This window comes from Balaenoptera ricei, chromosome 19, assembly GCF_028023285.1.
Source record: "Balaenoptera ricei isolate mBalRic1 chromosome 19, mBalRic1.hap2, whole genome shotgun sequence".
In the NCBI taxonomy this organism is placed as follows: Eukaryota; Metazoa; Chordata; class Mammalia; order Artiodactyla; family Balaenopteridae; genus Balaenoptera; species Balaenoptera ricei.
Window position 1 is genome coordinate 31,951,916 of NC_082657.1, and position 144,179 is coordinate 32,096,094.

General features: G+C 40.3%; 2 protein-coding genes across 5 annotated transcripts; one reads left to right on the forward strand and one right to left on the reverse strand.

The window, feature by feature from the left end:
- Window positions 1-506: 506 nt before the first annotated feature.
- TOX3 (TOX high mobility group box family member 3) lies at window positions 507-109,340 on the reverse strand. Of its 4 annotated transcripts, none has more exons than XM_059905002.1 (8): window positions 109,035-109,340; window positions 34,543-34,608; window positions 30,213-30,464; window positions 13,704-13,973; window positions 9,386-9,613; window positions 7,663-7,743; window positions 2,960-3,673; window positions 507-2,685 (listed from the first exon to the last, which is right to left on the reverse strand). In XM_059905002.1, exons 1-8 carry the CDS (start codon window positions 109,119-109,121, stop codon window positions 2,632-2,634), a joined length of 1,752 nt encoding a protein of 583 aa, XP_059760985.1. In that variant the 5' UTR covers window positions 109,122-109,340; the 3' UTR covers window positions 507-2,631. The 4 variants fall into 4 exon arrangements, with proteins under 4 accessions (XP_059760985.1, XP_059760984.1, XP_059760987.1 ...); XM_059905001.1 differs by having other exon boundaries at window positions 30,213-30,467; XM_059905004.1 differs by having other exon boundaries at window positions 507-3,673; window positions 109,035-109,339.
- LOC132352950 (basic proline-rich protein-like) lies at window positions 109,120-112,355 on the forward strand. The gene is made up of 3 exons (XM_059903753.1): window positions 109,120-109,192; window positions 109,662-110,256; window positions 111,461-112,355. Exons 1-3 carry the CDS (start codon window positions 109,120-109,122, stop codon window positions 111,633-111,635), a joined length of 843 nt encoding a protein of 280 aa, XP_059759736.1. The 3' UTR covers window positions 111,636-112,355.
- Window positions 112,356-144,179: the final 31,824 nt, after the last annotated feature.

Genomic DNA, 144,179 nt, shown 5'->3' on the forward strand with positions numbered 1-144,179 from the left:
ATTTCTGACCTGTAAAAGTACACCACGTACTTACTTATGTCTCAGAAATAGGAACCAATCCTGTGTACAAAGTGAAATACAAGTTGACTCATAATGTGCTTTATCGGATCCTGAGAATAATATGGTAACAAGGTTGGGGAATTCTTTTCATGATTCAAGCTTTTTGACATTTTCAAGACATAGTTTTGCCTGGTGATTAATTCTTTAAACTGTAGTAATTAAGCTACTTTTTTTTCTTGAAATTGACCATCAATGGCTTAGCAGTGTTTAATCAGATGTGATAAAACCCAAGATTTATAAAAATCATTTAATAGATGATACAACACCTGCTTCTAACTGCAAACAGTTGAAAACAGACTTCATTTGCAATTCAGTCTTATCACTAGTGACATTTTTTTTCCGAGCAATACTTCATGGGTTTTCAAAATGACAATTACAGAACTAATACACAATTACTGTCACATGTAGTTTAGCAATTAATTTTGAAGACATTTGTCTAAAGGTTTCACAACAGAATATAAAATGGTTCTTATTGTTATGTAATGTTAGTTTCAATTCACAGAAAATCTTTTACCATCAGCTCTGCTTCTGATGGGTTTGATGCAAGCAGCTCATTTCTTTGTGGAATACAATTGCTCCCTTGTAGATGCGATTAGGCATCATTCTTAGACTGTTTGAACACTGGTACCTGTCAACTAATACATCTTATGAAAAGCTTCAATTTAGACATAAATTTTCCTACAGCCAGAAATCTATAAATTTATAATTAGAATCTCTTGCTGTTCAATATTTGTACATAATGCAGGGGACGAGAAGATTATGAAATATTGAAAGCTGAATTCATTATTCATAGCCCACAACATACAGTAAATATTCTTTGAAATACAACAACAACTTTGAGGAATCCATATTCCATTATTTTTTGAATGTCTTGCACACAGTAGCCATGGATACCACTACTCACACCCTCATTTTTTTCCAGATTAGGATTCTGGTCAGGGTTGACACTTGCTGTTTTTAATTTTCATTTTATCATAAGCAGTTGAAGACTGTTGCCAGTGGTAATTTGCAATTTTTATCAAGACCTCTTCATTATAGCTTCTGACAGGACAGATGCTGTAATTAATCATGCAGGACAACTGGGGATAGTGGTCACACTGTTCTCAAAGAGGAGTCACTACAGAGCAGGAAAAGGGGGGAAGAAATGGGCACCGAAATAATTATTTTGGCTTAAGAATTAGCATTCACCATCTATTTTAACAGCAATAAAAACAGTGCCAGCTAGTCCGAGCCCCAAATAGAAGACAAGTGCTTTTTCCTCTATACTTACCTTGCCCTTGCATCTTAACAAAATGATAATCATAAAAAATTTCTAATGGTTCTATTTCTTTTCCTTTTTTTTTTCTTTTTTGGCCGCACTGCTCAGCTTGCGGGATCTTAGTTCCCCGACCAGGGATCGAACCTGCGCCCTCGGCAGTGAAAGCAAGGAGTCCTAACCACTGGGCCGCCAGGGAATTCCACTAATGGTTCTATTTCTAATGGTTTATTTGTTTTTTTACAGGCTCTGGTTAGGGGCCATGCAATCCACATTCTTGGCTATGAATCTCTTATTTCCAGTTGAAAATAGAAGAAGATGCTTGGGCTCAAACACAGGTTGGTATTGGGACCTATTTCCCCCATCTTCTACATACTCAAGGAACCAAAAGTGAAATTTGACATATTTTATTTTGAAAAGTGAACAGTAGTTGCCTGGTTGTTGCATCAAAATACAGTCTGCAGTTTTTACTGAAATGTGTTTATTCTATAGCAAGATAAAAGCATTTTTGTTTTAGTTAAGCAAAATACAAACAACTTAACTGCTGCTATCATAACTCATAAAAAAGTATAAAACAGCATAAAAACACAATAAGCAACGTAGCAATGAATGGTTTATGTCACCAGTGTTTACGTTAAAGCCTCGTTTATGAAAACTTTACAACACATGATATGAAAACTTACAACTTTGAAAGAAAATATTTACATTGATTATTCAGATGCGGTGCGCCTTTTAAATATTCTACCGGTATTACATCATAATAAAAACTCTTGCTCTTTTTTTTTTTTAAATCTTAACTTTTGTAATAACTGTCTCCATTTAAGTGCATTTCCCTTTTAAAAATACAGTGTTTTTCATTTTCGAAACTTGTCACTCAAAACACAGAATATAATATTCACATTCTTTTCTTCTAATTGGAATGAGTATAATGGGCTAACAGTGGTCATAGATATTGTTACAACATATACTGTGGCTTGATTTGGAGAAGTCATGGGTAAAAAGTGAAAAGGAGTCAATAATTGAAACTAATCACTTGCATTTTTTTTTTTTTTTCTGGAGAGATTTAAGGAAAAAAATAAGAGCTTTGGCAAAAGTCTGTGATTTACATTATTTTTTTCATGACAAAAAAATGCCATCAACGATTGACGTCATACAAATGTTTGTATGAAACTGGATTTTCGTATTTCAGGTAGTTACGACTGTGCTTTTTATTTTTAGGGCTTCGGAAGTTCCAATCGCCTTGAAGTGTGGTTTCTTCACTTCGGGAGAAATAAGGCCATTTGCTATGACTCAGAGAGGCCAGTTTATTGTAATCATCAGTATGTCCCAGGATTCATTAAACGGTTTGATTCACATATTGTAGGTAGAGCCTGAATAAATAAAAAAAGGCATCACATAAAAGAGCACAGCTTTTCTTGTTTAAAAACAAAGTGGTTTAGAGTCAGCTAGAAGATGATTTTCAGCTACACTGTAGTTCTTATTGCCTATCTAATAGACACTTGAGAGGACCGCGTGATCTTTTACACATTTCTGCATAACCAACACCGACTCACGAGTTGCAGCCACACATGGTTTACTCTCGGACGCCACTCTCCTCCAGATGCGCAAATCCGCCTGCCACGTGCGTCTTCAGAAAATACTGACCTGCGATAATACTTGAGTCTGTGTCTGAGACTGTATCTGTGACTGGTGCTGCTGAGAGGCTGGCTGGGGGCTCCCGATGGTGGGGATGGGGGATGTAATCTGGGAGGTGACAGGGGAGTGCTGCCGAGGAGAAGGCTGGGATTGATGCTGCATGTGCTGCAGCTGCTGCAGCTGGAGATGCTGCTGCAGCTGCTGCTGCAGCTGCTGTTGGTTGATTTGCTGCTGGAGGTGCTGCTGCTGCTGCAGGTGCTGCTGCATGTGGTGCTGAAAATGCTGCTGCTGCATCTGCTGCTGGATCTGCTGATGCATCTGGTGCTGCTGGAGCTGCTGCTGCTGCATCTGTTGCATCTGTTGTTGTTGTTGCTGCTGCTGCTGCTGCAGCTGCATCTGATGCTGCTGGGTCTGCACTGAAGGGCTCACTTGGGTGGAGGACGCCGAGCCCACCATGGAGCTGATCAGCGGAGCCCCAATGTTCGATGGCATGTTGGCTGCGATGGTGACCGAAGTGACGATCTGGTTCATGGGGAGTCTCATGGTTAAGGGTTTGGGAGCGATTGACCTAGGGAGCGATTGTTGGAGAGTCTGAGGGGAGGCCGACACTGTTCCGTGCTGAGACAGCGGAGGGTTGAGAAGGAGGGAGGAGGTCAAATTGGTGGACGCCAGGGTCTGCTGAACAGAACGAATGGTCTGGGCTTCTGCTGATTCGGCAGCAGCCTGCATTTTGGGGGAGAAGGTTGGGGGTATTTTTAGTATTGTAAATTGATGAAAAAAATGGCCACCATTATTCATGCTTCCCTGAACCCAAGCACTTTGTCATGTGGCTTTATAGCTCCTTCCAGAGGTGGAGTGGAACTCCCCACCCTTTGAATCTGGGCTGGCCTGGCACCTTTGCTCTGGTCAACAGAATGTGATGGAAGTGAGGCTTCAAAGTCTGTCTGTCTGTGTCTCTCAGAACCTACCACCTCGTGATGACAGCCATGTGGCCCAGTTACCCGTTCAAGAGCCAGCTCACTGCCAGCCAACTGCCACGTAGGTGTATGAGTCCAGCACCAACCCCCTGATGCTGACTGCACACAGACGAGCAGGACTAGCTGATCCTGCCGAGTCTTGGCCTAGATTTAAAGACCCAGCTAGTTAACTGGCACTTTCTGGGATAAATGCTTATCTTTTTAAGTCATTGGGCTGGGGGCTGGTTGTTACACAGCACTATTGTAGTAAAAGATGACTGATACATATATTTAAGAGTAACAATTCTTTAGCATTTAAGTCTGAACTAATGTCACCACCAAGAACCATTTTGAAAGACAACAGAGTATAGACTGCCTGAGTTCAAATCTAGCTCAACTACTCAACAACTCTGTGGCTTGGGGCAAGTTAATTCACTCATCTGTTCCTCAGTTTCCTCATATATAAAATAGCGTTATATGGTATTCACCTTGTATAGAGGTTGTGAGAATTAAACCAACTCATATTTATTAAGCATTTAGAACAGTGCCTGGCCTACAGAAAGCACTTCGTAAATGTTAGCTATTTTCATTAATTAACAATTACTACTACCAGAAAACAACTGTTACCAGAAAACTTCAAAGCCCTGTATATAATAATCAAAGCCATGATTATTTATAACAGTGCTCACTTGAGTATAAGAAAAACATAACTGAATTCTTTAGAGACACTAAATTGAAGTACTTTACAACTTTAGAAATATTTTTAGTTTACCAAATATTTTCAAAGATTTCCAAAATTCATCAAAGGAGTCATACACAAAGGGAGAAAGTTCAGCACTCATGTGACTGCATAACCTGTTATAAGATAAACAAATGACCTGGGGCTCAACATGGAGAGAAACTGCCTAATATATTTTGTACTAAAAACACATAATTACCTCCACAAAAATAAATTATTTTAAATGCAACTGGGATTAGGAATAATTCCTCTTAAAGACTATTTTTTCCCTCTTATTCTTCATAAAATTTGGGGTTTTTGTAGGGGGGTGTGTACGGGGGAGACCTTGGCGGCATCAAGTTGCCATCCACTCTCTTTAATGATTCTGAATGTTTATTTCTAGATCTTTACTACTCACATTTATAAAATCTACTATTAGAAGAAACCTGAGGAGTGACTTTACATGGAGAATCACTCAAGGTAGGAAAAGCCATGGCCGATGGCTTCTGTTTGAACACCTGATCAGTGTAAAGCTCCGTCCATCGGTGGACAGTTCTCTGGTTTTGTACAAAAGCTCAGGGGGCGCTGCATGTTACTGGAGGGTCGTGTTCTGAAGCCTTTGGGTAAGAAGAAACCTGCAAATACTCATAATTATCTTTTAAGAAAACCATTAAATCACCCACAAAGTAGAATACACACAGTCTTCTACATATAAACATGAGCATTATTTTTATATACTCTAATATTTAAAAATTGCCAAGCCAGTCTTAAGGAAGAAACCACAAGGAAAGTCTATATTTAAACACCTAGGCAATCACACCATTATGCCTATGAGATGCTCCCCTAGTGGAGAATGGAAAAGGGTGGATGGCTGTGAAGAGCTCCTGCTCACCTGCCGGGTCTACTCCCTCACGGTTGAATATTAAGCTTCTATTAATTTTGTTGGTTGTTGTGAAGATTAAAAGTGATAGTAGAGTCACATCTTAAGGGAAAGTCCCGGGCTCTGATTGTAGAGACTTAAGTTAAATGCACATGTGGTGTTTATTATTTCTAATGTTGAGGCTGAAATCTCGCTCCCTTGTAACCTCACTCCTTGGATGAGTTCTTCCATCCAGGGCACAGACATCAAGTTTAGGCTTCCCTTCCATGATGGATCTCATATTTGAGGACCAAAATCATATGCCTCCAAATCTTTGCTTCCATGATTCTTTCAATTATTTAAGTATTATTGGATTTTCGGTCCTTACCATCGTGGAGGCAACCTGCTGGAGGGCCTTCAGTTGGTCAACCATTGGGAACCAATTCTTTAGATGTGATCTAATCAGCAAGCTGTACAGTCAGATGCTGCTTCCTGTGAGATCCCATATTAGCAACTATTTCACACTTTGGGTTCAGGTTGAAATTATTCTAAATTTATACCTCAAGGACTATTTTAGTTGCCTGTCGTGCCTCTGGCTATAAATTTAGGGTGCTCTCAACTGCACTTACCTAATGAAAAAAACAAAACAAAAACAGCCCCCCCCCAAACAATTTGGATTTATTCTTTTTAAATTCCATCCTATTGAATAGCTTTTTAGAATTAGTGGAATCAATCAATCCATTTGGAAACATTTCCGAATTGGATTTTAGTATCCAATGTAAAACGTTTAAGTTATCCCTTCTAAGTCAGTCACAGACCTGATCAGCCCAATCATGGATGCTATTTCCAGAATGCCTTTTGAGTTACTGGCTCTTGGCTTAAATCCATGTATGATCAATTATTCATGCTCTAATGCACAAAGATCACCTATACCTGCTTCTAGGTAAATGAATGAATAAACGATCCACGTAAGAAATACATGCACATTGTTACTCTATTCATGTCACTCCGTCTAATTAGCCATCAAGTACACCTCAGTTCTTAACATCTGTGGCCCACACATTCTACCAATGTGCAAATCTGCATCCAGAATAGGTTTTCTACCAATGTGCAAATCCCCATCCAGAATAGGTATATCTCTCAATGTGCACCTTCCAGAGTCTCAGAAAAAGCTTTTGCTATGGACCTGATGAATGTTTTCTCTTTCTAATGAAGTGGGAAGGGTCCTAAGAGCTATACCTACGAGGTATAGGAGTACCTCTCTTGATCTGGTTCTGAGCAGCTGCCGACGGTAGATCGGTAGATCTTACAATTCCGGTGAAGACGAGAAAAGAGGGCTAAACCCTTTCTAAATGGCTCTGCCGGCAGCACTGACCATGCCCTGAGGCCCTATGTTGTACTCTGAGGCAACAACAATGACAAGGAAATGGGATCTCGGCTTGCCAGGGGAAATACATCACGAGCAAAAACATTAGTTCACATTATCCACCCCAAAGCCTCTCTAAATTCTAGGAAGGCTAAGGACAAAGTTAATTAAATGTTAAAAATATAAGGTAACAGCTCATGCTCCTTTTGGATCAAGGTAATAATAATCCAGAGTGACATTTGCTTTGGACTACTGTTGCATTTTATAATACATCAGGGCCCATTGTATACTCTGTGTATAATACATGCATACATGTCTTTTTAAAAGTACTTGGAACATAATTTTATTTTAAATAATCGTGAGGCTTATTTATTTATATGATGTGGAAGAGTTTGGTCAAAAACGCAACATTCTCTATTATATTATATCCTCTATCATGCAACCATTGGAGAATTTATGACCTGATGTCCAAAAATGCCTGACAAAAATACTTCTCAGTTTAAATAGAGGACATTAACACAGATCTCAGTCCCCGACGGGAAGAAAGGGGCTGTTTGAAATCTGTCTAAATAGCTTCAACATACATATATAGAGATCAGTGACTCTTGCAAACAATTTGGATTCATCAGCTTGAATGAACACTTATTTTCCATGCCATCCTTGGGGTGATCTCTAATGGGAACAAATAAGTTTATGAGTTGTTCGAGATGCTTTTTTTTTTTTTAATCAACTCGAAGAGGAGTTGCATTTATGATTTCAATGCTCCAGGGCTCCTAACTCTCTCAGACACTGGCCGCCCCTGTCCGGGTTTACCTTAGAAACGAGGCTGGCCCTATATGCAGCCAGGGCTTTCAGGTATTCTTTTTTGGCGGCTTCCGTTTTCCTTTTATAGACCTATTAAAAGACCACAATTAGCACCACCTTTAGCACACACATTCTCAGCCATAAAATAACTGCTGGGCAAATTACGTCGCAACAGAACTCACATAAAAAGTTGGTCTCCCTGGCTTTGATTTTTAAATGTAGAAACATACACACAGATATTAAAACAAAATGAAACCCTGCCACCCTCCCCGGGGCCCAACTCTGACGTTTACTATGGCAAACAGGAAAAGATTTCAGGTTGCAGCATGGAATTCATGAGAGTAACAGCTAAGGGCCTCCTGTTCGGGCAGTAAATAAGGTAACAAGGATGAAATTTGTGGCAAATGGTTTAAATTATAGAAAGTTAACGAGCTTCTCCATCCATGTCTTCTTTCCCTCACACCCATCTCTAAGCTGAAACAAACCAGAGGATGAAAAACCAACAATAATAGGGAAAGTGTGTGAAGACAGAAGAGAAAAGATGGAGGCCTTTCAACCTGGGTTTTCTTTTGGAGAAAAAAAAAGAAAAATCAGAGATAGTGAAAGATGAAAGATTTCCATTAGTGAGACCAGTGAGTTCCATAAATATATTCCAGTATATTAAACCTCATTTGGGCTTCCTTTTCTTAAACCGTGGTGTCTGATGGCTGGCTGTTATACCAAAGTGCAACTATCTTTTTCTCCAGAATTTAAAAGTTAGATGCAGCAGTTTGCCAGCCCCCTTAGGATTACATTTCTAGGGTAGAAAATCAGTCTGCCGCATAGAGCATGAAGCTCAGTGCCAACAAACAGGCAGATTCTACAGTTGCACCATCCCAAGGTAACCAGTTGGTAGGAATGAGAAGGAAGAAAGAAAGGAAGAAAGAAAGAAAGAGAGAGAGAGAGAGGGAGGGAGGGAGAAAGGAAGGAAGGAAGGAAGGAAGGAAGAGAAAGAAAATCAAGGGTTTTACACTCCTTATTCCTGAAACAATTATTCTGGTTTATTACTAATAGGGGTCTATTCTTGTGAGGATATGGAAAATCAACGCCTATGAATGGTCACTGGAGCTTCATGCAAGGAGCCAGGGGAGGACTGAGCCCCAAGGAAACCATTCTTCTCTCCATTTGTGTGGAGGACTTGCATGGGGAAAGATGGGAAGCTGGACCCTAAGGAAGTGTCTCCCACCAGCATGGCTAATCTCTCAATGCCTCTCATACAGCCACGCTTTCAAATGAACTTGGAATAAAATTTCAAATGCCCGATGACAATAATGAGACACGCAGAGTCAGCTTCAAAGTTTGGAAACCCCCCAGGAGAGCACAAGAGTTCAGAAAGATGATCAAAAAAAAAGGCAAGCAGGATGGACCTAATCCCTTTGTAGTGCCTTTTTTGAACAAAGGGGGGAAAAATTCCGCATTATTTAAAATGAAAAGATTATCATCAAAAGTTTATGCTTGCAGGATACTACCTGGATCTCCTCCAACTCTCTTCTGAATGGGTTCTGAACACACACCCTTAAGGGAACTGAGAAATCCATATAACTGCAGAGTGGTTTGGGTTTATATGTTTGTGTTTTTTAATTCCATAGCTTAGAAAAGCTTTCATGAGAAGCAATCATATTAAGTGGATGTATTCACTCAGAAAAGGTGTAAAGAATAATCTTGCAATGACCATGATGGATCTTTGCCTCACCTGCTTTTGTTCTTCTCCAAGGCTGTCCCACATAGATGCTACGATTTTTGAGACCTCTCCAAAGGTTGCGTTAGGGTTTTGACCTTTAATTGCAGCCTGTGTGTCTCTGAAAAACAGGGCATATGCTGACACTGGCTTCTGTGGCTCATTGGGATCTTTCTTTTTCTTTTTCTTTGGAGTCTTGGGCTTCTTGCCAGAATCTGGAGCAGCTCTTTTCTCTCCAATGGCCTGCAAAGCAGGAAGAAAATTCACTGCCTAGAATGTACTTGCAGAGAACGCAGAAAGACTTACTCAGGTCCCCAATCGTTCTTTTAAGGTTTTGTTAAACATCATCAACAGATGAATCACCACCAAATGTGGGGGAGGGGTAAATTTGCTTAGAGTTAACTGGACAGCAGAGATTAGCATTTAGAACATTGATTAATGAGACCCAGAAGTATCTTCAATACATTCGCAACATATGCTCTAAATAGCAATTATGAATAATGAAAAACAGAACGCTCTGTACCAAGTAATGCCATATATATATGGGCTACACATGTACCCATAAACAAAATATTTTACATTTTCAAAGGTTTTAGAAGTAAACCTAAATACTATTCAGGATGTTGATCATATTCAGATATTTTATATAAGGTCCCTTAGCCATAGAGGCATACCATATGTATGATCAGTCTGAATTGATTTTTTTGAGGCTTGGTCTTTTATTTTACCAGAATATGACTTTGCTAATGGTCTCCGGAAACTCAAATGGAAATTAGTTCTAATCCCTAAGCTTGCACAATAAGGGAAAGGTCACTTTTATTTTCTAAAACAATAAAAAACTTCCTAAAGAATAGGATAACAAGAAATGTAAAAATGTCAAAACTCTAAGTAGAGCTAGAAAGGAAATTGATACTCTTCATAAAATTAAAAACCTGTAAAAGAGCAGCAACAGTAGATACTTAAAATCGCCAAGGCTAAAAAGAAGACTAATAAGACGATGTTTATTATTACATATAGTAAGTAACCCTGCCCACAAGAATTCTGGCCTAGAGACGCTCACACATATTCACAATGAACTCTGAAACTGAAACCATAGAGATGATATGGGTACAGTTCCCCAAATTTATATACCACTGAGCTCCAATACTCACCTGCTACCATCATCTAATTTCAACAATCATATAAAATACTCATCAGAGAAGCAGGGGAAATGATTTATCAACCTTGTTTTATCTCCCCCTAGATTATGATATGACTATATTGGAGATCATTTTGCAGTTAACTTCATCAAGAATGCTGAAGTGTTTGACAAAATCTGTTTTAAAAGCCAGCCTTGGGCAAGATCAACAGAGATAGATTCAAGTAGTAACAGATTGGCTTTTAATGGCCTTGAGTCTTGAATCTTAATTCAAATTTTCCAAGAGTATCATTACTTTCTGAAAGAGAGTCATTGGGAACTTAATCCAATTACTAGCATTCTTAGGGAGGAAACTGATAAGTAACTTTTCTTTGAGAGCTCTGAACCCTCAAGGTGTTAGGAAACCAAGAGCCTACTTGTTGGTGGGCCTGTTGTTTGTACTGAGTGATAACCACACCCATACTTTATACAAGTAGTTTATGCACTTCAGTAGGTGTTAAGCTAGATCTCACCTCTCCTCCAAAATGCCATCTTTCATAACTCACACGATTAATTCAATAAAATTCTGTAGACCTCATAGTCTTTTTTCTAAATCCTCAGAATAAGTGCAACTTGTTTAATCTAGTTAATGAATCTGAACTTGCAAGGGAGTCAGATGTCTTTTCAATTAGAGCTTCAACTGGAGCCAAGTTATCCTTCAATGAAAAAATATTACGTAAGCCACATGAAAAAAATATATATACACAGAGTTTTCTAACTGAGTCAAACAACTCTATTCTTTTCTTGGAAGAGAATTTGGCACTGTTTGCACCAACAATACCCTGTCCAATGGCAAGATGAAAGTTATTTCCAGTTAGAGCTTTTTCCAAATAAGAAGAGTTCTATTTCACTCTTTGTAAAACAACATTCAAGTGTTGACAACCTTTGATGTCTTTCTTGGACAACCATGACTTCCCCTAATCATCATTAGCTTTTAAGAATAAACCCAAAATGAAGAATCTCACAGTGTAAATAAAAGCTCAGAATTAATTCTCCTAAAGAAACTTCTGCATAGTTGACTCAAAGGGCTGTGAAAAAATGGAGAAATAGCTTTACCCAAAAGACATAATCAACAATAATGTTAATCTTCCTTTTTCAGCTAAGTTGCTTAAGAGATATATTGGATTCCTTGTCTTTACACAAAACCTAGACCCTGGCTTAAAATGGAACAAGCTAAGAGTCACATAAAAGGTTCTCTTTAGAGGTGACAATTTCAGATTGATACAGAGGTAAGTATTAAGATCAGTTGGAATGTGAACCAAATGAAAGGACTCCATTTGAACTGTGTAATAGCCAGTTGTAACTCAGCTGTATCTTATACACATCCCTCGAGTTTCTTTATTACTTCCCACTTCATCCCACTGAAGTCCTTGTGAGTGTGAGCAGAGACTGCTAAGTGCATTTCCCCACCTTGTGTCCAGTGGGGAGTTAACATAATGGGATAGACCAAGCCCTCTTTCTTAAAATCCCTGCAACATTTCTCCTCTTTTCAGCTAACCTCCCTCCTCTTTTCATCACCCGCAATCTTTTCCAGCTCCTCTTCTACCATTTCTATTTAAACATAAATGATGCTCAAGGTAAAAATAAATGATGCTCAATGTTCTGGTCTTGTCTTGCTCCTTATGCACGCTGAGAAATCCTGATTACTTCTATGTGCTCACATCTATGTGCAGATGGTCCCCAAATCTGTAGCTCCATCTCCAACAGACTGAGTTCTAGACTCACATGGAAGCAACTCAAATTCAACCCCCTACCATGTCAAACTCTCATCTTCCCCATGGGGAAAAAAAACAACACTCCTCTCTTCCTAGGTTGAGCCTCTCCATTTACTGATATCCCCGCTGGCTCTCAAACTAAAACCCAGTGTATCTTTTATTCCTTCAAATTCCAGGGGATCACCAAACCTTAATAGATGATTCTTTCTCTTGAATGTCTCACTAATCTGGCACCTCCTGTCCATGCCTTCCTTTGCTAAAATAAAAGCAAACACTTCATAACAAAAGGACGTTTTAATTGAGTTCCTTCTCTCTGGTCCCTCTCTTTATAACACATTCTATATACAGCCCAAGTTATCTTTCTAAAGCATAAATTTGCTTATGCCATTCCTCTATGCAAATAAATAATCAGCTCTCAACTACCAACAGGAGAAAGGCTACCACATTTCAGCCATTTCTTTCTTCAACTCATTTCTTTCTTCCCCCATGTCACACTGCTCACGATACCCATAAATGGACATGTAATTTCATTGCTCTTTCTACCAGAATGCTGGCCTCTCTCTTCTGCCTCACAAACTTTTATGTATCCTCTTAGACCTAATTCAAACATCACCTTCTCAATAAAGACTTCCTCAAATCACTCTCCTAAGCAGAATCGATGACCATCTCAGCACACCAGATACATCAATTATACCTCTAATCACATCTGGAGCTAGTTTTAAACATTGCTATTTGTTCCCAGTGGGAAGTCCCAGGGGCAATAATTCTCTTAGAAATCTTTGTATCACCAGAATGAAGTAAAACGTCAAGCACAGAGTAAGTGTACCACACATAATTAATAAATGAGGAATGAGTAATTGTGTACCTACAAGTAAGTTCAGTGAAACAGAATACTTTTCTAGGCATTCAGAAAAGTCATACCTGCAACTAAGTTTTTACTTCACCTTGTGCATATTTGAATCATGTGTCATTTCCCTGACAAAAGCAAAGATGTAAAACGACTGGAACTTACTACGTGATAAACCTCGTCAAAGGTGCAAGACTGTCCAATGGGGCAGCAGTTCAGCCAACTAACCAGATGCAACTTGCCTACCCGGACATTAACTTAGAACCAGAGCAGTTCAGAATTTCTGGAAAGTCTAGTGCAAGCCTTCCCTTTTGCTGATTTAGGAAAATTAAGCCTACAAGAGTTAAGTGACTTACTCAATGCCTTACAACTACTAGGAGAAGTCAGATCTTCCGATTTTCAGTTGAATACACTTTCCACAGAAAATAAGTAAATATAAAAGAGTGAAGAAAAAAATTAAACCACCATAAATTCAAATGCTACTCCAAATCCATGAAGCAAAAGAAGGTACTACTGTGAATGAAATTCAAACACATGCGCATGGGGTGATTCCCAATTCTCTGGTAGGTTATATACTAAAGGCAATTAACTCACTCTGTTGGATTCATCAGCATCCTCTTCGTTGATGGAGCTAGAAGGGGAGGGAGTCGCCGATTTGCTCGCTGGAGGTGAAGGAGACGTGTGGGGCACACTGGCACCTCCCAAATTCAACCCCAACTGGGCGCTGAGCTGAGACTGGTTGATGGTGGTGAGCTGGGCAGGAGGCATGATTCCAGAGCGAGCAGCATCGGTCATGTGGACGATGGACCTCATGATCAGGGAGGGATCCTGACGGTATTGTGAAACTTGTGTGTGGCTCTGATCCTAAAGGGGCAACAGCAAGGGGGGGAATTCTTAGTTTTCCCAAACATCAATGAGCTTACAGGGGTTGGGAACGAAACGGGGAAAGGGGATCAAAAGGTACCAACTGCCAGTTACAAAATATGTACATCATAAGGATGTAATACACAGCATGATGGCTGTAGGTAACGGGACCGTACTGCATATTGGAAAGTTGCTAAGAGAGTAGATCATAAAAGTCCTCTTCACAATAAAAAAAAAAACCTTTTTTGTAACTGTATGATGACAAATGTTAACTAGACTTACTGTGGTGATAATTTCGCAATATATACAAATATCTGATCATTACACTGTACACCTGAAACTAATATAATATTAGATGTCAATTATACCTCAATTAAAAAAAAACAATGAACTTATAATGTCAGCAGTTCCTTAGATAGGTTTGACTTGTAATTTTGATAGATCTGACTTATCTCAGGATAGCTATGAATTATCTAGTTATTATCTAGTTATTAATTTATTAATGAGAAGGACTCATGCCAGAAAGCTGAAAGGTCAAAAGCACAAAGCCCAAATCATCCAGCCTAGTCTATTGCACCAGAGAACTATCACTGGATGACTTAACTAAGTGATAACAAAACACTACTAGCAAAGGGAAGAGAAACAGCCGCCTCCTGCTTCGTACTGAGGAAACTGATGACAAGGAAAGGGTGGAAACAGAGGTCTAACCCTTTCAGGCTCACCAGTTGGTTTGCCATCCTTCTCCGGCACAGTTCTGGTTCTATTACCCTTTCCCCAGCTCTGCAAAAGGGGAGAATCAGTTCTCTATTTCATCCTCCCAGGCACACCTGTGCCATATAGAGAGGATGGACTAGAGAAGCACAGAGCAAGCATCTGTTTGCTTCAGGGCACCCTCTCTGTAAAACTCTCTGTGGTTAACCAGAGGGTCAGTCCAATTCTGAATTACATTGTCAAGGGCATTTGGAAGTCATTCCATGTCCTCAGGATTGGATATCACTTTTTTCATCTTAAACCTGCTTTGTTTTCTTCTGTTCAACCCATCTGATTTAATGTACTAATGAATTTTTTAAAATATGTATAAGGAGGAGGTAAAGACAATCAGAATTAGCTTCTCTGAAAGTTACTGCCGTCACTTCAAACATAGCCTTCTCTGTTTTTGGGCAGTCATATAAAAGGCTTTAGAGTTGCTTCTTCTTCTTTTAATTCCAAAGAATCAAAAAATGAAGACATGCTTTTCAAATGACTTACTTTAAGACTTGTCATTTAGAGTGAGTCTGTGATTTTCTTGAAACCAAATTCTCCTGACTCACAGTGACCCAGAATCTAATTTTATACACAAGCCTATGAATTCCTCTTTTGAATCTTTCTGATAAGGCTTATTTTGCTCTTTAAAGAAACAAATGAATTTTAACTTGGAGTGTTAGGTTTCTTAATCTTAAATATTATAATGCCACTAAATAAGAAGCCAGAGCTATCAGTAGGAAACTAGTTGAATAAATCATGATCGACCATACTACAAAGTATTATGAAGCTTTTTAAAATAATGAATTAGATTTATGTGTATTGACCTAGAGAAATGATTCTCAATTTTGGCTCTAATGACATTTTGGACCAGATAATTCTTTGCTGTGGGAGCTGTCCTTTGCATTGCAGGATGTTAACAGTAACCTTGGCCTCCACCTACTAGATGCCAGTAGCAACCTCCCTCCCCTCACCAGTCATGACAATCAAAAATGTCTCCAGACATTGCCCCCTGGAGGGCAAAACTGCTCCCAGTTCTAGAGAACCACTAATCTAGAGTGATATGCAAGATATAGCAAGTGAAAAAGCAAGTTGCAAAATAGAGTACAGCCCCTTTTTGTTTAAAAAAAAAAAGTGTATAAACAATGGTTGCATTATATTGGATTGGATTGGAGGGGTAAGGAGGGGAGCATCTTAACTTTTTCTATTTACAAAAACACAAAACAAAAGAAACAAAAACTAAAACACTCTAGTTAGGAAAAACTAAAAAGGGGGCTTCCCTGGTGGCGCAGTGGTTGAGAGTCTGCCTCCCGATGCAGGGGACACGGGTTCAAGCCCTGGTCTGGGAGGATCCCACATGCCGCGGAACAACTGGGCCCGTAAGCCACAACTACTGAGCCTGCGCGTCTGGAGCCTGTGCTCCACAACGAGAGGCCGCGATAGTGAGAGGCCCGCGCACCGCGATGAAGAGTGGCCCCCGCTCGCCGCAACTAGAGAAAGCCTGCGCACGGAAACGAAGACCCAACACAGCCAAAAATAAATAAATAAATAAATTTTTAAAAAAAACTAAAAAGAGACACAAGTAGTTAAAATAGTCTGTAGCTAATTGTTAGGGTTTAATATTAAACATACAAATTTTCCACTTCTTAATGATTTCTGAGTTACCAAATTCCTGTGGAATCCTGGAGAAATGTGTCACTCATATCAGAACAACCCCAACTGTTCTTTGTCTCACTGACAATATCCTTTTCCACTACTCCTAAAATATTACATTCTCCTGGCAGGCATCCTTCTGCAGACTGGTATGACAAAAGTGGATTTTACGCTATCAGTTTGTCCTAATTTCTTTTTATTAGCATTCTTCACACATTTAGCTATTTCTCTTCAAAAATCTGAGCTGACTGTCCACTCTTCTGCATTCTTTTAAAGTTCCACCATTTCTTGCTTACGTCACTTCCAGCCCCCCACTCCTGGGATTTAAGCTATCTTATTCTTTTCTTTTTTTTTTTTTAAACATCTTTATTGGATTATAATTGCTTTACAATGGTGTGTTAGTTTCTGCTGTATAACTAAGTGAATCAGCTATTGTATACATATATCCCCATATCCCCTCCCTCTTGCACCTCCCTCCCACCCTCCCTATCCCACCCCTCTAGGTGGTCACAAAGCACCTAGCTGATCTCCCTGTGCTATGCGGCTGCTTCCCACTAGCTATCTGTTTTACATTTGGTAGTGTATATATGTCCATGCCACTCTCTCACTTCTTCCCAGCTTACCCTTCCCCCTCCCCGTGTCCTCAAGTCCATTCTCTACGTCTGCGTCTTTACTCCTGTCCTGCCCTTAGGTTCTTCAGAACCATTTTTTTTTCCTTTTTTTAGATTCCATGTATATGTGTTAGCATATGGTATTTGTTTTTCTCTTTCTGACTTACTTCACTCTGTATGACAGACTCTAGGTCCATCCACCTCACTACAAATAACTCAATTTCGTTTCTTTTTAAGGCTGAGTAATATTCCATTGTATATATGTGCCACATCTTCTTTATCCATTCATCTGTCGATGGACACTTAGGTTGCTTCCATGTCCTGGCTATTGTAAACAGAGCTGCAATGAACATTGGGGTGCATGTGTCATTTTGAATTATGGTTTTCTCAGGGTATATGCCCAGTAGTGGGATTGCTGGGTCATATGGTAGTTCTATTTTTAGTTTTTTAAGGAACCTCCATACTGTTCTCCATAGTGGCTGTATCAATTTACATTCCCACCAACAGTACAAGAGGGTTCCCTTTTCTCCACACCCTCTCCAGCATTTATTGTTTGTAGATTTTTTTGATGATGGCCATTCTGACTGGTGTAAGGTGATACCTCACTGTAGTTTTGATTTGCATTTCTCTAATGATTAGTGATGTTGAGCATCCTTTCATGTGTTTGTTGGCAATCTGTATATCTTCTTTGGAGAAGTGTCTATTTAGGTCTTCTGCCCATTTTTGGATTGGGTTTTTGTTTTTGTTTTTATATTGAGCTGCATGAGCTTAAGCTATCTTATTCTTAATTTTAGTCTCCAAATACATCTTTCAGAAGGCTTTTTAAAAGTCCTTTCAGATTTCTTTAAATCTAAGTAGTTTAAAATATCTACAGGTCACTCTAGAGTATTTTAATTCTGACTGAATAATAATAAATTAGTTAACTGGCATGGCCATGAAATATGAGGATACGATTTACACAGTTTTCTCATTAACTGAGGAGTCACTTTGTTTTCTTTACTTCTATGCCCATGAACATCAGCACGTATAGGTACTTGACTGATGCATCCCAGACCTACAGTATTTCAGAGGAATCTCATGGTCACACAGAAGGCGAAGGAGTTAGTTTTCTTGGCTTTATCAGCTCTTCCTGAATTCCACCTGCAATTTATGCCTTTATGATGGACCTGGTTGCCTGAGAGTTCCTGTTGACAAACAGCCAAGGTTCACAAACAAGGAACATTGACTGTATGTTTACTCGGGGCCAGGATTTGTGCTAAGCTTAATATGCATTTTCCAATTCAATCCTCTAACTTTCTGAATTAGATACTATTATACCTATTCTTAGCTAAGAGTGATTCCCTAGGCTACCAAGCTGGCTGGTGACTGCTTGATGGAGAAACTATTCTCTAGGGAGCCATGGTGCCACCACAGTGGAAGCACGTACTGACGGAGAGAGAGATGAATGGGGCTCTGAGCTCTGCACTGCCACCATCCATCCCCCTTTAACAAAAGCAACTCAGTTTTCATTTGTTTTATAAATTGAGATTCCTCACAACATTTCACCAAGAAAAAATGGGTTTTCCTGAAGCGGGGACAGTGTGAAAACCACTCCTGAAGCATACTGGTGGTGGGGCTAAGGTCTTGCCAAAACTTAGAGCCATCTACATGGTCTTCAGATCCAAAAACTGCTGGCCCACCTTTTCTAATCTCCCACAGGACAATACACCAAGGACCGTTAAAATATTGTCAAGTAACCTCTGAACCACGTAATCAATGCATCAAATTGTGCTAGCATTTACCACGGTACACAGCTCTCCAATAATAACTTCCTATGTGTAAGGATTACAGTATGAGATTAATGGTGAAAGTATCTCTTTAGAGAGTCAAGTACCTTTAGGGCCACCAATTATTAACAACTTCCTTAGGGAACCTGGAGATCCTGAAAAGCTACAATCATTTTCTATTATAAAAAAAAAGGTAACCTTTAAAAGACACTTCCTTGGATCTTAGGATTTCGACCTAAAAAGAGAAAGATGTCAGCTCAGTTGAAAAGTGTTTACTGAGCACTTACTATGTGCCAGGCCACATATCTTTGAAAACTAGAAAATTACCATACGATTCTTTTAAACATGACTCTAATTTAGAAGGGACTGATGAATTTACTATAACAAAGTGTAAGCAAGAATAATTCATATATACTCCTCCAAAATAGCTCACCATTTTTCCTACTAGTACTGACATGAGAAGAAAATGTATAACCATGGATATAGCCCTAAGAAATTTAATGCGTTTTTGAGACTTCCCTGGTGGCGCAGTGGTTAAGAATCCGCCTGCCAATGCAGGGGACACGGGTTCAAGCCCTGGTCTGGGAAGATCTCACATGCTGCAAAGCAACTAAGCCCGTGCGCCACAACTACTGAGCCTGCACTCTAGAGCCCACGAGCCACAACTACTGAGCCCACGTGCCACAACTACTGAAGCCCGTGCGCCTAGAGTCCGTGCTCCACAACAGGAGAAGCCACCGCAATGAGAAGCCCATGCACCCCAAAGAAGAGTAGCCCCCGCTCGCTGCAACTAGAGAAAGCCCATGCGGCAACAAGACCCAACGCAGCCAAAAATGAATAAATTAATTTTAAAAAAAGATATTACATAGATATAGACTGTATTTCCCCACACTGTACATTAAAAAAAAAGAAATTTAATGCATTTTTGTAAATCATTACGTTTCACTTATTAAAATTAAGCCTTGAAAGATTTACCAATGATCACTGAAAGGCAAAGCAACTAGTGGGTTATAAGAGATTGCTATTAGCGCATCCAACAATAAGGACTGAATGCTGGTAGCTTCTTCAACTCCTTTCACAATTATGTTTCATATGGAGAGTTTACCTGTATCACTTCCTAAACTGTTCATCGTTTGGAAACAACTCATTCTCTCTTCTTATCTCACTCTGTCTTCTAATTGATGATATTAGATAAGAGTTTCTCAACTTCTGCAGTAATGACATTTTGGTCTGGGTAATTCTTTGTTGGGAGAATGCATCATATTCTTTGCTTACAATGCACCTTGAGCATTGTAAATGCTTAACAGCATCTCTGGTCTCTACCCACTAGGTGCCAATAGCCTCCCCTCCCCCACAGGTTGTGACAACCGTATGTCTCCAGACATTGGCAAATGTCCCCTGCTGGGCAAAATCCCCCCGCTTCCCGGTTTGAGAATGACTTTATTAGACAAATATAATGGAAATCATCTTCTTGAGGGGGAGGAGGAGGGAGTGTCCAAAGATTAGGTTCTGTCTGTGAAAACAGAACACATATGCATAAACAAGATTCAAACTGTGATACTGTGAAAAAAATAAGCTATACAAAAAAAAAAAATTATTCTGGGGAGGGTAGCTACATTTGATTAAGTCAGCAAGAAAGGCCTCTCCAAGATGACTTTTGAGCCGATATCTAAAGAATGAGGAGAAGCCAATCAGGAAATGAGGAGAAAGTATGTTCCCAGCAGAGGGAAGAGCATATGCAAAGTCTGAGGTGGGAGAGGGCTTGGCACTCTTGAGAAATGGAAAGGAGACCCGTAGAGATGGGAGCCGGGTAGGCAAGGTGAACAGCGAAATGCAATGGGATTGGAGAGATGGGAATGGGCCAGATCATGCAAGGTGGGGAAATCAGGGGATGCTTCCCTGCAGAGGTGACCCTCTGGGCTGAGGTGTAAAGGAAGAGAAGAAGCTAACTGAGCTAGAAAAGAGGGAAGAGCATCGTATGCAGAGAAGAAGAACTTGTACAAAGTCACGTGGCATAAGGAAGCACATCACGGATAAGTAAAGGAGAGGTCAGCATTACTGGCCAGGAAAAGCGAGGCTCGCTGTGAAGCTGGAGAGGCAAGTAATGGCCAAAGTAGCAGGCCTTGTAATCCATCCTAGATTTTATTCACGATGTAGAAGGATGCCACTCAAAGTTTAAAGGCTTGGTACCTATCCAGGGATATTACTCATTCCAATAAGTATTAACTGATCAGGGGACTTCCCTGGTGGTCCAGTGGTTACAACCCCGCCTTCCAGTGCAGGGGGTGGGGGTTCCATCCCTGGTCGGGGAGCTAAGATCCCAGATGCCTTGCAGCCAAAACACCAAAACATAAAACAGAAGCAATACTGTAACAAATTCAATTAAGACTTTAAAAATGGTCCACATTAAAAAAAAAAATCTTAAAAAAAATATTATCAACGGACAAAGGACTAATCTCCAAAATATATAAACAGCTCATGCAGCTCAATATTAAAAAAACAAACAACCCAATCCAAAAATGGGCAGAAGACCTAAATAGATATTTCTCCAAAGAAGACATACCGATGGCCAAGAAGCACATGAAAAGCTGCTCAACATCACTAATGACCAGAGAAATGCAAATCAAAGCTACAATGAGGTATCACCTCACACCAGTTAGAATGGGAATCATCAGAAAATCTACAAACAACAAATGCTGGAGAGGGTGTGGAGAAAAGGGAACCTATTGCACTGCTGGTGGGAATGTAAATTGATACAGCCACTATGGAGAACAGTATGGAGGTTCCTTAAAAAACTAAAAATAGAATTACCATATGATGCAGTAATCCCACTACTGGGCATATACCCAGGAAAAACCATAATTCAAAAAGACACAGGGGTTTCCCTGGTGGCGCAGTGGTTGAGAATCTGCCTGCCAATGCAGGGGACACGGGTTCGAGCCCTGGTCTGGGAAGATCCCACATGCCGCGGAGCAACTGGGCCCGTGAGCCACAACTACTGAGCCTGCGCGTCTGGAGCCTGTGCTCCGCAACAAGGGAGGCCACGATAGTGAGAGGCCCCCGCACGGCGATGAAGAGTGGCCCCCGCTTGCCACAACTGGAGAAAGCCCTCGCACAGAAATGAAGACCCAACACAGCCATAAATAAATAAATAAATAAATAAGCAAATAAAAAAAAAAAAAAAAAAAAAAAAGACACATGCACCCCAGTGTTCACTGCAGCACTATTTACAATAGCCAGGTCATGGAAGCAACCTAAATGCCCATCAACAGATGAATGGATAAAGAAGATGTGGTACATATATACAATGGAATATTACTCAGCCATAAAAAGGAACGAAATTGGGACATTTGTAGAGACGTGGATGGACCTAGAGACTGTCATACAGAGTGAAGTAAGTCAGAAAGAGAAAAACAGATATCGTATATTAACGCATATATGTGGAACCTAGAAAAATGGTACAGATGAACCGGTTTGCAGGGCAGAAATAGAGACACAGATGTAGAGAACAAATGTATGGACACCAAGGGGGCAATGCGGCGGGAGGGGTGGGGTGGTGGTGGGATGAATTGGGAGATTGGGATTGACATGTAAACACTAATATGTATAAAATAGATAACTAATGAGAACCTGTTGTATAAAAAATAAATAAAATAAAATTCAAAAAAGAAAGTATTAACTGATCATACTTCATGGGCATCCATCAATTGTGGACAACTTGGATTTAATTATAAATAGTATAAATATATAGCCTAACACCTCAACTTATGTTTTGAAGAGTACTCAAGGATTAATTTTTGCAATCAGAAAGGTCATTCAGAATGGGCAGGCCATGGACTTCTAACAGGAAGCACATTGCCTTCTATCTATAAGTACAATTCAACGAAGCCTTTGCGCAACAATGCCTTGATGGTTTGTGTATGTCTTGGTAGGGGGAGTGCTCAGCTGAGGCTTGCCTCTCTCTCTACCTGATGAAAGAGCCTCTTTGTCTTTTGTTTTTTTAAAACAGGAAACCAAGGAATGGGGGATTTGGGGTAGAGGTCCCCCGTTTTCTTAAATTGCCTGAAATCCAGTCTACAATTGAACGTTAATCATTTGAGTGAATGGTTAAATATCTGAATAATTTTATATTAAAAAGGAAACTTTACATCACTAGCATAAATTAAAAACTGGAATCACCATAATCAATGGAATGCCAGATAAATACTAAGTAAAGGAAGTATTGAATAATTCCATTACAGTCCATCTAAATATGCAGATCTGCCTAAGGTTCTGAGCCAGAGTTCTGCTTTCTCTTTTTTAAAAAGGATGAAAGAGAGATGTGAAAGACTCATTAACCCCAAACTGAAACTTCCTTCTTGACTTAAGATTGAAAGAGAACGGAAAGTTGAAAAAACATCCCTACTGTGTAAATCACTGTGTTATATTACCATGTCCATACTTCATATAAGATATGTGGGGTTTGGGGGGATGGGAATGGGTTGCTCTTATTTCTTTAGCCAAGAAAACTCTCCCTCCTCTACATATTCAAATCTTTTTCACTCCTACTTTCGGCCTGGGAGCAAGGACCTGTCCCTCCACGAAGTCCTCTCAGAGTGAATTTCCCTTTCCTTCCCATGCCTGGAATTTATCTTTGTGGTGCATACTTGGTGATACATAATCACACATCCTCCTGTTTTGCGTATTTGTTTCTTTTACAAATGTAAGATATAAGCTTTCAAATAGATTTTTAAATTTTAAGTATCACACCTTATTCTATTTTATCTATTGATATTTTTACTCAGTTCAATGATGCTTACTTCCATCTGAGGTGATTTTATCACAAAGGATTTTTAAAAATCTAACATGCAAATGTATTTAATGCACCTTCCATCGACATTTACAAGTAAATATTCTCTGTAACACTGCAACATCAGGTTTTCATAATAAAGGGTAACATCTAATTAAGAAGCAGATAACCCAAATATATTAGAAAGTGTGACTAAATACATTTTCACTATGAGCTTTTTAAATCAATATTTCTTGAGAAATAGAGTAATTAATTATCAGTAATAAAAATTGCTTTGTATTAATAAATATCAGAGAACTACAAATAGGAAATCCAGTAATTTTATGCTCAATTATTTAGTTATGTCCTATAGCGGGGTTAAAATTTTATTTCCGAATAAACAATCAATCAACATTTACGCGTAGCGAGTGCATTCCTAACCCAAACAGAAACTGAAACAAACACAGTCGTGCCAAATACACCAATGATAATTACAGACCTGCATACCCTAAACGTTATATTTATCAAAATATCTGCACCGAAATAGATACTTTTTACTTAATAACTACTCTCAGGGTTATAATCAAACATACCTACACATGAAAGTTTTGTGACAACCAGTCTTCCCCAAAGTTAATGAATAGTTTCTTAGCAAAATAAAAATTTCAAGAGTTTATCATAAAACAATGGTATTTTCTTATGTACCCTCTAACTCCTTTGTTTTACCAAGGAGTCAGCTCTGTGTTGATTTTATTCAATCCTAAATTAAAATTTTAAAGAGGAATTCCATTTTTACAGCTGTTGATACTTTTTTAAAACATTTTTTTTAAAAATTTATTTATTATTTATTTATTTATTTATTTATTTTTAAACTTAAATAGAAGGATAAATTTTTTTTTTAAATTTATTTATTTATTTATTTTTGGCTGTGTTGGGTCTTCGTTTCTGTGCGAGGGCTTTCTCTAGTTGCGGCAAGTGGGGGCCACTCTTCATCACGGTGCGCAGGCCTCTCACTATCGCGGCCTCTCTTGTTGTGGAGCACAAGCTCCAGACGCGCAGGCTCAGTTATTGTGGCTCACGGGCCTAGTTGCTCCGCGGCATGTGGGATCTTCCCAGACCAGGGCTCGAACCCGTGTGCCCTGCATTGGCAGGCAGACTCTCAACTACTGCGCCACCAGGGAAGCCCCAGCTTTTGATACTTTAAACCTCCTCCCCATCTCCATTTTTATTTAGTATTAAGGTACGCTCTTAATAACAAATAAATATTCTTTCATTATCCTTTCATTCATTCATATATTCCACAAATATAATATTTATTGGGAGCCTCGTGTATTCCAGCCCAGACACTGTTCCAGGCCTGAGGATGACAGTAGCAAACAAGACAGATGAGGGGACAGGACAGGCTGTAAACAAGCAAAGGAGACCGTTTCTAAGGGTGACAAGTGAGGCCACAGTACAGGAGTAACTCTCATCCCTCTAAAAACTGTTTGAGCCATCGAGCCAGTTTTATTTGGGAATCTGAGTGATGTAGAATGGTGTGTCTTCTGTCCCTAACCCACAGGGAAATACTGCCAATTCTATAGAAGATTGTAACTGTAGAGTATATATGTTAAAAACAAGATACAGGGAAATAAACCATAGCCTAACTTTTTAATAACACGTTTCCTTGAATGGGATAAATCAACCAAGTAATCACGTGTTGCCCTTCACAAGAGCTAATTGAGTTTTGTAGAAGTTTGGAACACGCCCTCCTTTAATACATGATCCTAAAGTTAACTCAACCTTAAAGACAATGTTCATATGTTCCGGGTCAGTAGGCATTTCCAGGCCGAGAATAAAGAATATTTCTTTTAAGTTGTGTATGGTACAAGGCTATTTGCTCTACCGAGAAAGGCAGCTCATAAAATGTCTGTGGCTTGGGTATTTTGGGCAGACGGTTGTCCAGGTGTAGCAACAGTTAATTAAAGTCGACTTTGGACAACATGCCTCTTTGAAGCAGTCATCAGACTCCGAATTTTTCTGTTACATGGAAGAGACACTGCTGACCAAGAACTCAGTTTGATAAATGATCAGTCTCTAATGATTAAGAACAATATATAGCACCTAGTAGGTGCTCAGCAAATGTCTGCTAGAGTTAATATGGTTTTAATTATATACTTTGGCCTTGGAACAGATAGGTCCCATTCCACTCAAAGTGAGTTATTTTGCTTATATAAGATGTGCCTTTTCTATTGTTAATTTACAATAAGAATACATTTCGACCATGACCTGACCAAAAATAAACATTACTGAGTTAATCGTTCAATTTGTATGAGAACTTGTTGGTCCCCCCAATGGCTAAATGGTAATCGTCCTGTGGAATTTAGCTCTGCAGCCTCTATTGACAATGGCAATGAACCTGTCCATAACAATAATAAGGGCTTGTTTTAATAGAATGTTCCATGCATTAAACACATTAATGACCCATGAAATAACTGTTTTATCTGTAACACATTAAGCTACATTGCTAAAACGATGTATTAATTGAAAAGTCTGGGATTTCTCTTAACGTAAGATTTTGGATAGTACAAAAGTGGCATGAAAGTTATTTTGTGAAAATAAAAATAATTCAGAATTAGACCCCTACTAAATGACTGTACGAAAAATCAAAACTTCTAAAATAAGCCTGGTAATTTTAGGAGTATTATTTTGATACATTCTTATTTTTCTGATCAAAAATGATGTCTGTCTGTATTATGACATAAGAGCTTGGTGAATATTTTAAAAGCTGGTACTTTTCTTCTCTGTGTGCATACCTTCTGTAGGACTTTTTTCTCTCTTATTCTCTTTCCTTAACGGGTACAGAGACTGCCATACCCAAATTCAGCTCCCTTACTTCCATCTTTGTCAATTTTCTAGTACTATGTTTGATATTATCAGAGCACCAGTAGTGTTTTCTATAAATATGCGCTATCGCAATTAAGTCCAAAGCAATATCAAACAGGAAACGTCGCTCTTCCAAACATGAAACATAATGCACGAAGAAAAAGTATGTGAATTATCAGTGTGTTTTATAAATTCTCTTTTGGGGGGCATACAAAATATCAGACTAGAGACAATTATTTTACTGTCTGTTTCTTGGATATCAAAGAGAATTTTGAAATTCATCAAAGCTAACCTTCTGTTATGTACAACAGGCTAAGCTGAAAAGAATGTTAACAAGTTCAATTTTCATTCAATCAGCACTACTGCTCTCTGAAATGTTTCATTGCAGGAAAGAAATAAAAATAATCTATATGGTAATTATGAGGATGAATCCCCCAGTAACTTTCAGCTACATGAAAGGTCAGTTCTATTCAAGATATTTTATCAGTCCCCTGCACATACTCCTGTCCTGTCATTTTAAATCTGAACAGCATTTTATTTTCCCATTTACTGCTACCTGCAGAATTAAGTACTTAAGCCAAATAAGAAAAAAAAAAAAAAAAAAAAGAAATGTTGAATGCTGGCAAAGGCTATAATAGCATAGAGATAAATCGTTCAGCTGCTCTCTCTCAAGCCTCTAGGGCTGCAGATTTTTCTTCTCCTGGTGCACTGTGGGTATTCAAAACTTGTTCAACATGATTTCATTTCATTTCAGGCACTGCCTGAGAAAACTAAATTACAGAATCAATCATACAGAAGGTCAGAGTGAGACTTCATTACAAGTATTGCATGCTTGCATGAATATCTTTCATTTATGACTGACCCAATATGTCACAATAGCTGTCTAGTAAAAATAATCCACTTTCTGAAATTGATGTACTACTGATGTCAATGCTACTCAGCAGACTGGGCAGATTACAGAGAGGTGTTAAAAAAAAAAAAAAAGAAAGAAACCCTTTGGAGCGCACGTTGTAGATTTTTAGGATTGCAATCTTTTGTAGATTAAAATAATTTCCAGATGATCATCTGAACTGACAATAATGCTTAGAGGTAAAGAATTTTTAACCAAACTATGACTGTTGATTTCAACTTGCCAGCGACATCCTGTGTGAAAATACACATATCCACAACAAGCAAATCAAGGTTGTTCTTTGAAGTCACAAATGCATTGACTTTCAATTTTTTCAACAATTCGCTTTTGAATACCAGGGCATTATTTGCATATTTTGAAATGGGAATGCTAATTATTAGACTCTTTTTAATCCCCCCCTTTTCTTTTTTGTTCCTGCTTTCTGTTTTTTAAATATAATGGCAGGAACTTAAGGAAGATAAACATGTTGTGCTGGTTGCCAACAAAAATGCAGCTAATCAGTAATGTGACAAACTGTCACTCTTTCTAAAGGAAAACCAATGAAGCTCTGAAGAAAAGCTGGTTCAATACCCCATAAACAAGCTGGCTTTTCTTCTTATATGAAAGTCTTAATTCACCATAGCAATCCTTAACAGACAGCCATATTCATTTGGATAATAAAACTTCTTACTTGCATAAGGTATGATAGCCGGTGCACACTGGGAAGCCGAGTGCATGATGTATAACGTATTATTTATTATTTTTCTGGTGACCTTCCTAAGGGAAATCTCCGAGGACTTGCTGTGGAGCATTATGATGTCGCCAGCCACCTCGGTACCCGGAGGGAAATATAGAAGAACCTTGACATAACCTATTTTTAACCATGCCTCTGGCGATTCTGAATTCAAGTTTATAGGTGAACATGTCAGGTAGTACATAGAACAAAGCCAACGACACATTGTATTCATCATAATTCTGTCCTGGTACATTTTATTTTTTCCAACATTTGTGATTTAAAATCCCATGACATTTCTTCAAGATGAAATTCTACTAGAATTTTCAACAAGATTAGTTTGTTTCCAGCCAAAATAAATATCACTCGGGTTCAGCAAAACTTCAGAAAGGCACCAATAAATGTGATGAGGTCCACGTAAATACCATGACACCAGCTTGCACTTGGCTAAAGTACTCATACTTTTAAAAATCAATGAAATAAATTCAACGGCTTGAGTGATTAGCAATACATTACACAAGAAGCATTAAAAATTGAGTCCTCTCTTCCAATGCCAGTCCGTGAAAGCATTGTTCTTTAAGTGTATGTGAATATCATAATTATTTTATGATTCCATCTTTAGTTCTTTCCAATATAGTAAATTCAATTGACCATGAAATGAAATTTCATAGTCAAAATGCCTCCTTTACACTTTTTTTATAGCAGCAATAACAGTTTTATAGCTTTAAGGCAAGGTAATTCATCAGATGTTTAATTTAAAGGCAGATTCTTATATTATTAATAAATATTTACCAATTTAATAAAGCACACATTTTAGCATGCATTATATGGTCTTTTAACTATTTCCCTAACTTAAATGAGCCTCGCTGAGCATCTATGAATAATGGTGAACCCTGGGCAAACTCTCTTGGTGACTAAACACCCTTTTTATTTTTATTATTTTCCAGGCACAACACTGCAAGGCTGATTATAGAGGAACAGAGGACAGAACCCTCCCTTCCAGTGTCAAAGGGACAAAAATGTAAGAAAGTCCACAGGAAACAATTATTTGTGATGGCGAGGAACGTTTATGAATACTTAATGACCATTTCCCGACTGTTCCCTGCATTCTTTTCTGACAAAAAAGTAAAAATAAAAACCCTGATGTTCAGCTCAAACACAAAAGATCACAGGCAAAGAAAATTATGTTGCCGCAATCCTATGTGGGAAAGTAATCTTATATTTCAGAGAGCACACTGAATCTTTGCACTGCTAATCCACTACATATTTGGCAATCATCTGTTGTTATCTGGGGAATTAACAATGAAACCAATAAACATCGCTGGCATGGTCATAATGTGCACAGAAATATGTAAACAAGCAATAGGAATTGTTTTTTGTTATACCAACACATCTGTTTCATTTTATCAGGGTTAAAAAAAAAAGCCCTATAAACTATTAATCTTGTTTTAAAATGTCTGCCTAGTACCTCACCTAGATAGACACAAATGCATTATATACTATGGTAGAAAAAAAAAAAAATCCCAGCAGAAGAGTTTAAAATACTTAAGCAGATTTACTCTGGTGATTGCTAACTATAATTGCACACTAAGAAAAACAGAACCAGAATTATTGCATTAGTAACCTTGGCTCTCTGGAGGGCCTTACTTGATGTTTACGACAATAAATACCACAATTAGGTATATTTCACACAATAACCCGCTCTATATTTTTCTCTGCTGGTTATAAGCAATTATTCTTTCTCCCTTTCTCTGTACCACAGTTTGATATTTCATCTCAGGTAGGAGCAAATCATGTATCATAAACGTGATGCTTTAATCCAACAAATGCGAAAGACCCGGGCACTTGATAAGGGCTTCCATTTCTAAAAACTCTCCTGGCCAAACTTTCAACTCAAGTACACCTCCTTGTCAAACCAAAGGCAAGGGAAGATGGGCTGCTTTCAAACCAATGAATCAGACTCCTCAGAAACTCATTTCAAACCAGAAGGATCTTGTTGGGTCCTCCTCTTTCAAGTCAACCAACCCTGCAAGCTCTTGTCCCACACCAGGGATTAATCCACTACCTGCATTTAAATGGCATTGGGAGGAACAATCCACAGGTCCACCGGTGCATAGGCACGAGCATGTTTTAGAACATGGGCTCTCAGATCTTTACCCTGAGAAGTACAAACAATAACTAAAACACTTTCAAGCAGTAAATTTGCTGCCTACCATATGCAACCCACTGCTATGAAGCACGCCATCTTGTTCCACGAGATTCCTTGAGATTGTAATGGAAGGAAGATCCAGGCTTTGAGGGGGAAACTGGGGCGTGAATTCACTTCCCTGGGAAGGCAACGGATCGCTGAGGCCTTGAAAAGGTAGAAGTACATCAGGCATGCCCAGAGCGGGGTCCGACTCTGGAGGCGGCGTGATCGGGGGTATTTCAAACTCCTCATCCCCGAGGCTTGGTGTATGGAACGTCTGCTAAAGGAAACAAAATACAGATATCTTCATATTCTCTTCCTATATCTTATTTCTCCTTGGAGGGAAAAAGAAAAATTTCGCATGAAAATACTACATAGCTAGGCCAAACATTTATTTCTCAAATGAAAATATCTTAAACACAGATTTCCATATATAAAGTTTTGCTGATCATTCTGATTAAAGATTTGAGTCTCATTATCATATGATTTTAATGGAGTATCAGTATTAACAGTTTTTTAATGCGTACTTAATTAGCAACATCTGTCTTTGTTGTTAGTTGCAGCACCAGCGACATTAGATTTGGCTATATAACAAATTGCCACTTTATTGATATGTTAGTGAAACGGCTCAAACGCTTACATTACCCACATGCTTCATCAAATGCTGACGATTTTGTGAAGCACACACACAACATTAATCCAGAAGTGAACATTACACATATTTACTTTCTGCCACAACATATAAAACAAGTGATATTGAATGTATGGTTTGCTTTTTAAATTTCCTTATTGGTATATTCTCAAGTGCAATGAATGCTTCCATGGAAATTGTTACTGTCTGTAATAAAGCATTTCATATAAGGATTATCAGAGTATATATATCTAGGGCTTTTATTTAAATTGTAAGGAGAGTTATTTTCTTTTATAGGAAGATTTCGATATGTATTTATCAGAACACTTTTCTTCCAGTCTTCAGCTTTTAAAGACCATAGAACGAGCATAGAGATATATTGATAGAAATGTTCTAATTCCATGGATGTTGCTCAACTACCTAGACAAGTGTTATTTCTCAAGACCTAAGTAAATAATGCATTGTTTTCTTCATGGCTACTTAGATTCTTAAAGATAGTGTTTTCACATAGGGCCTTGGGATGCAAATCAGGGCTGCCTTGCTGAACCCCATGAATTATCTTTCTTAAAATAGAACTTGGATTTTGTGGGGAGAAGGGTCAAGGTCTAGAATATCTTTTTGGTAGGGTGAAGGGGTTCGGGGACAGCTCAGATACTTTTTATTCCTAGCTCAGAGGGTCAACATTATAGTTCATTTATTATTAATAGTATTTTTTGAAGAATGAATTGGTGCCAGATAATTTGAATCTGTTGTAACTGGTTAAAAGAACTAATTAAGAGCTGAAAATCATCCTTCTTCAAGCTATCAATGATGATGTAACTTAAGAACCATTTGAGAGAAAATAGAAACAAATGCAAGGGGAAAAAAAAAAAAAACATTTCTTGCCTATAGAACCTGTCAACTACTATTTGTATCTCACCAGAAATAAAGAGGTCACAAGCTATGGGAGTCTATGGCAGGACAATTGAACATCTTGAGGTTCTTAGCAGATTCAATAGATGCAAAACATTAGAGCATAATAACACATTTGAAAGCTAGAATGAAATATTAGATTTTCTGACATATTTATTCTAATAATGACCCCCCAAAGGATGTCAATTTCTGACTGTGGTACCCCGAGTTCTCAAACACAAAGGGGTGAATTGGCCACAAGCGTGGTTGGCTAATGAATGTAACCCTATGGCTGCATTTGCCGTTATTTTGGCACTAATGTGGTCTAGTAACAGATGCAACTGTAATTTGTGACTCATTTGCTACCCCATTACTGCTTAATGAAATCTAACATATCACATTAACAATACGGATAAACACTCATTCTTGATATGTGGCATTTGGCTGTTTTCATTACCACTGTAATTAACACTTGAAATATTATTTCAATAAATATTTAAAGTACTTTAAAAATGGTCAGGGTAATCATGACACAGACAGAAAACATAAAGCAAATGTGTGAATTTCAAACTCAGAGCATCCTGGTCCCCGCAGTGTTATCTACAGGGCGATACCTATGGGAAGGGAATCAGTTTCAGGCACAATTTCGACTTTACAGCATCAAACCTAAAGTCTTCCTGAATTAGTCTGTACTCATTAAAATGTTAAAAAAACAAATAAATTTACTTTTAATGCAGTGATTGGGAAATTAGGCACCTACTATAACATAGTGCATTAACATTTACTTGGGCTTTATTTTTTGTTCAAGAAAAGATGTACAGTGAAATAATTATATAAGATTACTTCTTAAATTCTAACATGTCTTAAGTGAGGTAGTTAAAATTAAGGAGGTTGTCATTTTTATTTTTGTTAAGGAATAAAGAGAGATCTTACATATTATGTGTTCCTCCAGTATATTTTTTTAAAGACAAATTAATTTTGAGCTAGAATTTAATATATTACTATTTCATAACCTAATAAAATAATACCATAATATTATATTATATAACTAAGAAAATGCTAAAATCTTAAATGACTTTTAAAGAGGGGTAATCCATTAAATATAAAGCTAAACATTCCTTAGAGAAAAGAGTAATCACAACACTGGTTATCTGAGATAATAAAAATAACCAAGTATGGCAGCAACCAAAGAAAAAGACATTGACTTTTGCAACTATGCCATATGACCAATATCAGATTAATCAGTTAGAGTTTATATGATTACTTTTTACAGATATTGACTTTCCAGTGTTTACCTTGTACATGTTAAAGTAGTATGTACATGATTAAATACCATCTGTACTGAGATGTTCAAAACATTTGTTCCTTTTGATAAAAATGCAAATCTGGAGAACTGTTGTATCAACATATAACAGCCAATGTCTGACACGGTGAATTATCACAGCTGGAATTAAATTGTCTCTGAACAGCTGCTGGCAGTAGAGCTTTCATCAATGTTTGATTCAAATGTAGGGAAAAAAATCCTACAGAATGAAACATCATGTTGTCCTTACAGATGGGGTTTGTGCTCATTATCACAAACAACACAGCAGCCAGTGCCAAACAATATTCCCTTATCTAGGCGGTCTCCTTGGTTAGAGAGATGATGGTCACTGCAAAAATGATTAATCTACGGATACTCTTAGTTCTCGATTCCCCAACTTTTTCTACTAATTTCTCCAAGTTAATTTCTTCCATACCACTTGCTTCCCTGTAACTGAGATCATTTACGAAGCCATTATGATTTTCATTCTCTGGGGTCAAGCTGGTCCAGTTTCCTATATTTGAATGTATTTGGAAAATGAAGACTTTTTATTACAGGAATCACAAGAGGAAATGTTCCATTTGGACAAATTTCACTTCTGCTTGTTCTTGTTTTAAAATCTTAAATCTCACACGGTCTACCATATTTAGGAAACCATTTCTTTTTTAAAAAATTTGTATTGGAGTATAGCTGATTCACAATGTTGTGTTACTTTCTGCTGTACAGCAAAGTGAGGCAGTTATACATGTACATATATCCACTCTTTCTTGATCTAATCAAGATGGAGGTTGTTCTGGAGGGCAGGCCAATGAGACCAAGACAGCAGCCTTAAGTCACTAAGTAGGGAAGGCAGTGAAAACAGCAACAAAAATATGTTTGTTCCATGGGCACTGGTAAACTGCAGACAAACTCAGAGCCACCATGGTGTTGCATTTCAAATCCATCGACTTAATTTTCCTAGCTATAGCCGAGTCTTGGAGCATGCCCATTCATTCATTCATTCATTCAATACATATTTATTGAGCATCTACTATGTGCCCAGGCACCGTACTCGGGTGTGGGAATCTAACAAAAACACTCATTTTACACCACTCTCACTGACGACCCCAGAAATTGTAATACTGTTCTGCCACACTGTTCCCAAACCATGTCAACTTAATGAAATTATCCCCAGAGCTGTGTGAAGTTTAAATATTTTCTATTAGGAGTCCCTTCCATCCTAGTTTCCAAATATAGTTTGGATAGATATTCTATCCTTTCTTATATATTTACTTTTGCTTGCATCTATATTCTTTTCATCAAGAGATGTGTATGTGAACTACTAACGTTCCTAACAGCCTATGGACGAGTGATAAAGACTTGTCAGGTTATTTTCTCTTCCAATAGGTTTTTCTCATTTTTCCTCCAAAGTCGTTACCTCGTGCCACGTAATAACAAGATAAATTCAATACTTGGCTTTTCCCTTCAAGCCTGTTAAATGATCTAAATAACACACAAAACATGAACAGATACATTAAGGCAGACACCTACCTCGCTGGCTGCAAAGAAAGCGTTGTTTGCTTCAGCCATATTCATGTAGTTATTGTTATTTCCAAACTGAAAGAAAACAGATTGTTTTATGTTAATATGCAGGATCATAAAGAATTCTGGGGGTTTACTTACTGCTCAGATGGGATCTGGAAAGAATGTTGGTGTTATGAGATAAAAGGGTGGTTTCACTCGGACCAAATGTGAACTGTGACAGATTGCACTATACTATATGCTGTCGGCTGGTTCCCTCAGAAAATAAAGCACCGACATAAGCTAACGCGATAATTCTAGAAAATAGTGTTGTTTCTCATCGAGACTAATAGCAAAGGGAGACAATTGTAAACATTTGGCCAACTGGTCACTAGTGGGTGTTGTTTATCGAACTAGCATTTGTCAGAGGTTAGCAGGAAAAGAGTTTCCAAGAAAATCACCCTGACACATTTTTAAAGCATGTTGGGATTTCATAGCTTACTTTTCAAGAACAGATGTCACAAGTGTGGGTAGGTTAAAATGTGAATTAAAGTGAATAGAATTCAATTCCCAGGACTCAAATTCTATTTTCCCGTGAATGGGGTGTGGCATGAATATAAATAAATAATAAGACTAAAGAATATTTTTTAAATCTCCAGAGTTTAAAACGATATCTGTATCCATCAGAGCTGTTGAAAACAGTGGTATTTAATCTCTCAATGTAACATTAAGTGCAAAGAGGTTTAAAAAATAAGCGGGATCCTATGAACACAGCAATTTTTATTTAATTCCCTAACACAATAGCCCATTCAGGCCATCACAAATAAGACTGTATCAGCATTTCAGACATAAGCTCTTTCCTTCTAGAGACCTGTTATCAAAATGTAAAACTTGGATTTTGGCAGAAACGTATTTTCAGGTTCAGATGGTCTAAGTAGGAACGTTTTGTTGCTTTAAACATTCTCTTATCAGTCTGGCAATGTGGAAAGGCTCTGTGAGCATAATTATCCAGAGCTATATTATTTTCATGATTTTTAAATGGTAAAAGAATGCCCTTCTTTTTATAAAGTGTATTATTTCCTTCCTTTCATGCATCAAATAACACATAGGTTTGGTCTCCACAGGGTGAAATGTATATCCATTCTCTATTATAAATAGAGCTAGTAATTATTTAAAGTAAAAGGCACAATTTTCCCAAAGAGATAGGTACACAGATAGATACAAACACACAGATAAATACAGAGAATCAATATAGATACAGACACATAGATATGAAAGACCCACATAATCCTCCTCCCAATAAACCCACAAGCACTTATTTCTGGGGGGCTCTCATCCTCCGACTCTGAACCTGTAGGATTCCTGCACAGAAGCGGACTGACACGCTGCCCTTTCTCATGTCAGGGATCCAAGAACCAAGCAGGATTTATACGGAAGGCTCTAAGGGTTCCAGAACGCTGTTATGGTCTACAGAAGCAAAATCCCACCCTGTAAAATCACACCTAGATACATCCTCACACAACGAGCCCTCAGATTCTTTTGGATAAGTATCTTTATAAGGATTTATGAAAGATGTATTTGTTAGCACTTAAGAAAGCCCTTTATCTAGTTTCTCTGAAGGCATGTGATATCAAAAACACATGGTGATGGCTTCACCAATGTATACTTATCTCCAAACTCATCAAGTTGTATACATGAAATATGTACAGTTTTTTTGTAGGTCCATGATACCTCAATAAAGTGTTTTAAAAATCATTTAAAAAATAAACACGTGAGCAGGAGAGCATGAACACACACACACACACAGTTTTCCCCCATTTTTTTTTTTTACAACGTTAAATATATGCAAGAAAAGGGATAGGTTTCTACCTTGGAATTTTTGATGAATGAATGATTTTAGAATTAAGATCTCGGGCCTCCATTTAGAATGTTCTTTTTGGAGATTTACGAGAACTTGGGCCACGATGTATATTCCACGTACCAATTCCTGACTCAAACCTCCCGAAAGCCTGTATCACAACTTTACTGTTATTTAAATGTAGGTTTTGTTGGGGAATTAGAAATCCATTTAAGGCAAACAGCTCATTATCAGAGAGCATTTTTTTAAAGATTAAACTCACTTATTATCTAATAGCACCTAAAACAACAAAGAAAAATAAAATGGCTATTAAACGAAGGGCCTAAACAATTCAAAAAACAAATTAAGCTTAGAGTGAAATAAGAACTGGGTTAGAAATCCTCTTCTGAACAGTTAGTATGCGAATGTAATTACTGAAGAAACCACAGCTAATCAGCTGTGAATTGTATCCATTAATTAGTATTTGCCCTGGAGAAATGAGAAAATTCAGTAACAACGCTGGCACGGTGGCGTGCTGGTGAGCCACGAGACGGCTCCCATCGTGGTTCCTCAAGCAGGTGGCTCCAGTGGTCCACGTAATTTGAAAAGCTCTCACCTGAAGTACTGAGCTGGAATTACAAAGCACTCCTCGCATATCTTTTGTATCTATAGAAGGCCTTAATTAATGGCTTTTAATTTGGAAACACTCGGCGATCAGGCGGGAACAGCTATAAATCATTTCAAATGGAAGCAAAGGTTCCTATTCTGTTTGGGGTAAAATATCTCCTCTGCACAGATGGATCCAAACGTTGACTTGTTGCAATCATCTTTTTTCTGTGCAGGGGGCTGGGCCCCTGGTTTAGAGAGGAAGGGTCGTCAGGAAAAAAAAAAAAAAAATACAGGATGCCCAGTTAAATTTCATTTTTAAATATACCACTTTTTATTTTAGTATAAGTATGTCCCTTGCAGTATTTGGGATATACTTATAGAAAAAAAAATTTATTCTTTATTTATGGGGGATTCAAATTTAACTGCATGTTGTATGTTTTTATTTGCTAAATCTGGCCACCTGACTGCCATGGTGGACCTGATCAGGAAGAAAGGGATCCCACGTTTTCCTGGCTTTACCTTATCGAGTAATGCTAGCTTAATTTTATTTATTTTCTTTTAAAACATGACCTCTGAATCTTGTGTTGCTTGTTTCATGTAAGAACAGGTTCAATTCTGAGAGAAAAAGTGATCCTTTGGGGCGGATCTCTAATATAATGACCTCAGAACAGTTAACTTTAACTGAATTGTGTACAATTAAATTTATGTTCTAAGAGACCATGACATGGGTAAACACATTATATTACAAAAACCCTAGGTCCACGAGGGAAGGGGCCTTAACTATGTTCACTGCTGTCTCCCCTAGAACTAAAAACAACGCCTGGCCTGTGAGAAGCCCTCCACTATTTGTTGAAGGAAGGGAGAGAGGGAGAAAGGTCGATCGCATTTTAACTTCAGTGTATCATAATCAACCATCCTAAATGGAGCAATTTTATCCCTCACTTTTTTACAATGATAATGATAATAAGGGTTTACCCAGTGAAGTCCTCTACATAATTTCATTTGACTTTCCAGAGTGGGACCAAATGTAATTTATTTTCCCAAGAACCAGTTAGAGAAATATAATTACTATCCCTATTTTACAGATGAACACACTGAGGCTTTTCGGGGTCAGGCAACTTGCCCAAAATCACAGATACAAGCAATGAAGCCTGACATCCCTCCTGCCGCATAATCTGTATCACTTAGGTTCCAATCGCAGCAAAAAACTTGAATATTTCACTCAGCGATCAATTTCAAAACTTTATTTTTAACGATCTTACTCAAAGCTTGAATTTCCCAGAGAGTATCTCGTTTACTAAGTCTAGTAAAACGTTCCTCAAGAAAAGGGTTCCAAAGTCCAGTAAGTCTGGGAAAGGCTGCGGATCACCGCGCTCTCTTGGATCAATCACAGTGCTCGCTGTAAAGTTAAAGGCTCTGAGAAGTCCTGCAGTTCACTCTTCAGCAAATATTTCTATGCCTACAACATGCAAGACACTGGAGGCAAAATGACGCAAAAGATGGCAAGGTTCCTACTTGGACACACCTGACTCTCCTTTACGTGGGAGACGGTAAACTTCCCTCCCAGGTTCGCTGTGGAGCGCTTCCTTTTCGTTTCCCTCACGACACCCTGTGGGAACACACTCTGGGAAACCTTGTTCCAAATCCTTTATTGACAGTACTTTCTTACTCTCCCTGGAGCCTTCTTATAAAAGCTGGTATCGTAATTTTGCACCATGGTAAAGTTTATGCATTTTGCGAATCAACTAAATGCGAATTTCTAAATTATGAGATTCTAAGTCACCTTAATTTGGCCTATTTCCAAACTTTTTCGATGGTAACTCTCCACTGATGTTCCTTCCAGGATCCCCTACCCAATGATATAAGGTTCTTCTATGCGATTTCAAGAGTCAAAACAAAATATTTCAAATAAATTAAATGAAACTCAGGTGAAACAGAGTTAACCACTCTAAAGAGCATTTAAAAACATTATGAAAGAAACAGGCCAATTCCAACTGTTTTAAAGACTTCATATATATTGGGAAATGGTCACTGTGAGGCAAGGGCATTTATGAGGTGCACTGGTGATGATCGGTCCTTTCCAATTTGATAGGCTCTAATAGGTGTGATCCCCAAAGACACATTCCCAAAAGATATAATTATAAAGCAGAGCTAAAAAAATTACTCTGCATGTCGAACTTCTGTATCTTAATAATTTCACGAAAGAACATCTTCATTGTACTTGGAGGTAGGTTTGCTTTCACTGCTTGATGAGTAATTACAGCTTTGGCAAATACAATTTATGAAGGACATCAATTAAAAAGGAGCATTGCAGGATTTAAAAAAAAATTATTAAAGACCATGGTGTTTGTGGCCTGACGAGCCATGTGAAATGCCAAAGTAAATTAATGGAGATTGTTAAGTCTAGCTCATCCAGCAAAAGGCTTGGAAGACAGTGAAACAGCAGACAATAACCCATCTGTAATCACAAGACGAAGACTTCAGCCTGATGAGTCCACACAACATCATTTTCACTGAAATTATTTTGACACCCATGTGAAGAACTGTATGGGCTTCTAATAAAGCAGCATTAACTACAGGGTATCAAACAGCTAAACGGCACAAATTTAATCCTAAAAAAAAAAAAAAAGATAATCCTTTGAATTCTCTTTTCTTTTTTCCCATTAGATTTGTTAGCAGACACCATCCAATTTGATGCCTCAGTAAGGACATCTGTCAAGTTGCTTACACAAATGAACTGTGCCATCGTGGATCAAGTGTGCCAAGCATGGTCACATGATAGAGAAGGCTGCACTGCTAAGTTCACACACTCTCGAAGGCTCTGTTAACTGCCCCGCGGAAAAGAACTTACCAGAGATAATCAAGTTTTAACCATTTTCAGCAGTGGTAATCTGTTTCAAGATAGACAGCCCAAAAGAGTGAACACAAGCCCAATATGGCGAATGATAGTAATACTGATGATAATCAGGGGTAAATCTGGAGTGCCATACCAGGAAACAGAGAATGACTTGGTCAATAAAGTCAGTCTGTACCAAAGGTTAGGGGGTCAACAATAGGCTAGAAACAAAAAACTGCAAACAATGGAGTATGAGGTATAATTAGCAGGAGAACATACATACATATACACACATAATTCTGCTAATTATACAATTATGTATTGAGAGAATTATGCACACACATATATACAATTATACACACACATATATACATATGCACACATACATTAACAGGTTCAAGTACAAAGCAAGATTTTTTTTTAAGGAAATAAACTTTCAAAAATATTATTTACCTTTGCATACGCTAAAAACTCCTAGATAATTATCTCCCGAGCACCAAACTCATATATTCAATTGCCCACAGCACTTCCCCTTGGTTGTCAATAGGCATCTCAATCATGCGAGCAAAACCGAATTCCTCCTCCTCTCCCCAAACCACTCCACCCGCAGCCTTTCCTCGTCTCCTTTGATGGGGAAGTGACTCAGTTCCGGTGACTCAGGCCAAAAATCATCCTTGAATCCAGTCTTTCTCTCTCCCTTCCCTCATCAAATCATCAAAGGACTCTGTTGGCTCATCTTTCCAATTATATCCAAAGCTGACCGCTTGCCACCCCTCCACAGGATTCAGGCAGGCCCCAGCCGTCCGTTCCCTCCTGCATCCCTGCTGCAGCCTCCTGGCAGGTCCCGCTGGCTCTGCCATGCTCCCACCACAGTCTATTCTCAGCACAGAGCCAAAGGAATCCTTTGAAAATCCAAGGCAGATCACATCGCTCCTCTGCTCAAAACTTTGCAATGGCTGCCCATTCACCCAAGGGAAGAAACCCAAGTCTGTACAATGGCCCCACTTCTTCTCTGACCTTTGCCAATGTTCTCCCCCACTTGCTTATCCTACCCTAGCCCTGCCGGCCTCCTTGCTGTTGCTTCAAGACCCTGGACACATTCCTGTCTCAGGGCCTTTGCACTGGCTGTTTCCTGTGCCCAGACTGTTGTCCCTCCAAGTGTCCCCATGGCTTGCTCACTTCCCTCCTTTTGAGTCTTTTCTCAAATGTCACCTTCTCTCTGACCACTGTATAAAATTTCTTTGCAGCCCTCCTCCACCTCTAGAACTCTACCCTTCTTTCCCTACTCGATTTTTTCCATAACACTTTTCAACATATTTCTTGTCTTTCTCCCCCACTAGATTGTAAACTTAATAAGGATGTGTTATCTGTTGTTTACACTGATGTCCCAGTGCCAGGAAGAGTGTTTGATAAATAGTAGGTGTTCAATAAATCTCAATTGAATGAACAAACAGATGAATTAATTTCTAGATGTGAAATGATGGTATGTAGAATTGTCCTCCAAGCCAAGCAGGGCACAGAATAAGCACTTGAAATTCAAATGAAGAGGAGAAACCAAGCATCTGTCACCACAGGTCCCTCCAAAAACCACGCCTATGGGGAAAAAGTGGTAATAGGAAGAATTATACTTTCTAATAAAATGAATATTTGAAACACTAGAGATACTTAGCTTGAAAAAAATGCTTTATTCTAGCAAATGCACTTACCCTTTTCTAGAAAAGATAAAGAGGCCTAGGTGGGTGGGGTTGGAGTGTTAAGCATGGATGCCTTCAGTGGCCAAAAACAAGCTGCAGTGAAAAAAGAGGCAAAAAGAAAAGAGAAAGCCAACAATCTAACATCACTGGGGCAAGAATTTGAGCATTAAATTTGATAGTTAATTTTTTTCTCATTGAAAGAAATCCTGTTTTTTGAAATTTTTGCTTTGTAGTCTAGGTCAGAGTTTCTCAAAGTGTGGTGCTAGGGACCACGGAATAAGCAGATGTCTGGTAATGGTGCCGATGACCTGATCCCCACCGTGGATTTACTATATCAGAACCTCTAGGCAGTAGGAAACTAAAAATCTGTATTTTTTTTTACCAGCTTCTCAGGAACTCTAAAATACACTCATATTTGAAAATGATGAGCCTGATTAATTTTAGGCTAATGGGTAGAAATTTCTTTTTTTTTTTTTTTTTAATCCTTATAAAAGACTTCTACAGACAAGTTTATTGACCTAAATGGAACATTTTAGAAAAACATTTTCTAAATATTTACTGTAATGTATATTTAAATTTCCAAATGATAGTTAACCCAGGATTTTACAACTAAGCCTAGAATTTTGTTACCAAATGTAATAAGAAGCTTTTAAAACCCTTTAACAATCAATGGTATAAGTTTCACATTCTCCTGAATATATAAATTTGGTATACTTCACTTCTACTGATAACGTTTGTATTGTTTCTAAGAGACCTTAACTTTTAATTTTCTGGAACATATTATTGATTTTAAAAAAACCTTTCCATATATCGGATGCTGATCTTCCCAAAATGCTGATATAGCACAGGCTGTAGTGTTTACAGTAATAACGGCTTCGTTCAATTATTTACAATCTCTTATTACATTTCTTGCTTAGAGGAAAAAGTAATCACTTGTGAGGTGACCTCTCTCCCCTCCCCTCATGACCAGGAGGAAGGACAGAAACATCCTAACTTGGACCAAGTAGGAAATGCAAGTTCCACTGTTAGATTTTTCAACACGTTCTGTGGACCCACACAAGAAACAACAATGCCTAAACATATAGACTCTACCCAAACAGGGAGGCCTTTGGATTTTCATGATCTGGACACATTTGAGTCTGTGAATTGCATAGCCATCTGGACTAGTTAGAAGTAGCAAGAAAAAAAAAAAAAAAAAGAAAAAAAAGTCCCAACAACTTCTGAAACCCAACTGCACTTGTTTAATATCAGAAAAACAAATACAAGTAGAGGAGAGGGTACTAAGCTTCTCAAATCAAGTTTTCTTTTTAGCAAAAATGGAGCAATCCTTGGGACTGGCCCAGCAACCGAGCAACACCAACGTTCAGAAAATAGGAAAAGGCCTGATTTTCCTTAAATACACACCAACAGGGGCCAAATATGCTGTGGAGTGACCGTGCCTTTTGTGTAATTATAGTTCATCTCACTTCCTCCCGAAAGCCTTACCAACACTTCAGTGAGTACCTATTAGATGCGAATTAAAAGGATATGGTTGGGGCTATATCTACCTTTCTGAAGACGTCAAGAAGTAGAAGTAGAAGGCACGATTGTTGGTTTTAAGGGATGACAATTCAGTTAGGGTGATAGGACAAAAATAGTTGTCAACCGAAGGGCCAGGTCAGTGAGTGACACTGACAAATGGTCTGCAAGTTTAGGAGACGGAATCAAAAGGGAATGGCCTTTCCGAGGAACACGTCTTGAACCAAGGAAGAAGGCAGAAGGAGGGGGTGTCCCAGGCAGAGAGGATGGGGTGAGCGAAGCTGCAGAGCTCAGCGTGTACTGGCTTCTTTCCAGGAACAAACAGAGACCTACCTGGCTTCAAGGGAGGGGCAGGTATGGAGGGAAGGTGAGGTCAGCTGGGAGAGATGGTCGGCAGCCAGGCTCTGGAGGGCCCTGAAGGCCCCTGAAGGCCAGTCTAAGTATGTTGAAATGCACTGAACAGGAAGGTCCGGGAAGGATTTTGTTGGAGGGAAGAGGTAGCGAGAGAGATGTAAAGCCCGCCCCTGAGCACATAGCTAGCGGGAGGTATGCAAGATTGGTATCAGGAAAGACAGAAGCTGGGAGACCAGTTAACACGGCAAGCCTGGCGCAAAGTTGCAGATGCCAAGACTGGGCGGAGGCAATAGGAGCAAGAATGAAATACAGACAGCACTTCGAGATCACGAGTCAGACTAAGTGGCTTTGTGCTCCAATCCCGCCGAGCTAGTTACGGGCTGGTAGGCAAGTTACCGAACTCATCTTAAGGACAAGTTCAAACCCCAGCTGGGCTACTTGCTAGCCATGTAATTGTGCACAAGCTACTTAGCCTCTGTGGCCTTCAGTTTTTCCATCTCTAATGCTGGGATAAGAATACCATTTGCCTCATCCTGGGGGTTTTGAGAACTAAATGGGTTAAAGCACAAAAAGCCACCTTTTCTATCTGTACTCATGGCTAAGGTGACATTTCAAAGAGTCTTGCAGAAACCAAAACAGACCAAGCATAGCTGTTTTACAAACTGCTGTGGCTTATGTGACAGCACAGGAGGGTGTTACTACGTAAAGAACTCCAGTGGCTTCACAGTGGCCATGGGCTACAAGTTCCCACATGATCTGGCTGCTGGTTCCTTCTCCAAACTCCCGCCTAAGAGAGTCACTCTCGCCCGCTCAGATCCAGGCGCTCTGCCCAGGCTGTTGCTCACTCCCTTCTCCAGGCCAGCACCGTGCTGCCCTTCCTGCCTGGACCGCCCTCCCCTCTGTCATTATTTTATGTAGGTTTCTGCTTAATGCCCCTCCCCAGGTCAGTTTAGCTACAATGGCATATACACTCCATCCTCGGTCTTTTGTCTATTCCCTTGCTTTATGTCCCTTCACAGGACTTGTCACTGCCTGACTTCTCCCCATTTAGTTGTCTGTCTCTCATCTTACTAGAACGCAGTCTGTGGTGACAAGGAATTCGTCTGGTTCAATGTGGTTTCCTCTGGTCCCAGTGTACGTATGGCTGCCCACAGTAAGTATGTATCAGTATTACCAGTGGAATGCACGAGTGAATGAATGAGCCAGAAAGATCCAAGTTCAAATCCCAGCTTTACCACTTACATGCTGGGTATCATCAGGTATGTTGCTTCATGTTACCTCTCTGAGCTTCTGTTTCCTCATTTCTAAGGAGGAAAGGATAGAACTTTGTGGGACTGCGCTATGTAAGGAGAAGTAACATAAGGCAAAGCCCCCAGCAAAGGGTCTTATATGGAAGAGGCATGAGATTTAAAAAAAAAAAAAAAAAAAAAAAAATTAAGAGTGAGGAGCCTGGAAAGGTAGGAATTTGGTAATGTGGGAAAAATAAATGGATCATTGAAACATTTCATGCAATATTTATTAAGTGCCTACAATATAAAAGACAGTAGATATTGGGTAAAAAATATGTGAATAAGACTCAGTTTCTACCCAAGAAGAGCTCTAATGGAAAAGATAAGTAGGACGCCACATGACAGGTGCTGCACTAGAGATATAAGCAAAGCACTCCCCCTGGAAAGTCAGCAGAAGTTTTCAAATAAGAGGAGCCATTTAAATGGGGGTCTTGAAGGATGTGTAGGAACTTGCCTATGAGACAAGAGCACTCAGGTAGATAAAACTACTTGTCATAAAGTTGGCCTGGCAGACAAAGAAACGGGGATGCGTGCATTCTTGGCAGAGAGGACAGAGGGAGAGTAGATATGGGAACCAGTAAGTACAGACTGCTCTTTGGAGAGGTTTAGCTCAGACATGCTGTATGGATAAAAAGGACACTTGCAGATGTTTGCAAGTAGAGGAAAGACTAAAGACAGAGGAGAAGGACTATCAGCCGACAATAAGCAGAAGAAAAGATTCAGAGTATAACTTCCAGAAGGTAAGAATAATGTTTTCTCTGTGTGTCTTCCATTGTATTTGGCAAACTGTGGGCATCTTTTATATAATGATAGCAACTTGTAAATTAGATGTGCTTGGTCTGTTTTGGTTTCTTGAAAAGTACTGAAATGGGAGCTAAGAGTAGCCATTAATCTGGAGAGAAAAAGTGGCTACTTTCTTTGATGTCACTGTAAGAACCTGTCCCCAAAAGATCTGACATTCACATGCAAATTTCTGTTACCGGTAGTGCATCACTTGGGTTTAGAAAGGGCTGTGTCTCATAATAAATTCTAATATCCCTGGGAGGAAAAACAACTTAGTTCTCATCTGTCATGGGCACGTTAGTGTGGATTCGTTTATAATAAGTAGATCCACTGATGCACACAGTAGGTATCATCTACAAGGATGCTCAGGAAACAACACCTTGGAATGCGGAGAAAAGGAAGGGAACATTTCTGCACTGTTAGTGGGAATGTAAGTTGGTGCAGCCACTATGGAAAACAGTATGGAGATTCCTCAAAAAATTAAAAATAGAACTACCATAAGATCCAGTAATTCCACTCCCGGATATTTATCTGAAGAAAACAAAAACACTAATTTGAAAAAATATATGCACCCTGATGTTCATTGCAGCATTATTCACAATAGCCAAGATATGGAAACAAGCTAAGTGTCCATCAATAGGTGAATGGATAAAGAAGATGCGTATGTAGTAGTATACAATGGAATACTACTCAGCCATAAAAAAGAAAGAAATCTTGCCTTTTGAGACAACATGGATGGACCTAGAGGGTATTGTGATAAGTGCAGTAAGTCAAACAGGGAAAGACAAATACCATATGATTTCATTTATATGTGAATCTAAAAAACAAACAACAAAAAAGAACAAATATAACAAAACAGAAACAGACTCACAGATACAGAGAACAGATGGCTGGTAGAGGGGAGGTGGTGGGGGGAGGATAGAAATAGGTTTCTGAGAGTAAAAGGTACAAACTTCCAGTTGCAAAACAAAGTAAATGAGTCACAGGTATGAAATGTACAGTGTGGGGAATATAGTCAATAACTATGTAGCATCTTTGCATGGTGACATATCGTAGTGATCATTTTGAAATGCATAGAAATGTCGAATCACTATGCTGTGTAACAGGAACTAACATAGTGTTGTAGGTCAATTATACTTCAAAAACAAACAAATTCATAGAGAAAGAGATCAGATTTGTGGTTACGGGGGGTGGGGAGGGGGAGAAGGAATTGAACAAAGGTGGTCAAAAGGTACAAAATTCCAGTATAAGATAAATAAGTACTAGGGATGTAGCATACAACATGATAAATATAATTAACACTGCTGCATGTTATATATGAAACTCGTTAAGAGAATAAATCTTAAGAGTTCTCATCGCTTGGAAAAAAATTGTTTTCTATTTCTTTAATTTTGTATCTGAATGAGATGATAAATGTTCCCGAAACTTATTGTGATAATCATTTCATAATGTAAGTCAAATCATTATACTGCACACCTTAAACTTATACCGTGCTGTATGTCAATTATATCTCAATAAAACTGAAAGAAAAAAAAAGAAAACACCACCTTGGAAAAGCCTTCCTTGGCACCACGTTGCCCACCCCTGGCTACACTGGATTCTCTTCTTCCAAGCTCTGAGGCAACCTGTACATCACTCTACACTGTGCTAAAATGATCCATTTTCATGTCTCCCTCGAGGGCAGAAGCTGTATGTGACCCACTGGCCATTGCAGCACCATGGCCTGGCCCACAGGAAATACTCAACTGTTACGGCCTCAGTATCAACTCAGGGGTCCTTGCAATTGGCAGCTTCGGTGTGTAGCTAAGCCATTTATTTTTTTGGGCACATGACTCAGTCCACTTCAAATTCAGGTGAACCACTGTGAGGGTTTGCCAAAGCACTGCCAAGTCTTAAAACAAAATAGAAATGGAAAGTCATCTAAGATAAAATCTGAGTTATTTTCCTTGTACTGCCAGACTTTGTAGTTCATGCTGCAATCAAAAGACTAAGGACCTCAGAGACTTTCCACTGAAAGCAAACTTTCAGGTCTCTAATGACATGACATATTTATACTGAATACCTTCAATCAGTCTCCTGGGCCTTGCTTCTCACACAACCCTATGAAATTTCAAATGTAAAAACGGAACCACACATTAAGCAAAATGTTCCTCAGTATTTTTAAATGAAAACATTTCAACTAATTACAGCATTTCTCTAGTTCAGTAACCAAACTCTACCAACCAAAGGTAAAACAACGTATTCTCTAATTTCAATCAATCCCTCTAATTATGAGTTAGTATGAATTCCGTCAAAACATCAATGATTCTCTACATTGTCTTCCACTCTTTGATCGCTAAAGTATAAAATTTAATGCTCCTAAACTGTGTCATATCATGTTTGGGTGCCTAAAACAAATATGCGCATATAGAGATGCAGATAAAGCTATAGATATACAGATACAAATACACAGGTATACAGATCAGTGGTTCCCAACCAGGGGCAATTTTGCCCCCCAGGGGATATTTGATCCTGACTGGAGAGAGTTTTTATTGTCATGACCAGAGAGGTTCTGGCATTTAGTGGGTAAAAGCCAGGGATGTTGCTAAACATCCTGCAATGCACTGAGCAGCTCCCGCATCAAAAAATTATCCCATCCAAAATGCTAATGGTGCCAAGACTGAGAAATCCTGATATAGATCAATTCGTACATTAAGCATAAACAAAAGCTATTTAAAGTATTTTAAAATACATATTACAGGATTATTGCTTCTACACTATCCAAACACAATCAGTGTTCTTTCTTCAAGTGGGCATTATGCTGATTTTGGATATATCTACTTATAAGATTATTGACTGCAATTAAGGATTATCTTAAATGTGTTTCAAATATGTATCAACTAGTTGGTTGTCAGCTCCGAAGCTTTCCATTTATATAAATACTCGGTTGCGTGTTTTTTCCCTGTTTTGAATAAGTCAAGAAGTAGAAATAGTTTAAGACGTTATTCTACGGCTAACATTTTAAAAAGAGCAATAAACCTATAAATTCTTCCCGAAGAATGATAAGTGACTTAATGTGTTTATTTTCCAGTCTCAGTCATATTTGTTACACCAAATACTGGAAGCCCACTTAACTCAAAAATCATCAATGAGAAGAGTTGGCCAGCACATATAATACATAATCATTTAAATCAAACAGGATTACATATGATGTCTATTAATTCACATCTATCATTTCCAAAAGCTTAAGAACAAGTCTCAGATACTTGATAAGAAATTGTAAGAGTGTACGAGAACCCTGGTTCTGTTCTGGCTACGGAAACATGTCAAGGCTAGTGTTTTACAGTGTAGGGCTGGGAGTTTTTGCTCACACTGCAAGAATATCTTGATTACATACATTTTTCTGTGATTTTATGATTGCTTGAATTCTGCAGGGACAACTTTTTACCAGATGGGCGATCGTATAGCTTTCATTAGTTCTCTGTATCTTACCAGTTATGTTTGCTTATTTATCTAAAACCTTTTACTAGGAAAGGGCTCACATGAGACTCAATCCCACTTCTGATAAGGTCTCGGGGCAGGAGGGAGGGAAATTACATTCCTCCCAAACAGCTATCCCGAAATCCGTAACTTAAGATTTTATATCTTATATTTATTTTTAAAGGAGGTTCCCCCACCACTTCTAGGCCTATATTTCAACTAGTTTGAGTATGAGGCTAATGGTTTTTTAAACATAATCATAAAATAAAATCCCTTCAAAGTAGGAACTGTTGGCTTTCATCTTGAAGACAAATAATGGAATTCAGTCAAGATGTCAGTGTTAATCTGGTATATAGCTCAAACTTATTTTAGCATTTTACATAAAATAACCATGAATTTAAGTATCCCTAAATAAGGGAAGCATTTTATTCTTGGAATCCCAAACAGTCGTTGTATACCAGTACCTTCAAGATTACCTTAACATTTCTTTGCATGAATTTAAAAAGATGTGATTATACAGCAATTTATAAGCAGCTATTCTTAAATCATATATCAAATTTTACTCACTTCAGCAAAATCCAAATTCTATTCCAGAAGAGTGACTCAACTATATGAAGGCAAATTATATCAAGTTGTAAATGCAAAAGTTACCCCAATGGAGGTAAGACATGTAAAAATCTTAAAACAATCACAAAGGGATATTAGCTAGGCTGCATGTTAAACTAAAAACAGTATGTGCATCCTATCTAAAAATGTACTCATTCTCCTGCTAGCCACAGTTAAAATGCAACCTATTAGGGGAGGAAATTTTTGCTCAGAAACTTCTTAAAGAAGACAAACTACTTGGCTTCAAAGTAAAATGTTAGCACCTTATTTACAGTGACTCTTATAAAAATGTACATATTTATCAACCTATACTGACTCCATTTATTCCTAGGAAGAGATTTTTTTTTCTCATTGCTACTAGGAAGAATATATATGGCACAAAGGAAAAATTACTACACATTCTACAGTGCTGGTTAATAACAGAGGAAAAAAGTAAGATCCATCTATAATGCCTATCTATAAATTTCTTTGGCCATGATAAAAATAATGTAGGGTATGAGTTTTTAAAGAACTGCAGCTGTCTTCATATCAAGATTAATATTGAAAATAAACCCTGTATAATAGGGCCCCTGGGATAAGGAACAGATTCCATGAGGGATGTCCATCTGGCACTGGCCACGAGCTGTTCCCTTCACTGTGCTGTCTAAACACTCCATACCCAAAATAAGTGCCCACAGAAAGACCATGCCCTCAAAAACTACACCTACTGCCCAAACTGTTTCACTTTCATCATGTTTTAATGACTTTCATCAGATTATAAAGAGGTGAAGCTGCATATCCTAATGCACAACTAGGGGGGAAAAGGTACATATAAAAGGGAAACTCTCAACATAAAAGATCAGACTTCTACATGGGAAAATAAACCCCCCAGAGATAACAGGAAATGTATTCTATTAAGTCAAAGTTCTTGACCCTTGCACTGACCAGAAAAGAAGGGCTGACAAAACACCAAGTGTTCATCTCATTCTGGCATTGAACAACTATCAACTCCCTGCACGTGCCTTTCGAAAACAAGAGCTACAAGGAAAGCCTCACCTGCTTTCTCTCCACTGTTGGGCAAAAGTTTTTAAAGTTGCTTCCCCTACTAGTCAGGGCAGTTTTTAACACAAGGAAAGTAACTTGACCAAAGAGACAAGATTTAATTTCTAATGGCAGAACCTGAAGTGGATGCTGTAGATGGCCATCTGGAACTGTATCAAGTGTTGATTTGGGACAGATATTAACCAGGGAATGCTCACCCTGGTCTTGAGAAATCGGAATGATGGAAGGTCCAGATAACAACATGGAGTTTTACAAAGTAGCAGTTGTACTGAAGTAGAAAACATACCTTTGACAATAAGCAAAACGTCACATATTTTAAATGATGCCTAACAGTCATCAAACCTTAGGAACTCCAACAGTTCATAACTCCATTAGCTAAACAAGGTCTTCCCAAGAATGACACTGCGTCAAATATAAACATTCTAGAAAGGCTGTGTGTCGTGGATTTTATTTTAAACAATTCTAAAGTGGTTTTAATGTCGTAGGAAAATGGTCATGGTTTAATAGAAAACCATGATTCAAAACTGTATACAGTGTGAAATCATTTTTTCTTTTTTTTATGCTTTCTAAAGTTAGCACCTACTAGTTCTGTAATCAGAAAAACTAAATATTTTCAATGGAACTGCTCCCAAGAAGGATTTCTTTAATCTCTATCAGCACAAAGCACATAATAAATAAAAATATTGAAAAAAAGAAACAGCAATAATCAATTTTTACTGTTCATTCATTTACTCATTCTTGCAACAAATATATTCTGATAACATCTATGTGCCAGGGAGTTTGCTTAAATACTGAGAATACGACATGAGCCAAAATAGATGGTCCCTGACTCCATGGAACATATAGTCCAGAGAAGAGAGATAAGATAGCAATTAAATGATTATAGAAATATTTGGTGAGACTTCACCTGGGAAGCATGCCTTGAAGAAGGACAGAGAGTACAGAATGGATTAGAATAGATGCTTGGTAGACCAGAAGGAAGATATTGCAACAGACGAGATGAGAGGTGATAGCAGCATTAACTAAGGTGGGAATGGTGGGGGTAGGGAAGTGAAGATGGGGAAAGTTGAGGAGTGGATGGAATCCAGTGATTTCCCTGGGACTCCATAATGAGTTGAGAGGGGTGAGGGAGAAGGGGCTGCTATCAAGGAAGATGGCTAGGTTTGGGGCTCGTGTAACTGGAGGGTGGCAGTGCCATTCATCCAAACAGAGGAAGCGGAACAGAATCAGACTTGGGGTTGGGGGGTGGGCTGAATCATGGGTGCATTTTAAATGTGTTGAGATTGAGGGACCAAGAAACATCTGTAGTTTTATAATAGGCAAGAACAAGCGACTCCATATTAGATCTGTTCTACTGCCTGGGCTTAGTCATGCTGGCTCTGCACCTTTTGTAAAAAAAAAAAAAATGTTGCCTACAGCCTGCAATATACAGGGTAGCCTAGTCTCAGGGCTCTGACATTTAAGAGTCCATTCATATAGAGATAAAAAGTCGCAGAACAGAGAATAGCATTTGTTCTGTTGGAGGTTTACAGGAACATGTGACCTGACCTGTACGGACAGCTACAAGAACAAAGGATTCCGAAACCAAGAAGTCTGCAACAACAAATCACACCTCTCCCTCACCTTGCCTTGAAAAGTGCTTTGCTGAAACCCTTAGAGGAGTTCAAGGTTTTATGGGCACAAGCCACCCATCTCCTTGCATGGCCCTGCATTAAACCCTTACCTGCTCTAAACTCCGATGTTTAGGTATTGTTTGGCCTCACTGTGCATTGGGCACACGAACTTGTGTTTGGTAACAACCGGGACTGAGGGATCAAGAAACATCTGTAGTTTATGGGAAAGGTCTGGAATAGAGACAATTTTTTTGTGAGAATCTTTGTAAGACTCATGGGTGCAGATGTTCAGTGAAGCCATGAACATGAATGGCACTGGGAAGAGAAGAGGTCTAGAACAGAACCTTGAGCAACTCCAATATTTAAAGTCCAGGATGTTGACTCAGCAAAGGAGCCTGTGAAAGCGTGGCGAGGGTTGTAGAAGTGCGGCCTAGAGAGAGTGGCATTCCCAACGTCAAGAGAAACTACAGTAAGAAGAGAGGAATTGGCCCTGTTAAATACTGCGAAAACTTAAAGTACGATGAAGTATTTCAACGTCTGTTGGATTTAGTGACACCAAGACACTTTGCTGTTCACAAAAGGCACTCAGCAGAAAGATAAGGGAGGGGTAGTACCAGCTGCCCTCAAGGAGTTGTGAAGACAATATAGACACACAGGCAATGACATGGAACCACGTCCAAAAGAAACTCTAATACTCAACTCCAGTTTTTGTGGGAGAAGAGAAAAGTGGAGAAGCGAGAGGGAAGGTTGTGGCTACAGAAGATTTTACTTATATAAAGAAAATAGGATGAAACTTATTTAATGTTTTAAATCAATGTTGTAATAAATAAATGAACAAACAAACTAAGTAAATAAATGTGATGAATGCCTATCCTGCAATCTTGATTTATTTTGGGAGAAAAAATAATAAGCATTATGCTCTTAGCATATAAATTATCCCTCAATAGATAAACAGAGTCCAAAAACATCTTTAAAGGAAAAACCCTTACAACAAAGGGACAAAACAGATTTTCTTATAATAAAGCAGAAGATGCATTTTCTGGGATTAGTGAAAAAGCCTTGTTTGCCAATGAGCTGGAAGAGCTGTATGGCCCAGGAACTGTTGGTTTCGGGCCATGATAAGCACACGGCAGTGCCATGCTTACCCCTCTACCTCACATTCCTCCCCACCGGAGCAGCTGAGTCATAGATGAAAGAAAAGGAAAAAAGAAGACATCCGCTTCATCACGAGTGGTGGCAAAAGGGAGAAAAATGAGCTTTCCCAATACCCTTTCACAGCTAGGAAATGTCATATGTTAAAAGGTATCGTAGATTGATTTCACCGCAGTACTTAATTCTAAAATAGGGGTAGCTCAAAATTAAACATACATGTAACGGAGCAAGAAATACTTCCCCTCTCCAATTTTATTCACCCACACCCTTTAAATATGAGGAATTATCCAGATGTGTTCAGAAGGAAATGACATCTAGAAGACACAGGGTTAAAAGGATTGCTTCTATCTCTAGGACAACAAATTTGGAAGCCTGAAACTGCCACTGTCACATTATCTTCTCAATATTGTTTTAAAAACAAGAGAATCAGACTAGATTTTGTAGTTAAAGTTAATGCATGAAATATTAACTGGAAATTGGAGGAAATTTCTAATAAATTTGAAACCACTTCTTACAAAGCAATTTGGTTGTGATAAATGTTGATGTTGGGGCCCTTTACAACTCACAGTTTGTCTATGAAGCCATCAATATGAATTCTTACAAGTCTGTAATTTTTGGAATCAAAAATTTAGTGACTAATAGAGAAAAGTAAAATTTCCCCCAGATTCTGATATGTATAAAGAGTGGAATTCAGAAATAATGCCATTTGCAGCAACATGGATGGACCTAGAGATTATCGTATCAAGTGAAGTAAGTCAGACAGAGGAAGACAAATATTATATGATATCACTTATATGTGGAATCTAAAAAATAGTACAAATGAACTTATTTACGAACCAGAAACAGCCTCACAGACATAGAAAACAAACTTATGGCACCAAAGGGGAAGGAGCGGGGGAGGGATAAATTGGGAGTATGGTATTAACAGATGCACACTACCATATATAAAACAGATAAATGATAAGCATTTACTATAAAGCACAGGGAACTATATTCAATATCTTGTAATAAACTATAATGGAAAAGAATCGAAAAAAATGTAGATATATACGTGTGTGTGTAACTGAATCACTTTGCTATACACCTGAAACTAACACTATACTCCAATAATAAAAAAATAAAGAATGAAATTCATCCACCTTGAATCTTCTGCCTTTCATCTGAGGTCCTGTGAGCTCTATTAAGTAAGCAAAAGATAAATTTCCAGGTCCCCGAACTTGAAAATGAGTAACTAACTGTACTTTCTCCATCTGTAGCCTCCTGGTATATATTTTCTTTCTTGAATACATCCCACTCTTTCCCAGCTTCAGGCCACCTCCTCCATCTGAAACGCTGCTTCTCTCCACCCCCATCCCAACATACTCCTGCCCCCAGCTATTGGCCTCCTGTTGAAATTCCATGCGTTCATCAAGATGCAGTGCAAACACTTCCTCTCCTGCAGGACTCTTCCCAGCTCAGGCTACCAGAGTTGCTGTCTCTTTCTTTGGAATCTTCAAAGCCCTTCCTTCCCATCTCTTTTATGATGCTCAGCATGTGCTGATAATGACGAATTCTTCCTATGCTTTATCCCACCGCCCACATCTCCTACCACACTGGAAGGTCCTTAAGGGCAAGGACGATCTTGTCCCCTCTGACTCTTTTGCAAGACAAGCTATCTACAATGCGTTATCCATAGAAGAGACACAATAAGTATTTGGATTTACTTTTTCACTCTGACATGAACTTTTTTTTTTTTTTTTTTTTTTAGTGGAAGAGAAAATATCAACTGAAGAGAAAGAAAACCAGGGTCACAAAAGTAAAGCATAACAAGGAAAAGGGATTCAAATCTTGACATATGACTTGGGTCCCAAGAAAGAGACTCCCCCAAATTGTCTGCAGATCTACAACGACTGACTCATTTATTCAACAAATGTGTACAGAGCTTTCATTACAGAATACACACACACACACACACACACACACACACACACACACACACACAAAGGACTATGGAAACACGAGCACCAAAAATATGTATCTCCCAATAGGAATGATCTCTATATTATTAGGTTTCTGATCTCAGCAGAGCCCCTGCAAACACTCAGCAGTCCCTTGTAACTGTTGATCCATTTCCCAGAGCATTTCTGCTGAACCTCTCCCCTCCCCTCCAGCTCTCAGCCAATCCTCACCTCCTCCTCCACTAGAGGACTTTGTCCCTTACCAAAGAAAGCAGAGGCCATCAACTGAATTCTTCAACTGTCTACCCCAAACCAGCACCACAAATCACCCTTTTCCTTCCTTTGCCAAGGAGAACGTGTTCTTCTGCCTCTACTCTACGTCCCATTCCCATCTAGACTGACTCTATCAATTTACCTCTCGTTTGATTCTTAACTTTTCCCACTTCACTGCTTCCTCCCTAGACTTATAAAAATATTCAAATCCTTGGGGGGAAGGGGAACCAAAGACCACTGAGACCACTGAGCCCCTCTCAAATTAATCTCCTCCCCTCCCCGCCATCCCCACCAACCCAGATTCCACCTCCACACCTTGATCTTTCATTCACTCCTAAGGCTTCAATCTGTCTTCTTCTATTTAATGAACTGCTGTTGTTGAGTCTACCATGGACTCCTAATTACCAAATCCCAGGGACACTTCCCTGTAGTATCTCTGTCTCAAATAATCACTTTCCCTCCTCTGACACTTTCAACCATTCCCTTTATGAAAGAGTATTTTTCATTTGGAAACTGTGACTCTCCGCCAGTTGTCTTATCCCCCTGAAGATTTCTCAGTTTCTTCTTAACACATGCTCTGATAATTCATCATGTCCAATGCATCAGCCACCACCAACACTCTCCAGGCTAAATATCTGTCTTTGTACTGAGTTGCAATTTTCCAATTCCTACTGAATATTGCAATGGATGTCTTATCAACTCAAATTCAACACATGCAGTGCAGAACTAATCTTTACCAATCTCAGCCATATTTCTCTCAAGTAACCATCCCAAACAACACCTTTGATCTCCTCTCTCATCTTCCACATAAGGTCTGCAGCTCTGCCAACATCTTTCACATCGCTTCTTCTAATGGCACTGCTAATCCTAACCAACCCTCAGACTCCAGTTTCTCTCTTTCTAATCCATCCCCCACATGACATCTAGAGTTACCTTTCTCTCAATTTATCTTCTAAACAGCATTTTTATTACATTATTAAAAAAATGGAAGATACTGAAAAGCATGACAAACAGAAAAAGCCTTTCTCATAACAACACGATCATTCAATCTTTTGGTGTAATACTTTCCCAATCTTTTCTGGTTTGCCTTTCCACAATATATATAATCTTTAAAACAAGATCAGGATCAAGGTGTATATTTAATACACTTTTTAAACTTAAAGATATTCCACAACCGTTTTCCTCACTGTTACCATCTAGGAGGTGATTCTGCACAGCCATGCTGGATGCCAAGTCATGGCTTCAGTATCATTTACTTTATCAATTCTCAGTGGGGTTAGCCTTCCAAAATGGAACTCTGATCGCGCATGCCCCTGTGGGGCTTAAAATCCTTCAAGGCTGCCCACAGCTTACTGATTACAAACTTTCATCAGTAGCGAAAAGAAGCCATTCACAAGTCCACACCACCTTATCTATACAGCCTCATTCCCTTCTGCTCCTCTTCCCTGCTGGCAACCTCACCCCCTTTATTTCTATGATCTTTCACTTCTTTGGTTCTGCCAGTCTCTCTCTTAGAAGTGCCCTTTCCTCTTACCATCCAACTGTCCCATCCATGCCCAGGCTGTCTTTCATACTAAGTATGCCTACTTCCTTCATCCTTCTCCCTAATTAGGCTTTAAACCCCTCCAGAAGACATATCATCTTATTGCATAGCTAAAGACTTACAGCAGCCCCTCAAATTTGTGTTAAATTCGTGGGGACAAAGGCTTTTCATGGGGGTACGTTACCAGTGTAGGACTTAGTATGTAATATTTATAATAAGAGCTCAATTTACTGAATGCTAAGTATGTGCCATGTCAGCTGTTGTTTGAGCTTCAGAGTTGCAGTTGTATATGTATTTGGATAATTATTTGATGGATGTGCTTCACCCGCCCATTGACTGTAAATGTCACAAAGGAATTGCATCCCTTTTTGCTATTTTGTTTTGAGTACTGGATACACTGTGTGGGACTAGACAGCTGCTAAATAAATATTTCCTGAAAAAATGAATAAATGACTCCATGAGGTCACTGACAGTGTGATCGCCATCCTTAGAGAGTGGAAACTGAAGTACAGACACTTTAATTGAGGTTTCATATCAAAAATCAGAAGATGACACATCAGTATGCTTCAATGTCCCATAATAATTTTTCAGAAGGTTTCCTGTTTCTTGTGAAAGAAGGCACTTTCAGCCATGTGCCAAGCTGCTTTCAGGGCTACATGCCACGTTGCTGGGAGCAAGAGGAAGTTTGGCTTTTGAAGGGCTCCAATCTGAACAGTTCTGCTGGGCCCCCTTGACACGACAAAGGCTGACTTTGAAATATTATTCCCTCAGTTGTTGCAGGCTTTATAAATTACATCTCTTTCTCAAAATGGATCTGTATAATGAATCTTGGTATCAAATTACTTTGGCAATATTTTTAAAACTTTTTAATGGCGCTGCTGTTGTCAGTCACTTTTAAAGCTACACAAAAATTCCTTAATTTTCCTTTTATGTAGAACATTCATGAGCAACTGAATTTTCACACACTGTATCTGGGACCTAAGACAGATGGCCAATCAAAATAAAGTCACTCTTCCCCTTCCCTATTGAGTCAGGGCTCCAAACGTTACCAGGTGTTATCGGATATGACGGGAAAAATGAAAGGCCATATCTTTGCTTCTGATTTGCAGAATGATGAAAAGCGTCTTTATTTTTTTTCCTCAAGAGTAGACTCTTTCAACTCCCAATTTTGTTTTCATGAGAGGCACAAGGTAGATCAGACAACCCAACTAAAAAAAAAAGTTCACCCCAGCTTTCTTTCTGAGAACAGTCAGATGAAAAGAATTTTTCTAAAGGCAAAACAGGTGGATTTTTCCCCTTTATACTTACAAGTGAAACAAACATGTACTTTGTACTTTCACTGAACACAGAACAAGTGGACAGAAGCAAGCTTCCCTCTGCTTCGTTAATACTCACACCTGCAAAGGACTCCTTTCCTGCAAAAGGCAGAGGCATGTGAAACTAGTGACTTAAAATTGGGGCAAAGGAAACAGGATCTCAGTGCAGTATTCCAGACAACATGTGAAGAATAATGTACAGGGGAGAAATAAATGTGAGGTAATGTTAAGAAATATTTAAACTTGGACACACAGTCCCCTCCCACCCCCACCCCCAAAAAAACACACACTGATACGCCCACATGCACACCCACCCTCTTTTTCTCAGAAATTAGCTCTCTGGAAAAGTGAGAGCTACAGTCTTTATTCAGGTTCCGCATATTCATAAATTGGGCCATAACATAAAAGTAGTAACGGTGAGTTCCCAGGAGAGGTTAAAAAATAAATGCACAAATAAACTGCAGGGTGATGAGAAGCCATAAAGCCCATTTTATACCAAATATCATCTCAAGAGAATTACTTACTGGCAAGAAGAGAGGCAATCGGTTATAAATATTTGACCACCCTGAAGAGTCTCTTTTGTCCTTCCCAACCTCTCTTTTCCTCACGAGAAAATTTCCTCAATTTCTTTATTTTCACCCCAGTCCATTTCAGAATCTTCTTAAAAACTGTGTCTTGTTTAGAGAAGATGCCTTTTCATCCAAATACTCAGCACCTTTGCTTCTATCTCTTGAAACCCCACCTTTCCTACAAAGTGTCCCCCTTCATATGGAAGAAAGATGGTAATTATTTCCCAAAGTCCTAGCCATTTAAGCCCACAATCATCCAGACAGCTCTTCTGTCATTGCCACACTCCCTATATTCAATGTCAATACTTCAGATGCTTTTTCAGTGTTTATAACTTTCCCTGTGTTTAAATGCTCTTTAAACATTTATCTTCACCAATATTGAAAGCCTTGAATTTTATACCTTGGGAGAACAGATATTTTCTGACTGATAATCCAAAACTCCCCTACAACCCTTCCACCCACAATTTTAAGAATAATTTTATAATCTCTTCTTCCAACTCCCCAAAGAATCCTCTAATACTAGCAAACAAATCTGCTTGTCATGTGTGGCAGCTCCAGCTAATTATTTTCTAAAAGTCAGGCTCCTCTCTCCATGGTATAGAATTACTGGCTCTTTCTAAACCCCTTTTGGCCGGGCCGTGCAACTAGCTCTCACCACTGCAGAAGGAATGTGTGTCACTTCTGGGAGAAAACAGTTGAGAAGTGTGGCTTCTCCACCTTCTACTTTCCTTTCTATCCCAGCTGGTTGCTGGCACTTAAAAGAAGATGACAGAATCTCCACCAGCCTAGCTTCCCTGCCAACGGGACCAAACTTGAACTGCATGGGTGAACAAGAACTACACCTCTATTATGTGTACCTCGTTACACATTTGGGGCTATTTGTTATAGCTGTTAGGCTATTCTGACTGTATCACCACCTCCTATTTGCTCATTTCTAATCTCGTAACCTTTGAGGCCATCTCAATGGTCCTACATGACTCATCCGGTGTCCATCTTCACCTTCAAAGCTCTGATCAAATCCATCTGTCTAATAAAAAGTTCCACCAAAGACCACCCTCTCAACACTTGTATATTGTTTGTATTACACTCACTTGCATCTGGTCAAATGACTCTTTCAGTCCCTCCATCAATAAATATTTATTTAGTACTCTTACGTCAGAGGCAAAGTTATCTGTCAACCTGATGATATCATACTGGAGGAGAGAGGAAGTTTTTTTTAGTTTGCTCGCTTTCCTGAGACAAACCGTTTACCTGTGTCATACACCAGCGGGTTCAAGAGTTTGTGTCAAATGGCCAACAGGGTGTCATTAGCTCGTTGACGACAGCACCCTCCTCAGCACCATACAGGGAGGGCTGGTTAACAGATCTTCCATAAAGAAGTTTTTCTCCTAACAATAGGATGACTGCCTGCTGTAGCTGAAGAGGGCATGGGTTTGCAGCCCGCAGCACCTGGGTTCAAATCCGACCCACCAGCTGGGGTTATATAAGCTCCTTATAAGTTCCTTAAATCCTCTAAGCTCCTGTTTCCTCATCCAGAGGACAGAGATAACACTGACCCAGACCTTGCAGGACTGTCGACCATCTGCTGATAAGAGACGTGAAGAAACTCCTTTTACCTTTAAGACTTTTTTTAATATATATTGTGATTTTAAAAAATTTTTATTGGAGTATAGAGTTGTTTTACAATGTTGTGTTAGTTTCAGGTGTACAGCGAAGTGAATCAGTTATACATATACATATATCCACTTTTTTTTTTTTTAAGATTCTTTTCCCATATAGGCCATTACAGAAGTATTGAGTAGAGTTCCCTGTGCTATACAGCAGGTTATTAGTTATCTATTTTCCTTTAAGACATCTTTACCTTTACGTTATCTTCAAAGAAGTCAGGAGTTCAGAAAGTACTTTTGGAAACAGAGATCTTCCTATCTCCTCAAAATGCAATTCCCTGATACCTAATTTTTGTCTTCCAAACACACTTCTTCAGAAGATACGAAGAATCGCCATGTGACCTCCCTAATAATGATCAAATAATTATCAAATACTTGGCTGGTGAAATGAAAGTAAGTACTAACCACTCTGGACCCGCTTTCCCAAATCTCACTAGTTCTAAAACATCTCACAGACAGACCACACTAATAGTAACATTTATTGGCATTGCAGCACATTTCACATGGGTCATAACCCTAAATGAGGGAAGTACTACTGTCTCCTCTGCTTGCAGATGCAGAAGCTGACGCTCAGAGGAGTTTAGCATCTTGTTCAAAAGTCACACGGTGCGTGCACGTGTGGTGGACACAAGATTTGAAGCCAGGCTGGATCCTGCCAGATGGCGTGCTCTCAGCGACCACCACAGTGCTTATACACACCCCTGTCCTTCCACTACACAGCTGGCCCGTTGATAATCTCCAAATTCTTGCAGCAAGGCACTTGATCCTGAAATCCCCCACCCCAAATTCATCTAGAAATGCTCGAACTGACCATGGAGGGAGGGTAAAAGAGGATCTATAAATGACTATTTCAGTAGAGTGATACCTGAGTATTACATTTTCTTCCAGTTATTCTCACTAGAAGTTTGGTCTGAGAAACTTTGAAAACGACCTCCACCACAACAATCAAACCTTATCACCACGAACCACAGGCCGTAGAAAGAGGTGCTATATCCAGTTTTACTAAATGCTGTTCACAGAAGAGTATGGAATTCTACCCGTGAGATTCTTGCATTCTTTTCTAACTAAAGACTAAAAAGCCTACACAAAATAGTAACTGGGAGCTTTTTAAAAAAAAAAAAAAACCTGTAAAATACCATATAATCAAGATTGTTTAAATGTATAAAACTGTCAAGTAGATTATCCTTTATGCAATTCAAATGAGCCTTTGGGAGACAGAATTAACTGAGGGCAAACAAGAGCTTAACTTTAAAAGACAAAGACTTGGCTTATATCAAGTTGACAATTCCAGATAAGATACTGCATTATACCAGGTTATATACTCGCAGTAATAATTTTTGATTGGCATATCATTTGCCACTAACTACTGCTTGGTTTCCACGGAGCACATGCAACATACTATAAACTGTTATGAAAGATGTCTTTGTATTGTTCAATATTTACAGGGTGCATTATTTTATAAATGCTCGAGTTGGCATAAGCAAAAAAAAAAAAAAAAAGGCATTAAAACATTTCAGATCAAAATGATCCCCTTCGCCTTACAAAAGAAGTACTTTCTAAAGACAGGTGACAATTCTGTTCAGAAATTTTCACACCAAGGCTAAGTAAATGTTCAGCAGTAAAAACAGAATTGCTTTGTTCAGCTGCACAAACAGATTTCTCTGTCGCCTCTATTTGCGTATTCCTGAATATCCTCTTTCAGATCCCACTTTTATGGGAAGCAAAATCAATTTTCTTTTGGACAAAAAAAAAAGTGAGATCTGGTCTAATGATCTTAATCTTTTAAATAAACATGAACTGAACTTGGAGCACAAGCTTTTCTCTTAAGAAAAGATGTTTGTTGTCCAGAAAGATCTCTTTCAACCTATGAACGGTTAATGCCAGTGACAATCTAACCTGGGAAAAAAACGGAAAACACGTATTTATACCCCTGTTCTTTTAAAAGAAATAGCAAACGTTTAAAAACACACACACAAAAACCCTGCAACCAAATTATCCTGCCCCAAATGTAGACTGATGTTAAGTTTAATTTTTGAAACCAATTAGGTTCCCCAATTCAATTTTAAACAAATAGAAAATGAGAAACAGAAAACTATAACATAAAACTTTTATGGCTACTTTGCTAAAAAAGCACACTCATGTTTATGAAATAGAGTCTCCCTCAGCCTCCAAAGGGGAATTATTCTGAAATTCGGCAATACTTCAGGATCCTCACAAACACCCGCCCAGAGTAGCTTTTCCAGGCCTGTTTCAGCCCTGCTAATAGTTATTGTTTGTACAACTGTAACTAAGTACATTACCAACCAGTTGTTCAATCTATATAAATTTAAGAAACACACATTGCCAAGGAGTGACTCATATATCAGTCTATTATATGCTACAGGGCTGACTGTTTTAAACAAATCACTCTGCCTACAGCTGAAGAATAGAAGCTATATACAGAGCAGAGGTTATTGTCTAATTTAAATCTTGGCTCGCTTCCCAGTGCTGTACAAGATTCCAATTTGTGGAAATGTGCTCTTTGCTACTGCCAGAAAGGCTGCAGAAAATGGTATTGGGAGCCTTCCAGAAATATGTCTGCAAAATGCCAATCAACAAGTCACTAAAGATTAACAGTATGACTGTACCAAATTAATTTAAATTATAGAAACATATGGCTAGGATGTTTGCTTTGCACTTAAGACAACACCTACCTCACAAAGAGCTAGGTTTGTTCCACAGTATAAAATAATATCCCAATGTTCAGATTCCTGCAAAACGTATCAGCTAATAAATCGGGATGTCCCTGCAGAGCCAATCTTTTCGAATGTTTAGGGTTTTATCTTTAATATATTCAAAGCATAGGAGAAAATAATTTGTGTAACAAGGTATTTTTCTCCCACAAAGATAGAAAGAAAAAAATCAACATTATTCAGTGACTGAAAACAATTTGCTCTATAATGTGACGAAAATTCTAGCTTTATTGAGATTCGCCGTAGAACCCAGAGGATGATGCGATCTATTGCACATTATTCCCAATTCTAAAATATGATATTGGGCTAAGAATTTAATATATAGCCAAGAGAAATTCACCAATTATATGACCAAATCAGGAAAATCAAAAGACAACACAATTTATCCCCCACCAGCTGCTCTCAATATATATTATATTCATGCCGCTTCCTCATTATTTTCATGGGAATCTCTAATATATACAATCATGTCATCAACCAAAAGGGGGGAAATCAATGGCACTTCAAGCCGTAGTTACACATTAGTGTACGCTGTATTTCAACTGAATAGGAAGGGAACTGTTTTATGATTCTCTCCACTGCTTTTCTATTATTGCCTAGCTAATGGAAATACATCAAACAAATGTTCTACAAGAGCAATAAATATTAACGTTGACCCATCCATCTGGGAGAAATGAGAACAATACTGCTCACTTTTAGCCCAAATATGACACTGATAAATGAAGCGATGAGATTCCATCACACTTTCAACAACCTGGTCCGGGAGCCCCCGCGTGATCCTGGTACCGGCAATTTTCTTCATTCATCTTCATTAGGCAGTCACTTGACCTGCCTCCCAACATCCCTGTCAAATCAGAACCTTTGGGGGGCTTGTTGTACTTTCTAACAATGTAGCCTAAAAGTGTTCTTCAAGTTGGTTTTTTTTTTTTTAAGCCAGAGGAAGGCCTGGATGAGCATGAAGGAGGGCGCAAACAATTCCTCTGGAAGCAAAGAGACATCAAATGTTACTCATGATTAAAAGGGAAGCCGCGGTATAAAACTGGTCATGCAGCCTCCGGCTTGCCAGCCGGAACATCACCCTGGTGGCAGGAAGGCCTCCGAGTGTGCAGACCAGCCCTCCCTGAGCCATAAAGGGACAATTATGTATTCAAATGAAGAATATATGCGGGACCTTATCACAGATGTAGAAATGCTTTCCATTTCCTTCCTCAATCACAATTTCAAGTGAGCTGGAACAAGAAAGGAGGACATTCTCACCCTAACACAATGAGCGAGTTTCATCACATTAGCAGTTTTACATTACAGTCCATTATTTTCTATTTCAACAGCATAATAAGAGAGGTGCTGATTTGATTATTCCGTAATAGTGAAAATGAATACCAATGCAATATAAAATTGCTATTATAACACCAAGCTACTAATATGATTCACAAGACCCCCTGGAAATTAGGTTTTATAACTATGATCACAGGGGAAAAATTAGAAAGCCAGTAGGCAAGAAGGGAATTAGGTGCTCCCACACCAGTCCTAGCGATGCAGAGAGCTGCTCAAAGGAAGCCAGGCGGCATTTACTTGGGAACGACACGTAACACCCCATCCTTGTGAATTATTTGAAAGGTATTCCTTCATTTTTCTTCATGGCGTGTGTTCCAAATGCTCATGATGTTAACTAAAGCTGTGTTCTCCTATACTATTGATGTAAGGTTTCTGATTCAAAGAAAAAAAAACCCAAAAAACCATAACATAACCAACAAGGGACCTACTCTATAGCACAAGAACTAGACTCAATATTTTGTAATAACCTATAAGGAAAAAGAAGCTGAAAAAGAATAGATGTGTATATGTATAACTGAATCACTGTGCTGTAACTAACACAATATGGCAAATTGACTATACTTCAATAAAATTTTTAAAAATTAAAAAAATAATTAAAAACCATAAACGAGAGGATTCTAAACGAAGGATGAAGAATCCATCACTTCTGGAATCAGATTTTTTAAGACCAGGGTGATTCTAAAAACCCATGATAAACAAAATGATGAAGTAAAACTGCCTGAAGGCTTTTGGTCAAAGGCCCTCTTTTCTCCCTGTCCCCCAGCCCAAATAAAAAGGATGTAAACTTCGCTGGATTATTTATTTCTAAACCAATCTCCTCTCTAGCAGTCTGGAAGGATTGAAGACCCACTTCAGGATACTCTTGGTATACGGCAGAGTGCACACCTGGATTAGTGGTTCTAGCGAGCTGAAAATGTGCTTTCCCTATGGTCTCAAATATATACCTGCCCAGACAGGTAGAGGGTGAGCAGAGAAGCACTGAAGAGCAACTCCAGCATCACCCTAAGTATGAGGGAAGGATGCGTGGCCCTTCACAAAAGCTTTTTCCAAGTCAGTTCTCTGTCAGTTTCTGAGAGTGTATAAGATGTCTGGGACAAACAGAAAACCATGGGAATCATCAATCTTTGGTTTAAACATAAAAGTCACTGGCTTCAAAGTGGTAACTATGAATTTCTTCTCTGGTTCCATGTAAGAATGGATACTATAATGTAGGCCAGAAGTTTTCCATCTTTGCAAAGACAGGGCATTCTAGAACTGGAAAAGGGTTTGCTGACCATGGTTTTCCTCTCCAAATAAAAGAGGGTATGCTATATTTAAGAGATTTAAAAGAAGTAACTCACTAGTTGGCCTAGAGAGTCACATTGTGTCAAATTGTACCCTGTATCTGCACATGTCCTTCTTGTGTTTAAACATCTCAGTTATTGGAGGAGGTGGCAATATGACAGGAACAAACACCAAAGAGTATGTAACTAAAATGTGTACATCCCGTAAATATCAACTCCTCAGCATAGGCCGTAACTCCTGACATAGCCTTATATTCAACAAATACCCAGCTAACTGACCAGTACTGGTACTACCTCATCAGCATTTGATCATATGAACCAATAGTATCATACAGGATGTTTCACAAAGATTTCTGGAGAACATTAAAATGCTGCCACATTTCTCAAGCTGGGTACCATAGAAGCATTTCCAAGTGTGTGAAGGCTGAAATCTATACTCCTACTAGGTATCAAGAGCTGATCTCCAAAAACCTTCCAACGACTGTCACTGCATTTTGCTTTCTCACCTCCCTTTTAGAATAATCCATATGCCAATGTGTCTTAATAACAACAGTTAATATTTATTGAGCACCTTCTGTATGTTAGGCATTCTGCTAATCATTTCCCATTAATTATCTAATTCATCCTTCACAACATCTTTACGAGGTAAAAAAAAGATCATATTTTATGAACTCTAGGACACCACTGTAAAATACAATCCAACTACAGACATGTTAAAATGTGAATAAATGTGTGCCTTAGTCAATGAAATATGGTATTTTTATTTTTACTATCCCCATTTATAGCTAAGGAGACAAAGCTCAGAGAGGTTAAGTAACTTGTCCACAATTGCACAGCAAGAAAAACTGGACTCAAACTAAGAACAGTCTGATTCTGAAACCTTAAATTCTAATTAAGTAGTCTCCAATTATTTTTTATTACACACCTCTACTAAAAATATTCTCATAAATAATAATAGCTAACACTTTCATATTACTTACCAAGTTACCAGGCACAGTCCAAAGCCCTTTCCATACGTTAATTCATTACTTCCTCACAACAACCTCTGAGAAAGGTACCATGACTATACCCATCCTACGAACTGAGGACCTTGACCAAGGCAACCTGGTGATGCAGAAAGCAGGCTCCACACTCTTGAGTCACTGAACTGTCTTCCTGAAACCACTGGCATCCACTGCCAACATAAGCAGGTTTATTTAGTTATAATGTATACACCTAATTACCACCATTCTGACATATTATGCATATTTAAAAACATATCAAAAATTGTAATTAAAAAGGATGAGAAACACAGAATTACTAATATTTTCTTCTCCAATCCTAAAGTCACTCCCTGAGCTACGTGAGACCATACTGGGGAAACTCCTGCTAAACAAATTCCTTTTGACAACCCTCCTTATCTAGAATGATCTATAAGAGACAACCACACCACCAACTAAGGCTCCCTCTGCCTTCCTTCCTGGGGTGGCACGGACTTGTCTCACCATCCTGCAATTACTTGAGGGAAGGAAGCAACAGAAAAGGGAAGGAAGATATCAGTTTCCTGTAATTTGAATACCCACCAAACAAAACGTGGGTATGTCAGTGAGTCCTGTCAGTAAAGTGGCCACATCTTCCCAAGTGGCTTATCAATGCATGGTTTTCTGGGACACTGCAACTCCACTTTTTCCTGAAAGTTCCTTCTAACCCAACAATAAGACAAATAGTCAAGCATTTCCTGAGCGCCTACTGCTTGCCAGCCCGTGTGCAGTACCAGGAACACACACACACACACACACACACACACACACACAGGCTGCAGCCATAAAAAACAGGAAGAAAATCTAACATGTCTAGAAAAAGCTACACTCTTTCATGCTTCAAGTTTAACTCTTACTTCTAAAATGTCTTCTCTTGTATATTGGCCAGAAGGCCAGTTTCCCACAGGATAAGCAGTAGTAAATATTATGCAGATCAAATCTACAAGAATGGGTCTTCAAGAAAAGAAAATAATTTTCAGTTAAAATGTAGAAGGCTATTCTCAACAAAAAGGACAGATTGAGAAACTATTTCAGTAGCAAAGAAGGAAAATTACTATTGATCCTGGCTGCCACGTCTAACGAACACACTAAGGTTTTTAAGGGTAATCTTTAGTAGTGAAGTTCAACCACATAAATTGATTATGCTGTAGTCAAAATAAAGAACTCCAGAATGAGCCCTTAAATATCACTCTTAATAAAACTAAAAGCAGAGGAAGTATTTTACAATTATTACAAAATTTTCTTGAGAGACTAAGATAAGAATTCCATAATATCTTAATGAAGACTGAACCTTGGTAACTCAGTTTCTAGGAATTTCAAAATATTATCAAACAGTACTGCTTCTTGCTTTAAATATAACATTGGCTTGCTGGCATAATATTAATATGAATAATAACAATAACAATGCATTTTTACATGTTACAGAGATCAGCAAACTTTTTCTTAAAGGACCAGATAGTAAATATTTTAGGCTCTATGAGCCATCTGGCCTGTATTGCAACTGCTCAGCTCTGCCTGATGGAGCATGAAAGCAGCCACAGAAGACAGACTTTTACATAAATGAATGAGTGTGGCTGTGTTCCAATAAAACTTTATTTACAAAAACAGGTGACCAGCCCATGGGCCATAGTTCGCCAACCTCTGGTTTAAATTATTACTTGTATCTACTTAATTTTTTTAAGCTTGATGTTTATGGGGATCATTCCACCATAAAAATTATGTTTGCTCATTAAAGAAATTTAGAAAGTATAAAAATGCAGAATGAAGAAAGAGCCTTGGGCTATGACGTCAAACAGGGCTGGGTTCCAGGACAGCTGTGTGACTCTGGGCAAGTGACCTACCATAGCAAGGTGTCAGTTTCCTCACCTGTAAAACGGAGATGATGACAGTCTTGACCTCATACTGTCATTCCTTGTGATGACCAGACAATGAATATACGTAAAGCATATTCCTTCTACCCACCCTATCACAACTGTTGCTATCAACTTTCTTCCAGCTTATCTCTAATGATATTAAAAACCCAGCACAATGCCAACATACCTAGTTACTCATATCGAATGCATGAGCAAAGGAAACAAATGAAAGGGAAGGAAATGGCAAAATGTTACCTTAGTTTCCAAATCAAAGTATAACCTGGATCTTCTAGTGTCTTACAAGAGAGAAAGGCAACAGAAAATAATAGTTAATATTTCAACTGTATTGATAGATATTCCAGAGCAAATTCTATATAATTTGTTTCTCTCCAACTTTCAAAGAATAAGAAATAAAAAGTAAATTAAAAGAGCTGTTATTTTACAACATTACTTGAACCAAGGGATGCATGTATGGGAACAACACACATATTGTAAATTAACCAGTTTCAACACTACAAAACAATACTCCAAGGACAAAAGTGTGAGATAATTGCACATCACTCCAAAGCCTGATTTATTGTTGCTTTTGAAATCAAGTAGTCATATTCTGGTATTTGTTCTCTAACAGAATCACTACTTTCATATTCACTACAGCATGAGATGAGATATTTAATAAATAATAGGTCTTGAAAGTCCAGGGATTAAGTAGTTTCTTTTAGCAAAATTGAACATCAGGGCAGCATATGCCAACGATTCCTAGTTGTGCAACAATTTTTGTGGTTGAGAAAGGATGAAAAGGCCCGGCGTATTCCCTTAAGATGCTCATGTTCTAAAATGAAGAGAATGAGAAATGTCTGTGTGTACACAGGGCTACACACACACGCAGGCGCACATACACACACACACACACACACACACACACACACACACACACACACTGGTTGGAGAGCATAGTCATGGCTACATTCTTTCCCGCTCACATGCCAACACTGCAAAGCACAGGTGAGATTCAAAGGATGGAAGGGATGTTGTTTGTTACACTGTTGGGATAAAGGAGCCTCTTAAAGACCTATTGGGATGGACAAGTAAAGGATCGAGCATGAGAGACAGAAAGGCAAGGCAAGGGACTCGATCTAGGGAAATGGAGAGTGGAGATGAAAGAAGTCCGACAGAACAGCAGTGATATATTAAAAGGAGAGAAACTTTTAAAGAAGCAAGATAATGAAGATCAGGTAAGGAGCCCAATACATGGGAAAGAAAAAGCCTGGCTAGGAATCCTTGAATCTTACCTTTTTGCTACTCTCATTTTAGTCATCAATGCAGTTAAGATGTAATGATTAATTTATGCCACCAATAGTTCTGATTTATTAATTTCCCAAATAACAATAATAACTGGTTAATCCATTTTTTTCAGAGGGATTACTTGTTTGCCTATTTCTTTAGCTATAATAAATTCTGGATGCCAGGGTCTCCAAACTAAACATTAAACAAACTGATTGACAATTTGGAAGCACAGGAATAATTACAGATTATGCTAGACAATGTAACTAAATTGAGTTTTCATAAAGCTGATGACTGGATTTTGCCACAGAAATCACCAACTGCTTTGGCGTCCAGAGAACGGCCTCATGGATAAGCCCCAAGTTCCTTCTGGAGAATGCAAAACAGTCAGAATCACAATCAACTAGCTAATAATTTTATATCACAAGAAGAATTAAGAATCTCTAGGAGAATCTCAATTTTTATCTAAATCTATTTGAGACCTCAGTGATGAATTTTATTAACTTAGCCCTGAATTGACACTCCCAGTCAGAATTACAATCACCAGAGGAGAAGGGTCTCAATATTAAATTCCAAGTCTATTTTATCTACATCCAAGAATTATGGGAGCAGTGCAATTAAAACTCTTCTTATGCTAAAAACAATGCACAAAGTGCCTCTTGGTTCCAAGTCTTAGCAGGCACATGCCTGAAACACACAAACTGCTCAAGCTTCATTACCCATGTGCCCAAAGGTCTAACTACCGAAAGACATGAACAAATACAACAGATAAAGAGGAGCATTTTCTCCAACTGCTAGAAGCCAGGTCCAAGGCGAGAAAGGAGGAAAGAACAAGAAGGTAAACAACCTCCCATAGGTAAGAATTCAAAACACATAGTCATCAGAGACTTCATCTCAACCCAACTCACCAAGTGATGCATCAGATTGAATGGTAGACAGATTAGAGGCATTATGAAAGGGCTACAGTGCATGACTCAAGAGTCTCGTGGATTCTTGGCCTTTCTTTTGAAGCTCACAGGGTCATGGTAGCCAGCCCCCTACCATAAGTTATTTATCACAAACATATCAGTCAGGTTCATAAAGTAATCAGAGACTGAAGGCAAGGTACAGGTAGGAGAACTTTCATGGGGGGTAAGGGGGATGGAGTTATTGTGGAGGCCTCCAACGATGAGATACCACTTATAATAATTTAAAAGATTCAAAAATATGATTAAATCACACGTTAATATTCTCCTCCTTAGAACTCTGACTTCCCTTAGGATGTCCTTCTAAATCTACTTCATCTAAGAAGTGCTACCATTTATAATGTAGAATTGTTTGTGTCGAGTTCTCAAAGAGGTCATCATGGAGACTAATGGATTTAAGTGGTTGGAACCTGTGATTAGAGTCCTCCACAGAGATCTGAATTCTCCTCACACTGTTCAAAAGCTTCCAACAAAGTGGTCATTAGCTCTCAAGATGATAAGATTCACATAGTTCATATTTAATGCTAAAACGTGTGGCACCCCACTATTTAACTGGGGTACACAGCAGACATGTAGGATATACGTAATAGTGTTTTCAGCGTTACAGAATGAAGTTGACAGTTTTCCAGATAATCAATTTTACTCAAAGAATGTGGTGGAGGGGGGAGTCATGACTTTTGTATTATAGCAAACGTGGAGAAACTACCTTAAAAAATTGCAAAAACTGTGTTAAAAATAAAACAAGAGACTTTAAAGAATTGCTGGCAGCTAAGTGACCTTGAAGAATGTGAGTTCTCTGCCTTCTTTGCCATCGGGGGGCTTCTGTGATAAAGTGTTAGGAAGGTGAACCTTAAAGGAGTCATGAAATCTTCATTTCAACATTTATGCTTAATTGTTTGCACACATTTCAGTAAGCAAAATAAGCCACAAACAAGAAAAGAAATATTTAGGAAAACATTATGTCAAAAATAGAAAATGATGTATACAATTATTTCCGTATTAATAGAGCAAAGAAATGCCATAGGTGACCCAAAGTATCAGTTCATCCAGAACTGGTACGAAAGTCCAGAAGTTACATACTGAGGATTTGATTTATACATTAGATCATTTTTACAGTTTATCTATGATCTTAAGTACATTTTACTAGGGATAATACTATCTTTTTTCCTTTCTTTTTGGTATCTAGATTATATTACTTGAAAATAGTGACTTTCAATCACGTTAGGTGGTAGAAGAAAGCCCAGGAAGGAGTGAAAGTAAATCAAAGGACTCAACTCTATCACAAACTAAGCTATGGAATTTGCCTAACTATAACAATATTATGAATGAGTTTCACGCTTGCTTCTGAACGTATTTAATATTTGATCAAAAATACTGAGCACTTTTGACTAAGCACTGTAATCAAAGAATTATGCTAACATAGCAGAACTCCTATAAGTTTCCATTATATAGGAGAAGTTTCCCTTTGATTTAATTAGATAATTAATTAATCATACAAGTATCTGGAGACATTAATACAAAGGCTGTTTTGGAGGAGACGTCTAACATCTTGGGTGGGAGCGTAAATTAGTACAGTCACTCCGGAAAACAGTTCAACATCATCTAGTCAAGCACAAACCCTACCCTAAAATCCATGAGTTCCACTTCTAAGCAAACACATGAGAGAAACTCTTGTATGCTGCACTTCGGTACAGATACAAGATGTGTGCAGGGATACTGTTCGTAATAGCAAAATGTTGGTAATAAAGTCAAGTGTCCACTGACAGAAATGGTATATCCATACAATGCAATAGTGTACAGCAGTGAATACCAAAAAAGTACAGCCACATGCATCAACTTAGATGATGCAGAGTATAATGCACAGTATAATTCCATTTATTTAAAAGATTAGAAATATGCAAAATTAAACAATATGTCGTTGAGAGAGAACTAGATGTATGGTAAAACTATAAAGAAAAAAGAAGGGAATGATAAATGTAAAATTCAGGAAAGTGACTGCCTCTGGGGGTGGGGATGGAGGGAGTTGCAATTGAGAATGACATGGAGGAGGCTTCAATGTTATTGATAACTTTCAATTAAGTTGGGTGTTGGGCAGATAGGTGATGGCTTTATTATTATTCTTGAAACATACTCATTAATTATACTCTTGTATGTGAAATATATTAACTTAAATTCACACATATAGTCATATACACACATATATCATATATATATACATATATATATATATATATATGTATATATATATATATATATACAATAACGATTAAGAGGCTTAAAATGCACTAAAAGAGTGAGTAAGTCCAAATCTCTTGCACGCTGACAATCAAAAGATGATTGTTGGGCTTCCCTGGTGGCTCAGTGGTTGAGAATCTGCCTGCCAATGCAGGGGACACGGGTTCGAGCCATGGTCTGGGAAGGTCCCATATGCCGCGGAGCAGCTGGGCCCGTGAGCCACAACTACTGAGCCTGCGCGTCTGGAGCCTGTGCTTCGCAACAAGAGAGGCCGCGATAGTGAGAGGCCCGCACACCGCGATGAAGAGTGGCCCCCGCTTGCCGCAACTGGAGAAAGCCCTCGCACAGAAACGAAGACCCAACACAGCCATAGATAAATAAATAAATAAATAAATAAATAAAATTTAAAAAAAAGAAAAAAGATGATTGTTATTGAGGAAGTAATTCAAAAGGAAGCATTAGACTATTTCCAGAAATACTGGTTCTTGTGATGTTCTTTCAACCCAAGATAATAAAGTTTAGGGAAGTTCCACTTCGTGTATCTTTCTTATAAGCTGAAAATATGAATAAATGTTTACTTGGAATTATCTCTATAACTATGCTTGAAGCTAATGTTGCAAGTAAAGCTATTTATATAGCCTCATCATTGGTCTGAATGCTTATCACTGCAATTTTATTATAAAGAACATCTAATAGACTTCTTTCCAAGCTAAGAAAAAAACAGTACTATAATAAGGTATCGTACATTCGTGGGTAAAAATACTCCTTTTAGAGAACATAACATAATTAGTTTCAATTCCAAGTCTGTCAGTGTGCACTGTTAACCTCTGACAACTATACATGAACCTTTTAATTAGTATGTTATCTTTGGTGCAATTAATAACTTGTACCTCACGTTATAGGCAAATTAATGTTTTCCCACTAAAGCCAAATTCTTCAGTGTAGTTCTAAAAGTGTCTTGCCATTTAAATGAAATTTTACCATTCAGACTTCTTGCTCCCAAAACACATAAGCCATTTTTTTCCGAAGCTAGACAGCTTTTCGCTATCAACGTTCTTTCAAATATTTTACTTAAGACAGAGAATCTCATATTAAATTCAATTTCACACTTGCCAATCACACACACCTACTCACAATTCCTCTAGATGATGCAATGGGGCCTAACGTGTGTGTGTGTGTGTGTGTATGTGTGCACACACAAACACACAATGCTTTAATACGTATAAACACATTAACTGCTAGGTATTGGTTAAAACAGATTTTAGCATATCATCTTATTATATATATTGAACATAATGGTTGATGTTAGCAGTTCTACTAATATAATTTACTTTTAAACAGGAATTGGCAAGTCCAAAGTCTAAGATCCATAGCAGTATTTCTCAAACTGGTGCTATAACAGCACAGTCATGATATTTGCGAGATGCATCTAAAAGGATCCCCAGTCCCACCTCCACCCCCAGAAACCAGAGCTATTTCCTGCTGATAATGGTGAGGAGGGAGCATCTAAGTACAAAGTCAGCTATATTCCTCCAATCCCTCGAAATCCATCCCCCCCTCATACTCAAAAAAATATCTGTTGCATTTCCAAGAGAAACAACAAAGACATAAGCCTTGGTAAAAATGATGCCACTTACATGATAAAATGCAAGGCTCTTTTTCACGTCTTTCCCTTTTCTCTTATGACAAGCATGGATAATCTCAAAATATTTGTGTCAATAAACTGATTACAATAAAGTGATGGCAAGACAGTAAAGATTAAAGAAGAGAAAGGAATAAAATTACATAATACTTGGAGGACAAGGGCCTTAAAAATCTAGACTAGGTCTGCTGAGCAGAAATATATACAAAAATTGTATATTAGAACAAAATAAAGATGGATTTCGTAATGCTGGATTTAAACTGGAAATAGCTATTTGAACTCCTGACCTTGACCTTTTCAGCGCTCACCCTACAATGACCTAACAGGGGAGTCATTTCTTCTTTCCAGAGGCACTTGAATGGCACAGCATCCAAATTTTAGACTCTAATACTATTCTCTACTAAAAGAATTCAGAGCTCCTTGGAGAATAGCTGATTCCATGTGTTGGGATAGGAAAAAAAATCAAGGTCAACTGGAAATCGTGATTCTCAGAAAATAAAAGTGCTTTCAGGAATGCCTGGGGTGATGTTGAGAGGACCAAGAAGGAAGCTTAAGAAGACTCCCACAGTTCATGCTGCGACCATCTGAGCATCAACCTGAGAATACGCATCATAATTAATTAGAACAAGGACAGCCTATAAAAAGCTCTGAGTTCAGGATGCTAGAATAGAAAAGTTAATGTAAAGTATACCCAAAAGAAAGATATTTGTAATACAAAAGAAGAGTATGTGAAGATATCTTAAAATCAATTGTAATAGGTGGTGCAGTGTTCGCAGATTTGGATGTTCTGTTTCTCCTATTAGGCATGTGCTTCCTTATAAAGTACGGGTCTGCATTTTTCATTATGTGTGTTTGTAGGAAAGAATGAATACGGGAACTCTGAGTAACACAAATAGTCCTAGAAAAGTACGAACTATTCCAAGGAAACATGAAGAATCCCAGCAACAGTTGGGAGAGTGAGTCTTAAGGTCTCAAGAAGTTTGAGAACTATTAGCCCATACTCCAACGACTCAAAAATTGAGTGTACTTGAAAAAAAACTCTTCAGTGTAAAACTGTGTTTGACTGTATAATTTCAAAGAATGCTCAAAACCAAGCAAGATAGTTAAGGCCTAACTGGATACATTCAGGACTCCTGAGGAAGGCAGCAGAACACACAGAGAAGTGAACTTGGAATCGGAGAGTCCAGGTTCAAGTACCACTTCGCCTATTTTCCATTGTTTTCAAATGTTAATACCTGTCAGACCTCCCTCCAGGGTAAATATGATGATCAAATGCAAGATAATATATGCAAAGTGACCATCCCTGTATCTTGTATTTGTTTGTTCATATATACAGAACCATCTGTATTTAGTGGTTCATCCTTAAGACAGTTTAACTATGAAAAGAGTAAGATATTTTTTATTACTATATCCCAGAAATCAGGACACATTCTGGAAAAGACACAGAAATATGGGCTCCAATTGATTTTCTTTCAACTGAGTCAAGGGAATAAAAATTTGCCTTAGAAATAGTTGCCAAAACACCATGAAGGTTTTTGAAGGAAAAACTACAAAGCTGATGGATTGTGTTCAACCCTCTCAAAAATGATCCCAACCCCAAATGCTCTATAACCCAGAACTTTACTCCAGGGATATTCCAACCAACATGAGCCTCTGTTTCCTATTTACCCAGAGCATAGTTACTGCTCAGTACATCTATTTATGCATCAAAGGCCATATTTATTATCACTACTCTATGTGCTTAAGATGCGGCTAGCAATGAAAGAGACCAAGGTCCCTGCCCCTGATGAGGGGCGACAGACAAAGATAGGTGACAATAAATAAGAATTTCAGATGAAGAAAATAAAATAAGATTATGTTACTAAAAAGGCCTTGTGGGAAGGATACTTTTGAGAGGGGGAAGAGGAAAGGCTTCTGGGAGGAGGTGACAATTTGTGCTAAGACATCAACAATGAGAAGGAGCCAGCCTTGCCAAGAGCTGGAAGAAGATCCCTTACAGAAGAAAGAACAAGCAGAAATCCTTGAATTAGGAATGTGCCTGGCATTAGGCTGGAAGGAAGGAGAGAAGAGAAGAGAAAAAGGAAGAAAAGAAAGAGAAAAAGAGATAAGAAAAAAAGAAAGGTAAGATGGCTTAAGCAAAGGGAGTGCCAGGGAGGATTATGACATGAGCTTGGACAGGATGGAAAGGACTGTAGAAAATGATGTGAGCAAGGTAAGCAAAAAGAATAAATAGCACCCCTCGTAACAGTCAATAGTAGATCAATTCTCTTTCTGCAATTCCGAAAACTATACAAGTACATAACGCCATATTGTGCACCATAGCAGTGGATCACAAGGAAAGAAGAGCTATAATGCAAACAGACAGCAACTGATTCTTTGGGGGGCTTAAGAAAAAAGAAGTGGACACACCAACACAAAAGGCTGAGTCAATCACAGCTTTTCCCAAAGCACAATATTAAGGCTGTATGCTGTAGAAAAGGCAACTGGATCTCCATTTTCATTCCTGCCCACTGAGAGCCATCACTACCGGTAGCACCATCTTCCAAACAACTGGAAATAAAATGTTACCTGTGTTCCAGAAACACTTTGTGTTATGATACCTGGTGATGTATAATATATTTATCACAAAGATGATAAATAACCATTTCCTCTTTGTATATTCAATGTACAGAAATAGCTAGGACCAGGCCCATACTTCACAAACATTCACATAATTAGAACTGTTACAAGGGTAAAGGCATGAGTTAAAATTACAGAAGCCTAGATGAGAGAGAAATTGGAAACATACCGAAAACTATTCCTTTCATCATTAAAATGGGATAATAAATGCCAAGATCCTAGCAGAGTACCTAGGGTCCTATAAGGGCTCAGTAAATGTTGGTTTCCTCTCCAAAATAAAAGTGACATGATTTTTCTGTGTTGCTTCTATTCTAGTTCTAAAACTAAAATTCTACTGAGTAAAAGCAGAGTGACCTAGAATTGGGATGGAAAGGCCAATCTAAAATTGAAAAATCTAAAATGTAGAACTTTTACAATAAGGGGAAGTTCACTACTCATAAAATACTTAAAAGGAGGGCAGGGAATTTACATATATTTTTCTACACGTTTTACATTCATTAAGACTTACAATGGTCCTGAGTAGGTATTATTATCCCCTTATTTCTGAAGAAATCATGGTTCAGAGATATAAATAACATAAACAAAGGAACCAAGCTAATAAATGGTAATCATAGAAGTCAAACCGAGGGCTATTAGGCTCCAAATCTATGTTTTTCCACTATATCAGGCTGTTTCTCAAATATAACACAAGTTTAGCAAATTCCAAATTATTGAGGCCTAAATAGATACCTTTTTAATTAAACATTGCACTTCTTCTCTTCTGTTTCTGGGTATCATTTCAGCCATAATTCAAGAGCCAATGCTTACAAATTTAACTCCATGTGACCGGTTTTGAGCAAGATCCCAACTGGTACTTAACCACTAAACTACTCAGAGCACCCTTCATTCACCTTTAGAAAAGCCATGTAAAAACAAGGAAAATAGGTACTGTTTTCTCAGTATGGTTGTGAAAGCTGAGATAAGAACAGTACTCACAAGTTCAATTACGCCAGAAATAGAAGGCTTGCGAAAACCAGGGGAGGGTGAGTATAGTGGACGAAGACCAGTGAGTTGAGAATCTAAGAGGGGGTATTTATATGGAAGATAGGAATTACCTTGGAGGACGAGCTAAGCCCCAGAAGAAAAGGAGCATGTAAACTTTATAAAAGAGCTAACTTTATAAAAGGACCCAAGAGAATACAAGTTCCATGAGAGTGGGGCTCTGCTCTGTCTTGTTTTGTCACATAGTAGATACTCAATAGGTAATTGCTGAATGAGTAAATGAAGCAAATGGAAATACTTAAAAGCACAGCTATGAAGAGTTTACCAAAAAAAAAAAAAAAAGTTTTAAGAGGGAAGAGGCATGCCTGTGTCCCTGTCCTTGGTGCTGAATAACTGTGTTTGGCTAGGTATGACAGTATCCGGAACCCAGTTCACTGGTGTCCAAACTCTACTCATGTTTCTTGGTTTGAATTTTCAACTTTATTAAATTTTAGATATAGTCTGATTTTTTGAGCTGCAGAACAAATCATTTCATGACTTCTGTTCAGAGTTGGCATAGCTGACTGCGTGTACTTTCTACAGTTCTACCATGTTTGACACTTATATTTTCCCTACTCCCATTGGGAAGTTAAGCATTATGTGTTTCTCATCCTTCCCTGATGTTATACTTTAGTTTAAACATAACAGTCATTATCACTCAATTATTCAGTGATCAAGTGTAATAACGCCAGGTGCAAACAAATGTTCTGACAACACTAAAACATGCCCTTGTTACTGCAAAGGATTTGAGAGCTTGGCATTTATGAAGCTAGTGATCATGTTACTCTAAATTTGAAGGAGGTGAAACAGAAGAACAGAATAAGCTGATTTTTTCTTCTTTTTGCCCTTTTAACTTCCTTTTTCTTGATATTAAGGGTACCTATAGCAAAATGTTACTCTTGCAAATCAACTATACTCCAATAAAAAAAAAAAGTTACTCAGCTTTACTTCATCACTGTTCTCATTGGTATAATCAAAATATAGAATGTTTATTTTAATGATCTTTACAATCTAGATAGCTCTAAAATAGTTACAGCTCAATCACTTTGGTTTTTCTCTTTTCTTTCCATTTATAATCCATGTGTGTGTGAATCTGTATACACACACTTATACAGACAAACCTATACACACAAACATAAATCAAACATGCACACATATATTTAAAAAAAAAAACTCAAAGAGTTATATATTTCAGAACTGAAAAGTCATTTGAGCTCATCTGATTAAAGCCTTGGTACTGCAGATAACCTCAAATAACTTTCAAATTCCACACAGATATCCAACACGGTCATGGATATGATACCTAAGAAAATCAATCAAAGATGAACATTAATGTACTTAGATTTAAAAAATCACCTCATTTAATATTTTTAATCAATTTTCAAATTTCAGGAAGGAGGTCTATATAGCCCTGTGGATCTAACTAACATTATCAAAGAAAAATTACGATATTTTTCCCAGGTAGAAATAGACACACAAGTGAAAAAATTTAATTGCAGGAGAAAGGGACCTGGATGCATCACTTACATGTTTTTAGAAAAATCTGTCTCATTCATCAGCAACAATGAAGCAGAAAAGTTGGCAACAGAGTCAATTATATTATTTTCTAAGTAACAAATAATTTGGGACTTTTAAAAATCCTTTTTCCTATAATTGATATAAAATTTTTACTCAAATTTCTGACATTTCCTCTTTCTGGTAATGACTCAACATTACCAAAATGTAGCAAAAGATTGAAAAAACAAAATATTTATGCTAACCATAAAGGTTTGCCAATATGGATATATCTAAACATTTACATACTTATTGATTTAACCTAGTTCTCTTAAACATAAATGCATATCATAAACACCATGCAGACAGAGGGCGGACCAGTGGTTGGGGGTACGTTGTGCTAAAGGGCACGAAGAAACCTTTCTGGTGATGGAAATGTTCTACAATCACGGTGATGGTTGTTCACAACTGCATATATTCATCAAAATTTAAACTGTGCACTTAAAATTAGCAGATTTTATTGTATGTAAATTACATCTCAGTAAATCTGACAAAATAAGACCCCAAACCCTAAATGTACCATGACGCCTAAAGAATAATTTCTATCGAGTACCTACCAGGTACTGACAAATATTAATTATGACCCAACATAATACCACCAAGAATGCATTAAGTAAATAGTGATTCTCCTATTAAATACACACACACAGATTATATGTTAAGGAATAGTTAAGTACAAAAATTAGGTTAGACACTGTTAATACAGAGCAGAAAATGGATTTCCTACCCCCTGCCCTAACTATCCCTTACCAGTGCTCAGTCTAATTTAGGATAGAGTTGGGGGAACTTCCAGGAGTGTCTTAACTCACTTCCTCTAGACACCACCACTCAAAGCTTCCCTTGGACACTTCAGTCTAGTCTGATTGACAGTCATCATTATTTTGACCAGGAAAGAAGAGTGGCCCACCTCCAGCTATGCCTCTGCCCCTATACTGAAAGAATTAGAGAAAGAAACTCAAATCCTGCAAAAGGATGTAGTGGCAAGCTAGGGTGGTTTGCTATGGCAAAATCTTCTCCTCTTGCCACGCTGAGAGCTCCCTTCACCTTGGCGGTGCCCTAGCCAGCCCCCGAGAGTGTCTATAAATATGCAGGAGAAGAGAAAAGCACTAATAATGATGAATGTTACAAAATTAAATAATTTATGAAGGATAAAATATTGGAGCCACGGGAGCTGTGAAGGAACAGATAGGCTACATGTATCTTATCTGCAAGTTCAGTATTTAAGTCCTAACTGTCCTCTGCCATCACACCAAAAAAAAAAAAAAAAAAAAAAAATTGGGAACGACCCAATCTTTTCCATCAGATTAAACACACCAAGACCGCTTTGAAAATATATAGGAAAACATACAATTAAGAACAAAAGCGATATTTAAAAAATATAAACTATGAAGAGTATGAAAAAAGTTTCTATTTATTCCATCTGTGATCCTTCTCCCAAACCCCCAAGCAAAGGAGACACAGATTTCTGCTTCCAAAAAATGATTTCTTGCAAACCATATAATACATATGCTTTCAAATTTATTTAATAAAAAGTAGGGCAAAGTAAAAAACAGGTGCTTACAGATGGAGTAGTATGCTAAACACATGTAACACCTCTGATAATGTTGAATCCCACCCTCCCTTTGGAATTTAAAACATCCCTAAAAACCTGCATGTCAAATATTACCAAATATTTAGAGTCTAAAAGGATGAAGTTCGTTATTTTGCACAGTAACGCATCTTCAAATAATATTTCAGTCTCATTTTGAAGAACTGCAATTGATATCTTTTCCATATATATTTAACCTCCTACAGATTTATTTGATTCTCAATAATTACTATTCTCTGGTAAAAGGCATATGTTATTACAGTACACTACGCTCCCACAAGCTGTCCATTCAGTGTATTTTAATAAATCTCTGCCAGAGCTGTATAAATTTGATCCTGTTTAAATTTAATAAGGATCAGAATATATCAAAGCACAAATACCCATGGGAGAAATAGATATTTTGCATAGTTATTGAATGGCCTATTCAGGGATACAATATGTAAGACCCAGACCATCAACCTTGAATTAAAAAGAGAGATTAATGTGCTTAAAGCCGGCTACTTGTTAAATAACATATGAAATTAGTATTTAATAAAACATCTTCTCTATATTGCTGCTAATGGTATCAGTTCTAATACAGCTTTAATATCAATATTCCCGTACAGAATTCTAATATTTACAAGAATTGCCAGCAACATATTTCTTAAATATCTACATTTACTTTTATAAAACACAATACTATGTGGCACAGAGATGGAAAGTACCTTATAGTAACTTAGAATCGGGGGGATTTAATGTCCATCTGAAGAATATAAATAAAAAGAACAACTGCTTTACTTGATATATTTCTCACAGATTTCAAGCATGATGAACAATGTACTGCTTTTCCAAACATTCTCTTCTATGGTAGGATGGGATGTTTCTGATTTGAATCATATTTCAATGATCATTAATATCCTGTGGTTAAGTAAGTCACTTCAATTCTTTGTTCCACCAAAATTTACACTTGAGTGTAAACACCAAGGACAATGACGAATGAGCCTGGGTTTTGAACCTGGAAGAAGTTAGAGAAGGGCTAAATGTCAGTTATCAGGAAATCCTTCCTCTCAGTGAGGACGATTAGGAGACAACTATTGCCAAGAAGATCAAAGAGAAACAGTATCACTCAAGGCACGTAAAACCAACCTTTTCTAGCACTAAATGTCCTTGGCAGATGGGTGGGCTAAACTGTCTTGAGTCTTCTACAAACAGTTTGGAGGCTACAAATTGTTTAAAGCCCATGAAATCTACATCAGCTCATGCATGTTATATTGAAATCTACACCTCCTTATTCCCACTTTCATCTTATTTAAACTAGAAATGCAAGGATCAGTTCACTCATCAGGCAAAGTGAGAAAAACACTGTCGATTGGCCCACCAAGATCCATTAGCCAACCGTACCAGAAGATTGGGTCTTTCAATGGGACAGGTGGTTATCAGGTAACCAAGGCAATGTGGCCTGCTCCTGAGCCAGGCTGTCGCCAGTCGCTTCTCACTGTATCCTCTGTGAGCCCCTGAGTCTTCCTTCTCTACCACTGTTGTCTCTTCTCTGCTGGATTGGGCTGCATGAAAAGAAGTGAATCCTAGCTGAGCCAAATAAAAGGATGTGACGGTTGGGCAATCAGACATTTTTCACACTGAGAAGACAAGCTTAAACACCAGATATCACTTCTTACAAGAAGTGGTAAAATGACCTACAAATACCATGGCCTAATGGCCGATGGAAACTGGAATATGGGTCTAGATATCACATGACAGATATGCCCAGTTTTATGAAGCACTGGTATATAAGATCCAAACATAAAAAGCAAATCCATAGGAGTAATTAGCACATTAAAAAATCCTGAGATAGTATCTCTAAATCCATTTAAAAACTGGCTCTTGGATGAACGTCTTCAGTTTGCCAATGAAAGTGGTGTCATTTATTACAAGTTTCCTGAAGAGCTTTTATTTTAAAAGATCAGGCTTAGCAGCAGGACTAACACCTTATCTTACGCAAAATAGTTACAACAAATAGAGATGCAACACTACCAACTGTTAATAACAAGCCAAAGCTGAGAAACTCCATTAAATCTTATGTTTGTTCTGCTGGTGCTAATACACTCACCTCAAATTACAGTTCTTCACCCTAGATCAGTGTCTGTCAAATTTCAATTATTTGTATACCACCTTTATGAATCTTTCCATTTAAAGCAGGTCCACATTCTTCCTTCTCCAAAATCTTGGGGCCAGATGGGTTTTACAGTTGAATGTTTTTAAGGTTTAGAAAAGTAATACAATGCATATTCCATCTATGACATAATACCTCTAGTGGTCTGGGGCAGCATCCCATAATCAAATAGACAAATATTTCTGCAGCAAAATGTCTGAATATTCACACAAAGGGAGATTAATAGAGAATAAAAACAGCCTCGCCTAAGTTCGGTTCAGATTTGTTGCAAATGTGTTGCCATAAATTTTTTACAAAAAACTTTGTTTTTCAGAGCTTTCAGAATTTGGGAATTATGGATACGGCATTGTGAGCCTTCATTTCTCTTTAACTCAGCCATTTCAATAAGAACAATTGTGCTTTTTTGTGAACAAAAGGAAAATTTATATCATAAGTGGAAAACCAGTATTCTTTGCCATAAATAGAACATAACCACCAAAAGTAATACAATAAAAGAACAATGATGAATTTCATTCTAGCAAGCCATTAGCTACAGAAGGTTTGTGACCAAGTCCTGTGTTTCCTCCCTGCCTCCTCTTTCTCTCTGCCGCTCTCTCTCCCTCCTTTATCCCTCCTTCTCTCCCTCCCTCCCTCTGCTTTTGCCTCTCCCTCTTTCAATCTATCTGTTAAAAAAAAAAAAGAAAGAGAGAGTAGCAAGTATTAGGTGTTAAAAACATAGTGGCACCACACTGAGACTTTTCTCATTGATGTAATAAGGAAGACTGAAAGGGAAATGGAAAAGAAACCCTTCCTACGTAATTCAGTGTGGTTTAATGACACATCCTCTTAGCTAAGAATCAGATCACGTCCCACCAATGGTAGAGGCTCACCACCACCTACCTCGCTTTAGTCTTAACACAAACTCATCTCAGTGTTTGCTCCCGTCCCCGGCCAGCCCTACCTTCTCTTGTCAGATGTTTGGAAACACACGGAGGTCTTCAGTACGCAGCTGCAAAGAAACTTAAGTTGTGTAAGACCAGAAGGGTCCAGGAAGCGCTTCATTTTACGTGAAACTCACTTTATACCTGTTAGATGTGTTTTTTGCCTTTGTCTATGGCTGCCTGTGTGGAAGACACTGTAATTACCAGAGTAGGCAAGCATGACTAGAGAGATCAACTGTGTGTACACAACTCCGGTGGCTGCGAGTATATTCTCCTCGATGGTCCCTGGTCCCTTCAGAGGCCTCGGAATGGTTCAGAGCAGTGGTTGCTCAGACTGAGATCCTGTGACAGCGGCATTAGCATCACCTGGGAACTTGGTAGACATGCAAATTCTTTGGCCCCAGCCCAGACCAACTGAATCATGAACTCTGGATGTGAGACCCAGCAATCTGGATTCTAACAAGCCCTCTAGGTGATTCTGATGTTCATTAAAATTTGAGAAGCATGGGGGAAAGGAGTACAGGCTCTGAACCAGCCTGCTGAGTTTGAATCCCAGATCTACCCTCTCCTAGCCTGTGACCTTGAATAGGTTATCTAATCTAGCCATGCTCTATTTCCTCATCTGTAAATTGGGACCTTAATAGCACTTACCTTATGAGTTGAGGATTAATTTATTAATAGATGTAAAGTGCTCAGAATAGGTTTTGGAAATATTCCACAAATATTCATATTCCAAATTTCCACATAAAACCTTTACTTACAACTAACAATGATATTGCTTTTCTCCAAACAATAAAGACATTTTTTTTTAACAAGAAAGCGTGCTATCGGTGTATTCTTTTTTTTTTTTAATGGTAAGTTACCTTTTTATTTATTTATTTATTTATTTATTTTTGGCTGTGTTGGGTCTTCGTTTCTGTGCGAGGGCTTTCTCTAGTTGCGGCAAGTGGGGGCCACTCCTCATCGCGGTGCGCGGGCCTCTCACTATCGCGGCCTCTCTTGTTGCGGAGCACAGGCTCCAGACGCGCAGGCTCAGTAGTTGTGGCTCACGGGCCTAGTTGCTCCGTGGCATGTGGCATCTTCCCAGACCAGGGCTCGAACCCGTGTCCCCTGCATTAGCAGGAAGATTCTCAACCACTGCACCACCAGGGAAGCCCCCAATAAAGACATTTAATAACTATGTTTTCATCTCGTGCTTAAAATTAAGGTTCACAGGCCTTGTCTTCTAAAGAATTGGGAGCTCAAGTCTACTTCAGCAGAGGTAGCCAAATGACGGCCCACAGGCCATACACAATCCTTAGACGGCTTCAAATTAGTTGCCAACACTTAAAAATTGAAAAATATCACAGAATCAAGATTTCTGGATCCCCTTGAAAACTCTGGAGCTCAGACAACACTGGCGTCTAACTCCCTAGAGCTGTGGTTGGCCTGAGTGGAGTTGCACCCACGTCCTTTAGAGGGGCCCGTATTCTACTCATCAGGGTCCCCAGCCACACACAGGCAAGTCAGCTGCAGTCACGTGTCATCTTCCTGGTGTCTATGACAGGTGGGTTTGTGAGCCCTGTCCTCCTGCAAACTCCAGAAGCTTCTGGTATGTTCTCTGTGCACAGAGTAACCAACCGTCCCAACCTACCTGAGACTGAGGGGGTTCCCAGGACATGGGTCTTTCATGCTAAAACTGGGAGAGTCCCAGGAAACCCACGACGAGTTGGTCACCCTATCCGTGCTGCTCACTCCCAAATCCACATCCCAGGAGTCTTTCCTGATATTCTGGTCCCCATTCCCCACTACCATGGAAAATATCTACCCTGCAAACTCCACGTTTACCTGAAAACACATTTGCTTCATTCATTTGTGCATTCCACAAATAACTTCTTGAACGTTCCCTCTATAGCAGGCACAGCTCTGGGCAATGGGGATAAAGCAATGAAGAAAAGAGGCAGAAATCTCTGCCCTTACGAGGTTATGTCCTAGCACAGGGGAGACAGGCAATCAGTAAAAGAAATGTGGTGTATGTTATAAGACCAGATGCGTGGAGAAAAATGAAGAGGGGAAGGGGGATGGAGAATATCATGGAAAGGGAAGGGGGTTCATAGAAGGATTCCCTGAGTAAAGGACATTTGAGAAAAGACCTTAAGAAGATGAGGAAGGGAGACATGAAAATATCTGTCGAAAAGGGGTTCGGGGCAGGGTGAAAGGCCCTGAGATGGGAGTGTGCCTGGAGTTTAAGACTGTGGCAGGACCACAGTGAGCCTCACCTAGGAGATGAGGTCAAGGAGATCATGGCGGCCACCCAGTTAAGACTGTTTAGGCCTTTATGTGGACCTTGGCTTTCAGTCTGAGTGAGTCAGAGGGCCACTGGAGAGCTCTGAGCAGGGGAGTAATAGGAGTAATAGGACCTAGCTCAATTATTTTTCTAGAATAGTCATCAATATATAACAGTTGTTTTTTCTTCATATCCAAGTAAGTCAGTTCAAGGAAACTCCTGTAATTTCAGCATCTTTCCTGTTAAAGACAGGAACCCCGTTTAACATCATGGGGTCCTCAGGCAACAAAGATTGATGTAGAACCAGACAGTGAAAAGAAAGACTTACCTCAGTGCATCTACTGAGATTTATGGACTGCAGGCTAATATGCTTTTGCACAGGAATATTTGTGTTTATGAAGACATTCTGATGAATGATACGTTTTTTCCCGTTCATGAAATTTTCAACATAAAAGAACCCAGAATTCCTATTTTGAAATCCATTGTGCCATTTTTATTCTGCCTGTATTTTAATATAGCATCAATATTTAACTACTCATTAAATGAAGTGTGACTTTTATAGTGAAAATGTCAGTCTTTGCAGTTCATTAAATTCATTTAAAGTATAGCTGCTTGATATTTTTTTCCCCTGGAAGAATAAAAGGACTACGAATTGAAGGCATAAACTTTAAATTTAAGCATGTGTTTTCTTCAAAATTAACATTCAGGATCTGTAACATTATTCATAAGACCAAGGGAGTGTTTGCATCTTCCTGCGTTTTACTTAGTGACTGTCGTCTTTATAGAGTACGGAGCTGTTTATCACAGTTGGATATGACCAGTGGAATGTCACTGTGGACATTAAGATGTCATAAGCTATTATGAATCTCTGGAATTCTGCATGTAGTATTAAAAAAACATTATCTTGAACTATGGCATCAGAAAAAATACACCCTGGAAGATGTGAAATTTAATAACTTGCTGAATCCAATAGGCCCTAAAAGTAGTCTATTTCAGTTTTTAAAAATAATTATGATATGACATTTGATCACCTGAAAGAAAAGGATATATTAGAGGTGGAATCTGAGAAATGAATTCTAATGAATTTTTTAGATGTTTGTGATTCCTTCTTCCTAAAATGACTATACTTTACACGTAGGGGGCGGTAAAATGCAAATGATGTCAGATCACCACGGGTACGTGTTCACGATGACAAAGTCTCTTAATGAGATTTCAGAAGACTTCAGCATTTCTGAACAAGACATAAAGGAAATGAACACCCCCAGGTCCACCAACAGAGGCTAAAAGGGACCCAAGTCTTGTGACAAGAACACAGCCACACACACACCCCCCCCCCCCGCTGCCCTGTTACCCTCCCCTCCCCAGGCCAACCCTCATGCCAGGTCCACCCACCCTCCAAAACAGAAATCTAAGCACAACCCTTGAAGCAAAGTGCCTGAAAGATAAACCTCAAACTCTGAAGCGTGCAGGGAGAGACCTTTCGAAATCCAGCCTCTGTCTTCCCCTCCGGGTGTCCATGAGAACCCCCGTCCTCTGCCTCGTCATGGCTCTATGACTTTGTGTGATGCTGCGTCCTCCCCCCGGATACCCACCCTGAAGTTCTGTTAAGGTAAAATTCCCAAAACAGTTTCCTTACCTGGAATGATCATTATAAAAGAAAATTTTTACTTTGTTCTATTCTGGTTTCAAAAGTCTAAAAGACGTTATATTTGAGAAAAAAACAAGGTCTGGGGGGTTGGCTTTTGAAAAAGAAATATGCAGGACCTGACTGCCACTGTATGTGCTGAACTCACTGCACCTAATCAGCTAGAGTAAATAAAATGACTGGAGAATCTTTCTGATGAACCCAAAGGTTGATGGCTGGAGGAGGAGGGCTATCTATGTATTTGTTAAAAATGTAATGATCCACTTGAAGAAGTATGTGGGGTTGTTTTCTCTTTTACTTCTCCCCTTTTCCCTGAAGCCCTCCTACTGGAAAGGAAATGGGGAAAAAAAAACTTATCTGGAGTCCAGAGCACCTACCTAAATTACTAAGACAGTAGAACACATACAAAATAAAATAATAAATCAAATTCTACTTCAGGCATCTGGCCGCTTGCTAAGAAGCATGCAGCCTGCCACCAGCAACTTTACCAGCTACACCTAGAGGGGCAAACATTAATTTCAAATCAGTGGCTATTGCCAAGCATGTATGAATGTATTTCATTGCTTCTTTGTGATCAGTGACAGTGGACTGGGTAGGTTACAAAGGCAGTAACTAAAGGGAGGGCCTCTTCTCACGCCTCTGCTGCTTTCCACCACTGGGAAGTCCATCCGAGTCCCATGGAGTGTAGTACACATGCGTGTGCACGCACACACACACACACACACAGACATACAGATGCACACAGACACACACACACCCTTCCAACATTTCCCAAAATTTTTGTATTTTCCCCACTCCCTCCCTTCCTTGTTATAAGTATTAATACTATATTAATTTATAACACAAACCTGCCAGGTAAATCCAAAAGGAAAAGAAAATGAAAAAAATGTACGATACATCCCATTGAAAGATACCCACAACTGAATTATTTGTGCCTCTCTTTAAATAGCAAAAATTTTGGTGTGCCCATAAAGAACTAAACGTTCATTTGTTTTTATTTAGATCTTCCAGGATTGGCTCTCCAGGAACTGCCCATATTGGCCAAAGTAGCTACTTTTTATAAGCTACTGCTGCCTCTAAGACATTCTCCCACATTCCCATTGGCTTAAGTATTCTCGTACTTTTCTCAAATTTGTAGCTGCCCAAGTTTAATTACCCCAGAACAATCCAGTCATCGACAGCTAACTAAAAGAGTGTGGAGTTTTTCTTCCCCCATAAATCTATTCATTGAGATTCCACCAAGCCTGGAATGTCCAGGGAAAGATTCAATAATCAGGGGAGAAATGAGTTGCAGAAACTCAAAGAGAACAGAATAGCCAAGGCAGGAGATTACAAAGCCAAGCGATGAGGACTCACTGAATTAAACATTCTTAAGCAGACTTACATACATAATGAATTGGTCAATTCTGTCCAATGTTTCTGAAAGAGATTACCCTTCCAACAAGCCAAACGAGTGTTCAAGGATGGTAGCTCGGATGGATTCCCGAACAAAATAAGTGTTAATCACTTTATCTCCCCCGATCTTTTTTTTTTGTGAAGAAGAGCAACTTTTCATTTCCATAAAGCCTTGAACTCGTTGGCTGGTAGGGGATGGGGGTGGAGCTGCGGTTGAGAGAGGGCTGGTTCGAGGATGCGGACAATGAAGTCCCTGAAAAGGGGGATTTCCTGACAATAAAACCCTCCTGACCAGGGCAAGAGAGGGGACATTGTTGTCTGCAGCGCTCCCCCTTTCCTTTGGGAATTCCAAGCGTGGTAGAGAGGGGAGGGTCATGGTGACAACTGCTCTGGGAAGGATCAGCCAGGTAGGCTTTGCGATTTATTGCTTGCGAAACGCTGGACCACCACAGTACATGTTCTTGGAATTTGTTCTTTTAAACACATTGCTACGGGTTCCTTAAGACATCCTGCCAGTTGTTCAAGGAATGTGTAAAGTAATCAGCCTATAAAATCTTTAAGCAAAGGGATACCGACAATTAGCATAAAACCTTCCAACTAGTTGTGACTGGAGATTTTTGTGTACACCAGACACAGTGCTGGGTTCTGAGGACAGAGCGTCCAATAAGACAGACATGGTCACTCCTCTCAGGAGCTCACAGTTTAGAAGGCCAACACTATTTCTTAAGCTTCTATGCACGCCATACCATAGAGAGTAGCCACTGCAAAATATTTGAGGGACGAATGAAGAAAAGACTTCTGAGTTTGGGGTTCATGTGGCTCAAGACTAAAAAATAATAATAACAACTAGCAAGTAGACTGGGAATGACCAAATATATGAAATAATCAACCTGAATGTGTCCCCCAAGTTAGAAGAAATGGGATGAGAAACAGAAATCACCCTGACATCCAGATCCTATCTGTTATTTCATGCAATCACTGCACAGAACCAGTCATCGGTGGTGTTTTAACAATTCACTCCAAAAAGCTTTGTGACTGACTTACTTCAAGTATCTAGAGACACAGGTGAACCCTAATTGAGCCAAGTCCCAAGTTCATGAACAATTATTCCAATTATTCCCTCTAGTGAACACAGATCTTCTCTTCTCAATCTGCTATATCACACAGCTTTGCAAATTCAAAAGTTATTTCTATTAACCCAGAGAGATCCCCAAACAAAAGAGAGAGAAGGAAAAAGAAAGAAAACAGTTGCCAGAGGTCAAGACAAGTGTTGATTCTTTTACCTGGTCCAGGGACTTCCTTCCCTGGTGACTCCCTCAAAACGGACACTGGCCTTCTTAGCTATTCCAAGGCACACACAGTGAGGGAGCCTCCTTTTAGCTCCATCAGGCCCTAGAGAAATAACTGCCCTATATTTAGATAAATGCCCTTTGTAACGAAGGAGTAATTCATCCCAGTTAGCACTTTCTAAATGACAAAACAAGAAAGTTTTCCAAAATATTCCTCTAGCTCAGTGGTTCCCTACCAGGGGCGATTTTACCCCCAAAGGATATTCGGCAATGTCTAGAGATGGTTTTGGTTATTTTACTGGAGGTGCTACAGGCATCTAGTGGGTAGAGGCCAGGGTTGCTGCTAAACATCCAAAAATGCACAAAAAGCCCCAAAACAAAGAATTATCTGACCCCAAACATCAATAGTGCTGAGGTTGAGAAACCCTGACCTAGTTATATATTAAGCAAAGAACAGAGGGTCCACATATAAATGTTTAAGGTGTAAAGTCCTCCAAACAGTTCTGTTCATGTCGGGATATTCTGGGGCAAGATTCTTTTCCCACTGTCTATGTTCCACAATCTATCCGTATCTTAAGAAATTTACCTGATCTTTGGCTAAAAATAATAACCTAGAATAATAACGATGATAATATGTAATATTAATGAAGTGCTTAGTATATAGAGAGTTACAGTCAATATTTACAACAACCTACGTTATAGATGCTACCATTATTCTCTACAAAGTAAGCTTATTTATTGCACACAATGACCCACATAGCAGCTGGGTTTATAAGCCTCTAAAATGTTAGTGCTACGGGGCAGGATTTTCTCTGTTTCGTTCACCAATGTCTATCCACCACCCAGCAGAGTAGAATCACCATTTTAGAGATGTGGACACTGAAAGGCTCAGGAGCAAGCTGGAGATCACAGAGGCCATCCGTGGTGAAAAGTGGCTCAAACCTGGCCTCTGCCCTCACACCCTGCCAGCCTGCCAACTGCTCGATATTTGGAGTCATTAAAATCCATTACACCTCTTGGGCCAACCTTAGATAAACAACCTAAGGAGGAATGAGTCAGGCTGCTTTCCAAAGTTACCAAAATAAAGTTTTCCACTTTTCAGGAAGCTGATTAAACAAAACAGTGGCCCCAAGACAATGGTAAAGTACATCTGCATTGCCATGAGTCACTTTAAAGCAATCTAAGAGGGTGGCTGGTTTTATGAGAGGTTAACTGCTTCTCTTAATTTGGGCAGGGCTCACGTGGCATCAGGAAGGCTTCCCCGAGCCAAGACAGCAGGGTTTTCTCAAAGATCAAATGCCCTGGGTGTGCGCAGAAACGCTTTCCAGCCCCTAGGAAGCCAATTCGTGGATCCTAGGATGTGTGGACCAGTCTCCACTTGACAACTGGTCCAACGGACTCCCAATGCTGGGGTAATCTTAGCAGTCTTCAGGTAAAATTAAAACTACATCTACTCAATTAAGATAGATGCTAATGATGGCAGGATGTGAACATTTAGGAATTAGTACTTTTTGAATGATAAGAGAGCTCAAACACTGATTTGAAGGCTCAGGGACTATCCCAATTTCCCTGTTTTCATCATTTCAATAGATTCCCTAACTCTGGGGGAAATATCCTAAAGGAGATGAACTCTGGCAAGCGCTATAAATTGAGAGTTATACTTGTCCTTATAAAAAGACCAAAAGGGGAAGGGATATGTTTGTTTTTTATTTTTACAATATTGACACAACCAGTAGACTTTAATTTCCTAAGTGGAAATTTCTCTTGTAGAAAGATACTCAAAGTATTCTTGACACTATGCAAACATGCTCATTGTACTTAGAAGTATTTTAAGTATTTATTCATAAGCTGCTTTTCTCCACAAAAGAATTGGGTGACTTTTAAAAGTACAATTGATTCTAAAGAGAGAGGTAATATTTCTAAGAATCAAGGCAAAAAAAATTAAGAAAATAATAAAGCCAAGATTACTAGCACTCAGGAATGCATATCCTACTCTTCTGGATAGTTACTAAATAAGTTTCATGCTGGACTCCAAGCTTCTTGACAGCCAATGCAAAGAAATGAGAATAACAAGATTAATAATACCCATTAGATAAAACTAAGTGATTTTTTTTTCCAGCTCTTCCTGATACAGTAACCTTAAAAGATCCTCTGGTAAGTCATCCTAAAAAAAAGACACTATGAATATGTAATGGACTATAATTAAACAGAACCCCAAAAAAAAGGATGTTCATGAAACTATTATTCATAATTCCGCTCAATGCAAAGTCCTAGGAGTGTGCAATTAATACCTGAGAGAGACCCAGTGAAGGCAACTGTGGAGTGGGGTGTACAACAGTGTGTCGTCCTAAGCATTCAGCTCTCAGGCTGGCAGAAGCCTCACATTAAGTTAGGTTATCTGGATGAATGGATGCACTGCATCTTTTTCAGGCCATTCTCCATAAATATATTATTTCTTAAAACAGTTTTTAATAGGGACTGAGCACCAGATTTAAGGGACTTCCCTGGTGGCGCAGTGGTTAAGAATCTGCCTGCCAATGCAGGGGACATGCGTTCGATCCCTGGCCCGGGAAGATCCCACAGGCCGCGTAGCAACTAAGCCTGTGTGCCACAACTACTGAGCCTGAGCTCTAGAGCTCGGGAGCCACAACTACTGAGCCTGTGCACCATAACTACTGAAGCCTGTGTGACCAGAGCCCGTGTTCCCCAACAAGAGAAGCCACCGGAATGAGAAGCCTGCACACCACAACGAAGAGTAGCCCCTGCTCGACGCAACTAGAGAAAAGCCCGCGCGCAGCAACAAAGACCCAACAGAGCCAAAAATAAATAAATAAATAAATAATTTTTTTCAAAGAAAGGACCATCATTTCTGATAAGAAACTAAAGGACAAGAATTCTGCATCAACCATCGAGTATGATGGCCAAACATCATCAGAAAAAAATTTCCCAGAAAGTTAAATTCTCATATATGGGTTATGCTACGCTGGGAAATTTTAGTAGTCAAGCAATGAGGTGTTGTCTATGGTCCAAAAGTTATCTGTTAACTTAGGGTTGAACTGGCCTCTTTTTTAAAACAAATATCCGTTTCTTTTTCCTCTCCACATCTGGACACTATTTTTTGTCTCTCTTTCTAGATAAGAATCTTCTCGATCACTCTCAACTATTGTCACTCTTTTTGTCTTCTGTTGTCACTCTTCTTACTTTTCGTATTAGTCTATCAGAATTCCTTTAACCTGACTTGGTTTTCCTTCACTTGGTTTCTGCCCTGAACTTCCACAAGTTTCACCCTAATAAACACACAGGCTCAAGAATCGTAGGGAAGCGGGATGGATGCCAACTACAACCCGCCATCTTGCACCTGCTCGAGGGCCGGTGTTTTCAAAGTGTGTAACCATGAAGAGATGTTCAGATGATCAAAATGGTATACATCACAACTACAGTGTTTCCTAGGACTCTAGGATTAAGACAAGCCATAAAAAAGGGAATGTGTAGTATAAAATTTAGCCCACCGGCAGTTAAAAAACCTGTTAAGCCAAAGCCAGAATTGGAAACAGTATTTGAAACATTATTAATGCAGACAGAGCAAGGCTATTATGCCACCAAGAAAGTTATTTACTGTGAACAACTGGGCTTTGAGGGCCAGCAAAAAGAGCTATTTCAAATTAATATTTTCAAAACAACTGATATGTCTAAGCAATGCACGAAAATATTAAGACAGGCAATCCTACTTTGTGGTGCTGATCTACAACCACTGAAATGACCCTGAGCAGAACTCTAATGTTTAATAAAATTCAACAATCTTTTTCTAAGGAATTTTGTTTTTGCTTAATGTGGTTAACTTTGATACTAGATATGGAGGGTCTTCAATGTCAAGTTGAGGACAAAGCAATTTATCTTGTAGGCCAATACTCCCACATCTATTATGCATACTGGATTAATTTAATTGATATATAAAATTTTTAATTTTAATAGTTTTGCATTTATTGTATGGGTAATTTTTACACGTTGCCAGCAATACAAGCTTCCCTTATGCAATAGTTGTATAAGTTAAAAAGTGAGTCAATGTAAAAAAATTTTTAATAAATAATACTGGTGGTATGTAGATATGGCCAAAAGGAGGTGGCAAGTCTGAGAAAGCATTGGTATAAACAAAGACGAGCCATTGGAAGTGCTTTTAGAAGGAGAATGATGCTTAGACTAATATCCTTTTGGGGATCAAACCGAAGTGGAGTGCAGATTTGATTGCAGGTGGGAGAAATTTAGAAAATACAGAGTCAGTGAGGAGCTTGTGGCTATGGCAGAGGCCTTGGCTAGGACACTGGCAGTGGAAAGAAAGAAGACAGATGCAAAAGAGGTCATGAGAAGAAAAATGAAGACGGCATGAAGAGTTATTGCCTTAAGGGAATGAAAGGGGCCAAGTAATCACAATTAATTTTTTGTATCTGAAAATGATGAGGGCATTGAGAGAAGTGGTGAAAACTTGAAGGGGAGCTCTGGGGCAGAGGGATGCAGGTTGCCATATGGCTTATGTTTGATTTAAACTGATGGCAGGCAGGGAAGTGGCAATAACCTATAGAGAGCTGCCATATAGGGGATGAGAAATGTAGATCAAGCCAGAGATGAAGATTTGAGGCCTTGGGGTAGACTGCAAAAAAGGTCCCAGTTCTTCCACCTCCCTGTATCCATGCCCCTTTGTCATGTGATTTTGCAGCAGCTCCTTTCAAGAAATGGAATCTACCTACTCTCCCCCTGAATCTGGCTTTAGGCAGTAGAACGTGGTAGAAGGAACAGAATTTCTGAGCCTGAGCTCAAGGGCTCTCTGCAATTCTCAGAATGCTACTACCATGCAGGCACTTGTGTACATCTTGGCATGCTGGAGGGGAGAGACTACACGTATGTGCAGGAGAAGCAAGGGGCCCCAGTGGACTGTCAGCCAATCTCCAGAAACAAAGCCTCATAGCCAACCTGCTACTGCCCACAAACACATTAGAGAATCCAGCCAAGATGAGAATAACTGCCCCACTGGGCCCAGACTAAATTACTGACTTGCAGAATCACAAGCAGAACATGTTTTTTTGTTTTAAGCCACAAGGTCTACTTTGTTACACAGCAATGGATAGCCGATACAAACAACATCAGAGAGGGAACAGCTAAAGGCAGAAAGCAAGACCCACATACAAAGTGAAAATAATACAGGGGCAAAAGAGCAAGAAGCCAAGCTTTGGGAGGACATTCCCACTGCCTGGGAAGACGAGGGAAAGCCGCAGACAAGACAACAGAGCAGGAGTACCCAAATATGTCAATACAATATTTGGGAACCAGAGACATGGGAGATCACAGGAGACAGAAGGATAGTCATCAGAAAAGCATAGCCCCAGGGCTTAGAGCAGGATCTAGCTTAAGTAGGCACTCCACATTCTTGCATGAATGAATGAAGTTTGATTGGGCAAGGCAGAGCTCACAGGAGAAGAGGAAAAAGATAGTGTCAGTAATGCAAGAAGGAACAGAAGCAGACTGCAGGGTGTTGAGGTGGGCCTGAGTGGGAAAGACATGGAACCCCAGGGATAGATTTCTTGTTTGCGCCATTGTTCAGAGAGATGTTAAAAAGGGGGTCCACGGAGTCAGATAAAAGAGTTGATGTGGATGGCCCTTTCTCTAGGACTCACAGCTACCAGCATAGACAGACCAGCAGCAACAACATCACCTGGGAATGGGTTAGCGATACCAACCCTCCGGCCCACCCAGACCCGCTCATCTGCATTTTATCCTGACCCCCAGCTGACCTGCATGCATATCCCAGTTTGAGAAGCACTGCTCTGCGAGGTCCAGAGACAAGGAAGAAAGAATGTTTAATTACATCTTGAGAAAGTCATTCTGTTTTGAACTCCTTTCAAGCCCCCAGATAAAATCAAAGCCAGAGTCTCAGTCTGGTGCTAACACATCTTCCACACCTCCCTAACACTTGCAAATCCCCCTTTTCAACAAACAGAGAGCAGAGCCTGAGGCCAGCAAGGTCTCCAGTGAGCTCTCCAGAATACTGTTTACTCCCCTGGTATTTATCTTTAGGATTTTCTTCTATGTCTGGGAAGTGATAGGGTTTTCCATTTGTGATGGTCTTCCTTTCACATTAATTTATGTAAGGGAAAAAAGTGACTTAAACAAAACCATGACATGTACTATAATGTGGATAGAATGAGGAGACAGCCAAAGCTGTGACAAGTGAGGTGTCCCTCAACAAACTGAAGATTGGAAAATCTGTAGTGGAGGTCAGAGGACATCTGGGCACATTTGAAAGTAGAAAAAGGACTAAGACGGGAAAGGTGGGAGCTGTCCGCAGAACCAATATTCAACAATCAGAAAGGGAACGACGTTGTTGGGGGAATTTCTCCCAAAGAGTAGAAACTGCTCTCCTCTGGGTCTGGATAAAAGAGAGAAGCGGTTCCTACACGAGTGAGGATGACACATGAGCAATCCCTAGCAGATAATATCAACGTTCCTCATGAAGTGGAAGATGAGAGTTCCCTCCTAAGAGTGAGGGGAGAGCTGGTCCGACTGTGACTTAAAAAGAGTGGAGAGGACTTGGACTCTCCGTTTGGAGAACGTCCAAGAGAATAAACAGATAAACAGAAGGACCCAAGTACACTCAGAGAGCTTTCGTTTTTAGTAAGGAAAACGGACACAGTGTTCAGTTACCCTAAAGTTGAGAAATGAGGCTGACCAAAGGCTGACACAGCCTACACAGCAAAAGGATAGGGGGCTGAGGAAGCTGCCGTGTCTTTGCAGTCGAGGTTGCATGGTCAAGGGTAAAAGAAAGGGGCCAGAGGGTTAAGTGAGGAGAAAGAGCGTAAAGAACTGCAGGTTTCTGGGGAAGAAGATTTGGTGAATGTGTGGATACGATGAGTCACAGGTAAGCTGGGTTTGATCAAAAAGGAAACCCATCAGTTGAAAAACAATCTAGTTTTAAAAAACGCAACTGAAGATTGACTCGTGCGCAAAACTCTATTACCCAGAGTTAGGACTTGAGAAATGGCGGTGTAAAAATTCAAGAGGTATTTTGAAAAGATGAGAAATTTGGGCTTAAAATATAGGTAATCAATTAATATTAGGACATCGGATTTGCAGTTCCTACAAAGACGCAGATCAATCGTTGGGTATTTTAAGCAAGCCCAAAATAAAACCCCAAAGCTGAAGAAAGGATTGAAAAGATAGCACAGTGGATCTCTTTCACCAAAAGAGGACCCTCCAAGGAGCAAATAAAACCTAAAATATTGAATGAAGTTTAGCAAAATAAAATATTACAGTTTGTACACAAAATCTCCAACTTTGAGGTACCCAAAAGGGTTCCTTGGACCTCACCTATCACTCACTCATAGGCACGCACCCCTGCTTCTGCAGTAACTGAGTGTTCCCTGGGCACGTGGCCAGCCACAACCTGGCAGTCACAGGTGTGGCCGTGTGTCTCAGTTCTGGCCAGTGAGAAATAAGCAAGTGTCCTGTGGCAGCCTCTGGAGACCTCCCTTGACCACATTTCCTTCCTGCCGGTTGGACCACGATGATGACCGGCACTCTACCTTGGACCATAAGGACAAGGGTCACATGAAAGTTACAGACAGCTTGGGTCCCAGATGTCTATGAAGCCTGCCTAACAGCCCAGTACTACTTACCTCTGGTCTTCATTAGGGACAAGAGAAAATCTATCTCATTTAAGCCACTGCTGCTCAAGTGGTTTGGGGGGGTGTTTCTGTTTGTTTGGGGTTTTTTTGGTTTGTTTTGTTTTTATTTGGCCGCACTGCACAGCTTGTGGGATTTTAGTCCCCCAACCAGGGATGGAACCCGGGCCCTCGGCAGTGAGAGTGCGGAGCTCTAACCAACGGACCACCAGGGAATTCCCTCAAGTTTTTTTTTCTGTTACTTGCAGGTGAACCCCAACTAACAGCCCTTTCTTTGCCTGCATTGAAGTTTCCCCTTCCTGGACCATTTCTGGAACACTTTCACCAAACCAACCATTGGCTTCTGCCTAGAACATCTCCCTATGTACACACATTCACACACACACACACACGCACATGAACTTCATGAACACTCACATATGCACACCTGCTCTCCTACCAAACTAGAGGTCTCCTGAAGGCAGACCACATCTAATCTCAGCCCCTCACAGGAAGTGCATTCCTAATAAATGCTTGGTAAATAACAATGATGACATTTGCATTAAATCAGCACAGGCTATTTCTGGTTTCCACAAAGAATAAGAAATATGGACAACTCAAATCCTCAAAAATCGTCAAAATCGTCAAGCTTCACTTCATTTAGCAGTCTAAATGGACTTTTTTTTTTTTTTTTTTACTACCTCATGCCCACTTCCCTTTGCTGTGACATCAGCGTTTTGCTCTCCCTCTGAGGATCCATTGCTCCCGACTCTCGGCCTATGTGGTTTCCGTGGGGCTGCCAGTGTGCACCCCTGATCCTGAGATGGGTATGTGATGTTGGGCCTGGGCACGTGACCCAAGTCTGTCCAATGAGACTCAGTGCAGAGGAGGTACAGAAACAAGCAGGGAAAAGAATCTCCCCTTCTTGGGGAAGCTGAGCCGTGCAGGTGTGACTTGGAGCTGCTACTGAACATCTTCCCACCACCCAAGGATAACCTGACTGAGAAAGAAGCCGAACAGATGAAAACAGAACTAATATAAAGGAGTCTTGACGGCATCCCTTTGTAACACCTGGATCCAGCTATGCCTGAAGCAAAACTTACAACCCCTTTTCTATTTAACTCAGTTTGAGGAGTTTTCCCCCCTTGGAGTCCAAAGAATTTTTACATATACAACAGTTTAACCACTTCTCCATTAAACACTGTTGTTAGAATTTTTTGAGTAAGCCAAATAATGAGTTGAGTTTCTCCCTGGAGACAGGCATAAAGGAGTAGCAAAACAGATCTACTAGTACGCTTTATGAGTACTCAAGAGTTCTAAATTTAACTCATCCTTTTTTCGAGAAAAACCAACTTCCAACCAAACATACATATTTCATAAAAGTGTTCTAGCCAGGTCAGCATTTGAGACTTCTCCTTCCTATACCTAGAAGATTTTTAAAAGAAAGTGGAAAAATTTTGTTATTCTGCAGCACACCAAAATCCCCTGCTCATTACAAATTAGCTGTAGAAATTGCTGGAAAAATCTCACAATATAGTAGTTACACTACATCAATTTAAAATATTTTGAAAACTCACTTCCATTACAATATTTAATATAATTCTTCTATATAAACAATTTATAGTCAACGTAGAAAAGGCCACATTAAACTCGCAAGATATGGAATAGAAGGGCCCACCTTAAAATCTATCTCCTCCAAAAGAACGAATCTATATCATTCAAATATGTATTTAGAGTGAAATCCAAACACTTCTTGATATTGGCCAATTTCTTTAACTTATGGATTATCAAGACATGACAAGTATTCTTTTATAAACAAAGTAAAATTAAATTAAGATTAAAGATAGAATGTTAGTCATACAAGAAGGGCCATTTTCCAATGGCTAATGTGTTTTACACCAGAGTGGAACATATCTAAAAGAACATGGCCTCCCAAAGGAAGGGATTAGGATACAAACCTAGGAAACAAAGAAAATAAAATGACCTACTACAAAGAGAGAAGATAAAACCTGTCAGAAGCTCATGCAGACCTTGAATAAAAGCCTCTACTCCTTTTATTTTAATAGGGTTTTTTTAAAGAGTGCTGAATCCACCTTTAAAATACACTGAATTTATAAGCATACTTAGCAGAAATCCTGTCCTTCCTTATTAACCACACTCAAAACAGATTCCCCAAGATACTTATGACATCATGAACATGTCACAAAATCCAGTTTGAAGTTGCATCTCTTACACAAAGAGAAACACATGAAATGTTTTAATTCATAAATGGCTGACGTGGTTGTAAAGTATGGTATTGCAAATTTTGCATTATTCCCACTTGATGATAGCCATTTAAGACTGTTCCTTTCCAAATAACTGTTAAGATAGAAAAGATATATCATCTCACACACACACACACACACACACACACACACACACTCCTTTTTTATACCATCCTTGTCATGGTACAGTAAGATTTCCAAATTTTCTGAGTTTCACGTGTTACGTCCTAAAATACTGCCTCCCTAACTGGGAAGTTGGATTACCAAACACCACACCAGCCAACCCTCAAGACCAAGGATGTGTCCTTGCCACCCCGTCTCCTTACTCTTAGAGAAGTCACTTCTGTTTCCAGCACTTTATCACTTACAGGAAGCACCCGACTTTGGTTCTCCAACCCTGAGCTCTCTCTCTGAGTTCCAAGGCATGGGTAGGTTCCAGGGCACCTACCTGACATCTCTGTGGGAATGTTCCACCCAAATATCCCATATCAGCGTTATCTTTCCTTCAACTCCAGCTTCTCCTCTGGCCTCTCTGCTTCTGTTCGAAGTCCTAACATTCATTCAGGTCCCCAGTTCAAACACCCTGAGTCGTCTCCACCTCCTCTTTCTCCTTCTTAAGCTACAGAGATGCTCTGTTCGGTGCCCTCCTCTCCTTCACATCCATATTCACATCTCCTTAGTTCAAATCCTTCTCGCACCTTTATCTCGACTGGCTAGTGGCGTCCTCCCTGGTCCCCCCCCCCGTCCGCCACCTCCTGTCGGGCCCCACGCTAATCTAGTCAAAAAGTCAGATTCATCTTCACAAAATTCAACCCCAACCACACGCTAGCCCACTCAAAATTCTTCAAACGTGCTCAGCAGCAGACATGGGTGTCCTTCCAACAGCCTCCTTCCTTGCTAACAGAGCGTAACATCAATTATGCTCATGTGACAAGTGTCCAGCCCCAGGGGATGACATGGGATTGGTCTACGCTGATCACAGCAATCCCCTTCTTCTTTGCCAATGACTGGCCTAGGGTGGGCATGTGATCCATTTCTGAACAGTAAGACGAAAGAGTCTAGTGGAACTGTTTCCAAGAAAGCTATTCTTTCTTAATAAGAGATGTGTAGAAAGAGAAAGTGCTCCTTTACTACCACTGCCACCCACACCACTACCCTGCTTCTCATTTCGCATGCTATTGTGTGAGGATGTGACGCCTAGAGCTACAGCAGCCAACCTGTGACCATGAGGAGAATGTTGAAATTCCAAGGATGGCAGAATAAAGAGAAAAGTAAAGGGGGTCCTTGAAGACATGATTGAACCATCCAAAACAGCCTGAAATGGCCTACCTAAAGACTTACTAGTAAACAAATGTCCTTAGGGTTTATGCACTGTTTGTTGTTCATTCTGTTACCTGCAGCCCAAAGCATTCTAGCTGATAAACTTACAAAGAACAAACTACTTCCCTTACCACTGAAGGCCCTCTGTGCCATGCTACTCACAGCGTGACATCATCACCTGAGAGCCCCACCCCAGACCTATGATTCAGAAACTCTAGAGGTAAAGTCCAATGGTCTGTGTTACAAAAAGCACTCTGGGTATTACTCGTGTATGCTAAAGTTTGAGGAGCACGGCTCTATAATATGATCACAAATTATTCTTTTCCATTTCATCCACTATCCTACATACCGCAAGGAACACTGGGTCTGTATTTCTCCGATGACAGTGACCTCATTTCACTAGGTCTGAGCATCATTTGATGTTTCCTTAATTTCATCTCTTTCTAATCAAAGTTTTCAAACTCGAAGCCTCCTGGGACCTGAGAGGTATACAGAGGGCTAAGTATGAGGAAGAGGGAGTGGAGAGGACCACGGTGAACTGTGGAGGACATAGCCATCTGAATCAGGGCAACTGGCAGATGATGCCACGCAAGGGTACAGGTCCAGTATTTATGATGAAAGACAAACTGGAAATCCAGATTTATATGCAAAGATTTTTAGAAACAGACAACTAATTTATTTTTTTAAATACTGGTGCAAAGTAAACAAAACAAGTCCTCAAGTAGATTCAGTGTCCCCCTGACAGTTTGTGACCTGGAGTAGATAGTTCTTGAAATAACCACACATACTTTGAATGCTGTGGCCACGTACAACCACTGACTTCACCTGAAATGACTAAAATTAACATTCTTTGGCTAACTGTATATTAGGCTTCACTGAGCACAGGGTTCTCATCAATATTCCACTGGCTGACGTGGCAAAATGGGGAGTTTCTGGACCTCAAGTTTGTGTCAGCAGGACTGCTTTATCCATTAGTCACCATAGACGGGACACCTAGAGCTATAAGCTTCTCAGGAGCCTAAAGAAATGTTTAAAATGTAGAAAAAAGTAATTGGCCACACAGCACAGAAGCGTGCGTGCACACACACACACACGCTACAAAATTAAAACTAATAGATGCTCAATTAAATGCCTACAAAATACAAACATAAGCCACCTAATCAACATCAACTCAGATATGGTACCATGTCATATTGTATTAAATGCAGGATGTGGAGGGGAGCCCAGATCAATAGGGCTTAGGAATTGCCAAGGGCCTCAAAAGGCCCTGAGTGCCAACCAGGAACCAACCATTCTGTCCTAGGTCTTGTCTTCTTTATAGCAATCACAAACTTCGTACCCAGTTTTACTGCCCCTGGACGTTGCTCACTTCAGGATCCTCAGCCTAAAACAAAGTTTCCAACCATAGCTGCGTGTTGGAATCACCTGGGGAGCTTTTAAACACACTGCTGCCTGGATCCCATCCCCAGAGATTCTTACTGAACTAGTCTGGGGTAAGGCTGAGCTTGAGTATCTTCTACAAGCCTCCTCCTACCCAACCATGGCTGAAGCCAGGGCTGAGACCTCACTGTTCTAGAAGCATTTCCAGAAACATTCTCTGAGATAGTCATCTTTCCAGTTAGGCCATCTTGATTTTCTTTCTACTGCCTTGGCCTGGAACAAAGGAAGATCACGGTACCATCAGTGGACTGATTATCTAGAACAGGGGTTGGCAACCTTTTTCTATAAATAATAAATGTTTTAGGCTTTGCAAGCCATGCAGTCTCTGTCACAATGACTCAATTCCACCACTGTGGCATGAAAGTAGCCCCAGACAAGATGTAAACAAATGAGTGGGGCTGTGTTCCAATAGAAGTTTATTTATGGACACAAAAGTCAATTTCATGTAGTTTTCACAGTCACGAAATATTATTCTTCTTTCGAATTCTTTCAACAGTTTAAAAACCAACCTTAACTTGCAGACTATGACCTGTGGGCTGCAGTTTGCCAACTCCTGACCTAGAATGACTATTCCATTGGCTTGAGACCATAAAACTAATGAATGATAGAATCCAAATTATTAGATTAGAACTACACTGAAAGTGGTTAAATTATACCTCCTCCACTCACTCAACTGAATTAGCCACATAGTCGAACACTGTAGTAGAACTGCCCACATAGTTGAACGTAAACTAGAAATGATTTATTTAAAAATGATTTTTGAATCCTCATCTGCATATGAGTTTGTTAAGACAAAAGTTGCAAAGGAGCAGTACACAGGCATGCTTTGAGGGTCCCACATAACGATTTCAAGTATTTGTTAATTTGCAGCCAATACTTAAAATTCAGGATATTTCCCATAAAAACCCAGATTATGATTTTCTTGAAAAAAAAGAATTGCAGAATGTAGAGATACTGGGTCAAATGTTGGCATGGCAACAATCTACTAATGCTGAGCAAGGCTCCCCCTTTAAATGGGGCACGTTCTCCACTTGACCACAACCTCTAGCTTCATGAAGGTTAACTGGCTGTCCCTACAGACAGAGTTTATGACCCTTGCTCTAAGGTCCCTAGAAAAACCTTTTATTTCTTTCACAATGTGGTTTCCACATCTTGGTTAAACACCTGACATGGAAATCTCTCAATCTGCTCTCAAAATTCAACACCCCCATACTCCGGACCCTAGAAAAAATCATGAGTTCTCATGCTAGTGCAAGATATCAACTAAAGGAGAGTTTCAATCAAATCCCCCTCCCCTCTCAATATGTTCTCAACTTGAACCATGGTCTCCAATAAGATAGACCAATGACAAACCACCCTTCAGGTCCTCTTATTCTTCAAGCTAGCCAAGGTAGAGGCCCATGAGGTGGAGGGAAAGTGCTCACATCAGAACATCTTAATTAAGCAGAGTGATCAATAACACATATAATAATTAGAAAGCAATGTTTGGGACAGATGGAGTTACAACAGCATAGGACTATTCTACATAGGGTAAGAAGTCAATAGCCATATTTTGAAAGGGGGTGGGGAAGCCCTAAGAGTATGCAGAAAAGCTAGTAACTAGAGTTTAGTCCAAACTCATTATTAAACCAATGCGTGATTTTACCTTGCTTACACCCACATTAAATGTAACAGTGTATTTGGGGGGGGGGGGGGGTGAGGAGGGCAGACTTCTGACCACTACATGCCGATTGATATGTTGCATATTATCTTCTTACTGGTGAAGACAAATTGAACCCAGGAAAAGAAAAGTTCCAGATATATAGACAATGGGTCACTAATTCACTTGAATAACATAAGGCTTTTTTTAAAAAAAAGATATAGGTGTTAGTTTAATTTGTTAGCTGCATCAGAAAAAGAAATGTTCAAACAGTAGATTTTCCACTTGAAATTAAAATGGAAATTAGTCCTGAGGAAATAGAGATGACTTTAAGTTTATACATCAGTGGCTGGTTCATGAATTATTAACTGATTTTAATGATCCTGGCTATATTTTATTTGAAGTTATTCTCCTACTTGCAATGACTTTTGAACCCTCAAAACTCTTTCATCCATTCTCCATAGACAGAGTACACACTTTCATGAGCGCTGACATTTAAAAAGGATCCATATACTCACAGAATGTGAAGATAATACACATGCATATAAGTTATACAAAGGACTCGGGTCATTTGTTAAAGAGAGAAACGAATGAAACCCTATTATTCACGGTTTGTAAATAAATTTAACGATAAGCGCTAACTTTTCCCTTGTTAAGCCTGGAGCGGAGGGTTCTGTATTTCTTCTAAAGTTTCCCAGATGGTCGTTAAAACAAGAAAGGGCAGAAACAGACTTTCTTTGAAAGCCATCACTTCCCATCCGGAAAGATAACGCACATGATCAAAAGTTAAGTCTTAAAAGATTAATGATTACAGGTGTTTTCAAATAAGATACATGCATGTCTTTGTACGCTGGTTTTTACATTTTCAATATAAATCTATATTGAATAAAGTCACTTCAGACACACAAGTTAGCTATGAAATGAAATGCTATAAACCTTTAACTAGCACTTGCTGTTTTATACCCATGAAGTTAATACTTCTTCTACTGCATTCTCCCCATAAGGAAAAATTACGGGGAGTAAGGTTGGGTTTTTCACTTCTGAGATTAAGAGTAGGAAAATACAGTATCGTGGCTCAATTTAAAGATTATTGTATTTTTACCTGCAAGGAATGAAATGCGAACATCCCTTAAAATAAGTACAATCTGATTTCTACCAATATTAAGCACTAACTTTCATAAGTTGGGTACACAGAGCACTTAAGACGACAGATTGCTGAATAACTAAGAAACCGAGTTATTTCAGGCGAATCGCTGCATTAGGAAAATATGACAGCAATCCAACTTGCATCCTCACTCCTGAAATTGAACAAGCATCTCAATAAATATTGTCTGTTTTTAAGCTATCTAGACGCTCTCAGAAGTAAATGTTCTGAGTTTAAATTGACTCGAAATAGCCTTTCTCAAAAAATAAAAAGAGACACACACAAAACACCCACAATTTCCTCTGGTCCCTTGAAGTACCCTTGGGATCCTAGTGAACAGAGAGATTTGCCACGCATTGCAGTGACTGGATTAGTACAAAAGGTTTCTATTTTGGTGTCATTCGAGTGTTGCTGATCTTAAATCAGAGAAAGAAGTAGTTACATTAGGCAAGGTAATGGCTTCCAAAAATAAGAGCATGCCCAGCTATACAAGGCTTGAATACACAAGGCTAAGTTGTAAGGAGATAAATAATACCCCACTGGAACAATTAGGTGGATTCTCAGAAACACTACATACTTAATTAGGCTGCCTAAGTCCCTAACTGAGCATACATGGGAGACTTTTTAAAGCATTTAATAACTTGAGTAAATCCAAAATCAGAGGGCCGAAACTAAACCTTAACTCTGGCTACAGGGATAGGCCTTTTCTTGCTTCTCTTTCAATGCTAAATGTATCACTCTAGGAATTTTGAGAGCATGAACGCCCACCATCACCAAAGGGTTAAAACACACTGAATGATATCCCTTCCTTCTATACTTGTTGGGAGGCCCCTCCGTGCCAGGCGCAGAGCCGGGTGATGATGACACAGGGGAGAGGGGTGAGAAAGAGAGACCCTAATGGTGTTTCACAAACTTCAGCACTGGAGTTGGGAACGGAGTATAAACAAACAGAAAGGAACACGAGCCTCCATCAGCCACGGGGCACAGCAAACTGTTCCTCACGCTTAGATACAAATCCTCCTCTTCCTGCTATGTATTCATTAGTTTTGTATAGCACCTTTCTTTCTGCAGGCTCCTTATTTCCTCCTCTGTTATCCAAGCAATCATAAACAAACTGCGATTTGAAAGAAAAAGGAGGGGAGGAGGGAGGAGCAGGGGGGAAGGAGAAAGAAAAACCACATTCAAAAGGCACAGGCCATCCAGAGCACAGCTCTTTCTCTGAATATCGCCCTCGGGGTGATGTTTCCTCTAAAGCTTGGCCTTGGGGGCTTCAGGAAAGGATAGAGAACGGGAGTCCGCGCTGCGCTGGCCCAAGGGCCGCGGTTCTCGCACCGACTCGCCGCTCCGAGCTGCGGCCAGCTGCCCTTCTGAGATCCACCTTTGGCCACCTGAAACGCTGGGTCCTCGAAGTTGGAACAGGGGGAGGTGAAGGAGGTGGGGTGACCCAGGGCGTGGTGTGGAGGTCTCCAACCCTGATCTCCCCGAAATGCCAAACTTACCCCTCCCCCAAAAATGAAAGATAAGAAGCCACTTGTGCTAACCAGGGAGGGGCGGGCACCTCCACTGCATGGTCCAGAGCGCCCTAGCGAGAGGGCAGCAAAGGCCACCTGCGGGGGTCCCACCACTTCGCGGCTCCCCTCTTCCCCCATCCAGGGCACGCTCAAAAGTTAGTTCCTTTCCTTCGCTAAGCGGCCCTGGGTTCAGCTCTCGGGGGCGTGGGGGAGGTGAGATGGGCTGGGAGGGGGGCGGCGAAGTCATCAGACCACGAGATGGGGGACTCCTGCGTTGCCCCCTTCCCCCCCAAACTCAGGGGGACTGCGATCGTGTTTACTAATAACAACAACAAAGAATCACAAGCGAGTCCCCCCTTGCAGTTGTTGGGCTGCTCTTCCCTTCTTTGGGGCAGCCAAAGAGAGTCGGCCGGGGAGGGGGGGGGGGGAGAGACAGTGGGAGGAGAGGCGGAGGGGAGAGGGGAGAGCCGGCTGAGGGACAAAAAGGGGGGTGGGAAGGGGGCAGAAAGAGTAGAGCGGGAGAGTTGGACAGAAACGAAGGCGCAAAGGGAAAGGAGCGGAGAGGGGAGAGAAAAGTGCAGCAGGCGGAGATCTGGAGCGCGGGGCGCGCCCGGGATGGGGAGGTGGCCCCCGACCCGCCGCCCCCCGGCCCCGGCCCGGCCCGGTCACCTTGCTGTAGCCGTAGTACCCCAGGCACTGCGCGAAGTCCAGGCCGGCGGGGTCCCCGGCCGCCGCGGGGTAGAATCTCACATCCATGCCGGAGCCGGGCCCGGGGCCGGGGGCCGGGACTGGGGCTCGCCGGGACCGGTGCCCGCCTCCTCGAAGCCGCTAGATCCACCGTCGGGGGCGCCCGGCCGGGGTTGTCCGGGGGGCGGCGCGCGGGACTTGGGCCGGAGGGGCGCCGCGACCGGGAGCCAGAGGAGCCCGGGAGCCGCGGCCGCCGCACACAAAGGCGCGGCCACGCGAGCCGCGGGAGAGCGGGAGGCGGCCCGGGGGACGCGCCCCGCCGGGGCACCAAGGCAGCGCTGCGCACCGGCCGGGCGCCCGGGGCGCGGGGCGCGGCGCGGGGGCCCGGGGCGGCGCGGCGAGTTCAGGTGCGCGGGGCGAGGCTGGGACGACGACGGCGGCGGCGGCGGCGGCTGGCCCCGCTCCTCCTCCTCCTCCCCGGGCGGACTGAGGAGAGGAGCCGCGGAGACAAGGGGCCCGGCCCCTCCCCTCCTTCTCCCCCTCCTGCCTCCCTCCGCCGCCGGTCCCCTCCCCGCGCCGCCGCCGCTCCGCCCCTCCCACCGCGGGCAGCTGGCGCGCCGCCCGCCCCGCCGGTGCGCTCTCGGCCCGGGCCGCCTCCGGGCGCGCGGACCCCGCCCCGCCGGCCCCTGCCCCGCGCGGCCCCTCGCGGCTCACCCCGCGCCTCGCGCAGCCCTCGACCGCCCCGTCGCCCGCGCCGCGGCCTCCCCCTCTCCGGGGCCCCTCTTCTTCCCACCGCGCCCCCCTTCCCTCTCCGGTCCTCTTTGTCCCCGCTGCCTCGGAGCGCTCCTCGCTCCCCTCCTTCCCTCGGCCGCTTCGGCCAGTCCCATGCCCGGTGTGGACCCCCGCCCCCTTTCGGACCCCCGCTGCCCTGGGCCCCCAGCCCTTGCCAGCAGCATCCACGCGCCGTCCGCTCCCTTCCCACCACCCCTCTTTCCCTCGGGTTCCACTCCTCGTCCCCATCCCTTCCTCGTGGGTCCCCCGATCCCTCTACCCCACTCCGCCTTCCCCCACGAGTGTCCCCTTCTTGGAGGCACCTAACCCAGCAGGTAATCTGCACGATTGCCTCCGAAGAGCCGGGAGCTGGGAGCCCCGTGTACACCTGTGGTGTTTTCCAGGAGGGGTATGGGGGCCTGACCTTTCACAGGTAGGCAGACTTGAAGCTCCCCGGGTTAAGCCTCATGTCGCTTCTCTTCGTATTTTCGTTGCTCTTGTTTGTATTCGAAAGGCATTTGCGTAACTGGATCTAGGCGGATCACTCACCGCTCTCTGAGAGAAAATGTCCCTATTTTCCTAAAAGGTTCTGGGTGATTAACTTCTTCACAGTGCACTCACCCACCCCCCTCTTGATTTCTTTCTCTTTCTTTAAGCTACATCTTTCCCCCCACCCCCACCCTTGCTTTGGGTTCGTCTGACAGTTTGGCCCTCAGCCTTGGCGAAGGAAAGGGATTTGCTACCAGATGAGAACGTTAAGGAGAGGCTGTGAGATTTGCCCCCTCCCCAATATGGTTGTCTGGTAACTACTTTAACAGGAAGGGAGAAATTGACAAATATTTTAGCTGACACTCACTCACACTTTCCTCCCTGATCACACTTTGCTGGCCCACGGCCTGAAGTTTTTCAGACAAGCATCACAGGACTTTCTCTTCATTTCGTCTGTTCTCCAAAATAGGCACCCTGGCTTGGTGACACCTTGCGTATGTACCTTTGCCCAATATTATCGTTCTGGAACCAAGCAGGAAAAATAAACTTCAATTAGGCGAAAGTTTGTGTATTTGCTCTTCTCTTAGCAGAGTCGGGTGTTTGGAGACTGCGTGAGAGAGCGGTGTGTATTCAGGAAGGGAACAACTGCTTACGTTGTCGCTGGGTTGACTCCAATCCCCCCCCTCCTGAAAAAGCTTTGGTCTCCTCTCCCGAGTCTCCATTTAACGTTGACAACCCAGCGGCGCTCCCTAATGGCCCAGCGGGTTGCACAAATTGGCAGTGAGCTGAGATATTATCAGGACAACACCCCATTGAGCAGGTTCTTGAAACGCAGAAGTGGAGGCCCTTTCTCCGGGCCACTGGGCGCCTGTGGCCTTTCCACCAATCAGAGCTGGAGGTTGCAGTGGCCACCTGTTGTCTCGCAAGAGTACATCTTTTAAGTTTCACTATTAGTATTTAACAATGGCGTAGAGTGCAGCATCTGGCCACAGGCGAGGAGCAGCCTGCTGATCTGAGGTACCAAAACAGAAATTATATATTTTTTTCCAGATAGTTGTTAAAAGGAGCCCCCAAAAGGCTGGGAAGCGGAGTTTTTCTTTGCACACTCACATTCCTCACCTTCTTCTCATTCTGTCGTGCATCTGCAGCAATCTGAGCTTGATTACAGAGGATGAAGCAAAGTATAATCAAAGTTACATAGAGACTGAACCTGAAGTTGTAATCAGACCTCGAGGATCAGGAATACAGATATTCGCACTGGAAACCCCACTAGCTGCGAGACGGGGAATTGCATGTGGGCGCCTGCGTGGCATTGAACGTTGAGCTGTGGAGACTGGAAACTGAGGGGACAACCTTCTCCCAGGAGGCTCCCAGGAGGCTGGAATGCCCGGTGCTAGGGATACCACCTCCCGGCCATTGTTGTGGGAAAGGCTTGCTCTTAAAATCCCCCTCCCTGTCACAATGCAAATGTCTTGGGGAAGGAAACAATATTCGGTCAGTCAATATTTTAAGATGATGATGATTTAGGAAGTAATGTAAGCGAAAGTTCTGAGTGTAGATCTTGATTAAGGAGAGAGGAAAAAAGAAACTGATGAGTCCGAAGATACATATGTTGAGGCACTTTGAATGAAAAAAATCACTAGAACAGAAACAGTCATTTGGGAAGGCTGCGTACCGACCGCGTGATTTTGCCCACAGTCGGTCTCCGTGCACTCAACAGCTACTTTTTGCATGCTTCCTCTGTGCTGGACACTGTTTTAGGCACTTGTGGATGAGAAAGAGGAGCCCAAAGTGACACACATGGAAGCCCTCAAAGGAGAATTGGACCCATCACACTCCTACACACACACACACACACACACACACACACATTCACCCGCATGCATGTACACGTGCCCTGTCCCATCCAGGTACCTGGAGATCCCGTCATGACATGGCTACTGCTGCTATGGGGAGAAACAATCTGACAAGCAAATTTGCATCATGGTATTTGTAAAAGAAAGCTCCAGGGAGGGGGCCAGACACGCTGCTCAAGAGCCCAAGCAGGATCACTGCTGTATCCCAAGAACCTTGGACCACGCTTGGTACTTAGATGGTTTGCAATAAATAAATATTCATTTAAGGAAGGAAAGTGAGAAGGAAGAAAGGGGGTGGGGGGAAGGGAGAGAGAGGGAGGGAAGAAAGACATGTTTTTGTAGTGGAATATCCCTCCCAGGGAACCCGGTCAAGGTAAGATTTGAAAAGAGTGAACCCAACACTTCTGATCTGGAGAAGAACAAAAACTACCTGAGGGTTGGGAGAAGAGAGCCTTTTGCACCCTGCTGTTTTAGATCTTTTGTACACATTAAAACTAGAATTATATGTTGTTTCATTTAGAGCTGTTCTGATTAACCATTGCATTCAGAATGCCCCCCAATTATAAGGGTGCCACTGGATTTGAAGCCCATCCATTAAAAACTTTAGAATGATGCTTTTAAAAATTTAATGCAATTGTAACTGTCATGCTATTTGTCATCGTAAGGGTGTCACCTTTTTCAGGCTGTCAGCGTTTTGTTTCTGAAATGCCACAGACAAAGGCTTCCTTTGTACTATGTTAGCCTTGAATTTGAAGAAACCTCCAAGAACATATCTTAAATATGCTTTGAATTTAAGCTGCACGGTGCTAACGGTCATTGATTTAGAAGAAGGCAGTACGAGAATCAGTTTTGAACCCAAAATACAACTTCTGGGCATAAGAAAATTCCTGTAGGGTTTTTATATGATTTGGGTCAAAAACGTCAGTCTTATTAGCTTGATGTTTGTAACTGGATAGTTGGTGTCATCCAAGAATCTCTAAAATATGGGGGGGAAAAATACACAAACTTTACATAATAGGAACACCATTTTTACGTCTTGACAGAACTCAAAAACTTTATTTCTCTACTTTATGTGGCTCCAAATTAAGCAAGAAAGTCCCCATGAGGACTGCATTAAACTTGCTGAGTTTTATAACTAAAGATCTGAGACTCCCACTTTTAGGGATCTATGAACAGTAATTTAACCTGTGTTCTGCTTCCTCAGTTGAGATGAGGATTGTATTAAACATTACATACAGTTTAATTTTCTTGAGTTTTGGTCAGGAAAAGTTCTATCCAAATATTATAATCCTTGTTTGCAATATGTAATGCAGCCAAATTAACAGCAGCTCCAAATGGAAATTAACAGGGCCAGAGCTACTCAAGTTTCTTTTCTTTTCCCATAGTAACAGCTAATGTATTATATTCGTAAAATGTCTTATACTTGGTTTTATATCTGAATTTGGCTTCATATCATAAAGCATAGCATTTCTATCTAGCATGGATTCTTAGTGTCTGTATAACTCATCTCCATGAAATTTAAGAGAGTTTCATGCCGAGAATCAACACTTCACGTTCATAGTCTAAATCACATGCAGATAAAATCAAGTCAGGACCTACCAAGGCTCTCACAATAGTGAATGTACACATGGTATAGAGGAAGCATTCTGACCTTGGGGCCCTCATTACACGTCTCCAGCGCAGGCTTGAAAACTAATCACCAGGAGAGAGTTTCACACAGGAATTATAGTGTGAAAAAAATCCCCAAGCACTGTCATTGTTAGTTTCAGTTTTCAGTGAATCCAAACTTTTCTGGTCTGGAAATGTGAATTATTTTGATAGTTTTACTTAGGTCAAGAAATACAGACACATGAGCAAATGGGAAAAAAAAATAAGCAAACTTTTCATTCATGGTAATAAATATATTGTTATGTATATGAGGTGGTTTCTCGTATTACAACCAATTTTGGCCATATTGGTTTCTGTGCTACCAGGCACAAGAAGAGCTCTAGAAAACAAATCATTTTCCCAGCTGAGTATGACTTTAGCTAAGAATAGATACACCCATAGGTTCTGACAGATACATAGTAATTATAGAATGGTAACCCCCAAAACCTTAGTAGCAAAAAAAGTACTGAGCTGAGAATTCATTCCCGGAAATATGAAATGTAGCAAGTATTTGCTTGTGACCTAAGTAGCTCTTCAATAAAGCTATTTTAAAAACCAATACACTCCACACAATCAGGAGGTGTGCAATTTTCAGCGTGTTTACACCCTGCCTTAAAAAAATATATCCTGTGTTCACAGAAATCCTAAACTGTTGTCCTGCCTGTTTTCTGAAATGTATTCTATTTTTTTTAAAGTGAAAGAATGACCTCTTTTGCAGGAACAATTTTCAGAGACAGCGTGTTTATCGAATGGTTTCTCTGCTTTCATAAAAACAATTTATTTTCACTGAACTCTTCAAGATAAGCATCAAAGCCAGGAAGAATGTACAATGAAGTTTATAATTACACTCCAGAAACAAATACTGGGTAGTTTTTATTTTGCTCGAGTGAAAAAGGTTTTTTTTCCCCCAAAGAGACAAAGGTAGTGATGGGGGAGGAGGCTTATGCAGGAGTGGAAATCAGGAAGCTCAGAGGATTTCCAGCAAGAGGGGCCCTGCAGTGTCGCCCACAAAGCCCACTGGCTGAACAATGAAAGCTGAGGACCCAGAACTCTCTTAGCGATGGGTGGGGGTCAGTACATTTTTAAATTCTTCACCAAAGGACAGCTATTGGGGCCTTACGGAGAGAAAATCATTAGACAGATATTAATTAACTCCTTCCATGACAGATCTATATACCATTGTACATAAATATCTCCCAGAGTTGGAGCCTCTGATGACATCCTTTCTTTGATAAGCACCCATGTTTCTAGGTTTAATTTATAGGGTATGTTATTTTTAATAACCATAGAGCAATAAAATTGTAAAAAAAAAAAAAAAAAAAACAAACCGAGAAAAGAACTGAGTCTAATAAAGATTCTGTTTCTTACAAATTGGGAAACCATTGCATTTTGATCACAGAACAGCCAAGGACTAGCAACAAAATAATCTCCCCTAATTTACATAGATCTGTGCGTGCCAAACAGACGAGTGTTTACTTTTCGAGTAATAGTGCAGGTGCATATCCTGCAGTAACGAAATCTCTAACTCATCAAACTGTTTCACCAGAGTGGGACCTGCCCTCTTTTCTGGAACTGTTTCAAGCTTTCTCCCCAGCATTCCAGCCACCTGTTTATGGAGTTCATCCTGGGGAGTAGATGCATGGAGTTAGAAACAAGAAAATGAAAATAAATGACCTTGTTTGTTATTTATAACAAAGAAACTCAGCAAAATTAATGCCCTGGAGCTTGACCTCTTGACCTGGGAGAAAGAGCCACCTCATGGCTTTGTGGCCAATGAACAATAGTCCGGCAGCTCCCATTGTCCAGCCAGCCTGACTTTTGGATGGTCATGAAAGCCATATATCCAAAATATTAAATGTTTTACAAGTTAGCTTACAGGATTTGCGTTTTTTTTTTCTTTTTTTTAAAACATGTTTAAAGAAGCGAGGCTAGTTAGCAAAAGAGCTTTTCTGTTTAAGGTGAGCAGGTAAAATCATTTTGTTTTATCTACTCAGTGTGTCCTGTGTCAACAACATGTTTAAAGAAAAGGAAAATATTAAAAATTTCGAACCAGGACTCTGAGAATTGAAGAACGGTTACATATATAATAGAAATCAAATAGAAAGATGGGCTTGGCAAGTGGTTCAGGGAAAACATCATGTTTCCTCCTTTTACGACTATCAGTGGGAAAGGAGAATGCAACTTCCTTCTGTTACATAAATGCAGTGTGGATGGTGTCCCCTAGAGTTGTTCAGTGAAATAGCACCACCTTTCCCTTCTTCCACTTACCTCAACCCACACCCCAGAAACCCAGGGCAGGCAGGAAATGAAGGCTCTTCAGAACTGACGCCTGCTTGAAACATCTTGAAGTAGAATCTCTAGTAAAAACGACACCTTCCTACCTTGTGTAGCTGGTCCTAAGGCTGGCCTCTGCCACCACCTACTGCCTTCCTTCCTGCTTTTGGTTCCTTCCCTCATTCACCTACAACACATCCCATGAGTGTCTTGGATTCTTCTAGATCTTAAATCACAAAATCCAAATTTAATTTTTCCCCTCATATTGCTTATTTTTTGCTCTATCTGTCCAGTGCTACTATGCCTTTAACTGTTTTATTTTTCCCCAGGAGTAAATGGCTGGTTTTTTTAAGGATTCTCTACTGTTCCTCAAATATCTTTTTCACTATAAAATGAAGCCAGTTTCACAAGCTACACAGATCACCATGCAGACACTACCCCAAGTATTATAGGCCATCCCTCCTCACCCATTTCTCTTTTTTGACCCCAAGGGGTGGTTAATCACCTTTCACTGGGGATGCTGCCTTCATAAATCCAGAGAGAGCCGTACAAACCCTTTTTGTTCTCTCACATACCCACAAAGCAACAACAAAATTATAGCCATAAATGGTCCAACTTTCTGGCTAACATTTGTGGGACTAGCCAATGCTCAGTTCCAGGGAAAGGAGCTTCAGGAAGTTTTTGCATTTAACTGGTCTAAAGAAACCCATTCCACTGTCCAGAGCCACATGTCAGCTCTTGTTTTACTGAAAGACTCTCTTAATCTAGGAACACCACCAAATGAGTTCCCACTGTGTGCTTGAAGTACCAAGTAGCTGTGCTTAGTGGGAGACATAGGGGAGAATGTTATTACTCCATCTTACTCAGAACTGAAACTCACATCATTTATTGTTCAAATTTTTACTATGCCTTTCTACATACCTGGTGCTAAATTTCCAGAAATGGAAACAAGTGTGATCCCTGTTCACACAGTGAAGATTATAAGACACAAGGAAAGTATTATAATGATGAAAAATTTTTTTTTCTTACTTTTTTTTGGCCGTGCTGTACAGTGGCATGTGGGATCTTAATTCCCCGACCAGGGATCAAATCTGTGCCCCTTGCATGGGAAGCGTGGAGTCTTAACCACTGGACTGCCAGGGAAGTCCCAGTGATCAAATATTGTCATCAGGGTCATAGGAGAAGCATTCCCTCCCTAATGTAGCCAACAAACATTTATTCACAGATATGATTGCAGATAACATGTTGGGGTGTTGCTTAGAGAAGGGAGAGATTGTTTGAGATCAGGATCATCAGGGGAAGCTTCAGGGAGAAAACACTTGAAAGCAGGAAGCATTTGGGGGAGGCAAGAGGGAGGAAAAAGTGTCCTAGGGGAGGGAGCTTTTGAACACACAGTCATTAAAAAGAAGAGCTCATCTATTTACAATAGCCAGGACATGGAAGCAACCTAAGTGTCCATCATCGGATGAATGGATAAAGAAGATGTGGCACATATATACTATGGAATATTACTCAGCCATAAAAAGAAATGAAATGGAGGTATTTGTAATGAGGTGGATGGAGTTAGAGTCTGTCATACAGAGTGAAGTAAGTCAGAAAGAGAAAAACAAATACAGTATGCTAACACATATATATGGAATCTAAGGGAAAAAAAAAAAAAGACCATGAAGAACCTAGTGGCAAGACGGGAATAAAGACACAGACCTACTAGAGAATGGACTTGAGGATATGGGGAGGGGGAGGGGTGAGATGTGACAGGGTGAGAGAGTGGCATGGACATATATACACTACCAAATGTAAAATAGATAACTAGTGGGAAGCAGCCGCATAGCACAGGGAGATCAGCTCGGTGCTTTGTGACCACCTAGAAGGGTGGGATGGGGAGGGAGGGAGGGAGGGAGATGTAAGAGGGAAGAGATATGGGAACATATGTATATGTATAACTGATTCACTTTGTTGTAAAGCAGAAACTAACACACCATTGTAAAGCAATTATACTTCAATAAAGATGTTTAAAAAAAAAAAAAAAGAAGAGCTCATATGTGTGGTGGGGACATGGGGTTGTGTCAGCCATCTCTTGGATAGATTATGCTCCAGTAACAAATAACCCCTAATATCTTAGTGGATAACCACTACAAAGGACTGTTTCTCACTCACATTTTTGTCTACCAGCAGCCACATTTTCACTTCAGGGCCAAAGCTGACACAGAAGCTTGTATCTGGTCTTGTGGAAGAGAAAAAAGAGGTAGTGGAAGCATGCTATGCCTCTCGAAGCTTCTTCTCACATCACTTCCACTCACTTTTTACTGGTCAAAGCAAGTCAGATAGTCAGACGGCCAAGCCTGATGTCAACGGGACAGAACGTATGGTACTCCCATAGGGAATGGTCTGATACGGAGGGGCCCCCAATATTTTGAAAAAATGCAATCAGTGACAAGGGAAGAGTTTTAAAGAGACTTATCAAATGTCTCAGGCAGCAAGTAAAATTGTTTAGCCAGAGCAGTGAGTGAATACTGAAGAACTTGGTGAGATAAGACGCTGGGAAGTTGTAGGGGGGAAGAGGCAGGATGAGAAGGTAATGGAGTTTTGAAGCCCAGGCAGCTGAGTTAGATTTCATGCCAGAGTCTACGTGGAGAATGACATGAAAACACGGCTGGGTGCTCTGATCTAAAATTTGCTTTGACTCATATACAGCAGGCTCATTTAACATTTAATGAGTTTATCCTGTGTGCCAGTTGTGGTACAATGTAGACACTTGCATATGTATATTTAAAATTTTAATCCTCATGACATCTCTCTGAAGTAGATAGTATTATTCCTTTTTTTTTTTTTAAGTTGAAGAAGTAAGCTCCCAGAGGTTAAATGACTTGCTTAAGGACACAGAAGGAGCATGTAGGAGAGCCGTGATGCAAATTGAGGTCTTTTCTTTCTACTGCATCACTGCAGGGCAAAGAAATAAAAATGCCACCTTTCTTTAGTATTGACTTGTTATTCTTTATCTTCTCCTTATACCCACAGTCTGAAAGCAAGGTTAACATGATACTTTTTCTCCTCAAGCAGGAGCTATCATTAAAATGCTGTTTATATAACCACTCCTTGCATAGGACAACTTTATAAGTGACTAAAGAAGAAACAAATCTTTACTTGAGTTTGTTTATTATAAAATCCTATGGCAGAGACAGTTACCGTTTTCAGAGTGTTCATGTGCTGCCCCCTCCCCCAACCAAATATTTCCCAACCCTTTTTGTCATGAAACAAGGGGTCATGTGATCAGTTCTGGCCAATGGACTGTGAGGAGACATGTGTCACTTCCAGGCTGAGACAATTAAGAACTGACATGCATCCTCCCTATTTCTCTTGCCCTGCTGTGTTGTCATTGGAGACCAGGTGTTTCAAATGTTGTAGGTGGAAGCTAGAGGAGGGCCATTCACGCCTCAGAGTTTACATGAACAAAAACACATCTTTATGGTTTTGAGCCAAATCAGTGTTTGTTACTGCAACATAGCCTAGCCTATCCTGATCAATACAGATCCCCCTGACTTTTAAGTGACAAAAGGAAAGGCACCGTATCTGTCTCGATTATTCCCTGATCCCTACTGCTGAATACAGGGCCTGCCTGCTACATGGTATGTGCTCAATAAACCCTGGTGAAGGATAATGAATGAATCCAAAATTGAGTATGGTCTCTATATGCTATTTATTTAAGCCACCTGTGAACTGCTTTTGGAAACGAGCTGTTGATCAGTCTTCCTGAAATACCATTGCATGTTGTCACTCCTCAGATTAAGATCTTACTATGTAGTTAATCAGTTTTAAACTCCTCTCCCCAACATGCAAGGTCCTCATAATGTGACCTAGATTCCTATGATTTTACATCTCTGATTTTATATCTCTAATCTAGTCTATCATTGCTCACTGACATGTGCCCACTAGTCATTTTTCCATTGTTCCAGGAGTAAATACGTTCTTGAGCAAATTATTTGAAGTCTCTGAGCCTCAGTTTCTCATTCTTGTAAAATGTAGCAGATGAGAGAATGCATACAAAATTGTTAAATTATGCAAGATTATGAAAATACGAACATCCAAACTTATTTTTATTTGTTTTTTTTGTACACATTAACAAGATTAATAGATTAGAGGAGAGATATTAAAGAAGTATTTCTATTTCAGCAACATATCTGTCAAATTTTTCTATAATAATCTTGTACATACTGTTGTGATCTAGGGAACACTGGTAAAAGGAACCAGAAAGACAGTCAGTTACCTATTCCAAATTCATTTCCCCTTCTTTTTGCTTAACCCTGCCTCCATTTTATGTAGGCCCTTTCCTCCTCCATGGAGCCAAATTCATTCAGGGTTGATCCTATCACGATGTCCCCATTTTTCACTGCTAGTGATTAGTTTAGGCATTGGCTAGTACGCATTTCTGTTTGATGAGATGTGCAAAAGAGTGCAGGAGGGCTTCTAAGAAGCGTTTCTTTGCTTTTAAAAGGAAACACTCAAAAAGATAAAATAATTTCTTCTTCTGGACTGTGTCATGTCTGGAAATGTTGCAACCATCTTGTCAACGTGAAGGGATCTAGCCTAAGGTCAGAGCTGACATACTGAGATAAGAATGGTGAAGCAGAAACATGCAAAGAACATAGATTCTTGACAATGTCATGAGTCACTGAATTAACCAACCCTGGAGCTCTTTTTCCTCCTGCTTTCTAGTCATGTGAAATAATATATATTCTATCCTTTGAGCCAATTAAGTCTAAGTCTTCTGTTACTGAAAGCAGGGACACCCACCTAACTTGCTGTATTAGTTTGTCAGGATTGCCATATAAAATACCAAAAACTGGGTGGCTTAAACAACAGAAATGTACTTTCTCACAGTTCTGGAGGCTGGAAGCACCAGATCAAGGTGTTGGCAGGTTTGGTTTCTCCTGAGACCTCTGTCCTTGGCTTACGGATGGCCAGCCTCATGCTGCCTCTTCTCATGGTCATCGCTCTGTGCTAGTGCATCTCTGCTATCTCCCTGTATGTCCTAATCTCTTCTTACAAGGGCAAAAGTCAGATGTGTTACAGACCACCCTAAAGGCCTCATTTGACCTTAGTCACCTCTTTAAAGGCCCTATCTCCAAATACAATCACATTCTGAGGTACTGAGAGTTGGGGTTTCAACATATGAACTTTGGGGGGAAGCACAGTTATAAGATTTGCTCAAGCCAAACAGGAGTTTATTTTCAAACTATAGAAAAATTCACAGAATCAAAGTGCAGGTTATAAAGTTAGACCTCATGGGAACTGAGAAGCCAACAGACAGCTATTCTTTTCATCTTTTTCCCGCTTTCTGTTCTCAAACTTCTATTTCTCTCAGCATGCATGCTTTGGTTCTTTTTTTTCTCCCTAAACATCAGCCCCCCACTCTTCTGCTTGGCCCATCATAGATGGTCCACAAGAGTGGCCTCAGGCCCCAAGTCACTTGACCCTCCTGTTTGGCTCCTTAGAGCTAACAGACTCAGGCTCCATGCCTCTTTTGAAATTTTTTTAGTTTTATCGAGATACAATTGACATATAGCATTGTATAAGTTTAAGGTATACAACATAATGACTATATGTGTGTGTGTGTCTCTGTGTGTGTATATGTACATATATATGTATATATATAGTTGACTCTTGAACAGTGTGTGTGCTAGGGCTCTACTCTCCTGCACCCCTCCCCCAATCAAAAATCTGCACACTGCTATCTCTGCCTCAAAAGCAAAGGAATTGATAAATGACTCACCCACCCAAAGGCAGGAAGCTGAAACAGTTTGGATAGAATCAGGACTCAAACCCTAGTTCTTTTGAAGCCACATATTGTGATCTCTAATCAAACTCAAACTTTTCCCCACACTTAGTTAACTTAAAAATCTGTAAAATGGAATTACAGGTACTATATTTGTTGAAAAAAATCTGCATATAAGTGGACCTGTGCAGTTCAAACCCAAGCTGTTCAGGGGTCAGCTGAAAATACATTGTGAAATAATTACCACAATATATTTACTTAACATCCTTCACCTTACGTAGTTACAATTTTTTTCTTTTGATGAGAACTTTTAAGATCTACTGTCTTATCAATTCTTTACCAAACTCTTGAGATAGAAAATCTGATTGGCCCAGTTTGTTCATCCTTAGTCCAACCTAATGTGGCCAGGTACTTGAGGGTTGGGTGTTATGGTCTGTGACTAAGTTAGTTCACCAAGGAGAAGATTTGAATGGGAATAAAATATTTGGTAGCTCTAGTGGAACAAAGGAAATGTGGATAAGTTTATACTGTAGTCAGGTGGATTTTAAGTAGATCAAATGATCATACACAAAGGGTGTTGATTTATTATTGACAACCTGAAGAACCTGTTAGTAAAGCCTCACTTTATTCTGTCCCTGATTCTGATTTAAAAAAATTTTTTTCCAACATTTTCATAAATAACTTAGATTAGGACATAGAACACATGGCTACTGAATTTTCAGTTGACAAAATGATGGAAACGTTAGTTAATATAGTTGGAGGCAAAATTCAGACTCAAAATAATCATAAGGGACTAGAAACCTGGGTAGAATGAATAAGATGAAAATTATCTCAGATGAGTATTCACTTCCAAATATGGATTTCAGTATTCACTTGAAAAGCAATGGAATGGAGTTTTCAGATTGAGCCTTTATATAAATTGTAGCACCCTATATGGGTCTGTATCTCTCTCTCTCTAAGAAGGAAGTTCTTTTTAATTTAGTTGCATGCTAAAGTTAGTTTGGAAAAGTCAATGTTTTCCTAGAATTGGAAGAGTCCTAAAATTTTGGTTTCCCCTGTTACCAAGTAGGTAACAAGAAGCAGTAAGTACGTTTGTGTCCCCACAGGTAACACACCAACATAGAAAATCACTGAACTAAGAGGTGCCTCCCTAATGTAGCTTAGCAAGGAGAAGCTACTGTAATACAGCATGAGTCTAACCCTAATACACTCTCTCCACATACAACTTGATATTCTGTAATCTTGGCTTTCTTAAATTAAGAAACAGAGATAAAGACAAGCCCACTTCCCAGCTGCTTTGTCTTTTATGCCATTTTTGTTTCTTTAATTTTTTAAACGACCTTATAATTTCCCCTTATATATGAATATACCCTCATTGAAAAGTGAAGCCCAAACATTACAAATATCTAGTATCAAAAATGAAATAGGGACTTCCCTGGCGGTCCAGTGGTTAAGACTCCGCGCTTCCACTGCAGGGGACACGGGTTTGATTCCTAGTTGGGGAACTAAGATCCTGCATGCTGTGCAACACAGCCACCAAAAAAAAAAAAAAAAAGAAAGAAAGAAAGAAGAAGAGAAATAGTGCATAATGGGTAACCAATGTAAATGGTTAGGTGACTCCTTTTCCAGATTATATTTCTGTGAATATTCTAACAAATTATTAATATTTTTATTTTATTGAGTATAGGCTCATACTACACATGTTCTTTTATAACTTCCTTTCCCCATGTAACAATATATCTTGAAGGCTGTAATGGTAGTCTTGTTTGCTGTACACTAATCCATCACCCAAGGACAATTAGAAAAGCCAGACAAAATATTTGATTGATTTGGGTTGAAGGCGTCAAAGAGCTACCAAGCCTGCAAGGATTTGAGGCGCTAAGATCCTTGAGAAAAGGCAAGAGCAAAGATGTGAGTTCAATATTCAGTCTGCTTTCCCTCTCAAGGCCTTTATCTGATTCACGAGCAGTGGCTGGGGCAGAGAAGCTGAGCAATACCTCTGGCAGTCTTACAATACTGAGGAGGAAAATGGGAGTTTTTCCAAATAAGGAAAAGCATCCCATGTTTTCAGTTGGCATCAACAAAAGGCTATATCATAGAATTAGGGGTGAACCAGAAATAAACCAGCCCTCACAAAGAGTGAACTCCAGTTTTAATAAACTCAATCCCTGATTGGATTAGGTGATTTGCTTCTACTCAGTTTGCTAGAAATAAAAGCAAATCTTCTTTGTAAGAAAATAAAGTTACCCAGAGTCTCAAATTATCTTAATTTTTAAAAAATAAACAACACCTGGGGACTTCCCTGGCAGTCCAGTGGTTAAGACTTTGCCTTCCAATGCAGGGGGTCCGGGAGCTAAGATCCCACATGCCTGGGGGCCAAAAAACCAAAACATAAAACAGAAGAAATATTGTAACAAACTCAACAAAGACTTTAAAATGGTCCACATCAAAAAAAAGATAACTAAATAAAATAAAATAAATTAAAAAATACAACATCTGGTATCTAATTTGAATCTACCAGTCATTTCAGGAGGCAAAGCCACATGGCTGAATAAACAGGTGATAGAGTGTACAGATACTAGGGTTATTAGACATGAATCTTAAAATAATCATGATTAATACCTAAATGAAATTAGACTTTCAAGAATTATAATTTAAAGAATCAGAATTTCAGCAGAAAACTGGAAATTATAAAAAAGGAAATAAAAACTATAATTTAAAAATAAAATAACTGAAATTAATAAATCAGATAGATTCAACAGTAGTTTAGGCACAGAGAAAGGGAAGATTAGTGAACTGGATGCTATGTGAGACTAAAATAGCTGAACTAAAGCCGAGAAAGGAAAGAAAAAAGATGAATGCAGTTGAGAAGCTAGCAGACACATGGACGTGGTTTTTCTAAAAAGATATTTAAGTATAGTCTCAAAAGATGAGAGAAGAGCAAATGGAGCGGAAATAACACATGAAGAAACAATGGTTAAATTTTTTTCAAAACAAATAAAAGATGCCAATCTACAGATTAAAGGACTTTGGACCTCAAATAAGATAAATATAAAGAAATGAATACTTAGCACATTATAATAAAAGTACTAAAAACCAGGACAAACAGAAAAATCTTAAAAGAAAGAAACGTATTTCCTTTAAAGGAGTAACAATTAGACTTACAGGTGACTTCAAAATGAAATGTCATAAGACAGTGGAATAATATATTCAAAGTGCAGAAAGAAAATAACTGCCAACCTAACATTTTAAAAAGAAAGCTTCAAAAACAAAAGCACAGTATGTAAAGATATCAGCTCTTCCCAAATATTTATGCAGAATAAATGCAGTACCAATCAAAATCTCAGTAGATACTTCTTGGAAACTGATAAGTTGACTTAAAAATGTCCAAGAATAACAAGACCATCTTGAAAAAGAAAAGGTTGAAGGAGTTACACTACCAGATCACAATATTTATTATAAAGCCATAGTAATTAAGACAGTGTGGTATTGGTGTGAGGATAGACAAATTGACCAAAGAAGATAATTGAGGGTCCAGAAGGAGACCCACACACATATGGACACTCTTTTTATGAAAAAAGTGACACTGCAGAGCAGTGAGAAAGGATGGTCTTTTCAGAAATGGGTTCTGAATTCTTAAAAATCCATATGAAATGAAAAAAAAAACAAGAGTCATCATTCATACTTCACCCCATATACCCAAAGTGGATTATAGTTGTACATATGAAAGGTGAAACAATATAGTTTCCAGAAAACAATATAGAAGAATATCTTCAGGATCTTGGGATAAGCTAAGATTTCTGAACAGAATATAATAAACACTACAAAGGAAAAGATCAGTAATTTGGGCTTCATTAAAATTAAGAATTTCTCTTCAGTAAAAGGCATTATTAAGAGAGTGGAATTATAGAGTGAGAAAAGCCAATTATAGAGTGAGAAAAAAATTGGCATACTGAAACTAAAAGAGACATATCCAGAATATATAAAAATTCCTACAAATAGATAAGAAAAATGTAGAAAAATAATAGACAAAAGATTTAAACAGTCATCTTTCAAAGGGGTATGCAAATGGCCAATAAGCACATGGAAAGGTATTTAACCTTATTAGTCACAGGGAAAATGTAAAGTAAAGCTACAAGGATTTACCACTGCATACCCACTAGAACAGCTGAAATGAAAAAGACTGTTAATAGTAAATGAGGTAAGGATGTAGAGTAAGCGGGATTCTCATACTTCTGGTGGGGATTATAAACTGGTAAAAACCACTTTAGAAACTCTTTGGCAGTATATGTAAAATTGAACATGCACATAACCTGTGGTCCAGGAATTCCACTCAAAGATATATGCCCAACATAAACAAATACATATGTGCACCAAAAAATATATTCCAGGTTGATGCTAACATGTCTTACACACTATCCTAACACTATTTGATTTTCCTTTTTAACAAAGCAAGGACAGTCCTCAAGCTTGGACCACTCGCAGACTATATCCAGGTATCTCTTCTCTGGGGTTCTTAGGAAGATGTCATGGCTCCTTTGGAAACCTGGTGAAGCCTATGGACCATATCAAAATAACGTTTGTAAATGCCCACAGCAAAATGCCTAGTATCACAAAGAAAAAAATATACTGAAGTAGAGTTCTATCCACCATCCCTTTGGCACTAAGGTTTGGATGACTGTATTTATTTTTATGGTTACTTTCTATGTATGGAAAGTGATACTGGTTTCCATTTACAGTCATGACATACAGTGTGCGTTTGAAATTTATTAAAAGAGGAGAGATGAATTAGAGAAATATATTAAGTAAATTAGAGGAAGAGATATGACCAAAACTGTGAAAGTGCTGTATCATGACTGAGTGAAGAATGCTGACTTACCCCAAAGAGGTGAGTTTAGTGGTGGGAATTTCAAGCACCACTTCAGGCTAGTGATTGCACTAGACCAGGCTTGGAGCAAATCTTACTCGTCTATCAGTCGGTCAGTACCTATTGATTGAGCAGCCCCACCCAGTATAAGACACTCCTCCAGGTGTGGGAATAGGGCAATGAACAAGGCAGATGGATCTCAAGGCGTTTCCATTCTAGTGGAAGGATACAGAGAGCCAGCGGACAAAAACGTTCAATAATAAGATAACTTCCGATGTTGATATTTGCCCTGAAGGGTCACTAGAGAGGAGTGACTTGGAGTAAAAGTTGGGGAGTGAGGGTGGGAGTCTTGCTCAGGCTGGGTCAGAAAAACACACCAGGCCTCCACTCCAGTAGTGCCTGGAAAAATGCAGAGAGGCAAGCCGGGATTTCTGGGTCATTACCGTGAGGAAAGGAATAAATGTGTGTTCTCTCTCAGCGGCTCCTCTTGACACCTGGGTAAATGGCTGTTTACACAAGCACATCACCCAGCCGCTCCCTCAAAGGTAAATAGCTGCTTCCTGCCTTCCCTGCTAGCACAGATTGGGGCCCCGGAACATTGTGTACCCAGGGGAAAGAAGAGGTATCCTCCATTCATGTTTTTGTTAATTCATTCAAGCAAGATTTATGAAGCACCTCCTAAGTACCAGGCACCGTGGTAGATACTTGGGATATAGTACGGAACAAGAAAGAGGACATTCCTCCCCTGACCTCTGTCCACTACACTTAGAATCCAGGGTTGTCCAAGCTAGAAGTGCCTCTTAGTCCCCAGGCCAACCCTCTTGTGGTACAGACGAGAACATCAAAATCTGAGGCGGAAAAAGGACTTGCCCAAGATGCTGAGCTGGGTCATTGCAGGTTTCAAGCAAGTCCAGTCTCACTACTCCTTTGTCAACTGTGCTTTTGTTACCTACTCCTTCTGAGGTTATCTCAGGCGATATTTGAATAGACTCTTCCTGTTAGCTCAGTGCGTTCTCTGTTACTAAGCTATCATGACTTAGGGAGAAACCAGAGGTACCTCCAAGTACACTGAAATGTAATCCAATTCTAAGCCTAAATTACCATATGGACTACTTGTATTGGCTGAATTTGTCTTATCTTTACGTACCTTTTCTCCAACGGATGCTCCTCAATTTCAGTTTCCCATGTTGAAATTAGCACAGCCTATAGCCAGGACAAGCTTACATTACATTTAGCTACACCTTTCATTTTCATAACGCCATGTATTATCCATTGTTTCCTTCATATGTTAAATCAGCAGGTGTTTACTGAGTACCCACTGTGCGCCAGGCCCTGTAGGAGAGGCTGGGATTTAATGTAAGCCAAAGATAAACATATCTCTGAACTGATCCTGCCCTCATGGTCTAGTCTGGGAGGTAAGCATTCATCAGATAATTGCATATATAAATATAAATTTACCATTGTAATAGATGCCTGTGTTATTTCATGGACTCCGAGAAGCAGATGCTAAGACAGGAGTAAACATGAAAGAGATTTATTTGTGAGTGAGACTAGGGAGGGGGATGGAGAAGCCTGGGCGAGCCATCAGGCAGTGAAGCAGTTCTGCGAAGGAGAGAGATAGGTAGTCTTGGGCTGCAGTGTAGTTCTAAGGAAGACCTGGCAAGGCCAAAGTTACCCATCAAAAGAGTCTTAAGGTCTCAAGAATAAACCTGCCTTTGTATTCCTGTTGTGCTCAGTCACGGGCTGGGAGCGGCCCATGGGAAGTGTGGCCTCAGCAGAGAGGTGGTGGTGGTGGATTCACAGTCAGCAGTTTGGGATGTCAATTACACTCCCCTCAGTGAGACATCTAAGAAGTGCATTTTCGTGGCTACCATAAAGCTACAAAGGAGCAGAATATGGCAATAACATAGGATAAATTAGTGAAACTTGATCTGGTCTAGGAGGATGGAGATTCCCTGAGCAAATTACCTTTGTGTTGAGTAAATGAGGTGAAAGTTCAGTGCTCCAGGGAGAAGGAACAGCAAGTGTAAAGGCCCTGTGGCAGAAAGCATGGGCTGGTCAAGAAACCAAAAGAGGGCCAGTGCAGTTTAGTGACGAGTGGAATGTCAGGCTGGAGAAGTGGGCATTACTGGGGAGCCCCCAAGGGTCTTTAAGCAAAGGACATTATTTTGAACATACATCTCAAACTTATCATGAGAGACATAGTGTAGAAGCTGGGCCTGGATTTCCAGGTGATTTAACCGTAGCAAGACTGGTGGGAATGGAAGATTGGAGAGGCCAGGGCCTTGATGTCATACACTTTTGTTAGGGTTAAAGCAAAGGTTACAAACTGGTGACCTCCATGACAAATATAACTTAAAGATGTGTTTAGTTTGGCCCAGGCAGTAGTTTAAACCTTTTAAAAATTTGTTGCTCACCTTGAAAAATTGGGTCATTCTACACAAAAATCTAGCAAAAAAATCAGATCTAGCACAAACTAGGCACACATTCCTGCCTGAAAATAATTGTCTGGAAAAGAGTAGAGGCTGTTTCCTTCAGACAGGGCCTATCACATGGTAGTTGATCAATAAACGTTTACTGAATGAGTGAATAAATGAATGAAAATACAGAGACCTATGGGTCAGCAGGGCCTGTGGTAAAGGAACCCCTCTCAGCCTGAAAGAGAATGTGATTTAAGACTAAGTCCAGGGTGTGCTGGTAAATGTTTAACGACCAACTCTTTGGGGGAAATAAAAGAGTCCTGATTTGTAACGTTTGCCAGTTTTCAATGCTGTGAATATTCCCACCATGGCCAATTTCAAGCCACTGACATGATGTCACTCAATGTGAATTTGAACATGAGCACCATCCGGGCTCCCGAAATGGTCCAAGCACACCACTCCTGCATGTGAGGCTAGAATTACTGAAATACTGACCTTCTGGAACAGTGCCTGGAACATAACAGGTGCTCAACAAATGTTTGTTAAACCACCAACTGAATGGGTTGAAGCCCATAAATGGAAAATCAGTGGGAAACAGGAAAGCATAAGAAGGGGGATAAAGAATTGGGGTGCTGACCATGAGTCAGGGGAATGTTGTCATTCTTTTGACCATTAATCATCCTCTGAGATTTTCAGATCTCTCATCGGTCAAATGACGGGGAAGGGTTGGATGATCTCTCTAAATCCTCTTATAACTCCATGCTGTAAATTAGTGATTTTCAGCCATTATTAAAAAGCATAATTATCTTTTCAAATAAAATATCACAAATCCGATAAAAGGGGATATACATCTGTTGGGAGTCCTGATCCCCTAACTAGTTAGTTTCCCCTGAAGTCCCCTGTAATGGTCTATCAGATTGGTGACCTCCAATGAACCCCATCTCCCTAGATCCACACCCCTGTGAAGTCCCTTCCCTTTGAATCTGGGCTGAGCCCATGACCTGGTTCAACAAATAGAAGACAGCAGAGGTAAAGTTAGGCCAGTTTCTGGCCTAACTCTAAGAAGGCTTGGAAGCTTCCAGAACTCTGAGTCACTGCATAACCAGTCCAGGTACTCTGCTGGGGAGACCACATAGAGAGGCAATGGAGGGCTCGTGGGGAAAGATAGTGGCCCTGAGACTTAATGGAGTGACAGCAAGTGACCCAGCCAGCCCAGTGTGCCAGCCCCCAATCCACTTGCCAGCTGAATGCACCTCCAGGAATGACCGCAGGCAAGACCAGCAGAATTGTCCAACCAAGCCCAGTTCAGATTGCAGAACTGTGAGCAAATAAAACAGCTGGTGTTTTAAGGTTTTAGATTGTTACAGCTTAGATTATGTTAAAGAAGCGAGATTGCCTAAATAGCCATCAACGCAAAACTGATCCTTATAATGGAGAACTTCACAACTTTTAAAAGGAGAAGGCAAGTCTAGGTTTACTGGTGTGAAGTGGTCACCAAGATTTACTCTCATATGAGAAGGCAAAATTCAGAAGAGTCTGGAGGGTCTAGTGCAAGATTCTACCAGTACTACAGAGACATAGGCCTGTGGGCCTGTGTGTGCAGATGTGTGTGCTGTGTGTTTATGTGTGTGTGTGTGTGACTATTAATGCATAGATTATATCTGGAAAGGCATTAGTAACAGGATGGTTGACTTAGGATGGGGCGGGGGTGCTTACTTTCATTATCCATCATTGTGCACATATTTTTACCATGTTCCCATTTATTACCCATTCAAATTATAGAAATAACATCTTGACACAAACAAAAAAGTGAGCTCTACTAACATAATGTTGCAGATGACAAGCTTCAACACTACGGTAACACGCTATGATACTAAACTTGATGACTGAGGGCTTTGACTAAATTTTGCTCAGAAATAGTATACAAAAATAGAGGAAATTATTAAAAATCTATCTGGTCAACAAATCCCCTTGTCACTCTTTCCATCAGAATGGGAGATGCTATTGAGGGGGGAGTTCTTATCACGGGAGAGGTCTCAAGTTCTCTAGTGCTTTCGGTTCAGTTTTCCAGGAAGCAGGTCCAGAGTCAAGGATTTTAGTGCAAGTAATTTATTTGGGAGGTGATCCCAAGAAGCACCAAAACAGGAGTGGGAAAGAGAAATAAGAAAGGCAAGAGGGTCAATAAGGAGTGTGTCAATGGTTGGCGCTGTGGGCAGCTGGGACTCAGTCCCCCTGGGGACCTCCAAGAGACAGGGTAGAACTTGTTGAGTTGTCCCACCCAAAGAAGAAGGAATATAAGGTATTTATCTTCTGCTCCTGGTGGCATCAATTCTCCAGCATGTCCAGCCTACCCCATGTGCGGACTGAGAAAGTGTTGGTGGTAGGAAGTCATCCACGAGCAGAGGATGCGAGTGCCAAGGGGATAGGGGCAGGGCACCATGAGCATCGGCTTACCCAGAGGCAAAGCTTGTGGCAAGAGCTTTTGTGCCTAGGAAGCAGGGAAGGAGAGAGAGCCACACAGGGAAGTGCATTGCTTGATGACACGCTGATTGCTTAGTTTTACCGGATGTCTTCTTGAAGTCCATAGGAAACCACCTCATCTCCAACCCATCTGTCTGTGAGGAGGAAGGAAGAAGGATGTCCAAGGGACTTCAGCTCCTCTGCACTTCTGGGTCGTAGGCGTGAAGGTGCCTAGTGGATGTCATAGCGTTTTGCACTTCAGTGGCAGTAGGCAAGTCCTGGGGCAGGACATGAGAAGTGCACCTCAGTGAGCCCTTCCACCTGTAACAGGTGATCCAGCTGTAGTGCGATCCAGCTTCATAACTATGGGAGCAATGCATTCCCATGTTGGGGCCACCTAACTGCCCATGAGGTCAGGATGGATTCGGGATGGCGCACAAATGCCTCTGGTCCAGGAGACAATGTGGGAGACTGAACCAAGTGCAGGGGATGTGTCCTAAGACGCATCATCTTGGAGTGCATTGTACCAAATTATGCTACTACATGAATGAGAAATGTCCTTAAAAATTTTAAAGGTAGATTCTCAAGACTAGATACATTATTTCAACATTGCTTCCTGACAGTTATATGGTAGAGGTTATTAAACAATGTTGATAAGCACATAGAAAAGAAAGAAGTAATTACTAAGACCCAATATCGGTTCTCCAAGAGCAGATCATACTGTACCAACCAATTTCCATTTTTGATAAAATTACTCCACTGATAAACATGGATCTAAGCAAGGCTTTTGATCATGTCACTCATAATGCTCTTGTGGATAACATGCCGAAACACAGGCAGGATGACTGTACAGTTAAAAAGGGATTTGTTGGGAATTCCCTGGCGGTCCAATAGTTAGGACTGCATGCTTTCACTGCCAAGGGCCCGGGTTCAATCCCCAGCGCAGGAACTAAGATCTCACAAGCCACGCAGTGTGGCCAAAAAATAATAAATAATAAGTAGATAAATAAATAAAAAGGGATTTGTTGCTGACTTCAACCCACCATACTTATATTCAACCTAGAAGTCTCTAGAGATATGCCATAAGGTTATTGTCTTTATATCTGTTAATGTTCAATATTCTTTCTTAGGTAATTTGGATAAAGACATAGCAGGCATACTCACCCAATTTATGGATGGCATAAACAGGGGAGGAATAGTTGGTATGTTTGATGGCAGAATAAGGATTTAAATTGTACTGACAGTTCAGGTTGCTAGGTCAAAATCAACCATACACAATTTAAGTGTAATAGAATCTGTCTTTAACATCAAAAAAAGTCAACTATGTAAATACAGGGTCAGAGAGCTGGATTGACAGCAATTGACTCAGAAAAAATCGGAGGGTTTTAATTAACCCAAAGCTCAATATGCTCCAACAACGGAACTGCTTTTTTTATTTAATGCAATTTTAAGCAGTAATAAAGTATTATTTTCAGTTGAAGGGCAATGATGATCCTAATGGAATCTGTGAGGGGCATATTACATCTGGAGTATCATTTGCTCAGTTCTGGGTGAAAGAGTGAGCGATTATATACAGCAGGGATTTGGAATGCACGTCACACAGAAATAGTTATCAGCACTGAGGACAAATGAGAACAAAACGATAATATTTTCGGGGAATAATAATGACCTCCATCTATTTGAAGAGCATTCAGGTGTAAAAGGGAGTAAACCTAATCTTTGTTGCTGTATGTTTTAGTGCACTATTGCCACATTAATGCTGTGGCTTATTACCACATCTATTTGCCTCATAGGTATCTGCAGGTGAGCTGGAGTTTGTCTGATCTGATGTAGGCTTGGCTGGGCTCTGCTTCAGCTCATGGTTTGGGTTCAGTTTTATTCTCCATGTTTCTTTGTCTTTGAGACTCAGTAGGTGCCCTGGGGAATATTTTTCTCATAGTGATGGAAGAAGCACAAAAAGGCAGACAAAAATCAGAGCCTCTCTGGGCAATCACATCCACCAATATTGCCATTGCCCACATCAAGCCAGCCCAAAGTCAAGGGTCAAGAAATTACAATGAGGCCATGGGAAGGGAACTGGATGTATTAGTATTACAAAGTAGTAAAACCAGTAATTCAACTTATCCCACCCCAGACTAGTAGGACAAAACTAAGTTAAGTGGGCTAAAGAACATTGATTCTGGTATAATGTAATAAAAAACTGAATGATCATTGAAACTGTCCAATGATAGACGTAATCTAGCAAAATCCTTGTCCCAGATGAAGTTAGATTCCAGTGGTCCATTTTCCGAGAACATCATAAATGGAATTCCAGTATCATTTAGGAAGTGAGACACTGAACCAGCTGGTAGCTTTCCACCTCTAACATCCTACAATTTCATGATTCTGTTCTACCCCACATGCTTCTCTCCAGACTCTGACATCCTGAGGCTATTACTCCCCAAGCCATCCCCAGGGAAGTTTAATTACATATGTATGGCTTTTTTGTGTCCCTGAGGGTTTCACACGAGTATTCCTTATCTTCCCAATTGCTTTGGAAGAATTTCAGTGGTACAGCCTGGGTCTTAAACTTCTCTTGCACTGTCTATAGCCACTAGCTCAGTGTCAGGCACCAAGTCCTTAGCAATGGCATTGAACAACCACCGAACCCCCAGCCCAGCCCAGACAGTCCTGAACAAAATCCAGACTGAACTGAAAGCTACAAAGAGGGGAGAATGGCAAATAAGAAGAGCAGCTTGTATCCACAGATGTCCCATGGGACAGTAAGCTTGCTGAGGGCAGGAACGTACGTGCACACAGAAGCATTATGAATCTTCGGAGATGCTCCATAGTCCCTTGCTACGTAACTGAACCCTCTCCCTCCAAGCCATTGTGTCTTGAATGCTATTTTTATCCTATTGTAATGCATGCAGTCGCGTGTCCCACTTATTTTGACTTCTGAGGATGTTCATTTCCCTAGGATCTCCAAATATGTCAGGTTCTCACTGAGGGCTACAGAGCCCTCATAGGTGTAGAAAGCATATAAATATGTGCTAATGATTTAGATTCCTAGAAAAATGTATATCTATGAAGGAAGCATGGATTAAGCATAGCTAGTATGTAAGATTTTGTCTGCCTATCACCTGCCATGAGGCAGGATGGGAAGTGAATGTGTCAGACAAACCTGGGATCAAATACAAGCTCCAACATTTACTGCCTATGTGACCTTGGGCAAAATATTTAACCTCTCTGAGCCTTAGTTTCCTCACATGTAAAACATGAACCTTCTCCCAGGGATGCTATGTGGACCAATGCTGGTGAATACTGCAATGATAATAACTATCACTATGAGGGCCCATTCCACAGCTGGCCCTATTCTAGGTATTTTACATACACTCTTATTTTTAATCTTCACAAAAGGGCGATGAGGTAGGGGTTTGCATTGCTCCTGAGGCTCAGAGAAGTTAAGGAACTTACCCAAAGTCACACAGCTCATGGGTGAGGGTTGAACCCAGGTATTTGACTTGAAAGCCCGTTCTGGAACATATCAATTGCTCAATATTTCTTGGTTTCCTTTTTCCTTTTCTTCAGTTATTTGATGCTATTCCAAAATCCTCCGTGTGGTTGCTGTAGGCAATCTTTGCCTTAATTCTATAATGCATCATTCCCTTTTTCTCTTTTCTCTGCTTGGTTCCCAGGTAAATGTTTAGTATTTTTTAAATGCCCGTATATTAAATGTCCTTGCTAATATACAATTCTTTTAGACTGCTGTGCCTTGTTTGGATTAGGGGGAAGTGGAAGGGAGGCAGGGAGAAAGGCCCACGAACTCCAATAGCCTTTGTAGCTTTCATTCTCTGTTCTCATTTCAGAATGCCGTGTCATTCCGTGATGCCCTCCTCTCAATCTGCCTTTTCCTGGAGAATGCCAGCCTGATTTCACTTCCCTTTTAAACTATCCACGGCTCTGTGTGGGCCCCGATCACTTCAGCTGTATTGCACTGGGCCTCACTAATGGCACAATATCCTTTTCATCAGAAGGTATCCAAAATGGCACAGTAGACTTTTGTACACAGCCAGAATCGCCGCATTCATCACTGTTCCAACGAATACCCTCATTTTCTCTTTTCAGGAATGGCTGGTGTCAGCTTTCGTCCTGCCTCTTACGAACCAGGAGCTTATTTTCTCTAAGTCTTGTGACTGTTGTTTTCCCATCTCTGCCAGTTTCCATTTCTGCATGACATCAGTTGATCTGGATGCCCTTACCCAGGACCGGGACCTGGGTTAATCAACACTTGGCATTCTCTCCAAAGACTGTTCTGCATAGGTTTCGAAAAACCTGTTGCTCTCCTGTTTACCATCTTTCCTCCATAAGTAGAGTGTAGTGGACACATCATTCTCTTTCTTTGCTGCTTGCATAACCTTACCTACTCATCATAAGAGAGCCATTCTTATTGCGAGGGCTGATAGATACCCTGCAATGGCGATTTAGCCTGAATCTGTCGGGGCTGCAAAACATGCTGTAGAAAATTTAAAAGAACAATATAACAAAAAACCCCGCTGTGACCTTTTCTTGAAATATGAGCGTAGCAAAAAACTTGAGAGGAGAGAGCCTGAAAATAGGTTAATTGCAGTTTAATTGTATATAACAAGAGCTCTCATTGATGGAGCCCATAAGAACGCCAGGGCAGTCTCCCAAACATGTTCTATACATTATATCATTTAATCTATATCATAAGTCACAGAAGAATACATTATTATCACCCCAGATTTACCGAAAAAAATGAAGGCTAAAAAGGGTTCAGTCATTTGCCCAGAATCATGCAGCTAGTGAGTATCAAAGGAGGGATTTGAACCCAGGCTTTGGCTGATTTCCAAGGCCACGAGCTTCACTATTGTTATCCAGTGCCCCTTGCTTTTTGCTCTGTGCACCAACCCTCTGATGTTTCTGTATTTGCCTTCTGGTTAATGTTTAGTCCCTCTTTCCTAGTACCACGTCAAGGGTGTGGCATGGGCTTTCTGCTTCCTGAATAAATGTTTGTTACTCAGTTTAAACGAGCCCTACTCCTTTCCAAAGAGACATTAAAAGTGACAACCCTAAGCTGAATGGAGAACCCGTGCACGATTAGCTACGATGTAGGATTTTGTTTTTCCTTTTACATTGTTGAAGCTTCTTTAGTAGCAAAATGACCCAAACATTACTTAACCTTCAGGCAATCCCAGAGGACCTGGAGGACACCCCCAAACACCCAGGAGGGGTCACTGGGGATGCAGGGATTAAGGGAAGACCCTGACATAGGATTGTTGGTGGAGGGGAGAGAATTGTGGACAATTTTTTTTTCTATTGCAAAAAGCAATGTCGTGGAGGGAATGTGAGCTTTCAGACCCAGGACTGTGGGATGACCTTGGGCAGCATTCTGGGCATTTTGGCCCTCCTCGGCTTCCTTAATGGTGAAATGGAGATGGCCATAGGCTGTCCTAGGAACGTCCTGTGGATTTATGAGATTCTTGTCTATAAAGTACCCAGCACATACCTGGCACATTGTAGATGCTCCCAAAACTGAAGCAATAATTCTTCTGAGAGACTTAGCTTGGCTCACTCTGAAGTCCCAAGTGACCCAGTGTTTACGCTCAGCCTCGTCTCTAAGCTGCCGAGTGAACCTGGACTTGTTCATCCCATTGCTGACTCAATATCCTGCTCAGGAAATAGATCTCATCATCCCACTCTGCCTTTTATGGATTTTGACAAGGATAACTGAGAAGTCCATGTAGCATTTTGAAAATCTAAAATACTATTAGATCACTCTTTTGTTCACATAGTAAAAAAGAAAGGAAGGAAAGGAAGGGAGAAAAGGAGACAGAATCCAAAAGTGATGTTTCCAAATTTGCAAAGTGAGCAAGATTGGTGTTTGGTACTTTTGGATCTCTCCTTTCCCTGCCTCTGTTTCCTCCATTAAAAAGGGTGGGGGGAGTGTATTAGGATTCCCCCATGCAGAGAGAGACAGACAGACACACACACACACACACACCCTTCCCGTTATCCTTCAAATTATGCCACCAAGAAAACTGCTGACTCTGCTTTTATGCCAATTGACCTCACTGCCTCAGTTTCCTCATCTATTGAAATGTGTTTAGTAACAGCGGCCCTGCACACCTGCCGAGTCATCAGAGGAGCCCAATGGATAAGGGGGTGAGGAAAGGTAAGGTAGTATCCAAACTGAGGTGAGAGACTTCCTGGTAGAGAAGGAGCGGTGGGCCAGGAATGAGCAAATCTGAGCTGGAACTGTCATGTTGACAATCAGCAGCTCTGTGACTTTGGGCGAGTCACTTCACCTCTTCGGGCCTCGGGGTCCTCATCGCGCAGTGAGCAGAGAGCCCAAGCTGGCTGCTGTGCCTCTCCGGCTTGGAGGACCCATGAGCTCCCACGTGTGGGGACACCTTGAAAATTGCGTTTTCAATTTGTTTCCAATCTTTTCTCACACAGTAAAAGCACAGACATGTAAACTCCCTATCCTTGTGGATTTTTAGGAGCATCTGAGGTCCCTTTGGGGTTCTATCTTTCCCCAGCCTCTTACAAACCTAGAAGTAAGGTGATGGTAAGACTGAGTGGGCTCTGGGTGGGGAGTACACACCTCACCTAGAAGGGACAGCGGAACTCAGCGCCAACAGACGGGTGGCATGCATAAGTAGAGGTCCAGGGTGGCCAGATTTGATTTTTCAAGGAATGACAATGATCTTGAATTTTCTTAAATATAAAATCTACCATTTAAAAATAAATTGTATAAAAACTTTAAAATTTTTTAAAAATAAAACTAAGCATAGGTCACTGACTCTAAAAAAAAAAAAAACAGGCTCAAAAATAACAGTAAACAGCATAAGAAAACTTCTCTTGACTTTTTAAAAGGGCTGCAAACCATAATCTGGTGCACATGTCCTGTGTTGCAGATTGGGGGCTGAAATCTAAAGAGTGGAAGAAGGCTGCTTGGCTGGTGGGCAGTCAAAGCACTGAGCTGGGACCTCGTAGCTCAGATCAGTATCCCTCGTTCTTTGCTAGTAACAACCAGGTCTCCTGACTTCCTGGGCAGGTCTTGTTGGACCACATGGGCTTCCTTTTCTGGAAAGGATATGGCAGAAATGAGAGACAAATGAAGAAGAAAAGGGGAGTAGGAGCTAGTGAAGAAAAGAGAGGGGAAGACCCTGCCTGGCACGTCCTTCAGAGGAGCACAGGCGGGTACCCCCTTCCTCCCGCAACCCCAAAATGACAGTGCACCCTGGTCAGGTTTGGCTGCTGCCCCCATGCAAGGAGCAGAATGCATGCAACCCCCAAAGTCCACCTTGTGGGGCTTGGTGCTGCTGTGTCGTTAGTCTCAGGTACTGACCAAGAGTTTTCCAAAGTGTTGGAGGCATAGCTTCTGATGGCCTGGCAGGGTTGGCTCCATTCCCAGAGCCCTGCCACTACACCAGGTGAAGGGGAAGTAGATTGTGAAACACTCTGGATATTATCACAGGTTATGAAAGAAAAGCAGCAACCGCCCGACCTGATTGTGCCACGTTCCTGATAGGAAGCAGAGCGAGGGAGGGGGGTCTTTGATGTTCTTAATGACCCTCTTTTCTTGTCTGACCCTTGACCCACCTGCTTTCTCTGGGGCAAATCAGGGGATGTAACTTGCTTTCTTGATCTCCTTCATCCCTTGCCCACCCCCCACCGCAGGGGCCCAGGTAGGACAGTCAGCGCTTTGAAGTCACGGCTTTGGTATCTGTTGTGCAGGCGCCTCTGTCTGAAGCCTGACTCTTCCACTCACCAGCTGTGTGATTTAACCTCTCTCTGAACCTTGCCATCCTTAGCTCCAAAATGGGAATGAGAAAATTAAAACAAAAGAATGAATGTAAAGCATTTCCTTTAGGATGAGACACGTGAGAAGTAGTCAAAAAATGACAGCTATAGCTGGGGGAGCAGTGGTCTCTAGAGCTGCTAGACTCAGATTCCAACCAGAAAGCTGGAGAAGCAGTCTAGCACAGCATCCCAAAGGGTACGCTCTGGGGCCAAGCTGCCCAAGTTTGGCTACCCTGACTACCACCCTAGCGAGTTACTTTAACTCACTGTACTCCTACAGCCTCACCTGAGATGGAAGTAATAACAGCCTCACTGGGCTGTTTTGAGGATTGGTAGAGCCAACCCTGGGATGTGCTTAGCATTACACCCACCAGAAGTGCCTAATGGATGAGACATATGATTACCCAGGTGGGCAATATGGAACACGGACCGATGCATGAGCTCAGCCCTTGTCATTATGGAGCTCACCGTCTGGGAGGAGACAGAATAGACGCACATGAGACAGTTTACAGTGAAGCTGCTGACACCCACCCATGTCCTCTCAGGCCTTAGCCTTGTGGTTCACATGCATTGCAGGGGCCCACCTTCCAATTGCCAGCCTCTGCAACTCACCTGCGATCCTTCTCTGGCATCCAGAGCCTGCTCTGCCCACGTGTTCAGCAGGGCAGAAATCCCTCAGAATTAATGCCCCCCCAAACCCACCACACCCCAGGGAGCAGTCCTCAAGCAATGGTTGACAGGAGCTGCTATGTAAATACCGCGGGTTCCTCATGCCTCAGTGAGATAACTGCACGCACATTCTGTGTTGGCTCTCCGAGTTCCCCCGACAGGATTGAGCCCCAGTTGCCCACTGGCTTGATGACACATCATTTATTGGCTGTCTTCCTGCCTTGTCCCATTCCCTCCTTCCTCTCCTGGTGCTTCCTGGGATCATCTTCAAATAAGTTACTTGCACTTGAACCCTTGTCTTAGGAACCATAGTATGATAGATACAAACTGCGGAGCCAAGCTGAATATCCCAAAGTGCTATGATGTTTGTATAGGCTGCAGGTGCCAGGAATCCACGGTTGGGACCTGGAGAGGGGCTCTTTGCTGTGGTTTCCCTTGGTGGGAAACTGCTGTCCACCTGAAGACCTGAAACCTGCGCTCCACGAATCCACCCTCGGGTCCTTGTTTGGGAGCAGGCTTCCTTAGCAATATCCCTGGAGACATGGGTGGACTGACGCAAGACGCTGGGATTGTGTCTCTAGGCTGGGACCACGTCCCAAGTGTGGGCTTCTCAACTCTAACACAGGCCCTGTGGACCAGAAAAAGCACACTCCAGCCAGGCAAACCGGAGTTCTCTCTTCATTCGTTTTCTTTTTTTTTTTACCGGGGGTTAAAATATAAAAATACTTAAGTCTCTTGACCATTTTTTCTGTAAAAAATAAAAATAAAGAATTAGAGCAGTAAATCCAGCTGAGAGGATTCTATCTCATGACAATGAGACTAAAAGAAGTGTTCCCTAAACAAAAAAGGAGACAGTGAGGGAAAAAGTAAAACTCAGAAGTGCTGCTTCTCAACTGGGTGATTGGTGTGTAAGTCAGTCAAGTTCTGGCTTCCCTGGTGGCGCAGTGGTTAAGAATCCGCCTGCCAATGCAGGGGACACGGGTTCGATGCCTGGTCCAGAAAGATCCCACATGCCGCGGAGCAACTAAGCCCGTGAGCCACAACTACTGAGCCTGTGCTCTAGAGTGCGCGAGCCACAACTACTGAGCCCGTGTGCCACAACTACTGAAGCCCACGCACCTAGAGCCCGTGCTCCGCAACAAGAGAAGCCACCACAGTGAGAAGACCACACACCGCAATGAACAGTAGCCCCCGCTCGCCGCAACTAGAGAAAGCCCGTGCGCAGCAATGAAGACCCAATGCAGCCAAAAATAAATTAATTAATTAATTTTAAAAAATAAGTCAAGTTCTGGCTCAATTTTCTATGAAAAATAAAAACATAAAAGAGAAGAGAAAAAAACAAAACGAAACAAGACACTCAGAGCCAGCTCTGACACTCAAGTGTTCACTGGAGAAACTTAGCATATTTACGAGATAAATCTGCCTTCCCCCCAAAGTTGCCTGCTCCAGAGGCATGTGCAGTTTGTTGGGACATTCTCCACACTGACAGATCGTTTGAAAATCTAACAGGAGACTCGAGTGTGGGTGCCCAGGTCTCAGAAAGAGCAAAGAGATTAAAGGACAGGCTTTTCTTCAAAGAAATTAGATTTTTGCAAAAAATCAGGGTCCGGACAGTTTAAAGGAGGACAAAGAACACTCAGAAAATCCCCTCCACGGGCTCTTCCAAAACAAACACAGTCATTTTCAACCACTCACAGGTGGTTTTCCTCCCAAAACAAATACAGAAACAAATATTTACAGAGTTATGAAAATTCAACAGAAGTCACCTGGGCACGAGGTTTCCCACCTGTGCCCAAGATCTCTGGCCTGGGATCATTAAACAGAATCTCACAACGAGTTTCCATTGTGGGACAGGAAACCCCTGGGCCAAAGAGAATTCATTTCCAGAATGTATTCATAAGGAAAAGTAGCGCATCTTTTCAAGAAAGTGTTTACAGCTCCAGGGGAAGAAAGGCGATACCAGTGGCTTTCTCCTCATCTGCCAACATTTGCAGAAATGCCCTCAAAGAGGGCGTGACCAGGCTTCCCTGGTGGCGCAGTGGTTAAGAATCCGCCTGCCAATGCAGGGGGACACGGGTTCGAGCCCTGGTCCGGGAAGATCCCACATGCCTCGGAGCAACTAAGCCCATGCACCGCGACTACTGAGCCTGTGCTCTAGAGCCCGCAAGCCACAACTACTGAGCCTGCATGCCACAACTACTGAAGCCCACGCACCTAGAGCCCATGCTCCGCAACAAGAGAAGCCACTGCAATGAGAAGCCCGCGCACCACAACGAAGAGTAGCCCCCGCTCGCCGCAGCTAGAGAAAGTCCGTGCGCAGCGACAAAGACCCAACGCAGCCAAAAATAAATAAATAAAATTTATTTTTAAAAAAGTGCATGACCGCCTTGCACATCAAGCCATTACGATCATCAAAGGCACAAAGTGTGGTTCTGGCTGTCGTGCTGACCACCTTGAATAATATCTCATTTGATTGTTTGCAGGAAAGGCCTTCGTTGGCTTTTCCCAAATGTCCCAGGGACGTGAATGGGTCTCAAAATTAGGAAATGCAGCTGGGAGGGGTTGCTGTCCACACTCCCCATGTATCCTTTTGCTTTCTTTGATGGACCTGGAGAAAACAGGCAAGACAAGAAAGTGAATGTGGTCGTGGAAGGAGGGAAGAAAGGACAGAGAATGAGAAAAGGATGGAAGGAGGGAGGGAGGGAGAGACAGAGAAGGAAGATGGGAAAAAAGGAAAGGAGGGAGGAAGGAAAAATTACAGAAAAGAGAAGGATGGAGAGGGATGGAGGAAGGAACAGGAAGGAAGGGAATGAAGAGGGGAGGGAGGGAGAGAGATAGCGAGAGACAAAGAGATAGACAGAGAGATAGACAGAGCGAGATCTATGGCTGTCAGACCCTCACTGGTTTACACGGAGGAGCCAGATAGCCTCTCAGTGAAAAGCTGAGATTAAGCTCACAACATAATTTCCATTATGTTAATGTTGCTTTAAAATATATTGCACAGAGTGCTGCAACAATCAAATTATCAATTATAATGTCTACTCAGAGTAGAAAAGTGTTGCAAACAGAGGGCTGATTACTGCTTCAGTACATCCAATCTGCATACTCATTGTTCAGTACAGGGAAAACAAATTATCTTGTGTTGGCCCCAGTTCAAATTTAATTAAATGAGTGCAAAGCAATTATAATAAAGTACAATAGTGTAGTAATGAAAGGAAAATAACTCATTAACCTATTAATCTTTATTTATGTTCCTCTCAAATAACTATGTAATTTCTTTATCACTGCATCCCATAAGAAAAAGTAGGGTCTCACTGCTTGTGGCCTGGTTTAACAGGTCCTATTTGGTGAAGATGCCTTTGCATGGACCGTTTATACCAACTTTCCTTAGCTTGGGGGCCACCCCTCCCGTCAAGCTCCCTGCCTATAGGGACATGTACGTGGTCTAGATTGAAACTTCCTCATTCACAGTTTCCTGACACTTGTCAGTTGTCCAAGGTAAATCTCTCTGGAAGCTGAGATGTGCTTACCACAGCATATGGGGAAGAGGCACATCTGCTGTGTAAGGCATTGCAGAGCCAGAGAGAGGACAGAGTCACTCAGGTTGAGAGAGAGGCCAGTCCTTTAAGCCTGAGGAGATACTAAGAGCTCACACTTCACGGTGCTTTCTGAGTGACAACGGTTTTCATGTGTATGATCTCATGTAAACCTCACAACACCACCGTGAGGTGGTATGATTATTGTTGCCTGCTTTAAAGGTGAGGACACAAGTTTTGAAATAAGGAAATGCCTTGCCCAAACCTCGAAGTTCACCAATGCCGGATCCAGGATTCTAACTTAGAATAACCACTGCTATATCCTCATTTCTTTCCCCTGGAACCCTGTTATACAGTCCAGGGACCAGCTCGTCAGAAGTACAGAATCTTGGGCCCTACCCTAGACCTAAAGAATCAGAATCTGCATTTTACAAGATCCCCTGGTGATTCAGATACATGTAGAAGTTTGAGAAGCGCTGGCAGGGGCTACTGGGTACCACGGTGCCTTTCCTGGATAGAGGAGCAAATCTCTCATAACAACTGCCCTCTGGTTTGC

What these genes read in the sequence shown, in the direction of transcription:
- LOC132352950 (XM_059903753.1), top strand. Translation starts at nt 109,120, where the DNA reads ATGCCGGAGCCGGGCCCGGGGCCGGGGGCCGGGACTGGGGCTCGCCGG. An exon ending in GTGCCCGCCTCCTCGAAGCC is followed by an intron (nt 109,193 to 109,661) that starts GCTAGATCCACC and finishes CACCGCGGGCAG; the next exon opens with CTGGCGCGCCGCCCGCCCCG. An exon ending in GGGGGCCTGACCTTTCACAG is followed by an intron (nt 110,257 to 111,460) that starts GTAGGCAGACTT and finishes GTGCATCTGCAG; the next exon opens with CAATCTGAGCTTGATTACAG.
- TOX3 (XM_059905001.1), bottom strand. Translation starts at nt 109,121, where the DNA reads ATGGATGTGAGATTCTACCCCGCGGCGGCCGGGGACCCCGCCGGCCTG. An exon ending in GGTACTACGGCTACAGCAAG is followed by an intron (nt 34,609 to 109,034) that starts GTGACCGGGCCG and finishes GTTTTCTTTCAG; the next exon opens with TTTGGAAATAACAATAACTA. An exon ending in ATGCTGATGAATCCAACAGA is followed by an intron (nt 9,614 to 13,703) that starts GTGAGTTAATTG and finishes CCTGCTTTGCAG; the next exon opens with GCCATTGGAGAGAAAAGAGC.